We start from the raw sequence: 120,354 nt of genomic DNA, 5'->3' as shown, positions 1-120,354 counted from the left end.
GGTTTACTAAGGAGGATATGGGAGCGAAAAGTATTGCGAAAAATTTACGGCCCGGTGTACATTGACGGGTTGAATGGAGGCTCCGAAAGAACGAAGAACTCGAAGAAACTATACGGAGAACCCGACATAGTTTCTTGTATCACAAAAAAGGCAGACTGAGGTGGCTCGGACATGTTGAACGGATGCCCCATCACCGAGTTCCTAAAAAAGTTATATGGACACCCGGGGGGCGCGAGACGTAGAGGTCGTCCTAGGATAAGATGGTTGGATGACGTAGAAAGAGATCTGCGAAAGGTGGGTGTTAGAAGATGGCGCCTGAAAGCCGAGGACAGGGAAGAGTGGCACTCTCTCTTAAATGAGGTCCAGGTCCTACTATAGGACTGTAGCACCATGGGAAGAAGAAGAAAGTTTTCTTCTTCTGGGAGTTTCCAATAAAGCGCTTGAGCAAGCTATATCAAGAGTTAATGCAACTATGGGTGCATTTTTAAAGTACTTGCTCCAAAGCGAGGCTCATGGACCCGGAATTCGAGAGAGAAATTATATAAAGCAGTCGTTTATACCATCTATTCTATACGGAGCGCAGATCTGAGGACTTGCTCTTGTAGAGGTTTAAGAAAAATGTCACAAACTATTTATAAAAGACTTCTGCGTCTGCACCACAAATATTTCGAACTATACGTCTCGAGACCGGCTCAGACCACATATGTGCTAAAGTTGGTATGTGCTAGAGCAGTGTTTCTCAACGGGGGCCATATGGCCCCCCCAGTGGGCCACAGCGTATTTTAAGGGGGGCCACAGAAAAAAAAGTAAAATTAGGGGGGCCACGGAAACTTCTGTAGGGGGCCACCAAAATTTTCACTAACAGTATTTTAAATATTTAAAAAAGGATTAAAGGATCAAACTTATTCCTTAATTTAGCAAATAATGCACTTTACTCAACTTGTGAAGCATGTACTGTGCCTTCAAAGGTGCCTCCTCAGATACAGAGAGCAGTTGATAACCTCCAGGCTAACCTGGCTTGCGAGCCAGAGGAGCCTCCTTTGAAGGCACAGTACATGCTGCACAAGTTGAGTAAAGTGCACTATTTGATAAATTAAGGAATAAGTTTGATCCTTTACATGAAAGATATTGAACACTTAAATATGTGGCAGGAGGTTTCCAATTTTTTTGGTAATTAAACGCAACTCTCCCAAAATTACCAAATAATTATTAAACTTTCTTGTTTGTAACAGATGTAAAATTAATTTTTAGCCATTTTGTGTATGCTTGAGAACATCTGAAGCTCTTAACATTTGATTTTTCTTAGAAAAATCACTCGGAAAATGACATTTCCCGATATTAAGAAAAATACTAGCTTTACTGCCTTGGCAATATTTTCAGTAGAAAGGGGATGAAAAAATACATAAAAATGACCTATCGCGTGCTCTTCTATCTCTTTGATAACAAGTTCAAAAATTGAAATATGATTAATAAATACCAGATTTTGAAATGGCCTAGCACCTTTAATTTTGAAGATATCGAAATGCGGTTTCCGGTTTCTTTCATAACTTTTTATGCACTTTAAAACTGTGTATATGAAAATGGGAGTCAACCGTAAACCCTCACTTTTGGTCGCGCGTCAGCCGCGTATGCGGGCAGGAATCTAAAATCAAGTCACATATTCTGAAACTATAGTTGACGGGCAACAAATTTTTCCACCATTTTTTTGCTCAGACTAAACCGTTTAAGCATGAAATGCATTTGAGACGTCTTAAAATGAACACCCTGTATAATCTTACTGAATACAGAAATATTTTTGATAAATGTGTGCATAGGCATTGTTTCTAGGTTATGATTTTTTAAAACGTAAACCTCAGATAAATTTATTAAACCATTAACAATCTTTTTTGGCTTTTTTGTACTAAATAGAAAAACATTAATTTTACTTATTTTAACGAAAAAAAATGAAAAAGCATTATAAACCATTACAGACCTGCGTCTGTCACTGACAACTTGGAGCCAGATATAAGAAAATTGGCCAGTTTATATCAGGCGCAAGGATCTCACTAAATAAAACTTCTTAATGAGATCCTTGAGAAATTTTATAGAATAAGATATAATTTTTTATACTGCACATTTTTTCTCTATGTGTATATTGTATAAAACATAATAAAGAAAATATAAAATAAATGCATTTTTTTACAAGTTGGAAGGGGGCCCCGCGTGCAAATATATTTTTTGGGGGGGCCACGAGTAAAAAAAGGTTGAGAACCACTGAGTTAGAGTATAGAGTTTACTTTGGTACCTCAAATTACTCAAAACTAGTAGCGATAGATACCCTAGAGCATGCCTAGATAAAATGTACGCAGGGAAGTGAAAATGTGTGCTCCCGAAAGTCTGCTAAGTACAATTGGGTTGTACGATTTATTAGATCAGTTTGATGAGTCTAGCCTGCTGGGAATTATCTGACCTGAAGTTTTTTCAGCAATGATTTCTCCAACTTTGGAAAAATATAGACACTTTCTGGTAAATCAGGATTTGGATAGATTAAAACTGTCCGGTAGGACAGTTGTATAAGGGTTGACCATCAAAAACTGCAACGAAAAAGTGTAACATTGAAAAACACCCAACTTTGACAATTTTTTTCTATTTTTCTATAAAAGATAAAATTCCCAAATTTTCTTTATAATATAGGGCAAATCCTCCTTTATAACTGTAATTTTTTTGCAACAACCCAGATCTAATAGGTTTTGAGAAAAAAGTTGCCGAAAATGAGCAAAAACGGCTTTTTCAAAAAATGTTCTTGTTCTTGTTCTTCTTCTTCTTCTTCTTCTTGTTGTTCTTGTTGTTACCTTTTTTGTAAACAACGTAGCGCCTAAACGCGTGAACCGATTTTCATGAATGAGGTGTCATTCGATTCGGAATTTTATGTAGATGTGCCTTTTGGGGGTCTCGGCCCTGTACATTGAATGGGAGAGGAGTTAGCCCCCTTTATGTAAGGCCCTCTCCAAAATTATTATTACTAATTACTCTGTAAATCTTGGCCCGATTTTGATAAAATTTGGTAGGATGATAGGGTTAGGGCTCCCCTACCTAACAATAAAGCGACGATCTGCTCTTACACTTGTTAAGGGGAAGTATAGCAATCGTTTCAAATTATCGACACGTGAACCGATTTTCATGAATGAAGTGTCATTCGAATCGAAATTTTGTACAGATTTGTACTTTAAAAGTCTCGACGCTGTGCCTTATAAGGAGGGGAGTTTGCCCCACCCAAGTAAAGCCCTTTCTAAATCTATTATTACCAATATTTCTATAACGCTTAGTCCGATTTTGATAAAATTTAGCACGAAGCAGTAATTAAAGCTCCTCTACGTGGCTGTGATGTGCCATCATGCTCTTACACCTACTAAGAGGAAGTACTGCAATCGTTAAAATTATCAATGGGTGAACCTATTTACATTATGAATGAATTGTCGTTCGATTCAAAATCTTTGCCTTTTAGGGAGAAGTACTGTAATCGCAGTTTATTTTTCTTGCTCCTCTTAAAAGGAAGTACTGAAATCGCAGTTTAATTTTGCTATTTACGTACAAATACCTTCCTATTTTATTCAAAACGCTTTCTCAAAAAAATGGTTATTGAGGATGGTTTGGGGACCGCAACTATAATCATTCTTTAAAAAGATCTCTCCAGTGGTAGTTACGGTTCCGATTTAACACCTTATCAGGTTATAATGATAGAATAGCTTATTCCAAATTTTAAAAAATCTGTAAAGCAGACGTAACTTTGCAAATAGACAAAAAGGAAAATCTATCCAAAAGGTACAAAAATCTCCTTAACAAAAACTTACAGTTTTAAAAGTTAAGTATAAGGGTTGATTAAACGCCAAAAGGTACACAAATCAGCAGTTCCCAACATTTCATTAATACTTCATTGATATAATTTAAGTAATTTTACTGCATTAACTTTTCCTTCACATTTTTTAGAATTTATTAGATGTCACAGACCCTTATGCTGGCCAGTTCATTCATAATATTTTTTTATTATAATTATGATAAAATGAGTGATGAATTATTCTGAGTAGTCACATATACATGCATGTTAAAGTAGAAAAAAACAAAGTTAGAGTCGGCCACTTTTTAAATTTCAATCACGGAGGATTCAAAACAATATTTCAGTCTTAAATTCGTCTTACCGAAATATTCGTGAGCACAAATAACATACATTTAATAACAAGTAGATTATTCAACAATATTTACTCATTTCTCAATTGTAATTTAATTTAGTCCCCCTAATTTTACTTATGGTAAAATACTGGAATAATTAGCTGTCCTAAAAATATGCATATCTTTATTTTCTTTATTTTATATTACATATATATAACATTGTGGGAAGAACACCTAGATTGAGAATGTAATTGAAGAAAACTATATTATTTGCGATAAAGCCAGATTATTTATTACTTATTATTACAAACGTTTGACTACAACATAAAATAACAATTACTTTAATCGAAGAATGAACTTAAACCAATGATTTTTATTTAAAAATAAAAATAAATGCATAAAATCATTGATGTAAAAAAAGTTTATGAATTTTTTAGCCTCTTATTTTTTTTATATTTTTTATAACGTTTTCTTTTTCACCTGTGATTAATAGTTTGATTATTATAGATAAATAGATATTACAGTCAATCTAAGTTAAATGGTGTGCTACTTGAGTAAATATTTTGTAGACGAAAATGGCCAGCATAAGGGTCTGTGACATCTAATAAATTCTAAAAAATGTGAAGGAAAAGTTAATGCAGTAAAATTACTTAAATTATATCAATGAAGTATTAATGAAATGTTGGGAACTGCTGATTTGTGTACCTTTTGGCGTTTAATCAACCCTTATACTTAACTTTTAAAACTGTAAGTTTTTGTTAAGGAGTTTAAACAGTGAGATTGCTGTGTAGTAATATTCTAAAAGAGGATTTGTACCATTAAAACTGTCCGGTAGGACAGTTGTATAAGGATTGATCGTCAAAAAGTGCACGAAAAAGCGTAACTTTAAAAAACACCCAACTTTGACAATTTTTTTCTCTTTTTCTATAAAAGATAAAATTCCCAAATTTTCTTTAAAATATAGGGCAAACCCTCCTTTATAACTGTATTTGTACGATTAAAACTGTCCGGTAGGACAGTTGTATAAGGATTGATCGTCAAAAAGTGCACGAAAAAGCGTAACTTTAAAAAACACCCAACTTTGACAATTTTTTTCTCTTTTTCTATAAAAGATAAAATTCCCAAATTTTCTTTAAAATATAGGGCAAACCCTCCTTTATAACTGTATTTGTACCATTAAAACTGTCCGGTAGGACAGTTGTATAAGGATTGATCGTCAAAAAGTGCACGAAAAAGCGTAACGTTAAAAAACACCCAACTTTGACAATTTTTTTCTCTTTTTCTATAAAAGATAAAATTCCCAAATTTTCTTTAAAATATAGGGCAAACCCTCCTTTATTACTGTATTTGTACCATTAAAACTGTCCGGTAGGACAGTTGTATAAGGATTGATCGTCAAAAAGTGCACGAAAAAGCGTAACGTTAAAAAACACCCAACTTTGACAATTTTTTTCTCTTTTTCTATAAAAGATAAAATTCCCAAATTTTCTTTAAAATATAGGGCAAACCCTCCTTTATAACTGTATTTGTACCATTAAAACTGTCCGGTAGGACAGTTGTATAAGGATTGATCGTCAAAAAGTGCACGAAAAAGCGTAACGTTAAAAAACACCCAACTTTGACAATTTTTTTCTCTTTTTCTATAAAAGATAAAATTCCCAAATTTTCTTTAAAATATAGGGCAAACCCTCCTTTATAACTGTAATTTTTTTGCAACCACCTAGATCTAATAGGTTTCGAGAAAAAAGTTGCCGAAAATGAGCAAAAACGGCTTTTTCAAAAAATGTTCTTGTTCTTGTTCTTCTTCTTCTTCTTGATGTTCTTGTTGTTACCTTTTTTGTAAACAACGTAGCGCCTAAACGCGTGAACCGATTTTCATGAATGAGGTGTCATTCGATTCGGAATTTTATGTAGATGTGCCTTTTGGGGGTCTCGGCCCTGTACATTGAATGGGAGAGGAGTTTGCCCCCTTTATGTAAGGCCCTCTCCAAAATTATTATTACTAATTACTCTGTAAATCTTGGCCCGATTTTGATAAAATTTGGTAGGATGATAGGGTTAGGGCTCCCCTACCTAACAATAAAGCGACGATCTGCTCTTACACTTGTTAAGGGGAAGTATAGCAATCGTTTCAAATTATCGACACGTGAACCGATTTTCATGAATGAAGTGTCATTCGAATCGAAATTTTGTACAGATTTGTACTTTAAAAGTCTCGACGCTATGCCTCATAAGGAGGGGAGTTCGCCCCACCCAAATAAGGCCCTTTCTAAAACTATTATTACCAATATTTCTACAAAGCTTAGTCCGATTTTGATAAAATTTAGCACGAAGAAGTGATTAAAGCTCCTCTATGTGGCTGTGAAGTGCCATCATGCTCTTACACCTACTAAGAGGAAGTACTGCAATCGTTAAAATTATCAATGAGTGAACCGATTTACATCAATGAATTGTCGTTCGATTCAAAATCTTTGCCTTTTAGGGAGAAGTACTGTAATCGCAGTTTATTTTTCTTGCTCCTCTTAAAAGGAAGTACTGAAATCGCAGTTTAATTTTGCTATTTACGTACAAATACCTTCCTATTTTATTCAAAACGCTTTCTCAAAAAAATGGTTATTGAGGATGGTTTGGGGACCGCAACTATAATCATTCTTTAAAAAGATCTCTCCAGTGGTAGTTACGGTTCCGATTTAACACCTTATCAGGTTATAATGATAGAATAGCTTATTCCAAATTTTAAAAAATCTGTAAAGCAGACGTAACTTTGCAAATAGACAAAAAGGAAAATCTATCCAAAAGGTACAAAAATCTCCTTAACAAAAACTTACAGTTTTAAAAGTTAAGTATAAGGGTTGATTAAACGCCAAAAGGTACACAAATCAGCAGTTCCCAACATTTCATTAATACTTCATTGATATAATTTAAGTAATTTTACTGCATTAACTTTTCCTTCACATTTTTTAGAATTTATTAGATGTCACAGACCCTTATGCTGGCCATTTTCGTCTACAAAATATTTACTCAAGTAGCACACCATTTAACTTAGATTGACTGTAATATCTATTTATCTATAATAATCAAACTATTAATCACAGGTGAAAAAGAAAACGTTATAAAAAATATAAAAAAAATAAGAGGCTAAAAAATTCATAAACTTTTTTTACATCAATAATTTTATGCATTTATTTTTATTTTTAAATAAAAATCATTGGTTTAAGTTCATTCTTCGATTAAAGTAATTGTTATTTTATGTTGTAGTCAAACGTTTGTAATAATAAGTAATAAATAATCTGGCTTTATCGCAAATAATATAGTTTTCTTCAATTACATTCTCAATCTAGGTGTTCTTCCCACAATGTTATATATATGTAATATCTCCTTAACAAAAACTTACAGTTTAAAATGTTAAGTATAAGGGTTGATTAAACGCCAAAAGGTACACAAATCAGCAAGTACCCAACATTTCATTCAAGCTTAGTTGATATAATTTAAGTAATTTTGCTGCATTAACTTTTCCTTCACATTTTTTAGAATTTATTAGATGTCACAGACCCTTATGCTGGCCAGTTCGTTCATAATATTATTTGGTTATAATTATGATAAAATGTATATTATATCTTCGTTTTTAAATAGGTACTTTATTTTAACTCTATTCCAAATTATTCTTCTGATTTATCTTTAATATGCCTTTTATTCTGAAGTTGTCACATCTTATACATGCATGTTAAAGTAGAAAAAGACAAAGTTAGAGTCGGCTACTGTTTAAATTTGAATCACGGAGGATTTAAAACAATATTTCAGACTTGAATTCGTCTTACCGAAATATTCGTGAGCACAAATAACACACAGTTAATAACAAGTAGATTATTCAACAACAATTATTCATTTCTCAATTGTAATTTAATTTTACTTACAGTAAAATACTGGAATAATTAGCTGTCCTAAAAGTATGCAATACTTATTTATTTTATTATTACATAACATATATATAACATTGTGAGAAGAACAGCTACATTGAGAGTGTGATTGAAGAAAACTATATTATTTTCTATAATGCCAGATAATTATTACTTATTATTATAAACGTTTGACTACTACATAAAGTAACAATTACTTTAATCAAAGAATGAACTTAAACCGACGATTTTTATTAAAAATAAAATAATCGAAATCATTGATGTATGTTGGTGTAAGCATTTTTTTAAAAAAGTTTTTAAATTTTGTAGCCTCGTAATTTTTTTTATTTTTTATAACGTTTTCTTTTTAACCTGTAATTAATAGTTTGATTATTATAGATTAATAGATATTACAGTCAATCTACAGTGCTACTTGAACAAATTTTTTGTAGATGAAAATGGCCAGCATAAGGGTCTGTGACATCTAATAAATTCTAAAAAATGTGAAGGAAAAGTTAATGCAGCAAAATTACTTAAATTATATCAACTAAGCTTGAATGAAATGTTGGGTACTTGCTGATTTGTGTACCTTTTGGCGTTTAATCAACCCTTATACTTAACATTTTTAACTGTAAGTTATTGTTAAGGAGATTTTTGTACCTTTTGGATAGATTTTCCTTTTTGTCTATTTTGCAAAGTTACATATCTGCTTTAAAGATTTTTTTAAAATTTGGAATAAGCAATTCTATTATTATAACCTGATAAGGTGTTAAGTTGGAACCATAACTACCATTGGAGAGATCTTTTTAAAGAATGATTATAGTTGCCATCCTCAAGAACAATTTTTTTGAGAAAACGTTTTGAATAAAATAGGAAGGTAGTTGTACGTAAAAAGCAAATTTAAACTGCGATTTCAGACCTTCCTTTTAAGAGGAGTAAGAAAAATAAACGGGCGATTACAGTACTTCTCCCTAAAAGGCAAAGAGGCAAAGATTTTGAATCGAACGACAATTCATTAATGTAAATAGGTTAACCCATTGATAATTTTAACGATTTCAGTACTTCCTCTTAGTAGGTGTAAGAGCATGATGGCACTTCACAGCCATGTAGAGGAGCTTTAATCACTTCTTCGTGCTAAATTTTATCAAAATCGGACAAAGCGTTATAGAAATATTGGTAATAATAGTTTTAGAAACGGCCTTACTTGGGTGGGGCAAACTCCCCTCCATATGAGGCATAGCGACGAGACTTTTAAAGTGCAAATCTGTACAAAATTTCGATTCGAATGACACTTCATTCATGAAAATCAGTTCACTTGTCGATAATTTGAAACGATTGCTATACTTCCCCTTAACTAGCGTAAGAGCAGATCGCCGCTTTAATGTTACGTAGGGGAGCCCTAACCCTATCATCCTACCAAATTTTATCAAAATCGGGCCAAGATTTACAGAGTAATTAGTAATAATAATTTTGAAGGGGCCTTACATAAAGGGGGCTAACTCCTCTCTAATTCGGTGTACAGCGTCGAGACCCCCAAAAGGCACATCTACATAAAATTCCGAATCGAATGTCACCTCATTCATGAAAATCGGTTCTCGCGTTTAGGCGCTACGTAGTTTACAAAAAAGGTAACAACAACAACAACAAGAAGAAGAAGAAGAACAACAACAATTTCTGAAAATGCCGTTTTTGCTCATTTTCGGCAACTTTTTTCTCGAAATCTATTAGGTCTGGGGGGTTGCAAAAAAATTACAGTTATAAAGGAGGGTTTGCCCTATATTTTAAAGAAAATTTGGGAATTTTATCTTTTATAGAAAAAGAGAAAAAAATTGTCAAAGTTGGGTGTTTTTTAACGTTACGCTTTTTCGTGCACTTTTTGACGATCAATCCTTATACAACTGTCCTACCGGACAGTTTTAATAAAATAAAGAAAATAAAGATATGCATATTTTTAGGACAGCTAATTATTCCAGTATTTTACCATAAGTAAAATTAGGGGGACTAAATTAAATTACAATTGAGAAATGAGTAAATATTGTTGAATAATCTACTTGTTATTAAATGTATGTTATTTGTGCTCACGAATATTTCGGTAAGACGAATTTAAGACTGAAATATTGTTTTGAATCCTCCGTGATTGAAATTTAAAAAGTGGCCGACTCTAACTTTGTTTTTTTCTACTTTAACATGCATGTATATGTGACTACTCAGAATAATTCATCACTCATTTTATCATAATTATAATAAAAAAATATTATGAATGAACTGGCCAGCATAAGGGTCTGTGACATCTAATAAATTCTAAAAAATGTGAAGGAAAAGTTAATGCAGTAAAATTACTTAAATTATATCAATGAAGTATTAATGAAATGTTGGGAACTGCTGATTTGTGTACCTTTTGGCGTTTAATCAACCCTTATACTTAACTTTTAAAACTGTAAGTTTTTGTTAAGGTATATTCATGATTTGTCCTGCATATTTTAGCATCCGTGAAAAGTATAAGGACAGAGCATCTTTCAGTTTACCTTTTGCGTTAACTCAGTGTTGTAGAGCTGTAATGAACACTGTATTCTGTTATCTGTATGAATGTTTCACTTTAAGAGAACAGTTAATAAGTTAAAAAAACTAATTTATGTTTCGTATTTTATTACTTTTTAATTATTTTGGCTTTATTTATCTTTATACTTACTTTCAAAACTTAAAAATAACATGGACTATTCTTTTGAACTTATTTCAATGACATTATTCAAACATACAACGTTCTTTTTCAGTATTTGTAATTTATTTAGTACCTACAGTGACTCCCATTAATATTGGGACAGTACATACAGAAGTTCAAAATTGACGAAAATTAAAAGTTGCACCCATTTATTCAAATTTTTATAAATTCATTTCATTTTATAATTACTATTAATTAAATAAAAACTATTTAAATAAGTACCTAAAAATGTTTTGGTAGATAAAAAAAAATATATATAATAATAAGAGCAAATTCTACCTCTCATAAATATTGGGACACTATTATAATTTATAGTTTGTCCAAGGTTTTGCCCGAATATCTATACAATTTGTAAATATATACCTTAAGCATACGTATATTCAATATGAAATTAATAATTAAATTAGTTTATATAAATCAAGCCAGGTGTAACATGTCGCGCAAAAATACAAATACAACGATTGAACAAAGAAATATTATAATTTCTTTGCACAAAGACAATAAAAAGTGTTAGAGAGACAGAAAAACTGATCGGACCTAAAACATCTACTGCGTGGAACATCATTCAGCGTTACCAAAAAGAAAAAAGAATTGTTTCAACCCCACAAAAAGGCCGTCCTCAACTGCTCTCTGAGAGAGAGCAGCGTTATATATTAAAAGAATTAAAAAAGATCACCGACTTAGTGCTCCAAAACTTCAATGTGAAATTTTTGACATGTTCAGAGAGCAAAAAAGGAGCAGAAACAGTTCGGAGAGTGCTAAGAAAACTCGACTATCATGGTAGAGTAGCCCGGAAGAATCCTTTTGTCAGTAAGATAAATCGTGCTAAGAGAGTGAAATTTGCCGAAAAATATTTCAATGTAAATAGTGACTTTTGGAATGATATACTCTAGCGATGAATCAAAATTTAATGCTTTTCAGTCAGATGGAAGGGTTATGGTCTGGAGGAAAGCGAATGCTGAACTCGAAAAGAACAATTTACAGCCAACATTAAAGGGTTTTAGAGCTCCACCTCCGGGTGGAGGTGGGTCAGTTCTGGTTTGGGGCTGGATGTCCGCATCAGGATTTGGAGAATTAGTGTTTGTTGATGGAGTGATGGACAAAATAGTTTATAGTAATATATTAAAAAATAATTTGGAAAAAGTGCCAAAAAATTGGGTATTTTAGGGTCTTTTAAATTCTACCAAGATAACGACCCCAAACCTACGGCTTGGGTGATAGTCAGTGACTGTTATATAATTGCCGAAAAGTTTTCCAAACCTCTCCGCAGTCACCAGATCTTAATCCCATTGAACATTTATGGCAATATTTAGCTAGTGCTTTAAGAAAAACGAGTAATATCTAACAAAAATGAATTAAAACGATGTTTCCTGGAAGAATGGGAAAAAAACACCACCTGAATTAACCAAAAACTTGTTTCATCCATGCCTGATCGTTTGAGGGCTGTTTTAAGTCAAAAAGCAATTATTAAATTATTACCAACCAAATATTAAATAGTAGGAGATTTTAAATATTGAACATTTAAACTCTAGCACTTCTGGTGTCCCAATATTTTTAAGAGCCTTACTTTACACTTTTTCAAAAAGTGCTACCTAACAGTTTGGAATTTCATCGATTTATACTTATATATAATTTCCACAGATGTTGCTAATGTTATTTAAAAAAAAAAAAAATCCCAAACTTTTGTCTGTTGTTTTCATTTTCCTTTTAAATCATTTTGTAATAGGTGTCCCAATATTAATGGGAGTCACTGTAAGTGTTTCTCTCAGTTATTTGTGATTGTCATTTTATATGTAATTTATAATAATTTATGCTATAAATCAAATAAATGAATTATTTAACCCCCAAATAATGTATGCAAATTATTTAATTTAAATGAGTTGGGACGATCTATTGCACTTCTATCTTGTACGCCCTTTGTATACTGCAATGAGAAATAAGCTTTAGCAGGGATTTATCGGCCTTCCTGATGTCGTATTATTACTCCTAAATGTGAACACCATTTAGAAAGTGAATGATCTGTTTTGTTTCACTATTCAGGCTCTCTGACTGAAGGAAAAGAAATAGGAATTACTGTAAACAATGGGCTGGTTCTGTTGTATTGCTACTTGTCTTTATTAAAAATTCATTAATAATTAACACATATCTGTGGAAAGTACGAGGGTCGTTTGAAAAGTCCGTGCAAAAATAAAAACTACTTAATTTTTTGGGGTAAACCTTTTTTATTTTTCAACATAGTCTCCTTTTAAGCTTATACACTTCGTCCAACGCTGCTCTAGTTTGTTGATCCCTTCCGAATAATAGGATTTGTCCAAGTCTGAAAAATAGCCATTCGTTTCTGCAATCACCTCCTCGTTTGAATAAAATCTTTTTGCCGCCAGCCATTTCTTCATATTGGGGAACAAATAGTAGTCCGAGGGAGACAAGTCTGGAGAATAGAGGGGATGTGAAACGAGTTGGAACCCTATTTCCATTAATTTTGCGACCACAACTGCTGAGGTGTGAGCTGGTGCGTCGTCGTGATGGAAAAGGACTTTTTTTGTGGGCCAATCGTGGGCGATTTTCTTGCAGCTCGGTTTTCAAACGGTCCAATAACAATGAATAATATGCACCTGTAATAGTTTTACTCTTTTCCAGATAGTCGATGAGGATTATTCCTTGCGAATCCCAAAAGACAGTCGCCATAATCTTTCCGGCCGAAGGAACGGTCTTCGCCTTTTTTGGCGCAGATTCCCCCTTGGTAACCCATTGTTTAGATTGTTCTTTGGTCTCAGGAGTGTAGTGATGTATCCATGTTTCATCCACAGTGACGAAACGACGCTTAAAGTCCTGCGGATTCTTCTATAACAGCTGCAAACCGTCCTTGCAACACTTCACACGATTTCGTTTTTGGTCTAGCGTGAGCATTCGCGGCACCCATCTTGCGGATAGCTTTGTCATGTCCAAATGTTGATGCAAAATATTATGTACCCGTTCATTCGAGATGCCCACAGCACTAGCAATCTCACGCACCTTCACTCTTCTGTCATCCATCACCATATCATGGATTTTATCAAGACAAATAAGCCACATCTGCGTCTTATCTCATGCCCTACTAATCCTGAAGGGATCAGTTCAATGGACTAAGACCCTACATTCTCTGTAATAACCAGATTACCCACAAAAACAAACACATCACTGATAATCAGCTTTTAATATAAAAAATATTAAGTGTCCGGTTTTTTTTGCTGTTGAGTGTATAAATGAAATTGAAATGTTTTATTCATTTTTTCAAAATAAATTTGAATCCATTTTTCTCTTTAGAGGGTTATTTAAAATCTCATTTCAAACAGAATTCAAAAAATAAACTTATTAATATACCTACTTGGATCTGAGTTAGCTTCAACTAATTCAAATATACCAATAAAATGTAGTATTAATATATATTTGTTAACGCAAGTGATTACATCCAAGTCTTGATAGTAGAGCTAATGTAAATGTAAATTAGGGAAAGTATATATACAATTACAATTTTTTATATTTAAATTTTTAATATTTAATGGTAAATACAAAATGGTTGACACACTATAAAAAATAATTCACTTTTGTATGTGACAGGTAACTTGAGTTATAGTTACTACTAACCACTTTCTTTGTTTAATTGTTTATTCTTTTGGATACAATTGCGTTTAACATGACCCACTTTGCCACAAATATAGCAGGTTCTTTCTGGACAACATCGTGCCATATGATTTGGATCTTTACATATATAACAGACACCACCTTGTGCGTCTCTTCTTTTCTCACGGCATTCACGCGTTAAGTGGCCAACGCTCCCACAGTTATAACAACTTCTAATTTCTGGTAATTTTTCGCAATCTTTTGCAATATGACCAGGGTTATTACATCGGAAACATATCCCAATAAAATCTTTTTTGCATTCTCTAGCGAAATGACCAAATCCATTACATCGAAAGCATTTTTGAGTATTTTTGTAACTTCTGCTGTCGCGTTTATTATTGTATGGGCATTTCTGTGGCCGATGGCCATAATTGTTGCATTTATAGCATTTTGCATCATCCATCGTAGTAACAGTAGAACAAGTTACAGTTTATACAATTATTAACTTGGTGTACCTACAAAAAAACAAAAAAAACTGATTTTATTAAGTACCAAATGGCTAAAAGTTACGACAAAACGCTTTAATAAAAAGAATAAGTGTACTTACTTAATTTGAGTTTACGCCACGTGTACCAAATGCGTTGTAAGGGACGATGCTTCGTCGGCCTGTATCTGCATTGCACCATTCTTCATCACTGCTACTAAAATGTACATACTTTTTTTTTTTTTTTAAATAATTGTAAACATTTGGCACTAATATTAAAAAATAAATATTCCATTAATTTATTTAAAGTAAAATATTCATTAAAAACAATACATTTTAATTTGTTATTTTTGTAAAGGAGTATTTTTCTCAGATCATATAACATACTTATTTGAATTTTGAATAAACTAAACTGAATTAAAATTACTAATTCAATTACTTCTGCGGGCCCTACTTATATAGTTTTTATTTATGGTATGTAAATTCGTCATTTTAGGCTGTGGATATCGGCAGGGAAAAAGGCGCTAAGATCCCTGATTGGCCAAGGAATAGCTGTATTTAAAAATCAAATAAACATTTTCGGCGCCATTTCTCACTAAATATTTGTGAACTAACCTGTACAGTAGGTTCTAGTTTCACCGCTTTGTGTAGTTTACACCGCATGCGTAAAATGTTCAATTTAATATAAATATAGTTTAAAAATTGAAGTTGCTATTTTTTTTACTTCATTGAAAATAAGTTTTATTTAACATTCAAGTAAGTCATTTCTTAGTATTAGTTAAAAAGAATCATGGATGAAAATGGTAAGTAAACCGAGATGCCAATAATGTTAGATGTAATAAAAGAATAACCATGTACATATACATATTTTTCGTTTCATTTCTTCAATAATATTGTGCTGTATTTTTACAGAATTTCTGATCAGTTTTAAAGCAACCGTTGATATTTTGATAAATTTAAGGATAATGAAAACAAGGATAAAACCAATCCTAATTCAAGTAAATTTACTCAATATTTGCTTTCAATTTGTTATTAGGTTCAATAATAGTGAGAGTTAAAAAGATCTTGACATTTGGTACGATGTTCATTAAGAGGGAAATTATGACAATATAGACAGGTAACTTTTAATAGTTTTAATTTTTTTAATTTTTTTATTTATTTCATACTGCTTTTGGGGTTTATCCCCTTAGCATGGAGTTTGACATTGATACATAAATACAATAAATTGATACAATGATACATAAATGGTAGATATAATAGTAATCCTTCTTCACTTCTTCCTTTGTCACGCGGTGTACCTCAAGGTTCTTCCCTATCTCCCACCCTCTTCTCAATTTACATCAATGTCCTTCCTCTTTCCATCTCTCATTCCCAGTATCACCTCTATGCTGATGATTTTCAGATTTACATATCCTTTTCCCCGTCGGATTTGTTTGAAGCTGTATTTAAACTTCAAGAAGACCTCAATAATATCTCAGCATGGGCCACGAACAATAAGCTTACCCTGAATGTAGAAAAGACCAAAGCAATAGTTATTGGCTCCAACCCACTCCTTAAATCATTGGCTCCTCTTCCTAATCTTTTCCTTTACAATACCCCAATAAAATATTGTTCCTCTGTGAAAAACCTTGGTATCACTTTCGATCAAAACCTATCCTGGAAAAACCATGTTTCCCAAATCTCTCGTCGTTCCATCCATATCCTTAAGCAGTTTAATAGTTCCCGTCACCTTTTTCCAATTAAGACCCGGCAACTCCTAGTTTCCTCTCTTATATTCCCCCATTTCGACTATGGTTGTTTAGTGTATGGCGGTCTTTCTGGTGATATTGAAGCTAAGCTTAAGCGCCTCATGAACTGCTTCATAAGATTTATTTTCAGCATTTCCAGAGACTCTCGCATTTCGCACTGCTACGATGAGTTGAAGTGGCTTTTTCCTGTCTATCGCCGCCAATATTTTTTGGCTTCTTTCCTTTTTCAAGTCATCCAGTCTCAAAGGCCTTCCTATATTTTTCAACTCCTTAAGTTTAAATCCTCCATCCATTCCCGTAACACTAGATCTCGCTCATCTGATCTCTATATTCCCTCTCACCGTACCTCATCCTTTGACAAGTCCTTCCTCATACGTGCTACCTCTCTCTGGAACTCCTTGCCTTCATCTGTCCGCCATGCTCCTACCCTATCCATCTTTAAATCCCGTCTATTCAGTTATCTCCTTTCTATTCAGCTTCCTCCGAAATTCTAATTGTTTTAATTTATTTCCTTAATTTCTGCTGTTTTATTATTTTATTTTTACTTTCATTTTCACTTATTATATTTTCACTTTTGTAAATATTTATTTATTTATTTAATTTCTGTTTAATCACAGGCCAAACTATTAAGGCCTCTAATTGTACCTGTGTTTATTCTTAGGGGACAATTGTCCCAGAATAATAAATTTCTTTTCTATTCTATTCTATTCTATTCTATATAAATACGCAAAAAATAAATTTAAATTCGTAAAAACAAAATTATATGAACATCCCAAGAGCTTTTCTTTTCCTTTCTGTCTTAAATCATACCTTATCTTTCAATAGCTTTCTTAGCTTTTTAAGAAGTTACCACTCATTAAGTAAAAAGCTTCTTATTTGTAAAGATAATTTAACGTAATCACATATAGCATTGATTTGATTTACAGAGTTAATGGAAAATAGGTTTACATAGTTTTCTGGTTCAGGTAAAGCTGTTGCAATATAGTTATTTAATTTATGTGTTCGGAAAGACTGAAAGACCTGGCAGGAGAAAAGGAAGTGGAGCAAGGTGTCTGAAACGTTATTTTTACATAGAGTGCATATATTGGAGCTATCAAAGACATAAGTACAAGAGTTGAAATAGATTTTTGTTTTATTGAGGTTAGTTAATCTAAGCTGGGATAATAAGCGAATTTTTTTGATGGAGATAAGCCAAGATAGATGCAGTTCATTGCTGCCCAGGCTACTTATGTGACGGTACAAAATATTATACCTACACCGGTCAATTACATAGGCGATATCCCTACTTAAACAGTCATTCCAAAGTTGTTTTTCTAAATTTTTAATTTGAGATTTAAGAATAACGGGATCTCCCTGCATGAAATCTAAGGCCCCTATGGAACTTAAAATTGATTTAAACTGCCAATAATGTTAGATGTAATAAAAGAATAACCATGTACATATACATATTTTTCGTTTCATTTCTTCAATAATATTGTGCTGTATTTTTACAGAATTTCTGATCAGTTTTAAAGCAACCGTTGATATTTTGATAAATTTAAGGATAATGAAAACAAGGATAAAACCAATCCTAATTCAAGTAAATTTACTCAATATTTGCTTTCAATTTGTTATTAGGTTCAATAATAGTGAGAGTTAAAAAGATCTTGACATTTGGTACGATGTTCATTAAGAGGGAAATTATGACAATATAGACAGGTAACTTTTAATAGTTTTAATTTTTTTAATTTTTTTATTTATTTCATACTGCTTTTGGGGTTTATCCCCTTAGCATGGAGTTTGACATTGATACATAAATACAATAAATTGATACAATGATACATAAATGGTAGATATAATAGTAATCCTTCTTCACTTCTTCCTTTGTCACGCGGTGTACCTCAAGGTTCTTCCCTATCTCCCACCCTCTTCTCAATTTACATCAATGTCCTTCCTCTTTCCATCTCTCATTCCCAGTATCACCTCTATGCTGATGATTTTCAGATTTACATATCCTTTTCCCCGTCGGATTTGTTTGAAGCTGTATTTAAACTTCAAGAAGACCTCAATAATATCTCAGCATGGGCCACGAACAATAAGCTTACCCTGAATGTAGAAAAGACCAAAGCAATAGTTATTGGCTCCAACCCACTCCTTAAATCATTGGCTCCTCTTCCTAATCTTTTCCTTTACAATACCCCAATAAAATATTGTTCCTCTGTGAAAAACCTTGGTATCACTTTCGATCAAAACCTATCCTGGAAAAACCATGTTTCCCAAATCTCTCGTCGTTCCATCCATATCCTTAAGCAGTTTAATAGTTCCCGTCACCTTTTTCCAATTAAGACCCGGCAACTCCTAGTTTCCTCTCTTATATTCCCCCATTTCGACTATGGTTGTTTAGTGTATGGCGGTCTTTCTGGTGATATTGAAGCTAAGCTTAAGCGCCTCATGAACTGCTTCATAAGATTTATTTTCAGCATTTCCAGAGACTCTCGCATTTCGCACTGCTACGATGAGTTGAAGTGGCTTTTTCCTGTCTATCGCCGCCAATATTTTTTGGCTTCTTTCCTTTTTCAAGTCATCCAGTCTCAAAGGCCTTCCTATATTTTTCAACTCCTTAAGTTTAAATCCTCCATCCATTCCCGTAACACTAGATCTCGCTCATCTGATCTCTATATTCCCTCTCACCGTACCTCATCCTTTGACAAGTCCTTCCTCATACGTGCTACCTCTCTCTGGAACTCCTTGCCTTCATCTGTCCGCCATGCTCCTACCCTATCCATCTTTAAATCCCGTCTATTCAGTTATCTCCTTTCTATTCAGCTTCCTCCGAAATTCTAATTGTTTTAATTTATTTCCTTAATTTCTGCTGTTTTATTATTTTATTTTTACTTTCATTTTCACTTATTATATTTTCACTTTTGTAAATATTTATTTATTTATTTAATTTCTGTTTAATCACAGGCCAAACTATTAAGGCCTCTAATTGTACCTGTGTTTATTCTTAGGGGACAATTGTCCCAGAATAATAAATTTCTTTTCTATTCTATTCTATTCTATTCTATATAAATACGCAAAAAATAAATTTAAATTCGTAAAAACAAAATTATATGAACATCCCAAGAGCTTTTCTTTTCCTTTCTGTCTTAAATCATACCTTATCTTTCAATAGCTTTCTTAGCTTTTTAAGAAGTTACCACTCATTAAGTAAAAAGCTTCTTATTTGTAAAGATAATTTAACGTAATCACATATAGCATTGATTTGATTTACAGAGTTAATGGAAAATAGGTTTACATAGTTTTCTGGTTCAGGTAAAGCTGTTGCAATATAGTTATTTAATTTATGTGTTCGGAAAGACTGAAAGACCTGGCAGGAGAAAAGGAAGTGGAGCAAGGTGTCTGAAACGTTATTTTTACATAGAGTGCATATATTGGAGCTATCAAAGACATAAGTACAAGAGTTGAAATAGATTTTTGTTTTATTGAGGTTAGTTAATCTAAGCTGGGATAATAAGCGAATTTTTTTGATGGAGATAAGCCAAGATAGATGCAGTTCATTGCTGCCCAGGCTACTTATGTGACGGTACAAAATATTATACCTACACCGGTCAATTACATAGGCGATATCCCTACTTAAACAGTCATTCCAAAGTTGTTTTTCTAAATTTTTAATTTGAGATTTAAGAATAACGGGATCTCCCTGCATGAAATCTAAGGCCCCTATGGAACTTAAAATTGATTTAAACTGCCAATAATGTTAGATGTAATAAAAGAATAACCATGTACATATACATATTTTTCGTTTCATTTCTTCAATAATATTGTGCTGTATTTTTACAGAATTTCTGATCAGTTTTAAAGCAACCGTTGATATTTTGGTAAATTTAAGGATAATGAAAACAAGGATAAAACCAATCCTAATTCAAGTAAATTTACTCAATATTTGCTTTCAATTTGTTATTAGGTTCAATAATAGTGAGAGTTAAAAAGATCTTGGCATTTGTTACGATGTTCATTAAGAAGGAAATTATGACAATATAGACAGGTAACTTTTAATAGTTTTAATTTAAAATATTTTTTTATGTTTTCGAATCTTTTTCTTTAAGTTTAATCATTTTCCTAACCTGAATTTCTGACTTTTTTTTTTTGAAACAAAATTGTTAAATTAATCTTGAAATCATCCGATAGAATGCAGTAACCCATTTCTTTATGAATTATGGGGTTCAGATACTTGCGAGGGAGGAGGCTTGTGCTTCGGCTGTCGAGTTATCAACAAACGCCATTTCTGTTTTTACGGATGGTTCATTGATGGATAGGGCAGGTGCTGGTCTCTGCATCTGGGGACCCCAGTTTGGGTTCCAATGGGAACGCACCTGCCTTGATCTTGGTAATTATGCATCTGTTTTTCAGGCGGAGTTGGCTGCCATTGAGATGGCGGCTACTTTACTCCACTGGAAGGGATTTGCCGACACTGATGTTAGGTTCTTCACGGATAGCCAGGCTGCAATTAAAGCTCTGGCCTCTCCTAGTAGGAACCAAATTTCGGTTAATTCTTGTCATGCTGCTCTCAATTTGTTAGGAGCTTTGAACACTGTTTCGGTTGCTTGGTCTCCTGGTCATTCTGGGATTCCGGGTAACGAACTTGCTGATAAAACAGCAAAGGAAGGAGCTGCGTTGATAACAATGACTCCTCAGCCCATTACCCCTGTATCCTATCGACGTTGTAGAACAGAGGTGGAACAGTGGATTTTGAAAGAACATCGGAAACGGTGGAGATCCCGAACTGATTGCCGCCAGGCTAAGGAAATCCTTGGCCTGTCAAGAACGGATATGGTTGGTTTTAGCAGGTCCCGGATCCGCCAGTTGGTTCAGGTGTTGAGTGGACATGCAAATTTAGCATATCATCTTTTTAAATGTGGCCTAATCCAGTCGCCAAATTGTGCTGGCTGTGGTGAGTCCGATGAAACTGTGAGGCACTTTGTTGAGGTGTGCCCAGTTTATTCTAAAACTAGATTCCTCGTCTTCGGAAGGTCAAATGTCTCCCTACCGGAGATTGTAGCATCTGGTAATCTTAATGAACTTTCTAGGTTTATTCAGTGCACTGGGCGATTGAGTCGTCAAGCTCCCTAGTGTCCTGTTGCTACTTTGTTAGGTTATTATATTAGCATCTGGTAATTTTTAGCCGGATTTGTTTTTAAACCCCGGTATCTCTCATGAGATGAGGGGTGGGCGGGGAACAATGGGCATCAGGATTGCCTGCGTTCCTTCCCCCTTTTTGGTGGAACCGCCCGTTTTGTACAATCTAATCTAACCCATTTCTTTATGAACATTTTCTAATCTTTAATAATATTTAGATTGTTATTTTGAGAAAAGTAAATTTTAAATAAATTCTATAATCTAGGGTTAACCTAGGACGTTGATTTTCTGTGTTTTGGGAATATTTATTATTGCAAGATTCTAGTGCAATAGTTGTGCTGTAGTGTAATCACTAAGGAACGGATTTTTATGTATTTAAAAATGCCAAATATTTAATTAAAATATGCATTTATTTTCGTCAATTATGTGGAAAATGTGATTTTCTTAAAATATTTTCTGGAATATTTAAGTAAAATGGACATTTTTTTTTATGAAAATGGAATTTTTTTGGGGGGGGCAAGTTATAATTATTTATACAAGTAAAGAACATTTTTACCATTTATAATAATTTATTAGGAACAAAATAATTTGTTTTTACAAGTTATAATGATTTATACAACAAAGAACATTTTTATTATTTATAAAAAGATGTGTTAAATTTTCAATTTTGAAAACTTCACTCTTCGAAATTGTTTGCAACCACATGAAATTTCAAATGTTGGAACGTAAAGTGACGACGATTTGGGCGTAAGATGGACTTGTAACGACTAAAAGATCGTTCAACATCTACAGATAGGTGCCTTACTGAAAGAAGTTATCTCGTTGGTTGTAAAGGGTACACGATGTTCTGAGGTGACTTCTGTTCCACTGATAATATCAGAAATCTGACAGATGGTCTCCCACCCTTTGTTCTTGCTCAGTACTTCTACCAGTTTTGATCTGATCAGATCTCCCTTACTCCCAGGTATTCCTTCCACCTTTTCGATGACTTTTTTAACGTTGGACACGTTTTCTGTCAGTCGAACATTTTGGGACTCAAGTTGGGTAATGGCTTGTGCAAGAAATACGCAATGGTCAGAAATGAATGCAAGGTCGTTCCTTAAATTAGGTTTCTCGAATAAAGACTTGGCTGTATTTATCGCTACTGCTTCGTCTTCGAGATGTGAAAGGACGTTCTTGATTTTATTGTAGTTTTCATAGTAATACTGAGCTGTTTCCAGCCAAGTACCCCATCTTGTCAATATTGGTTCTGGTGGAAGGCACAAGTCTGGATAGAGATCTTTTAGCATTTTAATGCGACTTGGTGCTTTTAAGAACACTTTTTTAACCGAGGAGATTAAGGAATCTACGTCACTGAACAAAGATCGGATAGTTTCTGCAACTCGATGCAAGTCATGAGCAATACACGTCACATGAATTATCTTAGGATAAAATACCTGAATAGATTGCCCAGCCTTGACCATGTTGGGGGCAGCATCAGAGAGAAACAAAAGAACTTTTTCGTTCAAAACTCCACTGGGCCATAGGATATGCATTGAGGCATCGAAGAATCGTGAAATGGTGGAATGATTGCTTTTTTCGAGAACCTCACAGTTCAAAAGGAATGGCTTTGAATCCACATCAGCATCACTATCAAGTTTTCCAATAACTGCATTGGCAATATACCTGCCCTCAACGTCAGTGGTTTCATCAATTGACACCCAAATCGGTCCATCTTTGATATGTTCTCGAATTTTGGTTAGTGTGTCTTTATAGATATCTTCCAGGTAGTTTTTCCGCAGAGTGCTCTCGTCAGGCATTTTTTTCCCCAATATAGGTCTCTAAGAATCCTTTGAAATGAGGATTTTTAAGTTTGTGGAAAGGGATATCTGCTCTAACCAAAGCCCGACACAGATCTGTACTCAGAGTAGACTTACTTGATGATGGAGATGTAAGGAAGGCTTGATAGGACGTCCTCTCTTTCTTTCTGTTTTTATTCTCTATGTGCGATCCGGTGGCAATATGTTGGGTGACTTGGGAACGTTGAGAGCAAGAAACGCGCTTGTCACAAGCTGTGCAGTACAAAATGTCTCCATCACTTCGAAAAAGTTCTGCTGGAAACTCGCGAAGATATTTAGCAACCAGTTGTTTGTTTGAGGCCGATGTTCGTGGCATTTCACCCAAAAAAGAATACACTAAGTGACCGAAAGAAATGAATTGGACACTTCAACGAACGAACTGAAAGAACAGACAACGTCAGACAACTTCAAAGAACTAACAAGTGCCCGTCACTGTTTAGCAGCATTCTGTATAAATTACAATAACCATTGTACCCACTGTGATTCACAGCCCTACAGTTTGTGGTTCACAGTTCCTGTCAACCACCTCCCAATTATGAAAATATGCCCAAAATGAAAAATATGAAAAAATATGTACATATTTTGATTATATATGTAGAAATATTTATTTATTTTAATCAAATATGTATAAATATGCGATAACATCCAAATATGTGGAAATATGTGAAATAAAAGTAGACTCAAACGGCTTAAAAAGTGTAAGTATGAATACTTCTAGTTGAAAAACGTCTGTAAATTGCCTAGAAAAAAATATGTAAATACATACGAATCCGTTCCCTAGCTAATCACTAATGCTATACATGAATATAGATTCAAGCACTTGTATCTGACACCCATAATATTTGGTTAAAAAAAATATTCATATACTGGGTATTATTTATTTCCATGCATTTATCCCAGCTAAGTCTAGGATATTGAAAACTATTTGTTGAGTAAAATTTGTATACATTTCTGCTAATTTCAGAGCGACAAACTCCCCAATCGGAACTGAAGGTTCTCTGCTTTCACGTTTTCCCAAATATGGAAAGCCTTTTATCGCATCGAACGCTAGCCAAGATTTGATACCCAAAGTTGTCCGGTTTATTTGGCATGTACTGAGTAAATCTTCATCTTGACTTTGTTGGGAACAATTGCCCTTGGAAGAGATATATGCTCTTGGTTAGAACAGTTTTGACAGTTCTCTACGAATTTGTTCCAAAATTTAGAAATCGAAGCAAATTTAGCGGTTTGTAAGCGATGATTTCTTTGATCCACTCGAATAAACCTCACAATTTCCGTCTATACAATTCTGCTCATAGTGTTTGAGAAGAATGTTCGTCCCTATTTTTTGTTCCATAGAAAAGGGCAATATCGTACATTTTTTGCCTCATATGCACCACATGCAAACAATAATCCGATAAATGCATTATCAAATTGAGTTTTGAGAGAATTCTGTTACAAAATAATAATAATAATAATAAATAAATAAAATAAATATTAAAATAAGTAAATAAAATGAAAATATTCAGCCGGTCAATTGACCGGTCGCGGTAGTTAAGACGGACTACATATTTTTCTCAAAAATCAAATATTAGAAAAAGAAGTGAATATTAAAAAAACAATTGTATACATATTTTAGGAAAAGTCGTGAAGTTTAATGGCGATATGATAACGTTTAGAAAATTTAAACCAAATTTAAAAAACGGTCAATTGACCGGTCGTGGTAGATTTAGTGTTAATGTGAATATAACAAACATTGCTTCGTACTATAACTAACTCGCAAAATAAAGTAACGCAACGAGGCCCAGTCTCATTAACTCGAAGTCTAGTTTTGCAAATTTTGTTTTATTCTACTTAAAACTTAAAATAAGATAGTTATTAGTGCTGAGAATAGTAATTCATCAGCTTACCATTATTAATCAGGACCACAATGCAGTGTAAGGTGAAACCGATTGTTCTGGACTGTTCGGTCAGTGAAAACCGTCTGGTCTTATTTATTTTGGGCCCTACTGTTAACCCTTATTTATTTAAAGACTGCTGGTCTCGAGGCAGTGTTCTTTCTTTACAGAAAACTGTCCATTATCGGAACGAGAGCTCTGATTCACCGCTACAAAGAGAATAGCTAAGGACTCAAAACTCTCATTGCGAGAGAGAGTTAGGGAATGTGAACAAACTTAAAGAAAAACAACGATTTGTGCTTTTTTTGGTATAACAGCAAGCTATTCAATCTTCTCTATTAATGCAAACAAATTCTTTATTAATTTTAAATTCTTCTTCTTTTTTTTAAAGTATATTTAAATAGTACAGATAGATCAGAAGGTTATTCTTTACATACTAACGGTAACCTTGCATCCATTGAAACTGCACTGGACGAAATCAACGATGGAAGAAGATATTAGCCGATGCAAGGAAGTTCTCGACCATAGAACGAGAATGCGAGCAAGTATTTAGTTTATCACATATTGTACAGCGGATTCTGTCCCAAACATAAATGACCTGCAATATCTGTTGTGGATTCGTTGAAGGTAAACGTTTCTATAATGTGTGAAAAGCATGTGTAATATAGTGAACTGGAGTTTGCCTATGGCAGTGATGGCGAACCTATGACCCGCGGGTCAGACACTGACCCGCGCAAGCTTTTTCACTGATTCACAATTGCTAGGCAACCATTTGATTTAGATTTTCTAATTGTGTGGATAATTTATATTCTACACTGTATTTTATTCAATCACGCATTGACACAAAAGCAATTTAAATGCTATCTTATAACCTTTAGTTTGATCATTACAGTTCTAAAACGCAAATGACGACAAATGCTTTTGTAGTATTTGAAATAAAGCAAAAGTGTTTACAAAATATCAAATAAAATGTATAATTTTACTCATATTTTGTTTGTTAAAAAATCGACAACCCAAAGCAAATAACCATATTTAGATTTTTCTTCAGATAAAACACACTTTTGTAAGGTTTTTGTTCAGTTATGTTTGTAAAAAGAGACTTCCATAGCACTTGTTTCGTCCCGTTTTACCCGTTAAGCCAACTGAATTATTTTAAAGATTTTTAGTTTTGAAAATATTCAGTTTAAAATTTTTAAACTTAACTCTCGTGCAAATGGGCATTAGTGTTAAGCTAGTACTTAAAAAAAAAAAAAAAATGAACAAAATTTGACCCACGTCTCAAAAAGGTTCGCCATCCTTGGCCTATGGGTTTAGTTAAAAACCAAATTTAAAAGTTGCATAGCACCAGTTACTGTCAGCAGGCGCTCTGTATGTGTTTTACGATTATCTGTGGATGTTAAGATTAAGATTTTGAACCGGGAAGAGGATCTACGGCACCGCAGGCAAAAGAGTCTTATTGTGCAATCTCCTTTGGATCTAGTAGATGAAACCTCCTCTACTAAAGAGGTAGAGGACTTTCCCTACTAGTTCTTTTTGCGCTACTATCTCCTTTGGAGTCTCAAGGTTCCAAAGATTTCATAGCGCAAACGCTCGATTGCAACACAATCTAACAACAAGGGAGAGGCCGTCTCCTCCTCTTCCTGACACAATCTGCACAAAGGTTCCGAGCTGATAAGCCCCATCTTGTGCAGATGCTTCCTGAACCTACCGTGCCCCGTGGATAGGCCTGTAATCAGAGTAATCTGATTTCTGCCCAAACACAGGGTCTCTTTGGCTCTTTGCTTACACAGCCAAGGCATCATAGACTTGCTGTGTATAACCCCAGGACACACCACCCAGTTCTTCTCGTGCTCCCTCCCAGATCCAATCTCTGAGAGCTGCACGAACTGAGCCCTTGGTGATCCCTTTTGAGGATGTTTTTTTATTGAATTGAATTGTTTATTGAAACCAACTCATTACATTTACATACATTTATATATTATAATTTGCATCTGGGGTCTAGCCCCATACAAAAGGAGAAAAAAGTTCTCTCTCTCTCTCTCTCTTCTTTTGAGGATGTTTATCTTAGTATTATGGTCTAGACCACATAAGAATAATTAAATGATTTGTCCCTCCGTAATTAGTACACATGAGTTACATTAGCACGTGCTTGACTTTAAATTTATAATATTTGTTCCCTTCACAATTGAAGAGCTTGGTGCAAAAAGGAGTTATCTATGTTACAGTTTTTTAAAATTTTTAGTAGGGACAAAAAACTAAATATGCTTTAACATGTATTCCTTATGTTGTGTCTGCTGTAAAGATTAGTTAATATATTGTGTTGGGGTCATTTGGGGCTCAATTTGAACTTTCTAGGGCATTTTTTAAGCTTGCTATAAGCAAAAAGTTATTTTGCAGCTAACTCCTTTTTTTTTGCACCAAAATCATAATTTTCAGTAAAACTTGAGTACATATTAAGTACTTTAGTCAACAGATTTCTTGTTTTTGAGCTTTTAAGTGGCATTTTGTGTCTTGTCGAAGCGAATGTTAGATATATTATTATGCCTGTCAAAATGAAAAAATAATAATATTTGCAGCGCACGCCTCACAACCTGAGTTAAATCATGTTTGATTGATTGCGTCATCTTTTCTGTTTGGAGCAAAAGAAAGTTATCTGCTGTAGAAAACTCAAATCTAACCTAGATTAGAGAATAAGTAATAATAAACGAGTCTGCATAAAGACTCGTTTAAGGCACCAAAAGATGTAGAATTGAACATACATTAGGGGGCGCCACTATACACATTTTCTGAAAAAAAAAATGTAGATAACTCCTTTTTGCACCAAGCTCTTCAATTAAACTACAGATTACTAATTGGACAATTTAATATGGCTTTGAACTTAGTCTCGGACAGAGAATATTATCTCTACAATTAAAGTATTGACTGATACATGAAATGTTGACACAGGGAAAGAATGGCCATTAAAACATTATATTACAATCTCGTTCTAGACACATAATTGAGAGATAACACAGGGAGGACATACAAGAAAAGATGATAAGTAGCCAGATTCGGCAGTAACAACCGACTAATCCATGCGAGATCCTTCTGTTTAGGTCGGCACAACTTGCTGGCAAGATGGCGCCAACAGCTTCAAATTCAAACACTCTCTTTGAGAACCGAACATGTAAATTAAAATGAACATCGTTATGAGATTGCTATGTTATTTTAGTGAGTTTTGATGTAAAGCGAGTAAAGATGTTTAAGAGAACAACAGCACAATTACGTAACTTTTAGAACCACATAAGTGATAATATTACCAAAGAATGGAAACGAAACAAATTGAAAAGGTGAGCAGTGAAACATTATAATAAAGCATCACTTTCCGAACGAGCTGATTTTAAATTAATCCTTTAGGAGTCTAAATAATCCGTGGCCTAAAGCTCTGAAATGAGATCAAGTCGGCAGTAAGTAAAACTAGTATTTTTTCGCAGTTTTTTAATTTTAATTTTTGGTATTTGGTACTGTGTTCACTTTGTTACCTTAAGTTAGTAATGAAGCAAGACAAAACCTGTAACAAGATAGTACCTAAATTAATATCCTTGTGGATAGCTTTGTAAATATACATTGTTGCTAAAGTAATTAGCCAAGGAAACAATCTTTTGGTTTCATTTCTCTTCATGAAAATGTTTTTGAATGCGGAAATATGTGATTGTGCCATTACCCATGTTTTTTGATTGGTTTAAAACAAAACTATTTGTTTCCTACTCGTTGAAAATCTTATTTGTTTTAATGCGTCTTATAAAACAAATATAACTTACTCCTAATTTTATAAATTTTGATTTTAGATGTACAAATGCTTTTCAATCTGACTATCATGCAGATTTCAACGATTGAAGATTGGAATATCATCTTGGATTGTATACTTTTTTAAAGTACACATGCTTTGAACAGTTTACAAGATTCATCTACAATTACATCTACTTCTTGCGTAAAGGAATTTTCAATTTTATTTAACATGGATTTTCATCCTTTTACGAGGGTCGTTTGAAACGTCCGTGCAAAAATAAAAACTACTTAATTGTTTGGGGTAAACCTTTTTTATTTTTCAACATAGTCTCCTTTTAGGCTTATACACTTCGTCCAACGCTGCTCTAGTTTGTTGATCCCTTCCGAATAAGAGGATTTGTCCAAGTCTGAAAAATAGCCATTCGTTTCTGCAATCACCTCCTCGTTTGAATAAAATCTTTTTCCCGCCAGCCATTTCTTCATATTGGGGAACAAATAATAGTCCGAGGGAGCCAAGTCTGGAGAATAGGAGGGGATGTGAAACGAGTTGGAACCCTATTTCCATTAATTTTGCGACCACAACTGCTGAGGTGTGAGCTGGTGCGTTGTCGTGATGGAAAAGGACTTTTTTGTGGGCCAATCGTGGGCGTTTTTCTTGCAGCTCGGTTTTCAAACGGTCCAATAACGATGAATAATATGCACCTGTAATAGTTTTACCCTTTTCCAGATAGTCGATGAGGATTATTCCTTGCGAATCCCAAAAGACAGTCGCCATAATCTTTCCGGCCGAAGGAACGGTCTTCGCCTTTTTTTGGCGCAGATTCCCCCTTGGTAACCCATTGTTTAGATTGTTCTTTGGTCTCAGGAGTGTAGTGATGTATCCATGTTTCATCCACAGTGACGAAACGACGCTTAAAGTCCTGCGGATTTTTCTGGAACAGCTGCAAACCGTCCTTGCAACACTTCACACGATTTCGTTTTTGGTCAAGCGTGAGCAATCGCGGCACCTATCTTGCGGATAGCTTTGTCATGTCGAAATGTTGATGCAAAATATTATGTACCCGTTCATTCTAGATGCCCACAGCACTAGCAATCTCACGCACCTTCCCTCTTCTGTCATCCATCACCATATCATGGATTTTTATCAATGATTTCTGGAGTAGTAACCTCAACAGGGCGTCCAGAACGTTCAGCGTCACTTGTGCCCATATGGCCACTCCGAAAACTTTGAAACCACTTATAAACTGTTCTAATCGAAGGTGCAGAGTCACCATAATGTTTATCAAGCTTCTCTTTAGTCTCCTGAGGCGTTTTGCCTTTCATAAAGTAGTGTTTAATCAACACACGAAATTCTTTTTCGTCCATTTTTTGAAAATCACTCGACTTCCTCGATTCAAACGAATGCCAAACACAAAGAAATAGACCGATCTGGCTGAAACTTGGTGTGTGTTCTTCCAAGAGATGCTACTAACTAAATATAACCTCGATACGCGCCAGTAGTGCTATCTCTCTGACTTTGCACGGACTTTTCAAACGACCCTCGTACATAATGTATACAAATTTTACATCTTTATTAAAATTAAATTGCACCTTACATATGACCTTACATATTCTACTTACATATGACCCGGTGAGAATGAAGTGAATTAAGTCCATTTTGAGCAGTTTTGAGATAAAATGAGTTTTGTGTTTTGCTCTGTGAAAAAATGCAGATAATAAAAATATCTTTATTATTTTTTTTTAATTATTATTACATAGAATCAAATTTTTTGTTGTATATTAGAATGTAATGGGAATTTTAAATTATTTTAGAAAATGCAAAAATGTGACTTACTTCATTGTCATTCTCAACACAACGGCATTTTAAAAACAAGATTAAGTTTAAGATTCTAATAGGGCAGCCTCAAGACCTACGCCACTGCGACCCCTTTGGATCTATTGTGGCTCCCCTCACTTTAAAGCTCACCCTTCAGACCTGTCCTTTTAATCAGACTCTTAATGCTGGAGAGTGACTCTTGGGTAAAGCTCACAGGCCTTGGTTTTTCCTTAGCCACACAAGCCCCTCACACTAACACAACACGTGCAGTGCCCGTTTCCTCCTCCTCCTGACAGAACCTACAAAGGCTATCATCTGCCAGGCCCATGCGATGCATGTGTTTTTCTGAGCCTGCAGTGGCCCAGTTAATAAGCCTACAATTATCTTTATAGCCCCACGGCCTTGACGGATTAATTCTGCAGTCAGCCTCGGCGAATAGCCTCTGATGAACTCCTTCGCCTGTCTCTGCCCAGTGGTGGCGAACCACCACTCCTGAGACCTACTCTGCACCCACAAATTTAATGGCCGCAGTCTTAACACACTTCGAAACCCCAAAACAGGGCTCCGGGCCAACGAAGTGTCCCGCTGCCTCCCTTGCCATGAGCCCTCACAAATTTCCAATAGGGTTAAGATCTAGACTAACAGCCAACCAATTCAAAATATTGGGCCCGAAATCCTCAAACCACTGTTTTGTGGACCTTGCTTTGTGAATCGGTGCATTTTCTTGATGGAAAATTATCTCTTCTTCTTCTAGTAATGTAATAAAAGGCAAAAGAAATTATTCCAACACTTTTTGATAACTTACTGCATTCATTTTGCCAGTGATGAATGCAATTTGAGACTTGCCCTTTTCATTGAAAGCAGCCCAAACCATCACTCCACCAACCCAATGTGACCTTCGAGAGAATTTTTTTTTTCCTTTCTTATGTCGTGCCAGTAACAGTTGAAACCGTCGTGGCCATCAAGATTAAACATTTTTTCGTCACTGAAAATCACCCTGGACCAAATTTCGCTTTCCTGGATGTGTTTTTCAGCAAACTGCAAACGCCGTTTTAAATGATGTTTTTTTTGAGCTGCAGTTTTCTTGTAATTTTACAATATTTTAAATACCTGGTTTAAGCTATCCACTTCCGTATTAAGCTGGCATCAAACTCTAGGTTAAATCGCTTCACGATCTGAGCAGAAGAAGCATCAGTTTTTGAAATTTCTCTTAAAACGGCGCGTTTCACATAACCGGAAAATCTTGGAGGCCTCCCAGTTCTTTTATTTTTTCCACAATTTTCTTGGCCTAACTTTAAAAAGTTTTTAATCACACATTGGGAGCGGTTTAGATCACTAGCGTTTTGCCTTTGTGTCATGCCGACTCTTTTTAAGACGATTATTCTTTGTTGCTCAGTTTCACATAATTGAATCCCGCCCGGCATATTTTAAATTAAGAAAATCAGCACGAATACTTACTCTTTGATATAAAAAGGTGAACTGAATTGATATTCTTTCAGAAACATAAAATTAAGTTAAAAATAAACCTTGATCAAAACATTGAGTTTATATTTATTCACAGCTTCAGCGAACATAAGATATGTTTTCATGATACGGATTTTGAGTGCTTTCTGACATAGTATTAATATGAAATACAGTTTAAATAATAGTATTGTTGTACAGATTTAAAAATATTTCAATTTTATCTAGTGAGTTTATACTTTTTCACAGGACTGTAGGTGAGGGATTAGCTATGCGGTCCGCGTATTGGATTCCCACTCGGTGGTCCCGGGTTCGAATCCAGCTGAAGGCTCTTAGATTTTTCTCTTTTTCTAGGAGCTTCTTACAGCTCACTGTCCCGGTGATGGACAGTGTTGTTGCTAGTAACAAGAGAAAACTGTCCGGAGGCCGGCAGTGCACTGGTAAAAGCTTCGGGCGCCAATCAGATTAACCGGGACGCGCCTTAAAATCATTAAAAATAAATAAATAAATGAAAAATAAAGATAATATGGTAGATTAGCATTATGCAGGTTGGACGGCTTTATTCGGTAAGCTTTTGCCTCGCAAAATTAATTTATTTTCTTTACAGTTTTTTCATTAGGGTAGCTGTAATAAAGAGCGATCTTGCAAGGACCTGCTTAATCATGACAGCGCCACTCCTTAACACCTACTTCTATTTATACCACCTACAGGAAATTAAACTTCACTACCTTGCCCTCGGTTGTAAAAAAATAAAAGATAGAAGAAAACTGATCCAATGAAATGGCCACACAGTGCAAATCCAGGCTCTATCAAATGGAAAACTTAATCCCAACTCTGAGTTAATCTTACAACCTTTTTTGTCACCTTAAAACTTAATTGAATATTATTGCAATTCTAGTAAATAGTATCCACCCACTTTTGGACACACCAACTCCTGTAGCCATTAGCAGCTTATCTCGCCACAATCAATTTCTTTTAAAGTTTTCAATTTTTGAAATCGCCATATTTCAAGCTACGAGGTGTGGCTATTAAATAACGAGACTATTGCTGTAAAACATTTTATTTTAAATTTATACATATTTAGTTATTATCACCTTCAATATACACCACTCCCCTATCACTACAACGCTCCATGCGAATTTACCATTGTTCGAAACAGTGCTGGAAGTCTTTTTTCTGTGAGCTCCTGCATGGCGCGTACCGCTTTTTCTTTCACAGCTTCAACGGGACTGAAATCCGTGTTCCCTTTTAATGCAGATTTGACTTTGGGGGAACAGATAAAAGTCACACGGGGGCCAGGTCTCAGGCAAATAAGGGCGGTTGGCCTTAAAACTGGGATGTTGTACTTGGCTAGAAACGTCGTATTGACAGACAATGCAGTGTGAACCGGCGCGTTGTCTTGATGGAGAACCCATCAAGACTTGTTCTTCCAACAAATCGGGTCGTTTTTTTCCTTACTCTTTGGAGTTGGGCGAGCACATCACGGTAGTAATGTTGATTAATTATAATCGATATTTTCATGCGTTTTGGACGTGGAAGGGCGACCCAGGGCGGTCATCATCTCCGACTTCTTCTCGGCCATCTTGGAAACGCTTGAACCACTCAAAAACTCGCGCACGTGATTAACATTCATCGCCATAAACTTCTTTTATTAAAAGATAAGTTTCAGTAGTGGTTTTACCAAGTTTCATGCGAAATTTCACGATAATTCGTTGCTCTACTACATGTGTAGTATCATGTTTTCGGTATACATCCTTAACAAAAACTTACAGTTTAAAATGTTAAGTATAAGGGTTGATTAAACGCCAAAAGGTACACAAATCAGCAAGTACCCAACATTTCATTCAAGCTTAGTTGATATAATTTAAGTAATTTTGCTGCATTAACTTTTCCTTCACATTTTTTAGAAATTATTAGATGTCACAGACCCTTAACTGCGCTACGCAGTTTACAAAAAAGGTAACAACAAGAACAACAACAAGAACAAGAACAAGAACAATTTTTGAAAATGCCGTTTTTGCTCATTTTCGGCAACTTTTTTCTCGAAATCTATTAGATCTGGGTGGTTGCAAAAAAATTACAGTTATTAAGGAGGGTTTGCCCTATATTTTAAAGAAAATTTGGGAATTTTATCTTTTATAGAAAAAGAGAAAAAAATTGTCAAAGTTAGGTGTTTTTCAACGTTTCGCTTTTTCGTGCAGTTTTTGACGATCAACCCTTATACAACTGTCCTACCGGACAGTTTTAATAAATTTATACGGTTAGCGTATTGTATGGTTACCTGATCTTTTACCTGAAATCCACGGACACCTGGCAGCTCCATGTACACAGATGACCGTATCGTTACTGTTGTCGTCCACTGATGAGAGTTAAGTTTCTCAAAGTAAATTCAATACTACTATTATTATAGTACTTGATAAAACATAATATTCTTGTTCTGGCACAATTGAAGTCACAAGTATTTTTGTGATGAATGTATTTTTAGTAATACATATGTCATCACTTGAACTAAGTTTTGTAGCAAATTCTTGACAAGTCATAGGAAAGTTAGTAATGATAGTTAACGGGGACATTCCAGGGGACACTTTTCAATTGGGGACAGAATAACGGATTCCGGGGACTGTTCCCGGGAAACGGAGACGACTAGTAACCTTAGCGTATTGGATTCTCGCGTAGAAATACCGGGTTCAAATCCAGTTGCTGGCCCCTTAGATTTTTTTTTTTCTTTCTAGAATCTTCAAACAGCTCACTGTCCGGTGAGATGGACAGTGTTGTTGTTTGTAACGAGAGAACACTGTCCGGTGGCCAGCAGTGAACAAAGTTGCGGGCGCTAATAATCTCAGATGTTGATGAGCCTTAAATCATTAAACAAAAAGTAAAAAATAAAAAAAAATTGTGTCTGCCTATGTGGAAGTACGAGTATGTATCCGCCATAACTGAAAATTGGCAAATCACAGAAGTTTGAAATTGTGATATTTAGTAAGGTTTAACCCTGAAACCCGATATTACACTTTTCGTATAATAAAATAATAATAATAAAAATAAAATAAAATAAAATAAATAAATAAATAAATCGGCCAAAAACAAAACCAAAATAATAGTAATAAATCAAAACGAAAGTAATAAATAATAATTTTTCCTATTCTTGCTATTAGGCGATCGGCATTAATAGCAAGAAACAAACGTTTGGCACCGCATGAACCAGATTATTGGGTATATTATTTAATTTTTTGTTTTTAAATTATTATTTTTGAAGTTTTAAAACTAAACCTACCGACATTTACGAGGGTCGTTTGAAAAGTCCGTGCAAAAATAAAAACTACTTAATTTTTTGGGGTAAACCTTTTTTATTTTTCAACATAGTCTCCTTTTAGGCTTATACACTTCGTCTAACGCTGCTCTAGTTTGTTGATCCCTTCCGAATAATAGGATTTGTCCAAGTCTGAAAAATAGCCATTCGTTTCTGCAATCACCTCCTCATTTGAATAAAATCTTTTTCCCTCCAGCCATTTCTTCATATTGGGGAACAAATAGTAGTCCGAGGGTGATCCACAGTGACGAAACGACGCTTAAAGTCCTGCGGATTTTTCTGGAACAGCTGCAAACCGTCCTTGCAACACTTCACACGATTTCGTTTTTGGTCAAGCGTGAGCAATCGCGGCACCCATCTTGCGGATAGCTTTGTCATGTCCAAATGTTGATGCAAAATATTATGTACCCGTTCATTCGAGATGCCCACAGCATTAGCAATCTCACGCACCTTCACTCTTCTGTCATCCATCACCATATCATGGATTTTATCAATGATTTCTGGAGTAGTAACCTCAACAGGGCGTCCAGAACGTTCAGCGTCACTTGTGCCCATATGGCCACTCCGAAAATTTTGAAACCACTTATAAACTGTTCTAGTCGAAGGTGCAGAGTCACCATAATGTTTATCAAGTTTCTCTTTAGTCTCCTGAGGCGTTTTGCCTTTCATAAAGTAGTGTTTAATCAACACACGAAATACTTTTTCGTCCATTTTTTGAAAATCACTCGACTTCCTCGATTCAAACGAATGCCAAACACAAAGAAATAGACCAATCTGGCTGAAACTTGGTGTGTGTTCTTCCAAGAGATGCTACTAACTAAACATAACCTCGATACGCGCCAGTAGTGCTATCTCTCTGACTTTGCACGGACTTTTCAAACGACCCTCGTATGCATAACTACCGAGACCGGTCAAATGGCCGGACTTTAAAATTTCTTATTATAGAATGAAGATAATAATTATTTAACAATGAAAAAGCGTAGTTTCTTTTGTTTAAAAATAAATCTCGTAGATTTTACTCTTTGTTGCATCATTTTTTATAATTATAGGCTTTTCAATTGCACATTTCCCGCATACGTATTTTTTACAGTTTAGACAGCACTTTTTAGTCTTATTGCCTTTGCAGTATCTTATTTGGCTATTTGCTGACCACTTGTCATGCTTTTGCAATGGTAACACAAATTTTGCCTTGAAATTTCACTTCAGGTAGATTTTTTACAAAAAAATCCATGCATTTATCCCGGAGCTAAGTCTAGGATATTGAAAACTATTTGTTGAGACCATCTCCGAGATTTTCCACGGTTATATTTCTTCCACGAGCTGTGTACATTTCTGCTAATGAAGGCAAAAACTCATTTATTGAAATTGCTGATTGCGTGCTGATTTGTTTTTTTTTTCGATATCCACGGAGTCGTCCACAAAGAAGTTTCTACCTCAAGGTTAAACGGTCAATCAAACACTTTTACCGAGAGGTTCTTGGAAAAACTTCGAAAAAGGGTCCATTCGTGTGTGAGACCAAACATCAAGAACAAGTGTGGGTGTTGCATCACGATTATGCTCCTTGTCACACAGCAATTTCAATAAACGGTGTTTTTGGCCAGTAAAAACATTCCTGTGGCTCCTCAGCCTGACTTGAGTCCTTGTGACTTTTTTTTCTCTTCCCGAAGTTGAAAAATCACCTCAAGGGAACTCATTTTGGGACAGTCGAAAAGATTCAAACGGCTGTAACCGACCAGCTGAAGGCTATTCCAGTATCGGAGTTCGAGCACTGCTATGAGGAGTGGAAGAAACGTCTCCAGCGCTGTGTGGCTTCAGAAGGAAGTTATTTTAAAGGTGACAATATAGAATTGTAATTCTTTTTGAATAAAAAAATTTTAAAAAGTCAGTCTCATTACTTAATTTACAGACCTGGTGATGTTAGCAAGCAATTAATTGGAACCAATGCAATCAATAAGAAAGGACTCTTAAATTACATACTATTAATAATTATTTGGAATTGGTCCTATAGGTGTGAAGAAAAAGCATGAGAAGAGATGCAAGGAGCAGGCTCTGTGTAGGCGTACATACTGCTAAGGGTGGCCAGATTTTTACAGGACAACGAAGTGGGTGGTGAAGAGTTGGCCAAGGATATATAAGCAGGACATATCGTTCTCTCAGCCATCAGATACCCAGCTTCATACCAACTGAATACAGTTTGATCATAGTAGTGCATGCGACATTGTTTTTTCTTTTAAATCTTACAATGTCTTACACAGTTGGGACTATACTTGTAACAGCCGTTCTCGTCTCGACTTGCGCTGTGATAAACTCAGGTTTGTTATCAATTTAAAACAGTTTCCACATTAAAAGTTTTAGTTAAAAAAAAAAATATCAAACTAATTTTTGCACAAAAATCTAAAATTTAAGACACCGCCTTCTCTTACTGGATTTGTTATAATTTTCTTCAAATATTTACTTAGTTTCTATCAAATAAGTGAATAAAAATTTTCCCCGTTTTTCACCTTACCATTCTAGTAAGGTGAAATCCATTTTCCATCTTATTAAATTTTTTACTAAGTAAAAATGTAGACCATGGAAAGGAAGAAGTAGTCATCAAATGTGCCGTTTATTTTGAAAGTAAGACAAGTCCATTTTTTGTTATTTCGAGCTATTTAAGGTTTTGCGTTTCAATAAATTTAAAAATATTGGTAAATATTAATAGACATATTTTGTGGTGTTAGATAATGTAAGTTTATAATCCAATAGTGTTTATAGTGCTGGCTAAGAAAATAAAGGTTTTATTATAACTAAATGGACTTGCCTCACTTTCAAAATTAATGAATTATTGTAATCGTTGATTTAAATGGATAATATTTCAGTCGTATCAGTCTTTTTTTAACAATAAAAACAAAATACTAATCAATAGTTCAAGTATTCTTCTTTTTTTGAATCATTTTGGTCCGAATTGCCTTCGTATTCAGATTCTGATTCCAAGATCCTTCTTTTATTACCGATTGTCATGGGGTCTTATTTCTACAAACATAATAAAATTACTTGGAAATGAGGATTTTATTGAAATGGCTTTATTACCCAGAAAAGTATTTTTATTTTATACTTGTTACCTACCAAATTCATTTTCAGATGCATCAGAGTTATAACTACTGTTGTAATCGGTTTCAGCCATTTTTTTTTCTTTTTATAAAATAAACCACAATCCGTTATTAATTTTTCGAATAATGAAACTTTTTTTCGTACACCGAGCTCAAAACAACACAACTTACTTGATAGTCGATAATATAAGTCGAATGTTATACAATTTACAGTTTTTCAGAGCCAATAGTACTAAAATTTCCCGATGTTGGTGTTATTATCGAAACACAAAATTAAGATGGACTTATTATTATTAAATAATAATAAATTTTATGAAATATTGTACCATCACCGATTACCAATATCAAAGATAGATAGATAAGACATGATGTTAAACCATCACATTTGCTTCACCATACAGCAACAGGAGTTAAATTTTGCTGTACGGTCAAATAATTTCAACCTAAGATGGACTTCCACCATTTTCAAATTAAACATATTTACAATATTGTTAAGAGCTAAAACTTCCCTCTCCCAAATATTAGGATTCTGATTTTTTTTTGACTCTAAATTGTTTACCGATAAAAAGATAATACTAAGTTTTATCTATAATTACCATTATCTTTTATTTTTTTCAAAAATAGACTTGCCCCATTTTCAAAATAAGCGGCTCAAATAATGCTGCCCGTTGTTGGCTGAGCTGTGGAGCACAGAATTGAGAACCTTCCATTACCGGAGCCGTTGCTCTTTTGAGAGATTTTTTTTTATTCCTCAAAAGAGCAATCGATTAATGAATTGTACCACCTATAGTCGAGAACAGATCCTATTCAATCATACGATCGTTAATAACATGCTCAAAAATGATTGACGCCCTTTAGTTCCACAACAGCAATAGTTTTGGTTTTATCAAATCTTGAATCTTCATTGAACAAGTCCAATTTATGTGATATACATAAACGAAAGTCTGGATGCTCATAAACTATATCCAGAGATGTATGCTTTCTCAGCCGCCACTTCTTTTGAGATTAGCTGCGTTTTTTGTATACAGGGTGACCAAAGTTATATGCTCCACCCACTTTTTTTTAAAACAGCGGGAAATTTCGAAAAAATAAAAAACACGTATTTAATCATTTTTAGTCTAGTTTATTTTCAATGATTGACCCATTTTTTTAAACCCCTGTATGTCGAGATACAGCATCCAACTTTTGTTTTTCAAATGGAACGTTATATTTTTTGTTGCATATTTTTATAGTATTTGAGCTCCTAAAAAAAAAAAAAAAAAAAAACATTTTTTGAAATCGGTTAGGTTTATCAAAAGTTATGGTAATTTAAAATATGAAAAACAAATTTCAGTTTATTGTCAAAATTACGTTATTTTTTTTAAAGAATCTGTTCAAACTGGGCACAATCAACGGATAGGCAAGCCAAAACTCTGGACTCACACGTTTTGCTTGTAGCATCACTTTTGGTGGCAAAGTCAAGATCTAGGCAGGCTAGAGTTATTCGACGTTCAGGTTGTTTTTTCTACAAACGTTTGGTGTGGAGTTTTAGGAAATCAACCAATCGGCCCATTCTTCTACAGAGAGAACTTAACTGGTGAAAGGTATCCAACTTTTTTTTAAGAGACATTTTGCCAGTTCTGCTTGAAGATGTTCATCTACAACGACGGCTAGATATGTATTTTCACCAAGATGGTTGTCCGGCACATAATGCGAGAGTGGTTCGAGGTTATCGGGACCGAAATTTCCATGAAAAGTGCTTAGGGACTCATTGTCCCATCCAATGGCCACCTCGATCTCCGGACATAACCCAAATGGACTATTTTTTGTGAGGATACCTAAAAAATAAAGTGTAAAGTATCCTTAATCCCGTGGCTTCAATCGATGATCTGAAACGTCGAATAACTCTAGCCTGCCTAGATCTTGACTTCGTCACCATAACTGCTGCTACAAGCAAAGCGTGGGAGTCCAGAGTTTTGGCTTGCCTATCCGTTGATTGTGCCCAGTTTGAACAGATTCTTTAAAAAAAATAACGTAATTTTGACAATAAACTGAAATTTGTTTTTCATATTTTAAATTACCATAACTTTTGAAAAACTTAACCGATTTCAAAATTTTGTTTTTTGTTTTTTTTAGGAGCTCAAATACTATAAAAATATGCAACAAAAAATATAACGTTTCATTTGAAAAACAAAAGTTGGATGCTGTATCTCGAGATACAGGGGTTTACAAAAATGGGTCAATCACGGAAAATAAACTAGACTAAAAATGATTGAATACGTGTTTTTTATTTTTTCGAAATTTCCCGCCGTTAAAAAAAAAAGTGGGTGGAGCATATAACTTTGGTCACTCTGTATGTCCGAGTTTATAGATTTAATTGAAAATGATATTTAAGTACACACAATACATGGGATCTTCGTCTTTCAACTCAGTAAAGTTGTGAGGAAAAAGTAAAAATTAAATGTGAAAAAATCTGTACTTAATCCATTTTTTAAGAAAGCTTGAAGGGAAATTTACATGAAAATGAAAACATTAGATTAAATCCTTTTAGAAAAATAATAAACAAAGAAAAATGGGATAGTAAAAAATATTGGAGCAAATCCACAATTTTTAAATTTTTGGTTAACCTCAAAACATATACTGGGTGAAAACTATATGATAAAAAGTTAAAACTTTCACTAAATTAAAAAATTTAATGTAAAAGAAATTTTAGAATTCAATTTTATGCCTTTCAAAGGATCATTCTTTGTTTTAAAAATTGGTATTCAGGGTTTAAATATGTATGATTGAAGCTAAAATTGTAGATACACTTTATTATCCTACAATTCAATGGCTTAATAAATAATATTTTTTTTAAATAAATATTTTCAAAAATAATTATCTTGTAAACAAGTTACAAAATTTAAAATTATTTATCCTTTAATCACTTTACTCAATGGATTTTTCAATTGTAAATGGCTCCCAGTCTATTCTGCAAACTTAGTATTGGTTAGAGTAAGGCCTCTCTTTAAACTTAAATTTCGGTTTAATGTATAGTTTCACAAACTATAATTTTGGTGTAAATTGATATGAATTAATTATTCCGAATTTGAAGAATATTAATGAGTTAGAACCTAGAGAATAGTAGTAGGCGCCACGGTAGCCGAGCGGTTAGAGGCGAGACCTGCGAAGCTAATATGTATTGTGGGACTGGGTTCAATTCCCGGTCTTAGGCCTTGGATTTTATTTAATGGTTAATAAAAGAAATTTTACAGTAAAGTATGTTTGCTAGTCGCCTCCGTCCAAGACACCTAATTTGGTAGTTAGACGTAAAGCCCCGCCTGAAAAGATAGGCTATTACTTTACTTTACTTTTTTTAGGGTGCATTCCACTAAGCGCTCATAACGATCAAAATATACCTTCAGCCGTTTCACATGACGACCGCGGTCGTGGCGAAAAAGTCACTAATGACGTCATTATTTTCGCTCACCTTAAGAGCTGGGTCGAAGTGGGCGTTCAGAAATTTGGCGCAATTTTTAAAACAAAATGTGGCGACCGAAAAAATTATCTCATGTAAATTACAGTATTATCTCATGTAAATAATTGAATGTGTTTCTCGAAAGTCTAAAAAAAATAATAAAATGAAAAATTACTTATCCCTTTACCTACTAAATCACTGAATAACGATCAATTACACTTTGATAGTTAATAATACGTGGCTTAAGTTTTCGCTTTTCACTATTGCGATTTTGTAAAATTGCATTCCACTCTTCATCGGAACGTTGCATTAATAAATATCCCATTGTTGCCACAAAAGACATTTTAATTTTATTTAAACGTAAATTTTATAAAATTGAATTATACAGGGTGTTCATTTTCAGACGGCTCAAATGCATTTCATGCTTAAACGGTTAATCTGAGCGAAAAATGGTAGAGGAAAAATTTGTTGCCTGTCACCTCTAGTTTCAGAATATGTGATTTGATTTTAGATTCCTGCCCGCATACGCGGCAGACGCGCGACCAAAAGTAAGGTTTTGCAGTTGACCCCCATTTTCATATACACAGTTTTAAAGAGCATAAAAAGTTATGAAAGAAACCGGAAACCGCAATTCGATATTTTCAAAATTAAAGGTGCTAGGCTATTTCAAAATCTGGTATTTATTAATCATATTTCAATTTTTTAACTAGTTATCAAAGAGAAAGAAGAGCACGCGATAGGTCATTTTTATGTATTTTTTCATCCCCTTTCTACTAAAAATATTGCCAAGGCAGTAAAGCTAGTATTTTTCTTAATATCGGGAAATAAGTAGTTATCCGAGTGATTTTTCTAAGAAAAATCAAATGATAAAAGATTTAGATGTTCTCAAGGTGACAGGCAACAAATTTTTCCTCTACCATTTTTCGCTCAGATCAAGCGTTTAAGCATGAAATGCATTTGAGCCGTCTTAAAATGAACACCCTGTATATATTTTTTTAATATAAGTCAACTTTACCAATAATTAATAAAGTTTATTACAACTGCTTATAAACGGGGTTAAAATTAAAAAAACAACCTCTTCAAGCTTCTGACTTATTTTCGAGGTCGCCATTGTAATGTTTACATGAACGGTTAAAACGTCCCATAGTCCATTCCACTTGAGTTTTCTATTGTAACGCTCGCAAGCAAGTGGAACGGGCAAAACCGCGGTCGTGAGCGTGATCGTTGTGAACGCTTAGTGGAACACACCCATAGTAGTAGGAGAAAATGGTGCAAATATTTATATATAGTATGTATGTTATAGACAACATATTGTTGGCTGTAGGATTTCCGCTCAGTAATCTAGAGAAGAGTCACCATCTACTATTGTTAGCCAGCTACTTAACAACGAGTACTCTTATATAAGACCCTGTCGGTCTACGTTCCACGTTCCTCTAGGTTAAAAAGAGATTGCTTAGATTGTAAAGATGGTTCCCAAACAAAACCCATAAAATTATTAGACATTAGTGATCTGAGAAGTTTTCTTCTATGCGATTTCAGCTGAACAAACAAATGAAGACAAGACAAATACAACTTTGCGGATCAAGAGATCGCCCATCTCTTCCGTAGGACTGTTTCCATTTCTACGCGCCGGACGTGCAAGAAATTTCCCAGCCACTTGGGGGATGATAGTCGGTGATGACAGTAAGTAAATCTACAATATAATTGGTTTAGTTTGTTTGATTTTTTGGAACTCACTTTGGCCTGAATCATTTTGTGACCCAGTAATGGACTGGCTAGTGTTGTTCAGTTGAGGTCCGAGCTGAAGGCTCAACCGAGTCGAGCTTCGACTCAAGCCTTTACGGCTTGAGCCTTCAGAGCTCGAGCCTTATAGCCCTCGAAGCTCAAATTGGAGGCTCATAAACCTGGAGTTGAGGCTCATAAAGTGCGAGCCTTTTAAAATTCTTAAGGAATGACGAGTAATCAATTTCAATGAGCAACGAACATTTTAGAAATTATTGTATTCATTTATACAAAAATATGTTGGAAAAATTCATTAACTATAAGTTCATTTTATTTTAAGAAATGGATTGATTTAGTACAAATAAAATGTTTCTTATAAAAAACAAAATAAAAGCTCGAGCCTTTTGAGCCGAGCCTTGGAGGCTCACCGAGCTCTCTATGAGGCTTCAACTCGAGCTCTGACTCGAGCCATCCAATGAGCCCTGAGAGCTCGAGCGCTTAAGGCTCGAACCTTATAGCCTTATGGCTCAGCTCTTGAACAACACTAGGACTGGCTGGATGTTTCAGTGTTTTTTTGTACAGCTGGTACTTCGTTTTTCTACTGATAGACCTTGTTTTTCAAATGTTCAAAAAAGTCCAAATAACATCTGTTGGTTACTGGTATTCTTCGTCGAATTTTAGCAGAAGTATTATTAAGGGGTTATAGGCAGTCAGAGGCGCCAAAAAAGTCATTTTTTCAAATTTTTTTGAGGGAAAAACGTGTTTACTTTTTTATTCGGGAACTTTTGCGTCATATCAGTCCATGTTTAAAGAACTTATTATAATTTTTTCGTTACAAATTAATAATAATTGTACTAATGGCGAATATTTTAATGCAACACGTCAAAAAAATGCAACCCTCTCGTGGACATGATATCTTGAGACTGGGTCATCTGAAATCAAAATTTCGAAAAGATTTCGTTAGTAGATGACTTCATCTCGTACTTGACCGAAGGATTTAGAAAAAAATTGAATTTTTAATTTTTGGGACAACTTTAAAGTTTGATTCACGATTTTCACTAAAAAAATTGACCATTTTATGTTTGTAAAACAAGTTCTATTCATTGAAAAAAAAAAAATCCTTCGTCCAAGTACGATTTTAATATGTGTAAAAGAAATACGTAAAATTTCAAAAAGATCGGTGCAGTAGATTTTGAGATATCGTGTCCACCGACTTTGAAAAGGTAGTTTTGAGAAAAACGCGTTTAAAGTTTTCAGCGGTTAAAGGTTTGCGAATAAAACCTGGATAATCTTTTTTTCAACTTACACAGTGTCATCGATTCCAGGCCCATAAAATAAGTCCTCCATGTCTTCCAAAATGTCCAAGTTTTCCGATTTCTGCTGTCTGCGTAGGATTCTTGCCTCCCGCGTAGCAAGTTGAGCTCTGTGCTCAGCGATGGTAATTCGAACGGTCGGGGCTTGTAAACACTTTCACTCTTACAATTTTGCTCGGATCGACTTGAAATTTTAGGACAACATTCCTGGGATACTTTAATATAAAAAAATAAAAATAAAAATCGATTTTTTCAAATTTCTGACTGCCTATAACCCCTTAAATTAGGCTCACTAAAAGTAAGAGAACTTTGTAATTTTCTCAAATTCTAAACTCAATCTTAAATTGTGATATGGATCAGACTTGTTTTGAGACAATGCCACCGATAGTTTTATATTAGTTTTCTAATTTATGGGCAAGTCCATTGATGGCTGTTGCTGTTTAACCACTGCAGATCCACAATGGTCTTCTAAAGATGTTTTCTTTGTTAAAATTATCGATTTTATTTTTTTTGTTCTATCATTTGGAAGTTTGAGATGGGTAATTTTTTTTTTCTTTATCTTGCATCAGGAAACAACAATTTAGGAAACAAAACATGCGTACATCAAGAACGCTGCATTGTGGGACATAGCCAGGATTCCGCTTTCCAAACGTCTATGGAGCAGACTGTTCCAACTGTAGAGCCAACGTTGACCATAACCATATATTGGTCACGTAGACCTGCAAAGCTAATATGCATTGTGGTACTGGGTTCGATTCCCAGTCTTAGGACTTGGATTTTATTTAATGGTTAATAAAAGAAATTTACAGTAAAGTATGTTTGCTAGTTGCCTCCGTCCCCGACACCTAATTGGTAGTTGGACGTTAAGCCCCGCCAGAAAAAATAGGCGATTACTTTACTTTACTATTGGTAACGTAGGCACTTCTATACCCAAATGGAAACTGATGAGGTCATTTGTCTGGCTGAGCATGGTCTAATAGGACTTGCTTTTTATATTCTGTGTGGAACTGAACAAAAACAATTTTCTCTAGAATTAATTGGGTGGTTACTGTTGTTTGACTTAGTTAACACTAAACCTACCGACATTTATGCATAACTATTCCTATCGTGACCGGTCAAATGACCGGACTTTAAATTTACTTAAATTTCCCATTATAAAATGAAGATAATAATTATTTAACAATGAAAAAGCGTAGTTTCTTTTGTTTAAAAATAAATCTCGTAGATTTTACTCTTTATTCCATCATTTTTTATAATTACAGGCTTCTCAATTGCACATTTCCCGCATACGTATTTTTTACATTTTAGACAGCATTTTTTAGTCTTATTGTCTTTGCAGTATCTTATTTGGCTATTTCCCGACCATTTGTCATGCTTTTGCAATGGTAATACAAATTTTGCCTTGAAATTTCACTTCCGATAGTTTTTTATACAAAATCCATGCATTTACCCCGGGGCTAAGTCTAGGATATTGAAGACTATTTGTTGAGGCCATCTCCGAGATTTTCCACGGTTATATTTCTTCCACGAGCTGTGTACATTTCTGCTAATTTCAGAGCGACCAACTCCCCAAGCGGAACTGAAGGTTCTCTGCTTTCAAGTTTTCCCAAATATGGAAAGGCTTTTATTGCATCGAACGCTAGCCAAGATTTGATTCCAAATTTGTCCGGTTTATTTGGCATGTACTGAGTAAATCTGCATCATGACTTTGTTGGAAACAAATGTCCTTCGAAGAGATGCTCCTGATTATAACAGTTTTAACAGTTCTTTACGAATTTGTTCCAAAATTTAGAAATCAAAGCAAATTTATCGGTTTGTAAGCGATGATTTTTCTTTGATCCACTCGAATAAACCTCAAAATTTCCGTCTATACATTTCTGCTCACAGTGTTTGAGAAGAATGCTCGTCCCTATTTTTTGTTCCATAGAAAAAGGCAACATCGTACATTTTTGGCTGCATATGCACCACATGCAAACAATAATCCGATAAATGCATTATCAAATTGAGTTTTCGAGAGAATTCTATTACAAAAAATAAATAATTAAAATTAAAATATTCTCAGCCGGTCAAATGACCGGTCACCGTAGTTAAGACGGGCTACACATTTTTCTCAAAAATCAAATATTAGGAAAAGAAGTGAATATTAAAAAAACAATTGTATACATATTTTAGGAAAAGTCGTGAAGTTTAATGGTGGTTTGATAACGCTGCAATTAGAAAATTTAAACCAAATTTAAAAAACGGCCAATTGACCAGTCGTGGTGGTGTTAAGATGGTTTACTTTATTATACAGTTGCATCAATATTAATTGTTTCAAGACAACTTGAAAACGGTCACTGTCCAGAAAATGAAGCAGGACCCCAAAATCGCTAAGTTTTTCCAGCATCAACAAACTAAATCAAATTAATAAATCAATAAAATTAACAGTTGATTAATAATTTATGGTTTCCACAGAAAACAAGCGAGAGGGTGGTTTTATTTCATTTCCAAGAGTGGGAAGATCTGGCCCCAAGAGGAACGGAGGTGGTGGAAACGGTGGAGGCCTATGGTTTGGACCTCGTCTTGGCAGGAACCAAAAACGAGGCGATTCATGGACTTTAGAACAACTTCAACCAAATCTCTTACCAGGTAATCAACAATACTCATTAGGCTAGTATTTTTATTTATTTATTTTTCTTTGTTCTTTTACCGCTGATATGAAGTGGAGTAGCTCGCTCTCCTTTCAAGTAGAATCCTTTTGAAATAGTTGCGGAGATTGCGTCGTTTTCTAATTTTCTAATACTGTTCCTTTCTACAATCTTAAACTTTGTAGTTCATGGTAAGCCATTTTGTGTAGTTTCACCAACATAATTAACCCTTGAGCCGTCACCATAAGTGAAGTGCCATAAGCCGTCACCTCGGGTCATATTGACCCATCATAGAAATCGAAGACAAAACATTTATTTATACTTTAATAATACAGAAATACAAATTTAAAAAAAAAAATCAATAACATAAAGATGTAATTTCTAAATGAGGTGCTACTTTTGAGGAAGGTGCGTCGGTCCATTTTGAAATTTATATTTTCACGTTGAGCATTATTTTTATACGTGATACACGCATTAAATCCTTCCCCCACTCCCACTGGGGTCGCTCCCTTAGCTTTTACACAGTGGTGGACCGCGATAGACTTCGGTCACTCAACTCTCAGAACAATCTCCACGGACAATAGCTACACACCCCTCGGCGGCAAGGCTACTTTGATACTCGTGCAATATTATTAGTAGCAATAACAATAAAAAAAATTCCTTTTATTGAATAAAATTAAAGAATTACTTGCTTCGGAAACAGTTTTATTGGAGAAGAAAAATGTTACTCAAGGAATCACCTCGGGTCAAAACACTAAGGGTACGTTCACAACGGAGCTGTGAGCATAGATGATAGCGGAGATGATAGCAGTGATGCATCAGCGCTTATAGAATAACCTAGTACATTCTTATGTGAGCGTGCACAACGAAGCTTCGACTAGTGACTCATACGCGCTGCTATAAACGAGCATAGATGATAGAATTGAATTTTTCATTTTTCTGCTAGCTGAACTCCAGTATCGGAGCTTCAAAATGGACGTAGAAAAATTATTTAGTGCTGTCTTTACTCATTATTTTTGGTTATTATTTTATTATTTACTTTTAAACAATATTTTGTTTTTTAAATCGTGCCTACATTTATTTTCATGTGTATTTATTTGTTTTTTTTTCAATAAAACCATTACTTACCTAAGAGTAATCACTAGTTTTTTTTCTATGGTTATAGGATTTCCATAACAATTTTTCCAAAGTTTTCTTAAGTTTGACCTTATTTTTTCTAAAATATAGTCGAATGTGGGTGGACCCATCCTCACATATTCAAAAAAACGATCCGGATAATTTCTAAGTTCCTTATATAAATAGTGAAATTCACCCAAAGTACTTCGTTTTTTATTTATGGGATGTACATGATATTTTCTAAAGCGTTTTTTCTTTAAAATATACCATTTTGTTGCTGCTGAACATAAAAACTCTTCTTCACTACTCGGACATGTTGCATGTATCACAGCTCTGTTGTGCACACTAATCGGCGATTATATTTTTACTCTATCAGTTATCATCTCTGCTATCATCTATGCTCACAGCTCCGTTGTGAACGTACCCTAAGAAATGAATGACACGAGCCGTCACCTCGGGTCAAAATTGCTGGTTCGAGCCCGTACAGCAGGCGGTGGGCTATGCCATCTCAATCAAAATACGTCAAAAAGAGATGAATAAAAATTTCGCGAACCCAGCCCTTATAGATATTAAAATAGAAGGCTTGAAATTATGAGCTGGGTCAATATGACCCTACGTGACGGCTGAAGGGTTAATTAAAAATCATATGCATATCGGTTGTTCTACCAACTTTTGCTTCCTAAATAGACCCATTTATTTTTTTTATTTCTTTATACCCTGCTCTTAAGAACTTGCTTAACTTTTTGATGTTAGACAGTTTGAAGCACATCTCATATTGGAGGTAAATTTATCCTTCGGAGGTTTCTCCCATTGTACTGCATTCGTTAGACTCTTTTTGGGTGAACGCTCTGTTTTAGGTATGTCCACTAGCTAGAATCAGGGATACACCTTGGGTGCCACATATAACCTATTCCGCTAGGGGCTTTTACAGAAATTCAAGTCCTAAAGCTGTCTAGTTTGGTGTAAACATCGCCGCATCGAATAGGATGCAGTATCATGCTATGCTGGTTGGTCTTGAAGAATAGAAAATCTAGCCTTCCATTTACCCTAGGCTCTTCTCAAAGAGAGAAAAGTAATGTGAGAAGGCCACTTAGTTTTCTCATTCAAATTTACAGTGTATAATGTAAATACTTTTAATTTTGGTTAATTCTAGCATCCCAAAGAGCCACAATACTTTCTATTCATGATGTTGCCCTCTTTCAATTCTTCCTGTCTCATCTTGTAATCCTTGTAGAGCAGCGTTTCCCAACTTTTTTTGGCTCGCTTACCACTTGGTAGTACATCATGCTAAATTGTACCATTTCGTCAAAATGATTGTATTTTATTAAATTTGTTATTCCGAGTGTGCTATTTATTATAAACTTTGTAACGTATAACATCTTAGTTTTAAAACTTTTGTTTAATAATTAAAAATTACTTATGTACATATTTTTTTCTCTTCAAAATTATTAATTAATTTACAAAGTTCTTCCTTAGAATCCAACTGTTATAAATTAATATATTGTAAGGATTCAACTACCTGTAAGTAACAATTAAATTTAATGTTGCTTGGATAGAGCTTACTCGTTACAATCAGTCTCTTTAAGCAGATCTTTACATAGTTATCATTTAAGTTCTGTCACATGATAATTCTATTAAATTTTCTTTATCTTTTATTGATAATGATGTAGCTTTTCCTAAATTTTCTTTATAGAAAGGGTTTGAAATCCAATTATCATTTGTGTTTTCGGGTTTTGGAAAATACTCCTTGGAAGACAATTTTAATCCAGTTAAATGTGCTATTATATTTTCTAGTATATCGTGAGACAGACTAACCTTATTACTGTACATATTAACAACTTTACTGTTTAATATTATTGATTAAAATAATTTTTATGAATTATAGGAAAAAAACGTTTCTATGATATTTTTATGATTTAATTTTTTTAAATTTTGTATGTCCGCCATTATTGATTATTTTTCGCGTACCACCAACCAGCAACTCGCGTACCACAGGTTGGGAACCGCTGCTCTAGAGTTTTGTGTTATTCCATAAAATATTGGTTAGGTTATCCAATCCAGTGATTTGTTCTTTCGTTAGAAATTTGTAGAGTAAAGACGAAGTTATACGTAATGCTGCAACAGAACTGTAGAGTAGGTGTAAAAGTCTAATCCAGAATTGTCTGATATTCATCCACTTCTAATAGCTTTGAATTATTCTCCTCTAGACCTAGTTGCACTTGTTATTATTTAAAAATCCAGAAAGTTGTAATTCTTGTAGAGTTCTGTAGTACAGATTTTTTATTCAGCTCACTACTTGTTAATTTTACTAACTAGGAACATTCATACATTCTACCATTTATGCCTTAACTACGAGGGTCGTTTGAAAAGTCCGTGCAAAGTCAGAGAGATAGCACTACTGGCGCGTATCGAGGTTAAGTTTAGTTAGTAGCATCTCTTGGAAGAAAACACACCAAGTTTCAGCCAGATCAGTCTATTTCTTTGTGTTTGGCATTCGTTTGAATCGAGGAAGTCGAGTGATTTTCAAAAAATGGACGAAAAAGAATTTCGTGTGTTGATTAAACACTACTTTATGAAAGGCAAAACGCCTCAGAGACTAAAGAGAAGCTTGATAAACATTATGGTGACTCTGCACCTTCGATTAGAACAGTTTATAAGTGGTTTCAAAATTTTCGGAGTGGCCATATGGGCACAAGTGACGCTGAACGTTCTGGACGCCCTGTTGAGGTTACTACTTCAAATCATTGATCATTGATATGGTGATGGATGACAGAAGAGTGAAGGTGCGTGAGATTGCTAGTGCTGTGGGCATCTCGAATGAACGGGTACATAATATTTTGCATCAACATTTGGACATGACAAAGCTATCCGCAAGATGGGTGCCGCGATTGCTCACGCTTGACCAAAAACGAAATCGTGTGAAGTGTTGCAAGGACGGTTTGCAGCTGTTCCAGAAAAATCCGCAGGACTTTAAGCGTCGTTTCGTCACTGTGGATGAAACATGGATACATCACTACACTCCTGTGACCAAAGAACAATCTAAACAATGGGTTACCAAGGGGGAATCTGCGCCAAAAAAGGCGAAGACCGTTCCTTCGGCCGGAAAGATTATAGCGACTGTCTTTTGGGATTCGCAAGGAATAATCCTCATCGACTATCTGGAAAAGGGTAAAACTATTACAGGTGCATATTATTCTTCGTTATTGGACCGTTTGAAAACCGAGCTGCAAGAAAAACGCCCACGATTGGCCCACAAAAAAGTCCTTTTCCATCACGACAACGCACCAGCTCACACCTCAGCAGTTGTGGTCGCAAAATTAATGGAAATAGGGTTCCAACTCGTTTCACATCCCCCCTAATCTCCAGACTTGGCTCCCTCGGACTACTATTTGTTCCCCAATATGAAGAAATGGCTGGCGGGAAAAAGATTTTATTCAAACGAGGAGGTGATTGCAGAAACGAATGGCTATTTTTCAGACTTGGACAAATCCTATTATTCGGAAGGGATCAACAAACTAGAGCAGCGTTGGACGAAGTGTATAAGCCTAAAAGGAGACTATGTTGAAAAATAAAAAAGGTTTACCCCAAAAAATTAAGTAGTTTTTATTTTTGCACGGACTTTTCAAACGACCCTCGTATAAATGTGCTGAGTGCAATTTCTACTTGGTGCAATTTGTTCGTATGATTATTATTTGACTGCATGGATGCACATAAATTATTTTACTTATAACTAATCTATTCTTTAATGTTTAAAGGATATCCGGCTTACAATGAGGAAGAAAAAGAAAATCAGTTCTCTGAGGAATTATCCGATGAATCTGTATCAAATAAAATTGTATGAGACATTATGGAATCAATTAAAACTTTTTAATGTCCCAATTTATTATGAAATTATAATCATTTCTTAAAATATTAGTAGGCTGTGTCCTGTAAAAATTTTTGCACTCGTTTCATTTTATGTAATACTTGTATATTATACATTACTGTAAAAACAATAATAAGAATTTAATGTAACAAAAAGTGCATACAATAAATGTGCCTTTTCATTATTTTGCCTTTAATCACTTTATTAATCAACTAAACTGAAACCTAAAAAATTTATAATTAATCATTTGTTGATTCTATACAGGGTGTATACGGAGGAGTGATCGAAACTTCGGGAGGTGATTCAGCAGCTCAAATGCAACAAAAAATATTCTCTTAACTTTGGCCCGATCCTCAATAGTGTCCAAGATATTTGCATTTTTAACTTTTCCGTCGATATTCGCGTTTCTCGCCATAAAAACGGCCGTAACTATTCTATCCTTTGTCCTACAACAAATCTGTTTATTCTAAACGAAAGAGCATTAAATTTCCTATAAATCTGCTTGGTACAGAGCCTCAAAACGATTCTTATAACAATAAAATGTTTACTTGAATGTCTAGAAATTTCGTTCTCGATGATTTTTGTTAAAATTTTCAACTGCATTTTCTCAATGGTTAATGAATCAAGGAATCACATAATTTCAGAAAAAGTTTTGCATTTATTGAGCTTCAAGACCATATGGATTTTTTTGGTTTTTAATAAAAACCTACCCCGAACAGAGGGGTGTACATGCAGAAAACTGGGATTTTGCGAACTGACTTTTCATTACTAATTTACTCAAAGTTTTCATGTGCCTAAAATTAATTAGGTAGAACGATATAAAAAGAAACAAGCATAATACTGTCAAGATCACAATATTACCATTTCTGGCCAAACATGTGTCATTTCCAGGGGCGGCTCTAGCTCGTGTAGCGCCCGTGTGCAATGAAACCCTGGCGCCCCTAGGCCTGACCTAAGTTATCGCGTTTGATAACTGCCGCCACCGCGCTGGCTGGCCGCTTCTGTCATATCATTGATGTACCATGATGGTCCAAGACGATGCTCTTAGCTGTCTCAGGAAGCGCCGCGGCGGCGCCCATGTGCATTGCACACCCTGCACTATAGGTTAAGCCGCCCCTGGTCATTTCCTACTTTTAACATTTATTTTTAATTTCTACTTCTCAGTTTCTGCCGACTCTGTACCATCAATTGACATTTAATGGTTGGCAGCAAAAGAAATTACAATTTTCTTGGTCAAACTAAGAGCCACTACCGACTTATTTCATTAATATTTAAATTATATTTCTCAATATGGGCGATCCGATTTGTAAATACTAATACCGATCGGTTGTAAGCGAGAAATATTGTAGTTTCCCTCGTAAAGTAAATAAATATTCTTATTATTTTTGTACTTTAATTTCCAGTTATTTCTTCCCAATTTTTATCATCTAATATTGCCATAGATTTTAGTTTTCAATAATATACATTAATTTTTGTCCGGACAAAATAGGTTACATTTCCTACATTTTCTATTTATTTATTACCAAATTTTGACAATCCTATTTGCACCACATATCACTAGCAAAGATTTTAGTTGTCAGCAACCGATATTTAAATTTTTTTCTGGACAATCACTTTATTTCTCAATTTCCCAATGTTCTTAAAGAGTAGTGGTAAAAGAAAAAAATTAGGCTAAGATTTAAAGAGTTATTAGTAAAAAATAGTTTAAAAAAGGAATGCCAGATGGATTTTTAGAGAGAGTTATGGTTTACTAATAACTTATTTAATTAGAAAACGTATTTATTAATAGTATTACAGATACATATTATTTTTTACATTCAAAATTAAATGAAATAAATTTAAGTAAAACAAGTATACAATTCACATTTAAAATTACTCCAATTAGCAAATTATCTGCAAACTCATAGATCAAAACATTGTTTTAAACACATGATAGAAAAAAAAATAGAAATTAAATATCAGAGTGAACATACGACATATACTGACTAGAATTTAAATATTGTGCATACACAAAAGTGTTTAAAGGTGTTTCAACAAAAAAATTATTTATTAAGATTCATAAACCTTGTAAAACAAGTGTTTCAATTCAGACATTACGGAAAATTTTGAACTACTAATTCAGCGGCGTTTTCTTCCTCACAACCTCCTAGCGTCTATCTATTTATTACTTGGATATGGAAAAATTTGATCTATTATTTCTGCAGCGTTTTCTTCCTCACAACGTCCTTGTGTCTATCTATTTATTACTTGGATATGGAAAAATTTGATCTATTATTTCTGCAGCGTTTTCTTCCTCACAACGTCCTTGTGTCTATCTATTTATTACTTGGATATGGAAAAATTTGATCTATTATTTCTGCAGCGTTTTCTTCCTCACAACGTCCTTGTGTCTATCTATTTATTACTTGGATATGGAAAAATTTGATCTATTATTTCTGCAGCGTTTTCTTCCTCAGAACGTCCTTGTGTCTATCTATTTATTACTGGATATGGAAAAATTTGATCTATTATTTCTGCAGCGTTTTCTTCCTCACAACGTCCTTGTGTCTATCTATTTATTACTTGGATATGGAAAAATTTGATCTATTATTTCTGCAGCGTTTTCTTCCTCACAACGTCCTTGTGTCTATCTATTTATTACTTGGATATGGAAAAATTTGATCTATTATTTCTGCAGCGTTTTCTTCCTCACAACGTCCTTGTGTCTATCTATTTATTACTTGGATATGGAAAAATTTGATCTATTATTTCTGCAGCGTTTTCTTCCTCAGAACGTCCTTGTGTCTATCTATTTATTACTTGGATATGGAAAAATTTGATCTATTATTTCTGCAGCGTTTTCTTCCTCACAACGTCCTTGTGTCTATCTATTTATTACTTGGATATGGAAAAATTTGATCTATTATTTCTGCAGCGTTTTCTTCCTCACAACGTCCTTGTGTCTATCTATTTATTACTTGGATATGGAAAAATTTGATCTATTATTTCTACAGCGTTTTCTTCCTCACAACGTCCTTGTGTCTATCTATTTATTACTTGGATATGGAAAAATTTGATCTATTATTTCTGCAGCGTTTTCTTCCTCACAACGTCCTTGTGTCTATCTATTTATTACTTGGATATGGAAAAATTTGATCTATTATTTCTGCAGCGTTTTCTTCCTCACAACGTCCTTGTGTCTATCTATTTATTACTTGGATATGGAAAAATTTGATCTATTATTTCTGCAGCGTTTTCTTCCTCACAACGTCCTTGTGTCTATCTATTTATTACTTGGATATGGAAAAATTTGATCTATTATTTCTGCAGCGTTTTCTTCCTCACAACGTCCTTGTGTCTATCTATTTATTACTTGGATATGGAAAAATTTGATCTATTATTTCTGCGGCGTTTTCTTCCTCACAACGTCCTTGTGTCTATCTATTTATTACTTGGATATGGAAAAATTTGATCTATTATTTCTGCAGCGTTTTCTTCCTCACAACGTCCTTGTGTCTATCTATTTATTACTTGGATATGGAAAAATTTGATCTATTATTTCTGCGGCGTTTTCTACCTCACAACGTCCTTGTGTCTATCTGTTAATTACTTGGATATGGAAAAATTTGATCTATTATTTCTGCGGCGTTTTCTACCTCACAACGTCCTTGTGTCTATCTATTAATTACTTGGATTTGGAAAAATTTGATCTATTGTTTCTGCGGCGTTTTCTTCCTCACAACGTCCTTGTGTCTATCTATTTATTACTTGGATATGGAAAAATTTGATCTATTATTTCTGCAGCGTTTTCTTCCTCACAACGTCCTTGTGTCTATCTATTTATTACTTGGATATGGAAAAATTTGATCTATTATTTCTGCAGCGTTTTCTTCCTCACAACGTCCTTGTGTCTATCTATTTATTACTTGGATATGGAAAAATTTGATCTATTATTTCTGCAGCGTTTTCTTCCTCAGAACGTCCTTGTGTCTATCTATTTATTACTTGGATATGGAAAAATTTGATCTATTATTTCTGCAGCGTTTTCTTCCTCACAACGTCCTTGTGTCTATCTATTTATTACTTGGATATGGAAAAATTTGATCTATTATTTCTGCAGCGTTTTCTTCCTCACAACGTCCTTGTGTCTATCTATTTATTACTTGGATATGGAAAAATTTGATCTATTATTTCTGCAGCGTTTTCTTCCTCACAACGTCCTTGTGTCTATCTATTTATTACTTGGATATGGAAAAATTTGATCTATTATTTCTGCAGCGTTTTCTTCCTCACAACGTCCTTGTGTCTATCTATTTATTACTTGGATATGGAAAAATTTGATCTATTATTTCTGCGGCGTTTTCTACCTCACAACGTCCTTGTGTCTATCTGTTAATTACTTGGATATGGAAAAATTTGATCTATTATTTCTGCAGCGTTTTCTTCCTCACAACGTCCTTGTGTCTATCTATTAATTACTTGGATATGGAAAAATTTGATCTATTGTTTCTGCGGCGTTTTCTTCCTCACAACGTCCTTGTGTCTATCTATTTATTACTTGGATATGGAAAAATTTGATCTATTATTTCTGCGGCGTTTTCTTCCTCACAACGTCCTTGTGTCTATCTATTAATTACTTGGATATGGAAAAATTTGATCTATTGTTTCTGCGGCGTTTTCTTCCTCACAACGTCCTTGTGTCTATCTATTTATTACTTGGATATGGAAAAATTTGATCTATTATTTCTGCGGCGTTTTCTTCCTCACAACGTCCTTGTGTCTATCTATTAATTACTTGGATATGGAAAAATTTGATCTATTATTTCTGCGGCGTTTTCTACCTCACAACGTCCTTGTGTCTATCTGTTAATTACTTGGATATGGAAAAATTTGATCTATTATTTCTGCGGCGTTTTCTTCCTCACAACGTCCTTGTGTCTATCTATTAATTACTTGGATATGGAAAAATTTGATCTATTGTTTCTGCGGCGTTTTCTTCCTCACAACGTCCTTGTGTCTATCTATTAATTACTTGGATATGGAAAAATTTGATCTATTATTTCTGCGGCGTTTTCTTCCTCACAACGTCCTTGTGTCTATCTATTAATTACTTGGATATGGAAAAATTTGATCTATTATTTCTGCGGCGTTTTCTTCCTCACAACGTCCTTGTGTCTATCTATTTATTACTTGGATATGGAAAAATTTGATCTATTATTTCTGCAGCGTTTTCTTCCTCACAACGTCCTTGTGTCTATCTATTTATTACTTGGATATGGAAAAATTTGATCTATTATTTCTGCGGCGTTTTCTTCCTCACAACGTCCTTGTGTCTATCTATTTATTACTTGGATATGGAAAAATTTGATCTATTATTTCTGCAGCGTTTTCTTCCTCACAACGTCCTTGTGTCTATCTATTTATTACTTGGATATGGAAAAATTTGATCTATTATTTCTGCAGCGTTTTCTTCCTCACAACGTCCTTGTGTCTATCTATTTATTACTTGGATATGGAAAAATTTGATCTATTATTTCTGCAGCGTTTTCTTCCTCACAACGTCCTTGTGTCTATCTATTTATTACTTGGATATGGAAAAATTTGATCTATTATTTCTGCGGCGTTTTCTTCCTCACAACGTCCTTGTGTCTATCTATTTATTACTTGGATATGGAAAAATTTGATCTATTATTTCTGCAGCGTTTTCTTCCTCACAACGTCCTTGTGTCTATCTATTTATTACTTGGATATGGAAAAATTTGATCTATTATTTCTGCGGCGTTTTCTACCTCACAACGTCCTTGTGTCTATCTGTTAATTACTTGGATATGGAAAAATTTGATCTATTATTTCTGCGGCGTTTTCTTCCTCACAACGTCCTTGTGTCTATCTATTAATTACTTGGATATGGAAAAATTTGATCTATTGTTTCTGCGGCGTTTTCTTCCTCACAACGTCCTTGTGTCTATCTATTTATTACTTGGATATGGAAAAATTTGATCTATTATTTCTGCGGCGTTTTCTTCCTCACAACGTCCTTGTGTCTATCTATTAATTACTTGGATATGGAAAAATTTGATCTATTGTTTCTGCGGCGTTTTCTTCCTCACAACGTCCTTGTGTCTATCTATTTATTACTTGGATATGGAAAAATTTGATCTATTATTTCTGCGGCGTTTTCTTCCTCACAACGTCCTTGTGTCTATCTATTAATTACTTGGATATGGAAAAATTTGATCTATTATTTCTGCGGCGTTTTCTACCTCACAACGTCCTTGTGTCTATCTGTTAATTACTTGGATATGGAAAAATTTGATCTATTATTTCTGCGGCGTTTTCTTCCTCACAACGTCCTTGTGTCTATCTATTAATTACTTGGATATGGAAAAATTTGATCTATTGTTTCTGCGGCGTTTTCTTCCTCACAACGTCCTTGTGTCTATCTATTTATTACTTGGATATGGAAAAATTTGATCTATTATTTCTGCGGCGTTTTCTTCCTCACAACGTCCTTGTGTCTATCTATTAATTACTTGGATATGGAAAAATTTGATCTATTATTTCTGCGGCGTTTTCTTCCTCACAACGTCCTTGTGTCTATCTATTTATTACTTGGATATGGAAAAATTTGATCTATTATTTCTGCAGCGTTTTCTTCCTCACAACGCCCTTGTGTCTATCTATTTATTACTTGGATATGGAAAAATTTGATCTATTATTTCTGCGGCGTTTTCTTCCTCACAACGTCCTCGTGTCTATCTATTAATTACTTGGATATGGAAAAATTTGATCTATTATTTCTGCGGCGTTTTCTACCTCACAACGTCCTTGTGTCTATCTGTTAATTACTTGGATATGGAAAAATTTGATCTATTATTTCTGCGGCGTTTTCTTCCTCACAACGTCCTTGTGTCTATCTATTAATTACTTGGGTATGGAAAAATTTGATCTATTGTTTCTGCGGCGTTTTCTTCCTCACAACGTCCTTGTGTCTATCTATTTATTACTTGGATATGGAAAAATTTGATCTATTATTTCTGCGGCGTTTTCTTCCTCACAACGTCCTTGTGTCTATCTATTAATTACTTGGATATGGAAAAATTTGATCTATTATTTCTGCGGCGTTTTCTTCCTCACAACGTCCTTGTGTCTATCTATTTATTACTTGGATATGGAAAAATTTGATCTATTATTTCTGCGGCGTTTTCTTCCTCACAACGTCCTTGTGTCTATCTATTTATTACTTGGATATGGAAAATTTTGATCTATTATTTCTGCGGCGTTTTCTACCTCACAACGTCCTTGTGTCTATCTATTTATTACTTGGATATGGAAAAATTTGATCTATTATTTCTGCAGCGTTTTCTTCCTCACAACGTCCTTGTGTCTATCTATTTATTGGTTGGATATGGAAAAATTTGATCTATTATTTCTGCGGCGTTTTCTTCCTCACAACGTCCTTGTGTCTATCTATTAATTACTTGGATATGGAAAATTTTGATCTATTATTTCTGCGGCGTTTTCTACCTCACAACGTCCTTGTGTCTATCTATTTATTACTTGGATATGGAAAATTTTGAACTATTATTTTTGCGGTATTTTCTTCCTCTATACATCTTTGTGTCTATCTATTTATTACTTGGATATGGAAAAATTTGAACTATTATTTCTGCGGCGTTTTCTACCTCACAACGTCCTTGTGTCTATCTGTTAATTACTTGGATATGGAAAATTTTGATCTATTATTTCTGCGGCGTTTTCTACCTCACAACGTCCTTGTGTCTATCTGTTAATTACTTGGATATGGAAAAATTTGATCTATTATTTCTGCGGCGTTTTCTTCCTCACAACGTCCTTGTGTCTATCTATTAATTACTTGGATATGGAAAAATTTGATCTATTGTTTCTGCGGCGTTTTCTTCCTCACAACGTCCTTGTGTCTATCTATTTATTACTTGGATATGGAAAAATTTGATCTATTATTTCTGCGGCGTTTTCTTCCTCACAACGTCCTTGTGTCTATCTATTAATTACTTGGATATGGAAAAATTTGATCTATTATTTCTGCGGCGTTTTCTTCCTCACAACGTCCTTGTGTCTATCTATTTATTACTTGGATATGGAAAAATTTGATCTATTATTTCTGCAGCGTTTTCTTCCTCACAACGTCCTTGTGTCTATCTATTAATTACTTGGATATGGAAAATTTTGATCTATTATTTCTGCGGCGTTTTCTACCTCACAACGTCCTTGTGTCTATCTATTTATTACTTGGATATGGAAAATTTTGAACTATTATTTTTGCGGTATTTTCTTCCTCTATACATCTTTGTGTCTATCTATTTATTACTTGGATATGGAAAATTTTGAACTATTATTTCTGCGGCGTTTTCTTCCTCACAACGTCCTTGTGTTTATCTATTTATTGGTTGGATATGGAAAAATTTGATCTATTATTTCTGCGGCGTTTTCTACCTCACAACGTCCTTGTGTCTATCTATTTATTACTTGGATATGGAAAATTTTGAACTATTATTTTTGCGGTATTTTCTTCCTCTATACATCTTTGTGTCTATCTATTTATTACTTGGATATGGAAAAATTTGATCTATTATTTCTGCAGCGTTTTCTTCCTCACAACGTCCTTGTGTCTATCTATTAATTACTTGGATATGGAAAATTTTGAACTATTATTTTTGCGGTATTTTCTTCCTCTATACATCTTTGTGTCTATCTATTAATTACTTGGATATGGAAAATTTTGAACTATTATTTCTGCGGCGTTTTCTTCCTCACAACGTCCTTGTGTCTATCTATTTATTACTTGGATATGGAAAAATTTGATCTATTATTTCTGCGGCGTTTTCTTCCTCACAACGTCCTTGTGTCTATCTATTTATTACTTGGATATGGAAAATTTTGATCTATTATTTCTGCGGCGTTTTCTACCTCACAACGTCCTTGTGTCTATCTATTTATTACTTGGATATGGAAAAATTTGATCTATTATTTCTGCAGCGTTTTCTTCCTCACAACGTCCTTGTGTCTATCTATTTATTGGTTGGATATGGAAAAATTTGATCTATTATTTCTGCGGCGTTTTCTTCCTCACAACGTCCTTGTGTCTATCTATTAATTACTTGGATATGGAAAATTTTGATCTATTATTTCTGCGGCGTTTTCTACCTCACAACGTCCTTGTGTCTATCTATTTATTACTTGGATATGGAAAAATTTGATCTATTATTTTTGCGGTATTTTCTTCCTCTATACATCTTTGTGTCTATCTATTTATTACTTGGATATGGAAAATTTTGAACTATTATTTCTGCGGCGTTTTCTTCCTCACAACGTCCTTGTGTTTATCTATTTATTGGTTGGATATGGAAAAATTTGATCTATTATTTCTGCGGCGTTTTCTACCTCACAACGTCCTTGTGTCTATCTATTTATTACTTGGATATGGAAAATTTTGAACTATTTTTTTTGCGGTATTTTCTTCCTCTATACATCTTTGTGTCTATCTATTTATTACTTGGATATGGAAAAATTTGATCTATTATTTCTGCAGCGTTTTCTTCCTCACAACGTCCTTGTGTCTATCTATTAATTACTTGAATATGGAAAATTTTGAACTATTATTTTTGCGGTATTTTCTTCCTCTATACATCTTTGTGTCTATCTATTAATTACTTGGATATGGAAAATTTTGAACTATTATTTCTGCGGCGTTTTCTTCCTCACAACGTCCTTGTGTCTATCTATTAATTACTTGGATATGGAAAAATTTGATCTATTATTTCTGCGGCGTTTTCTACCTCACAACGTCCTTGTGTCTATCTATTAATTACTTGGATATGGAAAATTTTGAACTATTATTTTTGCGGTATTTTCTTCCTCTATACATCTTTGTGTCTATCTATTAATTACTTGGATATGGAAAATTTTGAACTATTATTTCTGCGGCGTTTTCTTCCTCACAACGTCCTTGTGTTTATCTATTTATTGGTTGGATATGGAAAAATTTGATCTATTATTTCTGCGGCGTTTTCTACCTCACAACGTCCTTGTGTCTATCTATTTATTACTTGGATATGGAAAATTTTGAACTATTATTTTTGCGGTATTTTCTTCCTCTATACATCTTTGTGTCTATCTATTTATTACTTGGATATGGAAAAATTTGATCTATTATTTCTGCAGCGTTTTCTTCCTCACAACGTCCTTGTGTCTATCTATTAATTACTTGGATATGGAAAATTTTGAACTATTATTTTTGCGGTATTTTTTTCCTCTATACATCTTTGTGTCTATCTATTAATTACTTGGATATGGAAAATTTTGATCTATTATTTCTGCGGCGTTTTCTACCTCACAACGTCCTTGTGTCTATCTATTAATTACTTGGATATGGAAAAATTTGATCTATTATTTCTGCGGCGTTTTCTACCTCACAACGTCCTTGTGTCTATCTATTTATTACTTGGATATGGAAAAATTTGATCTATTATTTCTGCAGCGTTTTCTTCCTCACAACGTCCTTGTGTCTATCTATTTATTACTTGGATATGGAAAATTTTGAACTATTATTTTTGCGGTATTTTCTTCCTCTATACATCTTTGTGTCTATCTATTAATTACTTGGATATGGAAAATTTTGATCTATTATTTTTGCGGTATTTTCTTCCTCTATACATCTTTGTGTCTATCTATTAATTACTTGGATATGGAAAATTTTTAAACTATTACTTTTGCGGTATTCTCTTCCTCAGTACATCCTTTTGTCTATCTATTAATTACTTGGACCTTTTTAAACGATTCTATCCCGAAACTGAAAAATTAACGACAAGTGAGTCAATGTGTGAACTGATGGGTAAAATAAAAATAAATGTAAAAATGGTATTTATGGAATACTTACATAAAAATACTGTAGTATGAAAATGGCAATTAATATGTCCATGAACGGCATCTCTTCTCCAGTTAAAGCTATTATGATGGCTGTTATTCCTAAAATTGTATATACAATAATTGGTCCATCATCTTCTAATAAATGGCCTATATAACCTAATATCGTTACGAATGATACGAAGAACGGAACGGTAATTTCGCCAACACCCCATAAATCGTCGATGTTTGCTTGGTCCATCTTTTGTTTAAAGATCACACTAAAAACAGATAATTGCAGAATAAACATTATGTTACTATAGTTAAGATTAATAAATACACCTCATTTTAGGAAGTTACTAAAATGTGCATATTACTTAAATAAATTGTTTATCTTCTTTTACTAAAATAGTTGAGCATAAAAATATTGTGATCATCTCAAATGAGTTTTATATTGAATTTTTAGCAGAATTCACGTTTTATTTTTGGCAAATCCAAATTTACTAGGCTCTGCAAATGCTAGGGAGTTCTCCTGGAATTAGTTGGATTACTGTATGCTTCAAGGCGGTGTATGGAAGTTAATAAGTTTTACTCGACAATTTAGGACCAGATTACGAAAAGTTAGCCTAAGAATGGTAACTACATGCATTATGTAATTTATTAATATTATATTCAGTTTAAATGAAATTTGATAATTAAATTCTGTAACTATTATACCGATTAAAAAAAAATGTTTACTTACATCAAAGAAATTCAGAAAATAGTTGACCAGGATACCGGGTTCTTTTTCTTTGATTTTTTCTCTTTTTTGATTTGTAGAAGTAAATTATGCACACTTTTCCAACTTTTGTGATATAAATGCTTAGCAACCGTTATTTAAATTTAATATTATAGTTATTGTTATTACCAAATTAAATGATAGAAAAATGGAAACTACTCCTAAGATATATAAGCTCTTTTTAAATTTCTCTGCTTTTTTTTTTTTTTACATAAAATTATTTTTACACTGGATTCGCCAACACTTGACTGTATTTTGTTCTTTATTTCTTCTCAGCTGTTCTCTCGTTCTTATTTTCCTCGATAGGAGCGCTACTTTAAAATTTTTAAATTACAAAAAAAATAAAATAAATAAATAAAATGAAAAATAATAATAATACAAAAAACCAACTCAATTAGCCTCCCTCAAGTAGCCTTTAATGAAAAAATTTCAGAACTGTGAACAAACTTTATTTAGCATTGGAATGATGGTTTTGTTTTCTACCGCTGTTAATAGATTATCCTTGGGAATTTTGAGAAGCGGTAATTTCTCTCATTTCTGACACAAAACACATAACTCTGGTAAAAGACCCTAAAACATTGATTTAATTCTTTTCTCATTTTTTTTGTACGTTATTAATTATTATTTTTATTTATTGTATATACATATGTTGATAATCTTGTTTTATTGATTACTAATATTTTTATGAAAATCAAACATAAAACTTATTCGGTACAAAGACCTGTACCATAATAATTAATGATATAATAATATAATATAATAATATGTTATAATGATGAAAAATCTAAGAAAGAAAATTTGACATTACAATAATTTGTTACATGGTTTTAAGGTCTTTTTAATTATTTATTAAATTAGAGTTTTTTTGAGATTTCATGAACTGGAAATAGTGGTGTATTAGAACAAATTAATAAAAATGGTCAAGTAACTTTTTGAAAATTATAACAATCATAAAATCGATTTTTAAAACATCGATTTTGAACCAATGCACGATCATACGACCACAGGGCGTTCTTTTCCAATTCTTTAAGCGTCCGCTAAGGTTCATCTTAAAGTGAAAAAAAAACCAAAATTTTCAATATCAACTATCCAACATGGTTAAACTAAGATTCACCGGCTTGGATACATCGGCATGTGTTTTTGAGGCACAATGGTAACACATTTTTTGTTTAATTAGTTATAAGATTTATTTAAAAATTATATTTTGTAACTGTAGAGGTTAATTTCTACAAATAGCTAATTTTCATGTACTAATTCAAACTTTTGAATTGAATATTTCTCATGTTATTAATAGTATTCTGATTATGATTATTAATTGTTTTTCTTTTTTCTAGCATCACAAGAAGAGAACCATTTTTTCTGAATGTCCAAAAAAGTAACCCAAAGATTTGATTACACATAAATACAAAAGTACAAAATAAAATGTACATAACTTACACGACATAAAGACATATAAATCAATTAATCAATTGAAAAAGTCAATGATAATACATATGTTAAATTATAATAAAATTTTGTAGTACAGGACAATTTAATTTAAGCCACTAGCTTTACATACTTTTTACACATACACGTAAAAAAAATACAAAAATACATACACGTATGTAACTTACACGCAAATGCTTTTTATAGTATTAATAAATCATTTTACGCACATTAAGTATTAATTACAACATTACTGGACCAATTTTATTAAAGTATTTTTTTATAACAGAATCTAAAGCTGCACTCTTAGCATTGATGTCCACCATTTTGTTGCTAATAATCCCGGTATGGGATTTTTTCAATTTAAAAACTTGGGCAAGCCTCCCTGCAGCTTTCAGTCTACTTAAATTTTGTTTAATTAGTTCAATAAAGAACTAATTATTAACCTTTCACAGTAATTAGAATGGTTACTTACTTGGCTGACTGGTTTATTAACGTAATTAATAACATGTTTTCCTTGCTCAAGGATCCATTCAGTGGTTGCCATTAATCCCGGTGTAGGGTTTCAATTAAATAACTTGGGCAAGCCTCCCTGCAGCTTTCAGTCTACTTAAATTTTGTTTAATTAGTTCAATAAAGAACTAATTGTTAATCTTTTACAGTAATTAGAATGGTTACTTGGCTGTCTGGGTTGTTAACGTAATTAATAACATTTTTTCCTTGCTCAAGGATCCATTCATTGGTTGCCATTAATCCTGGTATGGGCTTTCAATTAAATAACTCGGGCAAGCCTCCCTGCAGCTTTCAGTCTACTTAAATTTTGTTTAATTAGTTCAATAAAGAACTAATTATTAATCTTTCACAGTAATTTGAATGGTTACTTCTCTTTCTGGTTTATTAACGTAATCAATAACATTTTTACCTTGCTCAAGGATCTATTCAGTGGTTTTGTAAACTGCCGGCTGTTTAGCCTGATTATTTCTTCAGATAATATAACTTTCTTCTGGTACATTGAAAATGGATAAGTCGCAGAAAATATTTTTGTACAGTGGTAGCTGATAAGAATTTTGTTACATATTTTTCCATCATAACTTTCGACTTCAATGAATACAGAATTATTTTGCAGTTCTTTACAACTCAAAAATCTTAATTTCATTAGATAGTTTGATATCTTTGGATTTAACAATTGCTTTAAAGGAACTTACGTTTTTTATGGTTTTAAAAGTGTTGGCTGAAACGGTTTGGTTAACCAATAATCCATTGTTCATCTCATCCTTACTTTTATATTCCCAAGGATTAATAATGTTCCACTGTCAGGTCATTGTAAAGTTATGCCACTTATTTAATGTTGAGGGAAAATTTGATTTTTTTTCACTTTAGGTTTATAATAAAGTAAAAATCACCTGCTTTTTTTTTATAAAAGTAAATTTGCTTTTAGGTGTCTCACATTGTGATTACATCTTTTTATTTTCCAGCCTTGTTGGTATGAAAGTAGTGGAAATCTTTGAAAGTGATCAGGGTGCCTATCTGTTCATTCTTGAACATAGTGACAAAAGAGCCATGTTGTTGATGGAGGCAGGAGTCAGATTTCACATAACTAGTGGCGAATTTACACAAAATTCACTTCTATCTGACTTCTCCATGAAGGTAAACCAAATATATATGTATTTTAGTGTAGGTATGTAGGTAACGCTGGTAAGAATACCTTTTCTCACATTAAAATTATTTTCCTCAGTTAAAAAACCTTTACAAGTCTCAAAAACTTTTGATTTTTAACTTGGACTATTTTATCCAAATATTACGCTGACGTTAGAATAACTTGTCGAGATAATTTCTACAATCTACAATTTACTTCTTAGAGTTTAATTTGCTTATTACTGCTTTCAATATATGTTCTGACAGTATACGTAACATTCTTTGAATCTACCTTTTTTATTTCTGTAATTAGGAACTCGCCATCATCTAAACTCACGAGCGCCTGAAGCTTTTTTTTCAGCACACTGCAGTCTTTCCAGACAGTGTGCATCTAGTTACAGACCGCATTGTGCATCATTTGGAGAGTGATGCCGTGAAAAGCTTCTAGGAAGAGAAAATCTAAGAGTCAGCAGCTGGATTCGAACCCAGTATCTCCGCGTGGGGATCCACCAGTACTCTAGCTTCTAAGCTAATCCATTCCTTGTGTTGTTTTAATCCTAGGATGCTGGAACGTTTTCACACCCATAGGTTGATTTCATAATAGGGATTTCGGTGACAACGTTGGCTATTCAGAAGAGGTTTCTGGTTTCTTAACTTCTCAGATGACCACTTTTGATTAATTGATTTTTTTTTTCAGAGATTTTTTTAAAGATTTGCATATTATCAACATGATTACAGTCAAATTTTTCTTATTTTCAGCTAAGGAAGCATGTTTTAAATAGAGATATAAAATCAATTCGACAATTGGGGACAAAAGCCACAGTAGATGTTGAAATTTTAAGCAAAACTGTGCTCTACCACATAATTGTTGAACTTAAGTTCGGTGGCAATATATTTTTAACAAATGGAGACTACTTGATTAAGAAAAGTTTAAAAGCTCACCCAGAACCAATGTAAGTATGCGCTCACTCTTAACAATTCTCTCAAATTATGCAACTTTGTTATCTTGCAACAGAAGATTTATAGAAAACGCAGGCTTAAGTCTCGGTAAGTTAGATTTTCTGTGAAGAACTACCTTATAAAGCAATTTTTAGACTCGGATTATCATCATAGTTAATCCGACTTTATTCGTCTTTTTCTTCTGCCTCCTGCGTACCACTCTGTCGACTTCATTTCGGCTGCCTGTTCTGTGCTCAAAATTTCAGTCCTTAAAAAACAATGGCTCTATCCAAAGCCAGCTCCTTTTCCTGAAGGTATTCCTTCCTTAGACTGTGTTGTCCTGTACACCCACTAGACAATCAGGTCAAACATACATCTTTCTGTTAATTCTCCATAGTCACAATCTAACTTCTTCGGATCTGTGAACAAAATCGCCGATCGTTTCTTGTATCTTTTGATTTCAGCTATTAACTCGAAAACGACAAATTACGGTGTTCTTTCAGATCACACGATGCTCAAATTCCGAAAACTCTTTTAATTTTCCAAAAGGATGTCCCCGAAACTAGAGGAGCCGGTTGTTCATTGAATTTGTAATCTTTCTTCTTAACAAAAGCAAATTATTAGTATTGTTATTTTTATTATTAACATATACTGCAATATTAATAAATTTCACGTACAGAAATCTGAATCCGACTGCGCCCTAGTATATTATGTAGTGGTGCCTTTGTTTGTAAGTTAGTGAAGGGTTTCCATTATGCATTGCAGGCACAACTTCAACTCTATTCATTAATTGACTGCAAAAAATATACAATTAGAGTGGGGATAGATTTAGTATTAATGCAGTCTTCAAGTATTTAGGATTGAACTAGCGAGGATTCAGTCAAAATAAGAAACAACCACAACTCCGTCTTTACGCGAACGTTCCCACAAATTTATTGTCTTCCTCAGAGTCTGGATATTACAAATAAATAACACAACAATTAGATTATTGATACACAGGAATTATAATAGTTAAATAGTTAAATTATAATTATAATAGATTTTACATCTTATTAAACAACTGTTAGAACTGATATCAATAACAATTCTTTAGAACTTACATTGTTATGTGAGTTGGTTGAGTTACAGAAAAAAACTGAGAACCATAGAATGGAGAACCAGGTATCCAAATATTTTTTTTTTTTTTTTTTTTTTTTTTTTTTTTTATTTATTAAACTTTATTCTACATGCTCCATTTACATATTACATGTATATATTACTATCACTTAGTATTATAGATCACATAATCACAAATTTACATTTGAATAACTATAGGACTAGCAGATAACAAAAAGAAAATAAATGAATAGATAAATAAACATTGAAAAATTACTTCAATTTATCACAACTGTCTGTCTACATTAATCTAAGTTGTTTAATTTGATTTTATTAATGAATTGGACAAACTGGCATACATATTGTTTCGATATCAGTTTCTGCTTTTGTAGTGGCCATCTTGATCCTGTTGAAAGCACATATCGAATCAACCGACTTCTTTCTCTTTCATGTTCTTGGCAATGGTATATCAAATGGTCCCATGTCTGTTCAACCTCTTCCGCACAAGAACAAAGCCCACTATCAGCCAAACCAAATCTATATAGATAGGCTCGATGTTTTCCATGCTCGCTCAGAACTTGAGTGAGCATGTATCCCAATGGCAAATAGACTGCACGTTGCCGATCAACAATATGAGGGAAATATTGTTTTGTAGCGCTTCCGTTCGCTGTATCATACCATCTTTTCTCCCATCCAGAATACACTGCTTGCCTGCAAATTTCCCTGAGATAAGATACAGGAGCTCTGGCGTAAGATACAGGAAGTGTGCTTAATGCAGCTTCCTTCGCCAACATATCTGCACGTTCATTCCCTTCAACTCCACAATGTGCCTTGACCCAAAGAAAGCCTAAATTCCATCCATCAGCAGATAAAGCATGAACAGATCCCCTGATACACTCCAACAATGGCTCCCTCCTGTTAGCATTATTAATACTTAGCAGAGAGACCCGACTGTCCGAATTCAGCACAGAAGAACGTCGCTCAAGTTGTTCATATCTTTGTTCCAACCAGATCAAAGCCCTCTGAATCGCAAGCAACTCAGCCTGATTATTAGAGCAAAATTCGGCCAGCCTAAATTTCTCCTGATGTACAATGTCACCCTGCCCGTTGTACACTACGAAAGCACAACCTACACCTCCCTCAATCTTGCTCCCATCAGTGTAGACGTTGTATGTTGGGCACACCTTCTGAGATGTTCCTAAAGAGACCAGACCCGGATGAAGCCAGTCCCTGATGGGCACAGGACGCTCTAACTCCACATTCTCAAAATGTGTTTCCTCCATGTTAAAACAAGCGATGTTTCTTTCATATAAAGCAACCCTCTCTTTTGCTTTGAGGTAAACAGGAACTACATTAGCTATAACACAAGCCGCTTCCAAATATTGTAAAACGGGACTTACTTGAGATGACTAGAAAGTGCTACAAAGGGATGAGACAAAAACAACAGAATAATAAGATTCTCTTGACCAAATACTAGCCTAGAAATTAGAAAAGTTTTAATACATCATAGGAAAAATGCAAAAATCTAACTATTATTTAATTGATGGAGAATACATAAAAACAAAATGCTTAATATATAAAGTCAATTTAGCAAGTTGAACAACACATCAAATAATGTTAAGCTATTGGATTGGAAACTTTGGCCTAAGGACAGAGTTGTTTTTTATTTTGACCGCATCTTCGTTCGCTATTCCAATCATAAATATTAATAGCTCACGGTCACTAAAAACTACCCAAACTATAAGCATGCCCTACAATTTAGTTCAGATAAGAAAACAATGCTGTTTTCAAAGGTTTTCAAAACCCATCAAATTTCAAACTTTAATATCTCATTTCCTACTGACCAGATTTCAATGCAATCTGTACCTAATTGTGGGGAACACTTAGCTCTATGATTGGCAAAAAACCACAATGTTTTAGTGATAATAGATAATGAGATATTGAAGCTTAAATTTTGAAGGTTTTCAAAACCCATCAAATTTCAAACCTTAATATCTCATTTCCTACTGATCACATATCAATGCGATCTGTATCTAATTGTGGGGAAAACTTAGCTCTATAATTGGCAAAAAACCAAAATGTTTTAGTGATAATAGACAATGAGATATTGAAGCTTGAAATTTGAAGGTTTTCAAAACCCATCAAATTTCAAACCTTAATAACTCATTTCCTACTGACCAGATTTCAATGCAATCTGTACCTAATTGTGGGGAAAACTTAGCTCTATAATTGGCGGGTGGGTCTTGGCCTCTCGAATAACGCCATTCCAGATATTTTCCTATTTTTTGCTTTTCTCCTCCAGTCGTTCACTCCAACGGTCTTCAAGTCTTGCTCAACCTCCTGGAGCCAATGCCTATGTGGTCTTCCAATTCTTTTTTTGCCAAACAGTGTACCAAACAGTAATCTGCGCGGCATTCTGTTTTCAGCCATTCTTACCACGTGACCTAGCCACTCCAAACAATAATTCAAGATAGTGACCACAAAAGGTGTTTTTCCTTTTCTCAATTTAAGTAAGAAACCCTATTTTAAGGACTTCATTTCACTTCAGACTTCAGTTTTCATGTTAATACCTAACGACAGTCGGATAGACTGTCGACCAATCTTTGTCGACAATTAGTTTAATAATAATATGGTGCCCAATTTTATATTTTCATTTTTCAACCGATTGGGAACTTATAATTTACTTAACTTTAACTCTTTTAAAGTAACTAATTTGAGTTTTATTGGTTTTAGAAATTCTAAATATAATATAAGTGGTGACAACACAAATGAAGAAGTATTGACGATCCCTCTTTTGGAAAACATATTAATAGGTGCCACAACCTGGAAGGAGATTCATGAATTATTAATGCAGAATACATGTAATTTACTTTAATTTATTTTTCTTATTAACAACTTTATTCGTAAAAAACATAATTATAGTTGGTTTGAACTCTTAATTAAAGTTTACAAATGAAATCTTTCAACATTGATCATAAATAGTAAAGGTAAAACCATCATTTCAAGCAAGGATCAAGATATAATTTGAAAAATTTTACTGTAAGAATCTTGAAAACCAAGTTTAATGTGACATTTATCCATATATTTTTCTTTAGCATTTATAATTATAACTAGCCAATCTTTTGTTTGAAAATTTAAAACTCGGGGACATTTTAATAATATTTGTTATTCTAAAATCTTGTGATATTTTGACCATCCGTTTCTTTTAAAAGCTATTCTATCTCCTCAACAAAAACTTACAGTTTTAAAAGTTAAGTATAAGGGTTGATTAAACGCCAAAAGGTACACAAATCAGCAAGTATCCAACCTTGAAGTCTTTTAAGCCTTTTATCACCCATAAATATTTTTCCGTTAGAATAATAATAGATGTCATGATCATAGTTAGTATTAAAAAGGCACTTCATTTTAACTCTATTCCAAATTATTCTTGTGATTTATCTTTATTCTGAATAATCATCACATTCACTCGCGTATTAAGGAAGAAAAAGTGAAAGTTAGAGTTGGTCTTTTTAATGTAATTTGCATTACGGAGTTAAAACGAAATTTCAATCATGAATTCGTCTTACGTGAGCAAAAATTACATAGTTAATAATAAATAAGTAATATTTGTAATTATAATTCATTCATTTTCAAACTTTAATTAATTGTAGCCCTTTGATTGAGAACATGTAAAGAAGTTTTATAACCAACTAAAAATATGCATGTCTATTTTGTATTACATATATTCAGGGTGAATCAGTAAGTATTGTCCATAGACCTACTGTGTGTAGTACATCTAAAGTGGAGTTCAATGACGTATTGGCCAACTTCATATTTTCCTCTGTTCTTGAGTGACGTCACTTTACATTTTTTTTCTAAAATCATTACTTTTTCCCAATAAAAATGTTATTACTCAGAAAGTTTTAGTCCGAATTCGATTCTGATGACACGTTTAGAAAGGCAGATAAATTTTCTAAAAATTGATACCATTTCGAAGCATAAGTTATTCTCCAAACAGTCTCAATCTTCCTCCGGAAACTGGAAAAATAAAAGTAATCGAAATTTTTGAAGAAAACTCATTAGGCCCTTATGTGATCATTATCAGACCTAGGTGCTGGCACTTTTTATAAAAGTTTCCTCGTTTAATGGGCTTTCGAACGGTATACCATTTTCCAAGATTCCTTTTATCTTTGTGTGAGAAATTACATTGGTTTTACAAGAAAACGTGTTCAGGAGCACTCAACAGTGTTAGTTTATCAAGTTGGTTTAATTCATTGAAAACTCTTTTAGATGGACCAGTAGTCAATTTTTAAAGTAGATTGTCTTAAAATAAGGAAGTCAAAGGTCACAGATTGCACTTAAAAAAATGTTAAGGTTTATTCACATTTATTTCAACAGTTTAGTTGTTTGTGAAATTGTAATTTGGAGTTAGTACATATGAATTTTTGTTTATAAAATTAGTATTTGTTTAAAGTATTTCCTAACATTTTCTCAAATATTTCAGAGAGATCAGATTTTTTTTTTTTTATGTGCAATTTGTAACCTTTGACTTCCTTATTTTAAGACAATCTACTTTAAAAATTGACTACTGGTTCATCTAAAAGAGTTTTCAATGAATTAAACAACTTGATGATAACTAACACTGTTGAGTGCTCGTGAACACGTTTTCTTGTAAAACCAATGTAATTTCTCACACAAAGATAAAAGGAATCCTGGAAAATGATATACTGTTTGAAAGCCCATTAAACAAGGAAACTTTTATAAAAAGCGCCAGCACCTAGGTCTGATAATGATCACGTAAGGGCCTAATGAGTTTTCTTCAAAAATATCGATTACTTTTATTTTTCCTGTTTCCGGAGGAAGATTGAGACTGTTTGGAGAATAACTTATGCTTCGAAATGGTATCAATTTTTAGAAAATTTATCTGTCTTTCTAACCGTGTCATCAGAATCGAATTCGGACTAAAACTTTCTGAGTAATAACATTTTTATTGGGAAAAAGTAATGATTTTAGAATAAAAAATTTAAAGTGACGTCACTCAAGAACAGAGGAAAATATGAAGTTGGCCAATACGTCATTGAACTCCACTTTAGATGTACTACACACAGTAGGCCTATGGACAATACTTACTGGTTCACCCTGTATAACATTGTAGGGAGGACGCCTAGATTAACAATGTAATTGAAGAGAACTATATTAATATTTTATATTAACAAACTAGATTGATTATTAATTAATGCTTAACTACTACATAAAGTAAAGTACCAATCAGTTAAATTGAACAATGAACTTCAATCGACGATTTATACTTCCTTCTGCTGTGCTAAAAACTTGCACTTAAATCAGATGTTAAAAACAAAAACAATTGATTTCTTTAACTGCCTATGTCAATTATTTGGTTTACATAAACATCAGACAATCTTTAAAATACAGATTTGCCACAACATTTTGGGGGAACTTAAGCATCTGTGTAAATTGTATAAAGTTAATACTATTTATAGATCTATCATCTGTGTAAGATTAACAGCAATGAAAACCTTCCTTCTCTTAAGATTGCAAACAGCCAGTATGATATACAGATCACCAATATTTAGTACAACTTAAAGTTAGCCCTAAATTGCCTATAGCCGGTAGAATGTACCCAGAAGGTGGAATATTACATCCACCTATAATATTGAGGAGAATTTACAGTCTTGCCTTTACTACTGTCCAAGTGAGTATGATAAAGAAATCTCCCACCTGAATAATGTAGAACATAAACCTGTCTCTCCAGAGCCAAAATGATTGCAGTATAGATGACAATGACAATCTTGCATCCTGACTTCCCAAACTGAATACGTTAATGGTGCAAAACGACCATTAAGATGATCAATTCTTTAAACATAATGTAAGTGCAGAAAAATAAACTGATCTTCCACCTTCTTTTACACTGGCTTTACCAATTTAAGCTAAATTATGTAAAATTATCATTGTAACAATTTTATAAGAAAATTATATAAAAAAAATGTATTTTCCTTTGTACTAGGTTACGATTCTGCGTTAATAACCCACACAATGAGATTAGCAGGCATCAAGAGTACCACCACATATGAAGATAGAGTTCCACAGCCAACTGTAACACTTCTATTACAGAAACTTGAAAGAGCAAACAACATCCTGAATAGAATAAAAAATCGAGGCACTAACGTGAGTTGGATGTATTTATTCAGTTAAGATTTTAGATACTGACTAAAACATGAAGAACACTTTTTGTTTTTACATTTGTATTTATGGTACTTATTCAATCAGGACCAGTAGTCAAATTTTGCACATAAAAAAAAGAAAATCTGATCTCTCTGAAATATTTGAGAAAACGTTATGAAATATTTTAAACAAGTACTATTTTTATAGTAAATAAATTTATAGTAAGTAACTCCTTAACAAAAACTTACAGTTTAAAATGTTAAGTATAAGGGTTGATTAAACGCCAAAAGGTACACAAATCAGCGAGTACCCAACATTTCATTAATACTTCATTAATATTTAAGTAATTCTACTGCATTAATTTTCATTAATAAGTTATTTTTTAGAATTTATTAGATATCACAGACCCTTATGCTGGCCATTTTCGTCTACAAAATATATGTTCAAGTAGCACTTTAGATTGACTGTAATATCTAGTTATTTATAATAATCAAACTATTAATTACAGGTTAAAAAGAAAAACGTTATAAAAAATAAAAAAAAATTATGAGGCTAAAAAATTCAAAACCTTTTTTAAAAAATGCTTACACCAACATACATCAATGATTTTGTTTATTTTATTTATTTATTTTTATTTTTAAATAAAAATCGTCGGTTTAAGTTCATTCTTCCATCAAAGTAATTGTTATTTTATGTAGTAGTCAAACGTTTATAATAATAGGTAATAATTATCTGGCTTTATCGCAAATAATATAGTTTCAATTACAATCTCAATCTAGGTGTTCATCCTTAAATGTTGTATATGTGTAATATAAAATAAATAAGATACGCATATTTTTAGGACAGCTAATTATTCCAGTATTTTACTACAAGTAAAATTAGGGGGACTAAATTAAATTACATTTGAGAAATGAATAATTGTTGTTGAATAATCTACTTGTTATTAACTGTGTGTTATTTGTGCTCACGAATATTTCGGTAAGACGAATTCAAGACAGTAGCCGACTCTAACTTTGTCTTTTTCTACTTTAACATGCATGTACATATGTAATAAAAGTGATTTATCATAATTATAACAAAAAAATATTATAAATGAAGTGGCCAGCATAAGGGTCTGTGACATCTAAAAAATTCTAAAAATGTGAAGGAAAAGTTAATGCAGTAAAATTACTTAAATAATATCAATGAAGTATGAATGAAATGTTGGTTACCTGCTGATTTGTGTACCTTTTGGCGTTTAATCAACCCTTATACTTAACTTTTTAAACTGTAAGTTTTTGTTAAGGAGATTTTTGTACCTTTTGGATAGATTTTCCTTTTTGTCTATTTTACAAAGTTACATATCTGCTTTACAGATTTTTTTAAAATTTGGAATAGGCCATTCTATCATTATAACCTGATAAGCCGTTAAGTCGGAACCGTAACTACTGGAGAGATCTTTTTAAAGATTGATTATAATTGCGGTCCCATCCTCAATAACAATTTTTTTGAGAAAGCGTTTTTAATAAAATAGGAAGATATTTGTGCGTAAATAGCAAAATGAAACTGCGATTTCAGTACTTCCTTTTAAGAGGAGCAAGAAAAATAAACTGCGAATGCAGTACTTCTCCCTAAAAGGCAAAGATTTTGAATCGAACGACAATTCATTGATGAAAATCGGTTCACTCATTGATAATTTTAACGAGTGCAGTACTTCCTCTTAGTAGGCGTAATAGCATGATGGCACTTCACAGCCACGTACGTAGAGGAGCTTTAATCACTTCGTGCTAAATTTTATCAAAATCGGACTAAGCTTTATAGAAATATTGGTAATAATAGTTTTAGAAAGGGCCTTATTTAGGTAGGGCCAACTCCCCTCCTTATGAGGCATGGCGTCGAGACTTTTAAAGTACAAATCTGCACAAAATTTCGATTCAAATGACACTTCATGCATGAAAATCGGTTCACGTCTCGATAATTTGAAACGATTGCTATACTTCCTCTTAACAAGTGTAAGAGCTGGTCGCCGCTTTATTGTTACGTAGGGGAGCCTTATCCCTATCATCCTACCAAATTTTATCAAAATCGGGCCACGATTTACAGAGTAATTAGTAATAATAATTTTGGAGGGGGCCTTACATAAAGGGGGCTTACTCCTCTCCCATTCGATGTACAGCGTGGAGACCCCCAAAAAGCACATCTACATAAAATTCTGAATCGAATGACACCTCATTCATGAAAATCGGTTCCCGCGTTTAGGCGCTACGTTTTTTACAAAAAAGGTAACAACAACAAGAAGAAGAAGAAGAAGAAGAAGAAGAAGAAGGATTTTTTGAAAAAGCCGTTTTTGCTCATTTTCGGCAACTTTTTTCTCAAAACCTATTAGATCTGGGTTGTTGCAAAAAAATTACAGTCATAAAGGAGGATTTGCCCTTTATTTAAAAAAAAATTTGGGAATTTTATCTTTTATAGAAAAAGAGAAAAAAATTGTCAAAGTTGGGTGTTTTTCAACGTTACACTTTTTCGTGCAGTTTTTGACGATCAATCCTTAATACAACTGTCCTACCGGACAGTTTTAATATACGAAAATTCATATAGTATGTATTTACTCCAAATTACAATTTCACATACAATACACTGTTGAAAAAGAAAATAATGTGAATAAACCTTAACCTTTTTTTTTTTTTTTTTTAAAAAAAGTGCAATTTGTAACCTTTGACTTCCTTATTTTAAGACAATCTACTTTAAAAATTGACTACTGGTCCATCTAAAAGAGTTTTCAATGAATTAAACAACTTGATGATAACTAACACTGTTGAGTGCTCGTGAACACGTTTTCTTGCAAAAACAAACGTAATTTCTCATACGAAGATAAAAGGAATCCTGGAAAATGATATACCGTTTGAAAGCCCATTAAACAAGGAAACTTTTATAAAAAGTGCCAGCACCTAGGTCTGATAATGATCACGTAAGGGCCTAATGAGTTTTCTTAAAAATTTCGATTAATTTTATTTTCCCAGTTTCCGGAGGAAGATTATGACTGTTTGGAGAATAATTTATGCTTCAAAATGGTATCAATTTTTAGGAAATTTATCTGTCTTTCTAAACGTGTTATCAGAATCGAATTCGGACTAAAACTTTCTGAGTAATAACATTTTTATTGCAAAAAAGTAATGATTTAAAAAAAAAAAATTAAAAGTGACGTCACTCAAAAACAGTGGAAAATATGAAGTTGGCCAATACGTCATTGAACTCCACTTTAGATGTACTACAAACAGTAGGCCTATGGACAATACTTACTGGTTCGCCCTGTATGTTGCAGACGTAATGACAGTTAACTCTGTTTAGCGTCAAGATAGCTAGCAATTTTTTCTTGTAAACGTTGTAAGTGAACTATGGAAAATGACGTGAATTTTTTAGTACAAGTTGATAAGTTAAATTAAGTTATTCTTTCAAAAGTAATCGATGTAAAACTAGAATGTTTTGTATAAAGTGATTTCCTACAGGCAACCTGATGTAGCTTTTATTTTAAAACATTCTTGCAAGAAGTACTTAAAGTAGAGCAGAACTGGTGAGGTGCTCTTGAAAGTGCGAAATCAGTGTAAAGTACTGTCCAATCATTTGTATAATAAGAACAATCAATAATAAGAGTAATCTCTTTAAATTTGTTGTAGAGCTTCTCAGTTTTTTAACTTTAAATTATTCTTCAAGTTATTTGTGGAAATTGCTATTAGTAAGGTTTCGTGGGTGAGGGGTTACTTAGTCTTATCTCAAAAGTAGCTAAAATTTCGAATTTGAAGAAAATTTTGTGCTAAAGAATGTGAGAATTATAGTTAGAGGAAACGGTATGAACTTTAAACATTAGTTTTATTCAACAATTTACTTTGAATTTAAGTATAAAATACTTAACATGTCATTCTGTCTGATTGCGTTGCAATCGCTGATTTTTTTGAAATAAGCTTTGTGTTACTTGGAGATCAAAGTTGATAATAAGCACAAGCGATTGGTAAGGACCCTTAGGTATAGTAAAAAGGAGAAATTTCTCTTACTACACCCACAAAGGATCGCAGGAATAAAACTCTTGGTGAACAGGACCCGGCCCAATGTTATATTGAAATCAACACTAGTCTGTTATTAAAACTGTCCGGTAGGACAGTTGTATAAGGGTTGACCATCAAAAACTGCACGAAAAAGCGTAACTTTGAAAAACACCCAACTTTGACAATTTTTTTCTCTTTTTCTATAAAAGATAAAATTCCCAAATTTTCTTTAAATCTTACTCCAAACCCTCCTTTATAACTGTAATTTTTTTGCAACCACCCAGATCTAATAGGTTTCGAGAAAAAAGTTTCCGAAAATGAGTAAAAACGGCTTTTTCAAAAAATGTTCTTGTTCTTCTTGTTCTTCTTGTTGTTACCTTTTTTGTAAACAACGTAGCGCCTAAACGCGGGAACCGATTTTCATGAATGAGGTGTCATTCGATTCAATATTTTATGTAGATGTGCCTTTTGGGGGTCCCGACGCTGTACATCGAAAGGGAGAGGAGTTAGCCCCCTTTATGTAAGGCCCCCTCCAAAATTATTATTACTAATTACTCTGTAAATCTTGGCCCGATTTTGATAAAATTTGGTAGGATGATAGGGTTAGGGCTTTCCTACGTAACATTAAAGCGGCGATCAGCTCTTACACTTGTTAAGGGGAAGTACAGCAATCGTTTCAAATTATCGACACGTAAACCGATTTTTATGAATGAAGTGTCATTCGAATCGAAATTTTATACAGATTTGCACTTTAAAAGTCTCGGCTCCGTGCCTCATAAGGAGGGGAGTTTGCCCCACCCAAATAAGGCCCTTTCTATAACTATTATTACCAATATTTCTATAACGCTTAGTCCGATTTTGATAAAATTCAGCTCGAATAAGTGGTTAAAGCTCCTCTACGTTGCTGATTCTCTTGCTCCTACTAAGAGGAAGTACTGCAATCGTTTAAATTATCAATGAGTGAACCGATTTAAATCAATGAATTGTTCGATTAAAAAATCTTTGCCTCTTTGCCTTTTAGGGAGAAGTACTGCAATCCTAGTTTATTTTTCTTACTCCTCTTAAAAGGAAGTACTGAAATCGCAGTTTAATTTTGCTATTTACGTACAAATACCTTCCTATGTTATTCAAAACGCTTTCTCAAAAAAATTGTTATTGAGGATGGTTTGGGAGCCGCAACTACAATCATTCTTTAAAAAGATCTCTCCAGTGGTAGTTAACACCTTATCAGGTTATAATGATAGAATTGCTTATTCCAAATTTTAAAAAAATCTGTAAAGCAGATATGTAACTTTGTAAAATAGACAAAAAGGAAAAATCTATCCAAAAGGTACAAAAATCTCCTTAACAAAAACTTACAGTTTAAAATGTTAAGTATAAGGGTTGATTAAACGCCAAAAGGTACACAAATCAGCGACTACCCAACATTTCATTGATACTTCATTAATATTTAAGTAATTCTACTGCATTAATTTTCATTAATAAGTTATTTTTTAGAATTTATTAGATGTCACAGACCCTTATGCTGGTCACTTCATTTATATTATTTTTTTGTTATAATTATGATAAATCACATATACGTACATGCATGTTAAAGTAAAGATAAAGTTAGATTGGCTACTGTCTTGAATTCGTCTTACCAAAATATTCGTGAGCACAATTAACACACAGTTAATAACAAGTAGATTATTAAACAATAATTATTCATTTCTCTATTGTAATTTAATTTAGTCCCTCTAATTTTACTTATAGTAAAATACTGGAATAATTAGCTGTCCTAAATATATGCATATCTTATTTACTTTATATTACATATATACAAGATTGTGGGAAGAACACCTAGATGGAGAATGTAATTGAAGAAAACTATATTATTTGCGATAAAGCCAGATAATTATTACCTATTATTATAAACGTTTGACTACTACATAAAATAACAATTACTTTAATCGAAGAATGAACTTAAACCGACGATTTTTATTTAAGAAATAAAAATAAATAAATAAAATAAACAAAATCATTGATGTAAGTTGGTGTAAGCATTTTTTTAAACAAGGTTTTGAATTTTTTAGCCTCATATTTTTATTTTATTTTTTATAACGTTTTTCTTTTTAACCTGTAATTAATAGTTTGATTATTATAAATAACTAGATATTACAGTCAATCTAAAGTGCTACTTGAACATATATTTTGTAGACGAAAATGGCCAGCATAAGGGTCTGTGATATCTAATAAATTCTAAAAAATAACTTATTAATGAAAATTAATGCAGTAGAATTACTTAAATATTAATGAAGTATTAATGAAATGTTGGGTACTCGCTGATTTGTGTACCTTTTGGCGTTTAATCAACCCTTATACTTAACATTTTAAACTGTAAGTTTTTGTTAAGGATACAGTACACTTTTGGTGGAAATAACATTTTTTTTTAATCATTTATTTAGTTACAATCAACACATTTTGCGTTATAAGCAACAATGATAACTATAAAATAACATACACATATCAGAGTGGAGAAGTTACCCATTGGTAACACTCCAAAAACATTCTAAATTCTACTGACTCTCTTCATCAGAGAGGAGATCGCGAGGCCACTGTCTTTTAAGACTGTCCTAGAAGTGTTGTCTGGAAATGTTCTGGAAGATAGATGTTGTACAAGTGGATGTGTGATGTGTTTGAATGCTAGGATGGAATTTTCTGTTACGTGTTTTTGCAACTTGTATGACGAAAGGAATGTTCATATCTGTGTGAATGGTTTGATTGGTGACGTAGAAAGGAGCGTTTACTATAGAGCGAAGAATTTTAGATTGCAAGGACTGGATTTTGGTTTTTTAAATTTAAAGAACATAATCAGACGGTAATTTTTACAAAATTTCCAGGAAACCGTAACTTTGGAAACTTTTTTACGTGAAAAAGGAATTTCGTGGAGGCACTCGAACGATGTTATTTCTGTGAATTGAATGCTAGACCTTGTTAATACAAGAAAGTTTATTTGAATCCTGCACATTTACCATCTTTAGTTTAAGGGGTTTACACTTAGCGCGATTGAAAAACGGAAAAGTCACAGAAGACGATCAGTTTGAAGTTGAGGTATCAGAATGGAAACCTAATCAGCTAACTCAAGTGCCATTCTACTTGAATATATTTTTCAGACTTTTGTAATATACTTAGGAGCGGTTCTTTTAATATTCTTTAAACATGGATTTCTCATTGCATACTTAGTATTTATCTGTTAAGGCATTTATCTCTTTAGTTTGTTATTTCTTTTTCTAAAAAACATTGATTTTAGTGAAACTCTAAAGAAAGCTTGATGTCCTCGCTCAATCAGTACCATATTATTTGCGGTTTAGTATTAAAATGATATAAGTTATAAGAAAAATTAATTTTGTAAACGAACTTTTTCTTATGGCTTTCATTAAAAATGTTAAATGTAATATTAAACAGTCTAATAATTTGATCTAACTTCAGGATCTATTTTCAGGGGTATATTATTAAAGCAGCAGTAACCGCTGAGGATGAAAATAAATATAAACAGTTTCATCCGTACTTGTTCTGTCAACATAAAAGATCAGTTTACACTAAATTCAGGACTTTTTCAAAGGCTGTCGACGAATATTATCGTCTCAGGATGATTAAAAAGCAAAAAATTAAAGATATTAAACAGGTGGTAAGTACTGTAAAGGTTAAATTATGGAGAGTAAAAATCGTTAAGGTTTGCCTTAATTTTTTTACTTTATATTTTCTCTTGGTATTGGAAAATAATCAAAATAGATTTTTCATCGCAAATACTTGTCTATATACAATAGGCAAAAAAAGTATTTGCACACCCTGTTATTTTAAGGTTTCATATAAAAAAAAATCGCTTTTTTTCCCAAATTACGTTTATTTAACTTCTTAAATCAAGCACTATAAGATGATAAATATAAATATGCAAAAGAGTCAAATAAATTAAGTATAAAGAACATAATGTTATTTTATACTGCAAAAAAAGTATTTGCACACCTAGTTAAACATTTCAAAAAATAATTTGGTTGACCCATAACCAATCATAACATTGTCCTTAATATTTAGTGTGCATCCCTTTAGCTTCAATTACGGCTTGTAACGCCTTGGCATTGATTCAACTAAATTTCTTGTCACCTCATCTGATAAATTGTTCCAGGAATTAACTGACACTTGTCTTAAGTGCTCCTTACTTGTAATAGAGGTCTGGCGGACTTTCCTGTCCAAAATATGCCACAGATTTTCAATTGGGTTGAGGTCTGGTGATTGAGGTGGGTTCAGTAATCTTCTTGGGGCATTATAAAGGAGCCATTCTTTTGTAATGTTGGCCGTATGTTCTGGATGGTTATCCTGCTGGAAATGAAAATCGTTCTCCAAACCTAATTTTACAGCACTTGCCTTCGAGTTGCCTCGCAACATCTCCACCTAAGACCGAGCTGTCATTATGCCCTCAATAACTTCTAAATTACCCACCCCAGAGTAAGCCATACTGCCCCAAACCAAGATATTTCCTCCTCCATGCTTAACAGTTTTTAATATATTTTTTGTATTCAAACCAGTTTTATTTCTTCTCCAGATTGTTATTATATTTTGTGGTTTAAAAACCTCAATCTTGCTTCCATCAGAAAAAAAAAAAATTTTCCCGAAATTCTATAGGTTTTTTAATAAATTCTTTGGCGAACTCAAGATGTTTTTTCCTATTAATCTCACTAATATATGGCTTTTTGAAGGGTCGCCTGCCTCGTATACCTTTATTGTGAAGGACGTTTGTTATTGTTTGAGGTGTAACCGTCTTTCCTGAACAAGACGCCAGGTCATGCGCAAGTTTTTGAGCGCTGTGAGTTGGTTTCCTCAGCGCGTCTTTGACGACCTTCCTCCTCTCCCGTTCATTTAAGGCTCTTGGTCGACCTGTTCGCTGTTTATTTTCTGTTGTTCCTCTTTTAATGATATACCTCACTGTTAAAAACGATAAATTTACTTTATTTCCGATTTCTCTATTACTGTTTCCAGCACGATGTAATATAAGCACTTCCTGTTTCACACTCACAGGAATTTTTCTAGATTTTGGAGCCATCTCAATGCACTAGTTGAAAACACAATTAAAACTAATGAATCTAGTAAAGGGAGTATAGACAGTACCAAAGGTGACGTTAATCCTCTTTTGTTAGGGCATTTGTTTTATTTACATGTCAAGAGATCCCAAATTACAGCTGTGCAAATACTTTTTTTGCAGTATAAAGTAACATTATGTTCTTTATACTTAATTTATTTGACTCTTTTGCATATTTAAATTTATCATCTTATAGTGTTTGATATAAGAAGTTAAATAAACGTAATTTGGGTAAAAAAGCGAATTTTTTTTTTATATGAAACCTTAAAATAACAGGGTGTGCAAATACTTTTTTTGCATATTGTATCTTCTTATCTATTGGTATATCACATATTTTGAAACTAGAGGTGACGGGTAACAAATTTTCTCTATTTTTTTTAAAGAAAAATTTACTCGAACGGTTTTTTTTCTGTGAGCGATATTTTACAAGTTATGAATGAAAACATGATTCTTATAAGAAATTTCAAAATGATAATATTATAACGGTTTTTTGATTGAATAAGAAGAAAAGTACTGTTTTATTATAAATTTTACTCCTCATTAATATTACAGATCATGCTCGAACTGGCCTCCACCATTAGAGATACATAGACATGCTCTTTCCTGCCAATTATCCCTTACTGCCAAGAAATAGATTCGGCTTTAACCGAGTTACTGGCATCTATTATTCTCTGCTTTAGTTTATTTACTGATGCAATCCCGGCTTGTTTCTGATACACCTAGATTTAGAAATGCTTTTAGATAAGCAGAAATTTTTTCTAGCTATCTTAGTTTCCGAGAAAAATTCGTTATCCATATAGCTTGGGACACCCTGTAGATGTGATCCGGGTTGCCTGCCAACTTACCACTTTTTTTGTCAAAAAAATCCTCAACTATTGGTTAATGGGGGAAATTGTATAAGTTTAACTGAGACTCGCCCAGTTCCTTATGCAAGCAGGACAAGAACGATATTATGCATTCCTTAATTATTTGTTCAGTTTTTATATAGTTACTTACTTTACTTTATACTTAGGCGTCACCCGAACGTTGCCCACAACGGATCCAAAATCCACTATACAGGCAGTTACTCTCCCGCAGTAAAAACTAATAATGGATCCGGGCAGAACTTTAACATCTTGAAAAATTATAGAATTAAAGAAGGAAATAGGTTTGAATTTTTTACCCCGACATACTTGTTTTGAAGTCTGCTGGAAATTTAAAAAAATATTTTAGCAAACATTTTGGTATGTGTAAATTTTTTTCTCTTTCAAAACGCTACAAGTAGCTTATACAGATTCTTTTCGTTTCATTGTTGTAACACTTGTATTAACTATCCCCTTAACAAAAACTTACAGTTTAAAATGTTAAGTATAAGGGTTGATTAAACGCCAAAATGCACACAAATCAGCAGGTAACCAACATTTCATTCATACTTCATTGATATTATTTAAGTAATTTTACTGCATTAACTTTTTATTAAATTTTTTAGAATTTATTAGATGTCACTAATTTTAGAATTTATATGCTGGCCAGTTCATTCATAATCTGTGACATCTAATAAATTCTAAAAATGTGAAGGAAAAGTTAATGCAGTAAAATTACTTAAATTTTTATAACTAATTATGTTGATATTACTCACCTTTTATTATTATATCAAAAAACTTATAATGAATGAACTGGCCAGCATAAGGGTCTGTGACATCTAATAAATTATAAAAAATTTAATAAAAAGTTAATGCAGTAAAATTACTTAAATAATATCAATGAAGTATGAATGAAATGTTGGTTACCTGCTGATTTGTGTGCATTTTGGCGTTTAATCAACCCTTATACTTAACATTTTAAACTGTAAGTTTTTGTTAAGGAGATTTTTGTACCTTTTGGATAGATTTTTCTTTTTGTCTATTATTTGGGTGGGGCAAACTCCCCTCCTTATGAGGCATAGCTTCGAGACTTTTAATAAAATACAAGTCTGAACAAAATTTCGATTCGAATGACACTTCATTCATGAAAATCGGTTCACGTCTCGATAATTTGAAACGATTGCTATACTTCCTCTTAACAAGTGTAAGAGCAGAATGTCGTTTTAATGTTACGTAGGGAAGCCATAACCCAATGATCCTACCAAATTTTATCAAAATCGGGCCAAGATTTACAGAGAAAGAAATACCTTTTTTGTAAACTGCGTAGCGCTTAAACGCGTGAACCGATTTTCATAAATGAGGTGTCATTCGATTCGGAATTTTATTTAGATGTGCCTTTTGGGGGTCTCGATTTACAGAGAAGTTAGAAATAATAATTTTGGAGGGGGTCTTACATAAAGGGGGCTAACTCCTCTCCCATTCAATGTACAGCGTCGAGACTCCCAAAAGGCACATCTATATAAAATTCCGAATCGAATGACACCTCATTCATGAAAATCGGTTCACGCGTTTAGGCGCTACGTAGTTTACAAAAAAGGTAACAACAACAAGAAGAACAACAACCATTTTTGAAAATGCCGTTTTTGCTCATTTTCAGCAACTTTTTTCTCGAAATCTATTATATCTATGTTGTTGCAAAAAAATTACAGTTGTAAAGGAGGATTTGCCCTACATTTAAAAGAAAATTTGGGAATTTTATCTTTTATAGAAAAAGAGAAAAAAATTGTCAAAGTTGGGTGTTTTTCAACGTTACTCTTTTTCGTGCAGTTTTTGATGATCAACCCTTATACAACTGTCCTACCGGACAGTTTTAATAGAAAGCATTTGGTTTTCTTATCGAAAGAATGTACGCATCTTCAACTGAGTGTCGTCAGTAACCAATTCAAAAATAAATGTGGCTGATCTCAGTGAGCTGCTCAGTTAAGGACTGTTTGACTACCTATGTTGTAACACCTGTATTTTTTGTTTTAATTTACTTTAGAAAAAAGTAGCTTCAAAGAGAAGAATTGAGAAGAAAGCAGAGAGTGACTTGAGCAAAAACTTCGAATCGTTGATGGACAGCCCAGATGAAAATGAAAGAAAATGTGGATTGATAATGGCCAATAGTGAAATAATTGATAAAATTATTTTAGAGTATAGACAAGCGGAAAATTTAAAACTTTCTTGGGTAGAATTAGTGGAGAGATTTCACGCTTTGTCTCAAACTGGATTCGACGTCTTTTCTGTGATATTCGATACCACTGTTGTTTCAAACAGAATCTCCTTGTTGCTCAGGTAATTTATCAAATAGTAATTTTTGCATTCTCTTCACATATTGGAAACTTATTTTTGAACCTACATAAAAAAAATCTAGAATTCTAGACCTAGACCATAAGTGGAAAGCTTTGAAAAAAGACATGATAAAAAATTAAACTGGAATAGGTAATAATGTCTCTTCTCTTCTTAGATTCTATATTTCTTTATAAAGAACAATTTGAAGGGAAGGTATTAGCTATGAGGTTAGCATACTGGACTCCCACGCGGAGGTCCCGGGTTCGAATCCAGCTGCTGACCCTTAGATTTTCTCTTCCTAGGAGCATCTTATAGCTCACTGTCCGGTGATGGACAGTGTTGTCTGTATCGAGAGAATACTGTCCGGAGGCCGGCAGTGCACTGAAAAAAGCTCCGGGCGCCAATAACCTTAGATGTTGACGCGCCTTAAATCATAAAAATAAATAAAACAAATAGTTACAGGCGGCTATTGATCTAGTGCACTGCTTCTTAAACTATGTATTTGTTAGAAAAAAATGTTTACAGTAAAATATGTTCTTTCCTTACAAGAAATCTAATGGTAGCTGGACGTCAAGCTCCGCCTGAAAAAAAAAAAAATTAAAATAGGCCTTTACTGTTCATTATTTTTGGTGACTGAATCATAGTTTCAATAGGATGAAAAAAAATTAATGCCAGTTTCAGTCATTATAAACTTTATTCTGCCTAGAGTTTTCGACCTAGGGAGTAGGTCATCTTCAGGGCTAATTTATAATGTACTGTTTTACATCATTAGAGAGTTGGTGTGTCTTCTGTCTTGTCTGTTCATGGACTCCTGTTGTTTTCTTCGTGGTGTATTCATGAACAGACAAGACAGAAGACACACTAACTCTCTAATGATGTAAAATAGTACGAGGGTCGTTTGAAAAGTCCGTGCAAAAATAAAAACTACTTAATTTTTTGGGGTAAACCTTTTTTATTTTTCAACATAGTCTCCTTTTAGGCTTATGCACTTCGTCCAATGCTGCTCTAGTTTGTTGATCCCTTCCGAGTAATAGGATTTGTCCATGTCTGAAAAATAGCCATTCGTTTCTGCAATCACCTCCTCGTTTGAATAAAATCTTTTTCCCGCCAGCCATTTCTTCATATTGGGGAACAAATAGTAGTCCGAGGAAGTCTGGAGAATAGGGGGGATGTGAAACGAGTTGAAACCCTATTGCCATTAATTTTGCGACCACAACTGCTGAGGTTGTGAGCTGGTGCGTTGTCGTGATGGAAAAGGACTTTTTTGTGGGCCAATCGTGGGCGTTTTTCTTGCAGCTCGGTTTTCAAACGGTCCAATAACGATGAATAATATGCGCCTGTAATAGTTTTACCCTTTTCCAGATAGTCGATGAGGATTATTCCTTGCGAATCCCAAAAGACAGTCGCCATAATCTTTCCGGCCGAAGGAACGGTCTTCGCCTTTTTTGGCGCAGATTCCCCCTTGGTAACCCATTGTTTAGATTGTTCTTTGGTCTCAGGAGTGTAGTGATGTATCCATGTTTCATCCACAGTGACGAACGACGCTTAAAGTCCTGCGGATTCTTCTGGAACAGCTGCAAACCGTCCTTGCAACACTTCACACGATTTCGTTTTTGGTCAAGCGTGAGCAATCGCGGCACCTATCTTGCGGATAGCTTTGTCATGTCCAAATGTTGATGCAAAATATTATGTACCCGTTCATTCGAGATGCCCACAGCACTAGCAATCTCACGCACCTTCACTCTTCTGTCATCCATCACCATATCATGGATTTTATCAATGATTTCTGGAGTAGTAACCTCAACAGGGCGTCCAGAACGTTCAGCGTCACTTGTGCCCATATGGCCACTCCGAAAATTTAGAAACCACTTATAAACTGTTCTAATCGAAGGTGCAGAGTCACCATAATGTTTATCAAGCTTCTCTTTAGTCTCCTGAGGCGTTTTGCCTTTCATAAAGTAGTGTTTAAACAACTCACGAAATTCTTTTTCGTCCATTTTTTGAAAATCACTCGACTTCCTCGATTCAAACGAATGCCAAACACAAAGAAATAGACCGATCTGGCTGAAACTTGGTGTGTGTTCTTCCAAGAGATGCTACTAACTAAACATAACCTCGATACGCGCCAGTGGTGCTATCTCTCTGACTTTGCACGGACTTTTCAAACGATCCTCGTACATTGTAAATTAGCCCTGAAGATGACCTAGCCCCTAGGTCGAAAGCTCGGCAGAATAAAGTTTATAAAGACTGAAACTGGCATTAATTTTTTTCATCCTACAGGCGTTTACGTTACTTTATTTACTTTTATTGTTAATGTCTTGCTCCTGTAAGGCATCAAATGCGAAACAAAATTGGGTAATTTGAAAAAATCAGGCTGATAGGCAACGGCAATGAATAGATTTTTAGTACATGGGTTTTTTCTCAAAAACATCTCCTAAGATTTTTTTTAATTAATTTTTTTTTTATGATTTAAGGCGCGTCAACATCTAAGGTTATTGGCGCCCGGAGCTTTTTTCAGTGCACTGCCGCCCTCCGGACAGTTTTCTCTCGTTACAGACAACACTGTCCATCACCGGACAGTGAGCTGTAAGAAGCTCCTAGGAAGAGAAAATCTAATGGTCAGCAGCTGGATTCGAACCCGGGACCGCCGCGTGGGAGTCCAGTATGCTAACCTCACTGCTAATCCCTTCCCTGGTGTTTTATTTGTAATATCCTCTAACTTATCTTTGAAACACTTTTTGGGAAAAGCGTTTGGTAGATTTCTCTCTAATTATCATTTTCTGTAGCGCGGTTCATAACTCTTTTGTACTGTTAAAGGTGGTTATGTTATTGCTATAACTAAAGAAATTGTAAGAAATAATGAATAAAAATAACTTAATGGCCAGAAAATGGGTGCAAAAGTTGTTATTTTTAACTTTTGGAGTTGGTATACTGTTCCTATACTTGGTATATTGTTACTGTTCTTGGAATACTGTTCCTATACTTGGTATATTGTTACTGTTCTTGGAATACTGTTCCTATACTTGGTATATTGTTACTGTTCTTGGAATACTGTTCCTATACTTGGTATATTGTTACTGTTCTTGGAATACTGTTCCTATACTTGGTATATTGTTACTGTTCATGGAATACTGTTACTATACTTGGTGTACAACAAGAGAAAGTAATTTGATAGTTCAGTAATTAATATTTGATCCATTTTCAGAGATCCGCGTAGGACACATAAGGAAGTAAATGTGCCTTGCCCAGTGGTGATCGACTTGTCAGTATCTGCTTTCGCAAACGCTAAAAGGTAATCCATTCTAGTTTCTTGTATTATATTGTAAAGTTTTTCTAAAAAAACTTTACTTACACAACTAATGCCTGCCACTAGTTACGTTAAATATGTGGGTTTGATTAAATGATAAAACTCGCTAAAGTTGTAAGTAATAACCTGATTTATTAACACATTACCTTTACTCACATTAACATTTACTATCAACTAATGCTATCCATTACAGTCACCATTTACAACAGTCACAACAGTTTACTGTTACTTATTCACTACGTAACGCCACAAAACTGTTCCACGACTGACCCCTGGTCCACACTGCACCGAATTGCGCTAGACTCAACCGCACTAGCAAAGCTCTACTCACGAACTGACTACCTGCCCAACTGGCTAACACTGAAGCACTCCGTAACACTGACTCTCTCAAAACTACCACTTCCAAAGTGTCTCCCAAAATTGTCTCTCAAAGACTCACTCAAAACTAACTGATTAAAACTGATTAACACTCGTTAAGAACTCCTTAAAACTTGATAAAAACTGACTTCTCCAGCTGTGTCGGCCTCCTTTTAACTGCGTGCCTCCCTCCAACTGGGACTGCCCTCCTCCAACTCTCTGAGCATAAGTTTCCACGCCCTCCTGACGTTCATTGGCTGGAGAAAACATACTGCTACCACCTCAGCTGGGGCCGCCCTCCTCCTACTCAATGTCTCGCTCCTACCTGTCAATCACTGGCTGGGAAAACACATATGCCACCACCCCAACTGAGGCCTTTCTCTTAGCTGGCTTTTACACAGGTCACTAACACCTTGAACAATCTAGCCCTTTCCTTTCTAGTTCAGGTATAGACTGGCCCTTTTGTCTACACAGTGGTGGCCTGTTACTGGCTTTAGTCGCTTAACCCCTAGAACAATCTAGGCCTTTCTTTTCTGCCACAAGTAGATACCGCCCCTTTTGTTTATGCAGTGGCGGGCTGTTACTGACTTTGGTCGTTCAACCTCTAGGCCTTTCTTCTCCACCCAGGTCAACTTCGTTACTATGTATGTTTCTTACTTTGATTGCAACCAGATGGTATCCATCTTGGAATTAATTTGGCAGTTTTTTGAATTTGAACTAAATAATGGCGTTTATTAAAAGGTATGAGTTGGCCAGTAAAAAGAAGAGAAAGAGCAGGATTGAAGTAGTGAGCAGTACGGACGCAGAGGTTATGACGGATGCAAAGGCCTTAATACCAGTTGAAGAAGATAAAAAAGTAGGTTTAGGATTGTTACACAATTTTCGCCAGGAACTATGGTTTGAAAAGTTCTATTGGTTTGTTAGTTCTGATAATATTCTCGGTAAGTAAAACAAATTTTTAAGAAAATTATTTCCTTATTATAGAAATTATGACTTTGTTTACACAAATGCACACTTTTTTTTTGATGGGGTGTGCTCGCGGTAATCTTAAGGTGTAGATAGATAGATAGATAATATCTTTATTGATAACAAATTTGGAAACTTATGTACATACAAACAAATATATTAACAAAGATGTTTGCTTGGTCACTGACCGTCAGCGGAGTTGTGTGAAAAAAAATAATAAAATAAAATAAACCAATCAAAATTACACATCCTGTTGAGAAAAACACTAAAAAGTACTCAAAAAATTACAAATAAAATATAAATGTGGAGTAAAATATGAAATATGTATTTAATATACAGGGTGTTCATTTTAAGACGGCTCAAATGCATTTCATGCTTAAACGGTTGAACTGAGCAAAAAGTGGTAGAGGAAAAATTTGTTGCCCGCAAACTCTAGTTTCAGAATATGTGACTTGATTTTAGATTCCTGCCCGCATACGCGGCTGACGCGCGACCAAAAATGAGGGTTCGCGGTTGACCCCCACCTTCATATATACTGTTTTAAAGAGTATAAAAAGTTATTAAAGAAACCGGAAACCGCAATTCGATATCTTCAAAATTAGAGGTGCTAGGCCATTTCAAAATCTGGTATTTATTAATCATATTTCAATTTTTTATAACTTGTTATCAAAGAGAAAGAAGAGCACGCGATAGGTCATTTTCATGTATTTTTCATCCCATTTCTACTAAAAATATTGCCAAGGCTGTAAAGCTAGCATTTTTCTTAATATCGGGAAATAAGTAGTTTTCCGAGTGATTGTTCTAAGAAATATCAAATGTTAAGAGCTTTAGATGTTCTCAAGCGTACACAAGATGGCTAAAAATTAATTTTACATCTGTTATAAACAAGAAGGTTTAATAATTATTTGGTAATTTTGGGAGAGTTGCGTTTAATTACCAAAAAAATTGGAAATCTCCTGCCACATATTTAAGTGAACAATATCTTTCATGTATAGGATCAAACTTATTCCTTAATTTATCAAATAATGTATTTGCAATAATTGATGAGAGGTAACCATCCCCTGTACCCATTCAGATATTGTACTAACTCCTCCACAGAGAGAGTGCTCTTGTTAAAATGTATCACTCTGAATTTCTTCAAACAAGGACATTCAGCGATAAAATGGTATACGTTCTCTAAATGAGACATATTACAGAGGGAACATAAATGCCTTGACGGCTCTCTAAGTACACTGCAATTCAAATATAATAATTCTCCTCTGGACTTGGTTATCCAACTGATGTAACTTATTGGCAGCTCATCATTCATATATTGAACATCTAAGTTCAATTCTTTGTAAATTCTGCCTGATGAAGAATTTAGGGCTTTAGATATACAATTCTGACGGAAATAATAATTAAAGCGAGACTGAATATTTTTTAAATTAGACAACCATTAGTCTACGTTATTTAAATTAAATTTTGTTTCCAATTCATAATCTGAAGCTAGACTATTTAATTCTTTAAACCAGAGACTATTGCATTTAATGATTTCTAAAGTGACTAATTTCGGATACCTATATTCGGGATAATTAATAGTTTTGAGTACGTAATTTAAGTGTAGCTGAAGTGTATATACAAAAGGAGAAGTTAAGTGTGACTCTAAATAAATTAAATAAGCTGGTGTGTGAGAAGGCAGGTGAAGCAATGTTTTCATAAAAAACACAGAAATCTGTTTAATTCTTCAAATTGTTTATATCCCCAGATTTGAGCACCATAACAAATAATGGATCTGGATACGGAATAAAAGATTTTCATTTTAGAGGAAAACGGAATTTTGTTATTATTCATGAAGAGACCCCATACAGAATTTAGACCGGACTTCGCCTTAGACAGTCTTTCGTGGAAATGCTTTTTATATGAAAGTGTCGGCGTTAGCGTTACTCCTAAGTACTTGTACGAGGGTCGTTTGAAATGTCCGTGCAAAGTCAGAGAGATAGCACCACTGGCGCGTATCGAGGTTAAGTTTAGTTAGTAGCATCTCTTGGAAGAACACACACCAAGTTTCAGCCAGATCGGTCTATTTCTTTGTGTTTGGCATTCGTTTGAATCGAGGAAGTCGAGTGATTTTCAAAAAATGGACGAAAAAGAATTTCGTGTGATGTTTAATCACTACTTTATGAAAGGCAAAACGCCTGAGGAGACTAAAGAGAAGCTTGATAAACATTATGGTGACTCTGCACCTTCGATTAGAACAGTTTATAAGTGGTTTCAAAATTTTCGGAGTGGCCATATGGGCACAAGTGACGCTGAACGTCCTGGACGCCCTGTTGAGGTTACTACTCCAGAAATCATTGATAAAATCCATGATATGGTGATGGATGACAGAAGAGTGAAGGTGCGTGAGATTGCTAGTGCTGTGGGCATCTCGAATGAACGGGTACATAATATTTTGCATCAACATTTGGACATGACAAAGCTATCCGCAAGATGGGTGCCGCGATTGCTCACGCTTGACCAAAAACGAAATCGTGTGAAGTGTTGCAAGGACGGTTTGCAGCTGTTCCAGAAAAATCCGCAGGACTTTAAGCGTCGTTCGTCACTGTGGATGAAACATGGATACATCACTACACTCCTGAGACCAAAGAACAATCTAAACAATGGGTTACCAAGGGGGAATCTGCGCCAAAAAAGGCGAAGACCGTTCCTTCGGCCGGAAAGATTATGGCGACTGTCTTTTGGGATTCGCAAGGAATAATCCTCATCGACTATCTGGAAAAGGGTAAAACTATTACACGTGCATATTATTCATCGTTATTGGACCGTTTGAAAACCGAGCTGCAAGAAAAACGCCCACGATTGGCCCACAAAAAAGTCCTTTTCCATCACGACAACACACCAGCTCACACCTCAGCAGTTGTGGTCGCAAAATTAATGGAAATAGGGTTCCAACTCGTTTCACATCCCCCCCTATTCTCCAGACTTGGCTCCCTCGGACTACTATTTGTTCCCCAATATGAAGAAATGGCTGGCGGGAAAAAGATTTTATTCAAACGAGGAGGTGATTGCAGAAACGAATGGCTATTTTTCAGACTTGGACAAATCCTATTATTCGGAAGGGATCAACAAACTAGAGCAGCGTTGGACGAAGTGTATAAGCCTAAAAGGAGACTATGTTGAAAAATAAAAAAGGTTTACCCCAAAAAATTAAGTAGTTTTTATTTTTGCACAGACGTTTCAAACGACCCTCGTAACTATTAACTGTCTCTATTCTATTACCATCTAAATACCACTTTTCACATTTAGCAGGGCGACCTCCGTTTCTAAAAACCATAATATTAGTTTTCTTCATATTTATTTTTAAATTCCAGACATTGCAATAGTTGGAAAGCGAATCTATCATTTTTTGCATATTATACGCATTTGACGCTAGTAGAACCAGGTCATCGGCATATGCAAGAAGCCTAATCCTTTCCTTATTTAACCTGATACCGCCGTCTATCAAATGATCCTCCAGATCGTTTAAGAACAAAGAAAATAAAAGCGGACTTAATAAATAACCTTGTTTCACTCCCATTTCTATTTTAAATGAAGTGGATAGACCATTTTTACACCAGACCGAACTATTAGTATCATGCAATAGATCTTAATAACATTTACAAATTTTGATGATAAACCTAGCTGATATAATTTAAAGACCAGAGACCATCTGTTAATCTTAAGGTGTATTATACTAGCTATGAGAATTTTTTGATAAAATTTACCATTTTAAAATAATTTGTTCTAGTGATTGGTGGGCAAGACAAATCTCAAAATGATTTAATTTTAAAACATTATTTGGAAAAGGGAGATATTTGTGTACATGTGGATTCGATTGGAGGTAGCTACGTAGTAGTAAAGAATTATACCGAGAGTCCAATACCTACCAGGACGATATACGAAGCTGGAAGTATGGCCGTCTGTTACAGGTATCGCTTCAGTACATGGCTATTACAGGTATACTGGGTTGTTATTAAATATTAGGGTGTATTACAGAAAAAAAAAAAACCAGCCGTTCACACGACATAAAGACGTTTAATTGACTTCAAATGCCCTGCATCTACGTTAATTTTTACAATCGCCATCTTGTATAAATCTTTGGGTTGTATAAAATGTACAGTTGCTTCAGCTCCATGTGGGAACGAAGGAGAAGACGTCTCTGATCACCTTATTACGGCCGACGTTAATTTCAAAAAATTAATAGTGCCAATAAGGATCCTAGAAGGAATGACCAGTCCAGCGCGGTCATAGTCCATATTACCACTTTCACAGATAGCAAACCAGTTAAATCCAAGCCTAAGTTGACCATTTTTCCTCATCACCACATCCAGAGTCTTGTTCAGATTGTCTTTCGAAATTTTATAATTTCCAACAGCATCTTCTTACTTGACTAGCGTCATTTGGTACATTTATTAGCGAATTTATGATGCAGGGCTTTAATCTTTTTTAAACAACTCAATATTTAGCAGCAACCTATGTTAAAAGAAGTTTAATTTTTAAGGTTTTTAATAAATGGTTCTACTATCGACTGTAGTACCTGCATTTATTTTTGGGTTTTGGAGTAGTCATAATTTTAAAAAACCTCGTTTTTACTAAAGAATCAGCAAATTTATTTTGCTTTCTTCAGGGTAGAATTAGAGTCTACAATGTGTTAACTGTTAAACATAACCATAATAAAGTAAAGATACGAGGCCTGTCTAAAAAGTATCTGACCTTTATTTTTCCCTCGCAAAATAAAGACGATAGCGCGGCGCCACTATACTCAGTAAAGGAAGACACCTTCATGCGCATGTATGAATTTTGTCACCGCCTTCCAGCGCGTCAGTCATTGCCTGTGGGTAGCTGAGTGAGGTGCTACACAACGTGTTCGTCGCATTACCGATTCTCCGACTTCCGGAACCGATTCTTTCAAGATGACTGAATGTGATGAGCAAAGGCACTGCATCAAATTTTGTCAAAAGCTTGGTGGTTCTCAAAGCGAAACAATTCGTAAGATTCAGCAGGTGTTTGGAGACGTAGCGATGGATGAAACACAAATTAAGGAGTGGTTCAACCGTTTCCAAATAGCCGCACATCAGCGGAGAGTGGCCAAGTTGTTGTCGCCGGAACAAAAGGACCTCCGTTTTGAAGTTGCACTAACTCCAACCTCTTGGGCAATCTCCCGCACGGTCAAGCGACGATCTGCCATCACCAAATTTTGCACAGTCTCAACAACGGCTGCACTCCGAGCAGTCTGGGGCCTGCCAGAACGCTGGTCCACTCTCCGCTGATGTGCGGCCATTTTTTGAAACGGTTGAACCACTCCTTAATTTGTTTTACACCCATCGCTTCGTCTCCAAACACCTGCTGAATCTTACGAATTGTTTCGCTTTGAGAATCACCAAGCTTTTGACAAAATTTCATGTTTCAGTCTTCTTGAGAGAATCGGTAGCGACGAACACGTTGAGTAGAACCTCACTCAGCGACCCACAGGCTGCGACTGACGCGCTGGAAGGCGGTGACAAAATTCACACATGCGCATGAAGGTAACAAATTAAGGAAACCACATGAAAAAAGAAATTATTTATTTATTCTGTTTTTGCCAAACAGATGTACAAAAGGAGTTGCAAACACAAAGCCTCTTAGAAACAAATATGTTAATACGAGATAAAAATCAAACTGAACTTAAATCTCCTTAACAAAAACTTACAGTTTTAAAAGTTAAGTATAAGGGTTGATTAAACGCTGAAAGGTATACAAATCAGCAAGTATCCAACCTTGAAGTCTTTTAAGCCTTTTATCACCCATAAATATTTTTCTATTAGAATAATAAAAGATGTATCTCATCATAATAGTTAGTATTAAAAAGGCATTTCATTTTAACTCTATTCCAAATTATTCTTGCAATTTATCTTTATTCTGAATAATCATCAAATTCACTCGCATATTAAAAACCAAAAGGGAAAGTTAGAGTTGGTCTTTTTAATGTTGTAATTTGCATTACGGAGTTAAAACGAAATTTCAGTCTTGAATTCGTCTTACGTGCTCACAAATTATATAGTTAACAACAAATAAATAATACTTGTAATTATAATTCATTCATTTACAAACTTCAATTTAATGTAGCCCTTTTACTGAGTACTTGTAAAGAAGTATTATAACCATCTAAAAATATGCATATCTATTTTATATAACACATATATTACATTGTGGGGAGAACACCTAGTTTAACAATGTAATTGAAGAAAACTATATTAACAATTAATACTAACAAACAAGATTAATTATTAATTACATATTATTATTCATGATTAATTAGACCGTTTATTTTGAAAGTGGTGTAAGTCCATTTTCTGTTATTTCGAGAAAATTAAAAGTGTTAACTTTTAATATAACCTTTAAGATGTTAATATCTGTTAATTAAAAAATTTAGACATATTATATGAAGTCTGGCAATGTTTCTACTGTTTTATCAGTATGTAATTTGTTTATATAAATTTGTTTTAGGCGTATTTTACTAAACTGATATATACGTATACTCGTACTTAAGGGCTGCAAATGGACTTACACCACTTTCAAAATTAGACAGTTGTAAAAATCGCTTAATATCAATTTTGAAAAATCAAATAATATATATTTTCAAATAATAATATACTAATATATAATAATATTTCATGTTAATAAATAATAATATACTTCATATTAATCCAATTTGGTTTACAAATAATAATGACACGACATAAAATGGAAGTAGTATTTTTAATTTTAGACGCTAATTACATTGTTAAATTTACAAGATATTGACAGTATTTAATATAAAACAAATGTAAAATAACAGGCTACTGATCGGCAACCATCTGCTAAGCCGCCTACCTCTGTCCACTTACACCACTTACACCACTTTTATAATCAATGATTTTGCAATTTCATTTACCGACCAATTTTAAATTCTACAAAACATGGGAATTTTTTAAGAAATTAAACACGGACTAGTTATACATAAAAAATTAACATAAAATTAAGCATGAATTACGTGATATCTCATTTTTTTTCAAAAATGGACTTACACCACTTTCAAAATAAACGGTCCTAACTACTGCATAAAGTAAAGTACCGATCAGTTTAATTGAACAATGAACTTAAACCGACGATATTTACTTCCTTCTGCTGTGCTTAACTTCCATTTAAATCAGATGTATCTAAATTAAATGAGTGCTACTCATTACTAAACAAATATTTTATGCATGAAAATGGCCAGCATAGTCTAGAAAAAAAGAAAAAAATTGTCAAAGTTGGGTGTTTTTCAACGTTACGCTTTTTCATGCGGTTTTTGACGATCAACCCTTATACCGGACAGTTTATAATAAAAGATAAAAATAAAATAATAAATTACATAGTGCAAACATAATCATAACAAATGAAAAATAGCCTTCTAGCTTAAATTATAACTTAAATGGTAAAAAAAGAAGTTATTAGCTCCTATTTTTTAAATTTATTACCCCTTCTCAAAATCCAAAAAAGTAATTATTAAGGAAAAACAATTCAATGTTAATTTTGATGTTTTTAGCGTTTGCTGGCAAACCAACGCGAGAAGCAGAGTATGGTGGGTGTATGACCATCAGGTTTCGATGTTTGAAGCAATTTCTGGTAATTATACAAACAATTTTCCAATGTATTTTTAAATTACGTTTATCTATCAGAGTGTTTCATAATTGTGTACATTTTCACGCTAGAAGGTACACAAATAACCCGGTCATTGTTTTAGAAATCCTATTTGCCCTTCCCAACAACCAGCTAATATCTTTGCAGGCAAAATACTCTAAAAAAGCGTTCACCCAAACCTTTAATGTCTATTGACCCAACAATAAGAAGAGAAAAAAAAAAAAATTATAAGGCGACCCATGTGCGTGGAAGATAGATACAAGTGTAGAATAATAATTATGTTTTACATGCATATATTTTATACCAGTTCATACTAAAATGGTTCTACTGCTCCTGATTCTCGTTTACCAATTCTCGCTTAAATTGATGTAGTTAATGCAATCTTCAACATTGCGTCAATGCTTTAAAGTCGAGTTCTATCTTATTTTTAATTATAATCAGAGCTGAAAAGACAGTTTCTGCTAAGTATTTTGTTTGGTAGTAGGAATTCGATTGCCTTTTTTGCTCCAATTTGGGTATTCATTTTTTAATTCTATCCAAAATTTGACCTAATCTTTTTGACTGCCCTAACTGGGGCATTGTAGCAGTTTGTCACCTGAAAGTTCAACTAACTGCTCTCCCTCGGACAGGTCCAAAACATGGTTTTTATGGATTTTGTATCCACATATTAACTAACTATCTGGAGGTGTTGCTGACTCCTCGGCTGGCATTCCAGGCTCACCTTGCTAATAAAGCTAAATGTGGTAAACTAGCCATGAATCTAGTATGGAAGCGTTTCATTCAGAATAAATTTATCTCAGTGATCTCTAAGTCCCGAGTCTTTAATACAGTTACTCGAGCGATGCTCACGTATTGTGCGCAGGTTTGGGGTTTTAAACAGTATGAGATATTAGACAAATGTGAACGCTTCTATTTGAAACTGCTTCTGAGCGCACCCAGTTACACTCCGAACTACATGCTGGATCTGGAATGTCAAAGAAGTAGTATTTTTGAATATTGCCTGAATCTTCATTTGGGATATATTGGTAAAGTTGCATTAAGTTATGACGATGAACGTCTTCCTAGGTTTCTGGCACACGAGGTAGTTAGATGTAACGCGTTCTGGTTTCGTGAATGGGCAGACCTTGCTCGAAAATATGATTATAGCTTAGCCCTAAATAGGGAAATGAGAAGTTTATCCCAGAAAGTAAAGCAAGTTGAGCTGGAGAGAGCAAGAGCTAGGGCAAGTCATCCAAATTTCAACAGTTATTACAGCCAAATATGCTTGGGTAATTGTAATTATTTTTACAATGAAAATAATTTAGATCATGTAAAATGGATTTTTAAACTGAGGTGTGGACTGTTGAATTTGAATGACAAGCCTTGGAAGAAGGTAGATCATACGAGATGCTCTTCGTGCAATCTCGGCCAGATGGAGGATCACTTCCAATTTATTGCCATTTGCCCAGTTTTGGAATTTATAAGGAGAAAGTGGTTTGGGTTATCAAACCTCTCCAGGGTACAGTTTGAACAGTTTTTAAGTGGAGGTGATTTTAAATCCCTGGTTGGCTACGCTCAGGAGGCTTGGATTTTTAGGGAAAGTTTGGTAAGGGAGTTCAACTGGGATTAGCTATAGCCTGAGTTGTTGTGTGCTGGAATAGGAAATTATATATAAAAATAAATAAATAAAATTAAATAAAAAAATATTAATACTTATATAAAAGTAAAATAAGTAAATAAATTATATTCAAATTAAAGATAATTTATTATGTATAATAATTATGTTTTCAAATATTGTAATAGGGAAATTTTATTCAGTTCTTTAAAAAATAAATAAATAAATTATAATCAAAAAATTATAATAAATTGTTCTATATTAGGGTCAGTAAAATGTAATTGTATAGTGAGACCCTTCCTCCTCAGAGTCTAAAGACTAAGGAGTAGAGATTAGTTGAACAAAAATATTTATGAAAATGTACGAGGTGTGTTCAAAAAGTAACGGGAATTTTCGTTTTTTGAAAAAAATATTTATTTATTCATCTACATTAATATTGTCGCCTTCAAAGTAGTCCCCTTCGCATACAATACACTTGTGCCAGTGCTTTTTCCAATCCTCGAAACACTTCTGAAACTCAATCTTTGTGATAGCTTTCAGCTCTTTCAGCGATTCGCTTTTAATGTCATCTATGCTTGTAAAACGACGGCCTTTTAATGTTCTCTTTATGTTTGGCGAATATGGAGGCTGGGGCATCGTTAAAGTTTTGTTTTTGGCCAAAAATTCACGAACAAGTGTGAGCAGGTGCATTATCGTGGTGCAAAATCCATGAATTGTTTTGCCACAAATCCGGGCGTTTTTTTCGGATTGCTTCACGCAAACGGCGTTGAACTTGTAGGTAGTATTCCTTATTGATTGTTTGACCTTGTGGCAAGAATTCATGATGCACTATGCCATTAAAATCGAAGAACACAGTGAGCATAACCTTCACATTCGACCGCACTTGTCGAGCCTTTTTCGGTCTTGGCGATCCAGAATGCCTCCACTGGGACGATTGAGCCTTAGTTTCGACATCATATCCGTAAACCCATGTTTCGTCACCTGTTATAACACGTTTCAGTAGATCCGCATCGTTGTCGACTTCATTGAGTGACTCTTGAGCAACTTCCATTCTCCGCTGTTTTTGTTCGAAATTCAACAATTTTGGAACAAATTTTGCTGCCACACGTTTCATACCCAAAACATCCGAAAAAATTTCATGGCATGAGCCAATTGATATGGCAACATCATCAGCGACTTCTCTGATTGTGATTCGGCGATCGTTCATAACCATTTCTTTCACTTTTTTCACGTTTTCATCGGTTGTTGATGTGCTTGGACGTCCAGGTCGTTCGTCATCTTCAACGTTTTCGCGGCCATCTTGGAAACGCTTATACCACTCGTAAATCCTTGTTTTACTCATAGCAGACTCACCATATGCCTTTATTAACATTTCACACACTTTATTACCCTTTATTTCATTTTTTACGCAAAATTTAATACAAATTCTTTGATCCATTTTTTTTAACAAACAAAAATCGCCAAGCTCGAAAAACACGTCTAACCTTAACGGCTGCCACTTAAGAAGTAAACAATGAATATTACTGAAAATTTTATCGTACTTCAGGGGCGTGTGTACCAACATAATAAAAAAAAAATTTACAATCAGACTCTCCAAACCCGCGAAATTTAAAAATTCCCGTTACTTTTTGAACACACCTCGTATATTTCTGATAACAATAAATCTCTCTATTATTATTATTATTATTATTAACTAATCGGATATCTGCAGATAGGGGAAAATAATGAATGAAATCTTTCTTTTTAGTAAGTGGTTTTGTATTATGCTACTTATGCCAATTTATCCTCTTTAACGATTTTATCCTCAACCATTTGATGATAAATATTTCATTGAAATGAAACCTTCCACTCTATGAATGCAATGACTTTTCATATCGCAAATCGTGACCCATTTTTAAACTCCCACGAACCAAAATTGGGTGCGGTTACTCTAAACAACTCTCCTCAGTATTCGCATAGTAAACCCAGCTGCGGAAGAAGTCTAGTCTGCATCCTCTTTATGGGGCGCAGCTTGCAATTGTCTTTTTTCTACTTTTGAATAAAGACAATCTTATTTTCTTCTTTCATCGCAAGTAATTTTATTTGATTTTGAAAAAGAGATTTTACTGTTAATAGAATAATTTTGCTAAAGAGATGTTAACAGATTAGAAGAAATTGAATTTCTGCACTAAGAAATATCTGTAATATCAAGATGACTTGCTAAAATTAATTAAGAAACCGTGGACAAACATGCGAAATAGGCTTGAACATTCAAAGTATAAAACGCACGAACTTTAGCCGGGTAATTCCACGGATCTTCGTCACACTTGAAAACATGAGGGCCGAAAAATTGGATGAAAATATGATTTTTGGATTGTGCTTCTGGACTAGAATTTACCTGAATTTTTTCAGATTTTTTTTTCAAGGTCATTTATTGTTTATAACATTTTTTATTTATTAAAAATATGAAAAATCAGAAATTTCAATGAGTTTTTACGCCAATTCTGGCCAATAAACAAAAAAAACATCCCATATAAAAAGTTTGTGTTTTTGTCCAAATTTTTCAAAAATGATATTAGTTTAACGTTTTATACAATTATTTCTTATTTGAAAAAACACTTTAAAAATCGCAATTCCCAGAAAACGCCACCTTCTATCAGGCTGAAATTTGGCAATAATATTGGGTGTACATTCCAAAAGACACACACAAATTTTCAGAGTGGACCGCCTAGTAATGCTGGTTTTAACGAATTTTTAAGTTTTATAACACTTAAATATGGCGACATCTACAGTTGTCGATTGAAACCTCCCCCGCCTGTTATTTTTCGTATGGCAACACATTGTAGATGGCGCTTGCGGCCCTTTTAACATTTTCCTGCGGCCCGCGGCACAAAACGGCAAATAATAAAAATTTAAATCATAAAATATTTCAAATTTTATGTTAATAAAGTTTGGTAATTTTCGCTAGTACAATTATTGTCTCAGCGTTCAAATCTTTAGATTAGTAATCCGCGCTCTTTCTTTGTCTGATCACTCGACTTTTAGTACGCCATTTTTACACCGACACAAAGCGTGTTGTCGCCATCGAAGCTACGGATTTTCGCATCTTCTCTAGTTATTTATTTTATGGTGATATATGAATGTGAATACAATCGCATTATTTTTATTTCGTCTGGCTTTTAATAGAAAAAATGATGAAAGAAGATATGAAGCAATTTCATAGAAGTCACTAATGCCACTTTTTTGTTGATTTGTTAATAAATTTCATTTTAATTAATAATCTGTATTTTAAATAGAAAAAAACAATTAATACATAAGAACCCGAAATAAATATAAAAAGAAATATATATGTATATACTGCGGCCCTCGGTAATAAACCAATAACCTTTTGCGGCTCTCGGTAAAAAACCAATACCCTTATGTGGCCCTTTACAGAAAAAGGTTGCCGACCCCTGGTTTATAACATTTTTTATTTATTAAAAATATGAAAAATCAGAAATTTCAATGAGTTTTTACGCCAATTCTGGCCAATAAACAAAAAAAACATCCCATATAAAAAGTTTGTGTTTTTGTCCAAATTTTTCAAAAATTATATTAGTTTAACGTTTTATACAATTATTTCTTATTTGAAAAAACACTTTAAAAATCGCAATTCCCAGAAAACGCCACCTTCTATCAGGCTGAAATTTGGCAATAATATTGGGTGTACATTCCAAAAGACACATACAAATTTTCAGAGTGGACCGCCTAGTAATGCTGGTTTTAACGAATTTTTAAGTTTTATAACACTTAAATATGGCGACATCTACAGTTGTCGATTGAAACCTCCCCCGCCTGTTATTTTTCGTATGGCAACACATTGTAGATGGCGCTGGAATAATTGCGGTCTAGTCTGATCTCTGAAAAAGGAAAATGAAAGTTCGGCGAAACACACAGAAGGCAAAAAAGAAAAAAAATGCGAAGAACAAAGTCGCACGAAAGAGTTTGGCAAGTCGCTCAGATTATAAACATTTAGACCGTTGTTCCAATCCATTCGGTTTGGATCGGCACTTGATCAAGACAAAATTGAGAAAACCCTCAAAGCCTTTGAAAAAAAAGTTTGGTTACCTGGGAGGTCGGCTGTGTAATGAGTGCAGGAAGAAATTGTATGACACAGGTAGGTTTTGAGGTTATGTTTATGGTACACATAGTTACGTTGTCAGTTACTTTATTGTTATCAACATTTTTGCAGACCGAGAAACTTTTCTGTCTTTGCAAAAACAAAAAGGCCAGCAAATGGAGATCCAAGATGAACGACAGCAGCAAGAAATTGCGGATGATTATGAGATAGAAGAAAACGGTGGTTCATTGCAAACACAGCAATCCGTTGGAAGTGACAAATCTTTTCACGACAGAAACTATGAATTTGAAGTGATCAATTCTAGTCTTCTGAATGCAATTGCAGCTTCACCCATCACAAAGCGATGCTTACAGAAGGAGTCACAACATCGTTAAAACAGGCATTACTAGGCGGTCCACTCTGAAAATTTGTATGTGTCTTTTGGAATGTACACCCAATATTATTGCCAAATTTCAGCCTGATAGAAGGTGGCGTTTTCTGGGAATTGCGATTTTTAAAGTGTTTTTTCAAATAAGAAATAAAGATATTGTATAAAACGTTAAACTAATATCATTTTTGAAAAATTTGGACAAAAACACAAACTTTTTATATGGGATGTTTTTTTTGTTTATTGGCCAGAATTGGCGTAAAAATTCATTGAAATTTCTGATTTTTCATATTTTTAATAAATAAAAAATGTTATAAACAATAAATGACCTTGAAAAAAAAATCTGAAAAAATTCAGCTAAATTCTAGTCCAGAAGCACAATCCAAAAATCATATTTTCATCCAATTTTTCGGCCCTCATGTTTTCAAGTGTGACGAAGATCCGTGGAATTACCCAGCCACATTTGCATTACTTTACACACCAGATATCTTGCACATTGTTATAGATAAAGCTGATAGTGTTGAAGTAAGAGGTGACAAAAATTATTTTTGGCCTGCACAGCTATCAATGGGATTTGGATTTTTATTTCATTTAAAAAAGCAGTTTGTTAAGAGGTGAGTAAAACATTGTACTTTTTTTTTCTGGTATTTAAGAAATATTGTGCTTCTGTGGATTTTCAATTTTCCACCATAAATTCGTGTTTCCACAAATCCTCTGCATTTGCAAAAGTAGTTTTTCTCCACCGAAGTTGCCTCTATTTTCAAAATCAGGCAGAGTCTAAAATTTGTCACAACTATGCGTAGTATGGAATTCTCGCTAGCATGATACACTAGATTTCGTAAAAGGTTTTTCTAATTTAAGTTTTTAATTTCTATTCCGGTTTGCTGAATCCGAATTAAATTTAATTGGGGCTTGTTTAGAAAAACCCAGGTGTTGAACAGGACATTATATCCTTTCTCTTGGGTAGTGGAAGAAAGGACGTGTTGCACCTAATGTCCACACTCTAGGCTTTCGCTAAGGAAGCTGACTTTTATAGTATTGGGTATACGTACTCATCCTAAACCCTTCCAAACTTCTTAATTTGGGATGCTGACTTTGGTTTAGCTTGGGACAGCTTTTCGTGCGTACGGGTGAATCTGGGTGATTGGGTATCCTAGACTACCGGTTCTTCTCTTTTCCTAGAAACTTCCCAGGACAGTCTGGTTCTCTTAATTTTGATGAGCCATTCCCAATACCTCTTGGTAGGGTTTGGCGTGAGTTGCACTTGTATGTGATTAGAAAGTTACGTGAGTGTATTGTTATTCCAGAAAAATATTCATTCTAATGTAACTCTGTTTTGAAGGCATGTCCGTGAAAGAAAGGCCCAGTTCTGCGTAGTGGATGAAGAAGAAGATGACTTTAAGATGGCAAGCTTCACACCACCAAACACCCCGCCAGGTAAAGTTTGCATCAATTTTATCAAATAATGAATGATAGGTTACAGAAGCTCGATTCATGATATTACGACTGGATATTCTACCGGAACTGTCGCCACGTTGGAGTGACAACCAGTGTGACAAATATTGCGGATGTTTGAATATGACATGTTCGCTCCCGTAAAGGTTTGACCATGCCCTATGAAGATAGCCTTCCTTCCCGCCCGAACGGTCTCTTTGCCTTTGCTTAGACTCTAACTTAGATTAGATTGGAATAAAGGGTTGATAGAAACGCCAAAAGAGGCTTACTCGTATTGGGCCGATCCCTTGCAGATATGGTTGAAAAAACTAGCCAAATTTTTCATAAACGCTATTCCGCTTCTCCTTCAGCTTGTCAATTATTATTTTGCTCCGTTTATAAACGAATTATCAGGATACATTAAAGCTCCCTTGATTGATTTTAACAATATCTCTAGGATCAAAATTGGTAATATTGATCTACCTTATACCTGATACAGCTAAGTTCTTGGGGGTTACCTTCAATAGCACCTTAATTTGGCATAATCATGTGGGTGATGTTGTCAATAGAATGTACAAAGCTTTGTATCAACTGAAGTACCATAAAGAAATCTTACCTGTATCATTAAGAAAGCAGTTGGTTCAGACACTCATCCTCCCGCAAGTAGATTACTGCTGTCCTGTTTATTTGGACCTGACTTCGGAACTGAATACAAGGATACAAAGAGCTCTAAACTCGAGTGTTCGTTTCATTTTTGAATGTCAGGAGAGATGAACATATTATTCCTTATTACCACAGCTGCATTAAGACCTACTCGACAAGTACATACAAAGTTATGTACGCCCACACCTAGAACTGTAAAACTTATCAAAATTCTTTTTACTTAAAAGCATGTAAGATGGAATTCTCTTCCGATAGTCTGTTAATATGAACATCTACTGGAAAGTTATCTAAATCTGTAATTTGCAATTATAAAAAAACTGAGGATTCAGGATTGGCGAGGGATCGGTCAAATAAAAAACAACTCGTCTTTTTGCCAACGTTTCGACAAATATATTGTCCAAATTCAGGGCCTGGATATTATAAATACAAACAATTTAGAGATTCAGTAACACAGAAAATCAGTAAACAAACAGTAATATAAAAATAAAATACAATAAATTCTTTATAATTATTAAAAACTTACGTGGCTATGCGGGTTGGTTGAGTTACAGAAACTAAAAGCCAGAACTGGAGAACAGGTATATACAGGGTGTCCCAAGCTATATGGACAACGACTTTTTCTCGGAAACTAAGATAGCTAGAAAAAAACTAAAAAATACGTGTTCCCTTAGTTTTTTGTTAGAAATCCAAATTTAATTTGTAAATTTTTTTCGGTGCTTCCAGAAGCGAGATACAGGCACCAACTTCATTTTTTCAAACGGGGAGGTGGGGTTTTTATTTCAGAAATTGATTCCTCTATTTTTTTAAAGAAACTTTTACTCGAAAGATTTTTTTCTGTGAACGATATTTTAGAAGTTAGGAATGAAAACATGATTCTTATAAGAAATGTCAAAATGATAATATTATAACGGTTTTTTGATTGAATAAGAAGAAAAGTACTATTTTATCATAAATTTTACTACTCATTAATATTACAGATCATGCTCGAAATGGCCTCCACCATTAGAGATGCATAGACATGCACTTTCCTGCCCCTTACTGCCAAAGAAATAGATTCAGCTTTAACCGACTTACAGGCATCTATTATTCTCTGCTTTAGTTCATCTACAGATGCAATTCCGGCTTGATTCTGGTACACCTAGATTTAGAAATGCTTTTAGATAAACAGAAATAAGGAAAGAAAGAAAAAAGTTATGAATAATCACCTTGTTTTTCAGGTATCCCCAAAGGAAATAGTCCATAGGTGTCAAGTCCTGTGAGAGAGGTGGCTACTGAATAGCCCCCGTGTCGATATAACATGCCCATCAAATTGCCTATCGAGATATCTCTTTACATGCCTCATGGTATTATATCGACATGGGGGACGATTCAGTGGCCATCTCGTTCACCGGATTTGACACCTACGGACTATTTCCTTTGGGGATACCTGAAAAACAAGGTGATTATTCATAACTTTTTTCTTTCTTTCCTTATTTCTGCTTATCTAAAAGCATTTCTAAATCTAGGTATCAGAATCAAGCAGGGATTGCATCTGTAGATGAACTAAAGCAGAGAATAATAGATGCCTGTAACTCGGTTAAAGCCGAATGTACTTCTTTGGCAGTAAGGGGCAATTGGCAGGAAAGTGCATGTCTATGCATCTCTAATTGTGGAGGCCATTTCGAGCATGATCTGCAATATTAATGAGGAGTAAAATTTATGATAAAATAGTACTTTTCTTCTTATTCAATCAAAAAACCGTTATAATATTATCATTTTGAAATTTCTTATAAGAATCATGTTTTCATTCATAACTTCTAAAATATCGCTCACAGAAAAAAACCGTTCCAGTAAATTTTTCTTTAAAAAAATAGAGGAATCTATTTCTGAAATAAAAACCGCACCTTCCTATTTGAAAAAATGAAGTTGGTGCCTGTACCTCGCTTCTGGAAGCACCAAAAAAAATTTACGAAGTAAATTTGGATTCCTAACAAAAAACTAAGGGAACACGTATTTTTTAGTTTTTTTCTAGCTATCTTAGTTTCCGAGAAAAAGTCGTTACCCATATAGCTTGGGACACCCTGTATATACAGTATAGCGGGACTTACACGGGAATTTCGGTAATGACAATGGGCCAGATACAATAGAGTAATTACAATGTTCAATTTGGACAATAAAATAGATATTGGGAAATTTCTTTTAATACAAAAAGCCGGAAAAACCAAACAATCCCTTAAGAACCAAATAACATAAGAACCAAATGATTAGCAAATTTAAAAGAACACAGCAATAATTATGTACAGAAGTTAGATATCTATTTATTTTTTAATGATAAAATTGTAGCAGTTGGCTAAATTCGACGTGTCTGTCCTAAAGTTCACTGTGTTGTTTTGTTTCACTTTGTGGCACATTTCTAGAAAATTACTGGTTTATACTGGTTATTTCCTTATCGAGTACTGTCACATTCTGGAAGTCAAAATTGTGTTTGTTTTCAATGTGGTGTCTAAGTAGCGCGGTGGAATTGTCGTCTTTTTTAGTCTTACAATCATACTGATGCTGGTACAACCTTGCCTTAAGATACTGACTTGTCTGGCCTATATAACAACTGTCACAGTCCTGGCAATTGATTTTTTAAATTATGTTAGATAGTTTGTCTGTTGGAATATTGCTCTTTGTTTTGGTGAAAAATTGTTTAATGGTGTTCCCCGATTTCCATGCGGGGATTATGTTATAGCTGTGAAGTAGTTGGTTTATTTTTTCCGACAAGGTGTTAATGTAAGGGAAAGCAATATGATGTTTCGCAGGAGGTTCTTGACAGTCGGAGGAAAGCGTTGTTTGTAAGTTAGCGTTCGGTCTTCTATTTATTAATTTAGGGAGACTATAGATAAGATTATTTTTTTATTTTATTTTATTTTTTTTATGATTTAAGGCGCGTCAACATCTAAGGTTATTGGCGCCCGGAGCTTTTTTCAGTGCACTGCCGGCCTCCGGACAATGTTCTCTCGTTACAGATAACACTGTCCATCACCGGACAGTGAGCTGTAAGAAGCTCCTAGGAAGAGAAAATCTAAGGGTCAGCAGCTGGATTCGAACCCGGGACCTCCGCGTGGGAGTCCAGTATGCTAACCTCATAGCTAATCCCTTCCCTGATTATTATTATTATTATTATTATTATTATCATGATATAATTACTATATTGTTATTTGCATATACAACTTTAAATAGTTGTCCAATTCTTTTCTTGTTAGTTACAATTTTTTGTTCATAAATTTAAAAAAAATGCAATTTTTTAGTTTTCTTTCTTTTTCGCTAAAAAATATACGTTATATATTTTTTAGTAGCAACTCAGAGGAGAGACATTTGATTTATTAAATTTATGTACGTTTGTTGTCCTTAAGGGACTTATGTCCCAAGACATTAATGAACGTATTTCCTTCTTTCTTTTCCGGCAAGGCTGTCGGCTTCTACATGTTAGTGGTTTCGACAATGGCCTGCATCCTTTCCATTTTCCTAAGCAGAAACTTATTTAGAGCACAGTCTAAGCACCTTTCTTCACAGTTACATTTCCATCAAATTGTTGGAGAGTTCTAGCGTCAAATCTTTCTATTTTATGTGTACTTGCTGCTGTAATGTATGCACCCATTAATAATTTATAACTAAAAACTTGCAACACACTCCCCGCATTGGATTTATATACAGGGTGTCCCAAGCTATATGGATAACGACTTTTTCTCGGAAACTAAGATAGCTAGAAAAAAACTAAAAAATACGTGTTCCCTTAGTTTTTTGTTAGGAATCCAAATTTAATTTGTAAATTTTTTTCGGTACTTCCAGAAGCGAGATACAGGCACCAACTTCATTTTTTCAAATCGTGAGGTGTGGTTTTTAATTAGAAATAGATTCCTCTATTTTTTTTTAAGAAAAATTTACTCGAACGGTTTTTTTCTGTGAGCGATATTTTACAAGTTATGAATGAAAACATGATTCTTATAAGAAATTTCAAAATGATAATATTATAACGGTTTTTTTTTATTAAATAAGAAGAAAAGTACTATTTTATTATAAATTTTATTGCTCATTAATATTACAGATCATGCTCGAAATGGCCTCCACAATTAGACATGCACTTTCCTGCCCCTTACTGCCAAAGAAATAGATTCAGCTTTAACCGACTTACAGGCATCTATTATTCTCTGCTTTAGTTCATCTACAGATGCAATTCCGGCTTGATTCTGGTACACCTAGATTTAGAAATGCTTTTAGATAAACAGAAATAAGGAAAGAAAGAAAAAAGTTATGAATAATCACCTTGTTTTTCAAGTAACCCCAAAGGAAATAGTCCATAGGTGTCAAATCCGGTGAACGAGGTGGCCACTGAATCGCCTCCCGTGTCGATAACACCATCAGGCATGTAAAGAAATATCTCGATAGGAAATTTGATAGGCTTGTTACATCGAGCATGATCTGTAATATTAATGAGGAGTAAAATTTATAATAAAATAGTACTTTTCTTCTTATTTAATCGAAAAACGTTAAAATATTATCATTTTGACGTTAATTATAAGAATCATGTTTTCATTCATAACTTGTAAAATATCGCTCACAGAAAAAAACCGTTCAAGTAAATTTTTCTTTAAAAAAATAGTGGAATCTATTTCTGAAATAAAAACCGCACCTCCCCATTTGAAAAAATGAAGTTGGTGCCTGTATCTCGCTTCTGGAAGCACCGAAAAAAATTTACAAATTAAATTTGGATTTCTAACAAAAAACTAAGGGAACACGTATTTTTTAGTTTTTTTCTAGCTATCTTAGTTTCCGAGAAAAAGTCGTTATCCATATACCTTGGGACACCCTGTATATATTTTTTTTTTAAGCAAATGGTTTAAATTTATAGTTGTGCTTTGATTTGTATTTTACAGATCCTGTGGAGGCTACTAGTAACCGATTTGAGAACATAGTCGAACCAAGTAGCTCCAGAGCCGCGCGACCAGAAAAACTTGGTAGTACATCACCAACTTCTAGCAGAACCTTTGACAGCTTAAGTATGTTAGAGTATTGTTTTCTTAGAATTAATAACAATAATAATTGTCTTTATTAATTAATATTTACATTTATCTTTATAAATAACATAAAACTAAAACTTACAATATAAAATAAATAAATACTTAGAATGCTTATTCTATTTTTTAACTAAAGACTTAACTCTTGGTCTCTTGGACCGTCAGAGTGGAGTCTTGTTCCATAAATAAATCAATATTTATTGAAAATACTTGTGGAGGTATTGAATTTGACAGAAAGAAATGAATTATAACAGATACGTAGTACCTTTTAAATTTATACCATAGAGGCAGCCACCCGAACTCTCCTAAACTTGAGATCTCTTTTTTGCTGGAATCCATAATACTTGAATTCACTAAAAGTTATTATAAACTCCTCTTGGTCCTTAACTTCCACAAATGTTTCAAAAAGTAAGTTAATAACGAATCTTGATAGGTATTGTTAAAACCAGAATCATATTTTTTATTTTTTAATCCGCAAACGTTGTAGGCCAAATAGTGCATTTTCATATCCTTCTGTGGTTGCTATATATTACCATCAATATTTACACTGCGTTCGCATTTTTTTCCCCAGAAGGTTTTGGTGAGCGAGGCGTGGAGTTGAACTGTTCCAACTTAACTTTCGCAGATGAAATGTTCATATCAGATTTAGTTCTTTTATGTAGATGCTCCTTTTTCTCTATGATTAGAGGGGCTTCACTATTTTTAGCAGGGGAGTAGGTTAGCTCTCGTTTCTTAGCTTGCTCTGAAGTCCAGCCTCATTATAACGGTCTTTAATGATCAATTTATCATACTTAATGACTGCGTACTTTCCCGCTTTTCGAGCCTCTATTGGTTTTGGACGAAGACTCTTACGTACATCCGCAACCTCCTTAGGAAAATCCTCAGCAATTACTATTTTAGATCCTTTTAACTTGAAGCTGTTTTTAAGAATCAATAATTTCGTTCGAAATTGAGTAAGACCTATTAAAATAGGTCGTGCCTTATTATCTTTAGAAAATTTACCTATTCTTCTTTTCTTAGAATTATGTGTATTTGATTTTTCATCGAAATATCCTTAGATAGTATAGGCTACCTTGTCTACAATCGTATTGGTTGTAAATAAAATATTCTACGTGGTGAAATAGTAAATTGTACTGAAGGCTTAATTTATAGGGAAGCCTCAACATAATAGCTCAACAACAACTTCTGAAAAATCTATTTTAATAAAAACAAAAAACAATTAAAAGTGATTAGTATATTTATGAGTGATTATTTAAAGATCGTTGACGCCATTTTCATTAAAATCGTGTAAATGTGGAAAAACCCATCTTCTCCTCCGTCTCATCAGCATCGTATCCTGTAATCCCATTTTCAGCATAACAGTTCTATTCTTTAATCCTTCTTCTTCCAGAATCGAATCCAAGTACTTGAAGCTTTTTACCTTCTCTCAATTTCCCAATTTGAAGACATTAAATAAAGTTCAGTTTTAGTTTTTAAGAATAGGTTTCTAACTTTTGAGGCGACAGGAGTAACGATAAAATTGAAAACTATTTTTTATTTTTTGGAATTTGATAGTTGTAGTACTTGTAGTGGGTAGTAGTAAGTCAGTCACATTTATGACAGTTCCTTATCACTTAATTTGATAAGGATAACTGGACTAAAAATAAAAAAAAAAAACCATTATTGAGATACTGATATTGAATCACAATAATAGCAGTAAAGAATGTATGTTCCAGTAAGAATGCAAGTTACCCCAGAATTGATGGCAATAAATATATTTCAGCGGAAGTCGCGTCAGAGAAATGGATGCAAGACTTTGGCACACCCACGAAAAAAGAAAAGACAGAAAAACCTAAAAGTCAAGATTTAGAGCTGCCGAAATCTACGCAGGTGCAACAGGAGAAGGTAATATAAGTGCAGTGGCAACAGTATGCACACAAATTTACATTTAGTACCCAAAAATGGCCCAATTTATTTGGCCCAGAAAACATTTTTCTAATTATTGATTTTCTTTGTAAGAGAAGAGATATTGTTTTCATGTAGATTTTCTATTTTATGTCTTCACAAGAAGTACACTCAATTACTTTACTACAACTAGTGACTGCCACTTGTTATTAAATAAATATGTGGGTTCGTAAAGAATAAAACTCGCTAAACTTGTAACCAAACTGATTTATTAGCACATTAACATTACTATAGTTGACATTTACTAGCAACTATCGCTATTCATTACATTTACTATTCCCAACAGTCGCAACAGTTTACTGTTACTACTCACCCACTACGTAAGTACACCACAAAACTGTTCCACGATTGACTAGTGGCCCGCACTGCACTGAATTGCACTAGACTCAGCTGCACTAACAAAGCTCTACTCACTAACTGACTAACTGCCCAACTGGCTAACTCTGCAGAACTCCGCAACACTGACTCTCTCAAACTGTAACTAACTAACCAGCTCATAGACTAACTAACAGCCCAACTGACTAACTCTGCAGAACTTCGACTCCTTGACTCTCTCCAACTGTGACTGACTCCAACTGTCCCTGTCTCCTACTGTCACTACTCACTCCCACCTGCGACTGTCTTACCCCGCACTCCCACTGGGGCCGCTCCCTTGGCTTTTACACAGTGGTGGACCCGTTATAGGCTTCGGTCACTAAACTCCCTGAACAATCTAGCCCCTTTCTTCTCCGGCTCAGGTTAAGTCTGGCCTTTTTGTTTACACAGTGGTGGACCGTTATAGACTTCGGTCAGCCAACTCCCAGAACAATCTCCACGGACAATAGCTCCATCCCCTCGGCGCCTTGGTCACTAAACTAGAACAATCTAGGCCTTTCTTCTCTGCCTCAGGTCACTTCGTTACAGTATTGTTTTCTTCAGGATCTTGAGAATTCGTACAAATGTATCAAATTCATATGACAATTACATATAACGTATTGTTGAAACGTTAGCTAAAAAATAAAATAGAGTTTATTGACAGAATTGTGGCTACTATTAATCCGCAAAATTTATGTAATTGCAAATAGTCACAAAGAAAAAATATAGAAAAAGATAAAATTATATGAAAAATAGAAAGACAAAAAGAAAAAATAATAAAACAAAAAAATTAAAAATTATTATGAACACTTCCACGCCCATCTTAAAAATGAAAAATGTTTAAAAAAAAAATCAACGTCCAACTTACTTAGGTGCTTATTCTTTAAAAGAAATTGCGAAAAAGATGATGCACATAAAATATTTTAAAATTGTTCGAAGTTTCTTTTCGCAGTGAGAAGTAAATTTAGCGCTATTTTCAAGAAGGTTTTTCCAATAGTGTGCCTTATTACTCAGTATACAGTTCTACCACTTATGTAAGATTTAAATATGTTGTTAAATTTTTTCCGAGTTTGCAGGAAAATCGCTTGACTAGAGATGTGAATCTTTTGAATACTTTTGAACACCACAACAGAAAACCTCATCTCATTTTTTGTATACCCTTAGATTAAAATAAATTAATAGGCGGTTACTGCGTATAATAACTTTTTGTAAATAGTGTACGAGCTTCAGCTCTCTGTTCACACACCTTATTAGGAGTTAAGCTTAAAGCCCAAACTAAAAAAAAAATGGAATTCCTACTTGTCCTCAGAATAAGCACTTATGAATATTTTTTTAATTCTTTAGATGAAAAATTAAAATTGTGTTCATCCAAATTTTAGTAAAATTAAAATTATTTTTCTTGAAAATTATAGTAAGTGACTAAAAAGGTTTTCGCAGATTATTTAATTTATTAGAGTTCAGCAGAAATTGGAATCTTAACGGATGTAGCGCACAGAATTTCCTATTTTATTATTTGAATAAATACTATTTGGCATTGTGTTTTTACAGACCGAAGAACCTGATAGAGCATCTGAACCATCTGTCAGTGGAAGCGCAGATGAAGGATCAACCCGGCCACCAAAATCACGCAAGATATTTGACGAAGATGATGACGAAGGTGACATATACGATTATTGGTTGGATCATTTAACTGGAAAGCCGCATACAGAAGATGACTTCCAATACGCACTGCCTGTTGTGGGCCCATATTCAGCGCTGAAGTATTATAAGTAAGTAATTATTATGTTGGCACTGGTAACCGACACTCTACTCTTATTTACAATCATAACCTTCCGTTTCTGCCCTTTTTTTTTTTTTTTTTTTTGGTTACCATAATAGGAAGCATTGCGCGAATCACTTATTATTATGTTCTCTTTAGAAAAAGGCGTTTACTATTCATTTTTTCTTTCTCTATCTCAATACCTACCCACAGGATACCAGAGCTGAAATGGTATCTACTGACCTATTCAGCCTCCATAAACGTATCTTGCACAGCAAGGCGGGTGGAGTCTAGACCAAACTTCCCTCTCATATCATCGATCTATCTCAATCAATGGCTTATTTATTTATTTATTTATTATCATTATTATTATTATTATCATAATAATAATAATTATTTTTTTTATTATTATTATTTAAGGCGCGTCAACATCTAAGGTTATTGGCGCCCGGAGCTTTTTTCAGTGCACTGCCGGCCTCCGGACAGTGTTCTCTCGTTACAGACAACACTGTCCGTCACCGGACAGTGAGCTGTAAGAAGCTCCTAGGAAGAGAAAATCTAAGGGTCAGCAGCTGGATTCGAACCCGGGACCTCCGCGTGGGAGTCCAGTTCGCTAACCGCATAGCTAATCCCTTCCCTAATAATAATAATTATTATTATTAGGGAAGGGATTATGATTTAAGGCGCGTCATCATCTAAGGTTACTGGCCCCTGGAGCTTTTTTCAGTGAACTGCCGGCCTCCGGACAGTGTTCTCTCGTTACAGACAACACTGTCCATCACCGGACGGTGAGCTGTAAGAAGCTTCTAGGAAGGGAAATATTATTATTATTATTATTAATATCAATATTACTCAGTCCAACCATATGGAGAAACCTCTTAATTTTATTAAACAACCAAATTAATTAATCTGTACTTTGAATTTATCTTTCAGATACAAAGTCCAGTTATTACCAGGCTCGGATAGTCCAGCGCAAGCGGGTCGTAAGGCTTTCAGACACTTTTTGGATGATAAGAATGCTACCGAGTTGGAGAAGCTTCATATGAGGAAAGTAACTAGCGACATATCCAAAAACTTTCCAGGAGATGTTAAGCTCGTCTACGTTACACCAAAATAGAAGATGCAATCTAGCCAAATCAAACTACAGATTTAATAAAAAAATAATAATTTGCTGCCATGAAACCTGGAAGTTTGTAATTCTTGTTTAAATTTTATTATTTATCAGGCGAGTCAGACTTAACTTGCTGACAGAAACTAATGTTCGCTGTTCAAGTGCACATTGCTCATCATCAATATTAAAAAATACGTCACATATATTGCTCATGTCATTACAGTCAATTGCTCAAGGCAATGAGTACATAAATAAAAATAAAATAAAAAAAAAATAAAAAAAATAAATAAGGTTCTGAATTAGTTTTTTTGCTTAGTAAAGCTGGTGTGAAGCGGTAAGTGATGATACACACATCCACGGCAAGCTAATACAAACAATTAGTGGAGTGGGATGTGGTACTGATACAAATGTTTAAGTAGGGGTGGGAGAACATTTCAAGGCCATCAAAAAAATTAAATAAAAAAAAATTAAAATAAAAAAAAAAAAGGTTCTGAATTAGTTTTTTTGCTTAGTAAAGCTGGTGTGAAGCGGTAAGTGATGATACACACATCCACGGCAAGCTAATACAAACAATTAGTAGAGTGGGATGTGGTACTGATACAAATGTTTAAGTAGGGGGTGGGAGAACATTTCAAGGCCATTAAAGTGAAAATATAAACATTTTGTTGGGGGAGACCTACCTGTTTGAACACTGCAGAAGTGGAGTAAAAAGATATTTCCTCATTTTTAATTGCTTTCATATTTAATAATTTAGTAAATTTAAATATTTTTTTAATATACAAAATTCTTCCATACCACGCGTAACTAATAAAAAGGTAGAAAATACATATGGGCGATAGATCTAGTTATGAAGTTATACAAACTGATAACTTTTCGCCAGTGAATGGCCTGTCACAAAGAGTTAAAAGTCTGTCTCGCCTGATTTTAAAGAAATTTAAAAAAAAAATTCTACTTCCAAGGTGTGTAGAATAGAAAAATTATTCATGAGGCATAAAGAACATATGGAAGGGAAGTTTGAGGCTATTGATAACCAATTGAAAAGAATAACTGAAACAAGTAAAGAATTAAATAAAGAGGTAACATTATTAAAAGAGAAAATAAAGTGCTAAATGAGAAAATAGTTCAAATTCTGATGATTGATCTGAGATGAAGATATATAATTTGATAAAGTTTGTTAGGTTTGATATTAAACTTTTAAAATTTGGACTACAAACACAAAAAGAAAACTCATTTTGGTAGAATTTATCATGATCTTTGACATATGTCTGGTTTTACGGAATGCAAAGAATCTTAAAGGCATTGAAATGTGGATAACGTTGGTTTAGGACAGAAAAACAAAGGGCACATCTAGTTGGAAAAGGAAATATAAATATCAAGGTTTCATTGTGAAGGGGGATTAGTGAGAAGGATTAGTGTGACTACAACTAAATAACCTTCATGACAAAACAAAGTACAGCTCAGTTATGACTACAGATCCATCTCAACTGAAAAAAAGAGTTGGTCTTTAGCCATCAGACAGTACGGACATCTGTTCTTCGTTCTAACTTGTT

General features: G+C 34.0%; 2 protein-coding genes and 1 long non-coding RNA gene across 3 annotated transcripts; 2 read left to right on the top strand and 1 right to left on the bottom strand.

Moving 5' to 3' along the window:
- The first annotated feature begins 29,256 nt into the window (after positions 1-29,256).
- Capa (cardio acceleratory peptide capability) lies at positions 29,257-53,133 on the top strand. The gene is made up of 6 exons (XM_074142859.1): positions 29,257-29,396; positions 37,449-37,614; positions 37,790-38,093; positions 43,846-43,989; positions 47,796-47,969; positions 52,840-53,133. Exons 3-6 carry the CDS (start codon positions 38,024-38,026, stop codon positions 52,923-52,925), a joined length of 474 nt encoding a protein of 157 aa, XP_073998960.1. The 5' UTR covers positions 29,257-29,396; positions 37,449-37,614; positions 37,790-38,023; the 3' UTR covers positions 52,926-53,133.
- A 9,052-nt stretch (positions 53,134-62,185) lies between these two features.
- On the bottom strand, positions 62,186-64,886 carry LOC141462065 (uncharacterized). Its single transcript, XR_012463094.1, has 3 exons — positions 64,555-64,886; positions 63,847-64,093; positions 62,186-63,759 (listed from the first exon to the last, which is right to left on the bottom strand). It is a non-coding gene; the product is annotated as an uncharacterized lncRNA (long non-coding RNA).
- Positions 64,887-65,616: 730 nt separating this feature from the next.
- On the top strand, positions 65,617-119,464 carry LOC141461625 (ribosome quality control complex subunit NEMF homolog). Its single transcript, XM_074142799.1, has 17 exons — positions 65,617-65,743; positions 67,491-67,662; positions 68,410-68,603; positions 72,418-72,545; positions 75,689-75,849; positions 83,347-83,532; positions 87,862-88,154; positions 91,357-91,443; positions 92,557-92,756; positions 96,548-96,728; positions 100,346-100,425; positions 107,006-107,114; positions 107,843-107,937; positions 113,496-113,618; positions 115,399-115,520; positions 117,483-117,703; positions 118,627-119,464. Exons 1-17 carry the CDS (start codon positions 65,685-65,687, stop codon positions 118,808-118,810), a joined length of 2,595 nt encoding a protein of 864 aa, XP_073998900.1. The 5' UTR covers positions 65,617-65,684; the 3' UTR covers positions 118,811-119,464.
- Positions 119,465-120,354: the final 890 nt, after the last annotated feature.

This window comes from Rhodnius prolixus, unplaced genomic scaffold (genome assembly GCF_049639745.1).
Source record: "Rhodnius prolixus isolate KJV_2025 unplaced genomic scaffold, Rpr scaffold_12, whole genome shotgun sequence".
NCBI lineage: Eukaryota > Metazoa > Arthropoda > Insecta > Hemiptera > Reduviidae > Rhodnius > Rhodnius prolixus.
This window is presented reverse-complemented; position numbering and strand designations above follow the sequence as displayed.

What these genes read in the sequence shown, in the direction of transcription:
- Capa (XM_074142859.1), top strand. Translation starts at nt 38,024, where the DNA reads ATGTCTTACACAGTTGGGACTATACTTGTAACAGCCGTTCTCGTCTCG. An exon ending in TTGCGCTGTGATAAACTCAG is followed by an intron (nt 38,094 to 43,845) that starts GTTTGTTATCAA and finishes ATGCGATTTCAG; the next exon opens with CTGAACAAACAAATGAAGAC. An exon ending in GATGATAGTCGGTGATGACA is followed by an intron (nt 43,990 to 47,795) that starts GTAAGTAAATCT and finishes TGGTTTCCACAG; the next exon opens with AAAACAAGCGAGAGGGTGGT.
- LOC141461625 (XM_074142799.1), top strand. Translation starts at nt 65,685, where the DNA reads ATGGTTAAACTAAGATTCACCGGCTTGGATACATCGGCATGTGTTTTT. An exon ending in TGTGTTTTTGAGGCACAATG is followed by an intron (nt 65,744 to 67,490) that starts GTAACACATTTT and finishes TTTATTTTCCAG; the next exon opens with CCTTGTTGGTATGAAAGTAG. An exon ending in AGAATCTCCTTGTTGCTCAG is followed by an intron (nt 88,155 to 91,356) that starts GTAATTTATCAA and finishes ATCCATTTTCAG; the next exon opens with AGATCCGCGTAGGACACATA.